The sequence below is a fragment of the Triturus cristatus genome, chromosome 12, assembly GCF_964204655.1.
Source record: "Triturus cristatus chromosome 12, aTriCri1.1, whole genome shotgun sequence".
Classification (NCBI taxonomy): domain Eukaryota; kingdom Metazoa; phylum Chordata; class Amphibia; order Caudata; family Salamandridae; genus Triturus; species Triturus cristatus.
In genome coordinates, this window is record NC_140595.1 from 174,861,709 (window position 1) to 174,998,595 (window position 136,887).

General features: G+C 46.6%; 1 protein-coding gene across 1 annotated transcript; it reads right to left on the minus strand.

Moving 5' to 3' along the window:
- Positions 1-45,837: 45,837 nt before the first annotated feature.
- Positions 45,838-120,181, minus strand: LOC146773017 (lens fiber membrane intrinsic protein-like). Its single transcript, XM_085636756.1, has 5 exons — positions 120,050-120,181; positions 108,390-108,613; positions 96,380-96,520; positions 77,569-77,703; positions 45,838-46,495 (listed from the first exon to the last, which is right to left on the minus strand). Exons 2-5 carry the CDS (start codon positions 108,562-108,564, stop codon positions 46,428-46,430), a joined length of 519 nt encoding a protein of 172 aa, XP_085492882.1. The 5' UTR covers positions 108,565-108,613; positions 120,050-120,181; the 3' UTR covers positions 45,838-46,427.
- Positions 120,182-136,887: the final 16,706 nt, after the last annotated feature.

The window sequence follows — 136,887 nt, forward strand, 5'->3', positions numbered from 1 at the left end:
TGGAGACAAAAAAGCTTGGTTAAAAGTGAAATACCAGCCTCACATTTGTTTTGCATTTCACCACCTGCGCATGCAAGCGAGCTCAACCCTCTCCAAGTTTATGCATTTGTGGGGAAAGGTGATCCCCAGTACCATTTTGGAAAACTACTAGACCAAATTTACTGTTTTCCAAATGCATTCCCTTAAAAGCAGTACTGGTTTTACTCTACCGTTTCTCTCGCAAAAGTTCTTTCCCCTACCATGTGACACTCTATCAACCCTACACATTCTTTACATCAGCCTTTTGACCTCTCGTCCTAATGTGATTGTGCCATCTTTAAGTTACTCTGCAAGGAAGGAGACTTACCAACCCAACCAATCGCTCCATAGGGGCTTTACCAATCCGTTCATTGGTGAATCTTTCAGAGCATAAACCATGGCTGGTTACATTATGCCTGTTCTTAATTTGTAAATGAATAAGTACCAGGGTTCAGAGTTTTATTCAGAAGCCTGCAGCTAGCACCATAGAATGTCTGGTTGCTGGATACCACATCTTAATTCCACCTAGTACCTCTTAAATCCACCACCAGACACTCCCTGCCTTGACCTCCTTGTTAGATAGGTCGCTCCCCCTCCGCACAGCACCGCTTGTGCGCCCTGACCCTGCCCCAGCTGCTGAGGTAAGTTTTGTGCCCCTTGCTCTGTGCCCCGTTTTTTTCCTCTATGCCACTTGCTCTGCGCCCCATTTTATTCCTGTGCCCTGTTTTTCCTCTGTGCCCCTTGCTCTGTGCCCCGTTTCTTCCTCTGTGCCACTTGCTCTGTGCCCTGTTTTTTCCTGTGCCTGTTTTTTCCTCTGTGCCATTTGCTCTGTGCCCCGTTTTTCCTCTGTGCCACTTGCTCTGTGCCCCGTTTCTTCCTCTGTACCCCGTTTTTTCCTGTGCCCCGTTTTTCCTCTGTGCCTTTTGCTCTGTGCCCCGTTTTCTCCCCGGTGCCCCCGTGATTCTGTGCCCTTGCTCCCGCGCCGTCCACCGCTCCCGTTTCCGCCACTGCATCCCCTGCGGCCACCCCCTCTGTCTGCCAATTCGCTGCCCCTACCTCCCACCTCCCAACTGCTCCTCCCTCCCTCCTCCCCATATATGGCAGCCGCTGCGCGGTGAGGTGAGCGACCCTTGACCTTGTTAGGTAGGTCGCTCCCTCCGCACAGAACCGCTCGTGCGTCCTGACCCTGCCCCAGTTGCTGAGGTAAGTTTTGTGCCCCTTGCCCTGTGCCCCGTTTTTCCTCTGTGCCACTTGCTCTGTGCCCTGTTTTTTTCCTCTGTGCCACTTGCTCTGTGCCCCGTTTTTTTCCTGTACCTTGTTTTTCCTCTGTGCCCCTTGCTCTGTGCCCCGTTTCTTCCTCTGTGCCACTCGCTCTGTGCCCCGTTTTTTCCTGTGCCTGTTTTCCCCTCTGTGCCACTTGCTCTGTGCCCTGTTTTTCCTCTGTGCCACTTGCTCTGTGCCCTGTTTCTTCCTCTGTACCACTTGCTCTGTGCCCTGTTTTTTCCTGTCCCCCGTTTTTCCTCTGTACCACTTGCTCTGTGCCCCGTTTCTTCCTCTGTGTCACTTGCTCTGTGCCCCGTTTTTCCTCTGTGCCACTTGCTCTGTGCCCTGTTTTTTTCCTCCGTGCCACTTGCTCTGTGCCCCGTTTTTTCCCCTGTGATTCTGTGCCCTTGCCCCCACGCCGTCCACCGCTCCCGTTCCCGCCGCTGCATCCCCTGCGGCCCGCCCCCCTGTCTGCCCATTTGCTGCCCCTACCTCCCGCCTCCGAGCTGCTCCTCCCTTCCTCCTCCCCATATAAGGCGGCCACGCAGCAAACAGCACGACTCCCGCCTCTGCTACGACTCCAGCACCCTCCACGCACTCAACGCTGGACGATCACGCACCTGCTGCCTGGCCACCCCGAAGCGCACCCAAGGACCCTTCTCCTGCCGGAACTGCAGCTTCACCAGCATCTGGCCCACCAACCCACCTACCAAAGAACCCAACCACCTCAGATGCATCCTTCTCAACACCCGCTCCACACGCAAATACGCCGTGGAACTCTGGGACCTACTGGACTCCAACACCCCAGACGTCGCCTTCCTGACGGCGACCCGGCTGAACCTCTCCTCGGCACCCGACATCGCCATAGCCATTCCGGAAGGCTATAAGATCACCCGCAGGAACCGCACCACTGGAGTAGGAGGAGGAATCGCCATCGTCCACAGGAACACTCTCAAAGTCTCAACCAACACCGAGGACACCCTCAGCACCGCCAAACACCTGCACTTCCAGATCCACACGGACCCCAACACCACCCTCAGAGGAACCCCCATCTACAGACCCCCCGGACCACGAGCACAGTTCAGCGACTCCATCACCGACTTCGTCAGCACACACGCCCTCGCCTCCACGGACTACATCCTCCTCGGGGACCTGAACTCCCACCTCGAGAACAACAACGACACCGACTCCTCCACCCTGATCAACAACCTCGCCAACCTCAGACTCAGACAACTCGTCACTACACCCACCCACTCCGCCGGCCACACGCTTGACCCCATCTTCTCCGCAAGCTCCCACGTCTCCTTCAACCACACCACCGAGCTCCACTGGACCGATCACCGCTGCATCCACTTCACCTTCCGGAAACCCAACACGCACCACCGCACCCAACAAATGCCACGCCGCTGCTGGAGCAAAGTCACCAAAGTCCAGCTTTCCACCTCCCTCGCCCAGAACCCACCCACAGATCTGACCGACCCCGACACCACTGTCCACAACCTCAAACAGTGGATCAACGACTGCGCCAACACCCTTGCCCCCCTCAAGAAGCCCTCCAACACCCACACTAGCAAGAAAGCCAGCTGGTTCACCGAAGACCTCCAGGCCTCCAAACGAACCTGCCGAAAACTTGAAAAAACCTGGATCTGTGAACAAACACCAGAAAGCTACACCGCCCACAAGAACGCCACCCGCAGACACCACCACCTCATCAGATCCGCCGAAAGGACTTCCTTCAAAGACCGCCTAGACAACAACGCACACAACAGCAAAGAGCTCTTCAACATCGTGAAGGAACTCTCCAACCCCAGCTCCAACATCAATGGCATCCCACCTTCACAAGACCTGTGCGACTCGCTGGCCACCTTCTTCCATCGCAAGATCACAGACATCCACGACAGCTCCCACGACCACCACCTGCACCAACCGCCTGATCTCCTAGACCAACATCAATGACGACGACACCATCAAGATCATGAACACCGTCCACTCCGGATCACCGGAAGACCCCTGCCCACACCATATCTTCAACAAAGCCAGCAGCACCATCGCACCCCATTTCCGGAAAACCATCAACATCTCCTTCAAGACAGCGACCTTCCCGGAGAGTTGGAAGCACGCAGAGATCAACGCCTTACTCAAGAAACCCAAGGCGGACCCCAAGGACCTTAAGAACTTCCGACCCATCTCCCTGCTCCCGTTCCCGGAGAAGATCATCTAAAAGGCCGTCAACAAACAACTGACCAGCTTCCTTGAGGAGAACAGCATCCTGGACCCGTCCCAATCCGGGTTCCACAGCAACCACAACACCGAAACTGCCCTCATCGCCGCCACCGATGACATCAGGTTCCTGCTAGACAACAGAGAAACTGCGGCCCTCATCCTCCTGGACCTGTCAGCCGCCTTCGACACGGTCTGCCACCGCACACTACGAACACGCCTCTACGACGCCGAAATCCAAGAGAAGGCCCTGGACTGGACCACCTCCTTCCTCTCCGGCAGAACACAGAGCGTCCGCCTCCCCCCCTTCCGCTCCGAAGCCACCAAGATCATCTGCAGCGTACCCCAAGGCCCATCCCTCAGCCCAACGTTGTTCAACATCTACATGGCACCACTCGCCCACATCACACGACGGCACGACCTCAACATCATCTCTTACGCCGACGACACCCAGCTGATCCTCTCCCTCACCAAGGACCCCCACACCGCCAAAACCAACCTCCACGAAGGAATGAAGGCCGTCACCAACTGGATGAGGAACAGCCGACTGAAGCTGAACTTGGACAAGACGGAGGTCCTCATCCTCGGATCCACCCCCTCGGCCTGGGATGACTCCTGGTGGCCGACTGCACTAGGAACACCCCCAACACCCACCGACCACGCACGCAACCTAGGGGTCATCCTCGACTCTATTCTCTCCATGACGAAGCAGGTCAACGCCGTCTCCTCCTCCTGCTTCAACACCCTCCGCATGCTTCGCAGGATCTTCAAGTGGCTCCCCACCGAAACAAGAAGGACGGTCACCCAGGCCCTCGTCAGCAGTAGACTGGACTACGGAAACGCACTCTACACAGGAGCCCCGGCCAAACTCCTGAAACGGCTTCAGCGCATCCAGAACGCCTCTGCACGCCTGAGCCTCGACATCCCTCGCCGCAGCCACATCACACCCCACCTGAGAGACCTACACTGGCTCCCTATCGACAAGAGGATAACCTTCAAACTCCTCACCCACGCACACAAAGCACTCCACAACACCGGACCACCGGACCTCAACACTCGACACAGCCTCTACACCCCCACCCGCCAGCTCCGCTCCGTAGACCGTGCCCCCACCACTGTCCCCTGCATCCAAAGAGTGACCGGTGGCGGCAGATCATTCTCCCACCTCGCCGCCAAGACATGGAACACCCTCCCCATCTGCCTGCGGCAGACCGAAGACCTTTTGACCTTCAGAAGACTTCTCCAGACCTGGCTCTTCGAACAGTAGCAGCTTCCCCCCCCCCTCCATGCGCCTTGAGACCCTCGCGGGTATATAGTGCGCTTTACAAATACCATGATTGATTGATTGATTTTATCTCACTCGTGCAGGTTCAATTTCCTCCATGCATTCTTCCTCTCACTGTTTTTCCGTCTTTTCTTTCTCTCCCCACTTTGTTTTGTTCTCTCTTGCTCTGGATGAAAGTCTGTTGAGGAAAAATACGTGCTCCCACCAAACATGGGTGTCAGTGTGCAGGGTTGGATTGGGATAAAAAATCTGCCAGTTCACACCAAAAAAAGTGGCCCACATTTGCGTATTGCCTTTCTACAAAACACTGCTTCAGTGAAGTTGTGTGAAAAGAAAGGAGGTGGGGGGCATGTTTTATTAACTACACTTAGATAAAAGAAAATGCACAGATTAGTTCACACTGCTGAGCCACACATAAATGCAAGTGAGCACACTTCTGCTCAGGCCCCCTGCCCCGCTCAATCAGCATACATTAAAGGGCCAGCCCAGCGAGAGAAAGGAAATGACACCTCCGCACCCATCTGCCTCTAGAAAGGCCACTCAGGCACCCACTGGGCCGCTGGTGGCATCCTAACAGCACAGACAGCCCCGAGGCTGTCCAAAAAAGCAGCCCACAGCTAGAACTCGGCTTCTGGCCCCTCAGCCATTTCCTGCGAGCCCGTGTTACCAATCCAACCCTACCAGTGGGTCCCACCTGAACCACCAGCTCAGATTAAACACCTCAGTATGCCCAGTCCTATGTGTTGCTCTTCTACCAATCTGATGTGGACTTAAGCGAGCATATACCTTAACTGAATGAAGATTGCCCCTCCCAAGGGTGGTACCTTTCTCCTTTGATCAGGGTTCATCTGTTCCATATTTAATGTAGTTTATCCTCTATGATGCCGACTACTCCAGAGATGGTAGGTGTCCCTAGGTGCGACTACGTTCACCATCACACTTCTTCTCCTGAACGCATGCGTATGTCTAGTTAGATGTTCACCATCACCTAACACATGCCAACCCAACCCTTACCTGATAAGCAGGGCCACTGGTACTACGGCAGGTGATGACCACATTTTGCATCAGGGTCGAAAAAATTGATGTGGAATGAAAAGGCAAGTTAGGATGCGAAATACAGCACATTATGACGCAGTATGACTTAACAATGTTCTTATTTTTTCACGTTAACACTATATGAACAAAGGTTTCACCTCATTAATATCGGTTCAACACCCAAATACAGCAATCAGCAACTGAAAAGTGATCTTCCCCACTGCGACAAAAGTCCAGTGTGCAATAGTACGTGTGTTGGCATTTTTAGTATCTTTGGATCTATTTGTGCCAGAAACAATTCTCTTCGTTAAAATATGCAATTAATGCAAAGATGATGTGGCAAGTGCTGCAAATCCATACTTATGCAAAAAACCTTGCAGCCACAGAATGACACAATTCCAGTGGCCCTGTTCATTAGCCACTTTGCACGCATGTACTCTCTGTCCATCAATACCCTAGCATCTTGTTCCTGCCTCTTACCCTTTTTCCCTTCAATGCTTACCAAGGCACAGATAGAAAATCACAATAAAAAAAGCCCCATCATGGTCCTCTTGCTGGGCATCAAAACACATACTACACAGCCACAGATGTGCTATACCTCGCCTGAGGTATGAAATGCCGCATAAATGCACCACAATGCAATATGAGCATTCAGTAGAATGCGAATAAACATTAATTCAATTTTTTTGTTCAACAATATTTTTACTACAATGGGAAAATGGTTTTGTGGCCGGAAATCACATCTTCCAATGCTCAGCCAAAGTCTGTGTTTAGGGAATTAAACTCTATATGCCTCATATAATTAACTCACAAAATTGAGAGCCAAAATATTATTTCTACAACACGCGGAGCAAAAGCCTTATTCAGATATGGGTTAGTCAACCATATTGTTGTTTCATAAAAAAAAGAATAAACATTTTTACAGGGCATATGACAACTGCATTGACTTGCTCCTTGCAAGATGACTTTGGAATGTATTGATTTAAATACAATTTAAATAATTGTGATTAGATTTCATCAAGAGAAAAATATAAGCATATACAATTAATCAACCATGCTTTGCAACACTACACTACACAATATGTGGTATACTATGGGGGTACAGTGCATGCTCTGGGGTGGGAGTTGATACCCAGGGTGCATGGCGAAAGGGATGCTGGTTGACTTTGGTAATCCTGCACATACTAGATGAGGCTCTCCACCAATTGGGATGAGTCAAAACCTTTGTTTGTCAACATTTCATCCTGATTGTTTCCCAAATTTGCAACTTTGACCATATGTTTATTCTTTTGGTTTATTATGCCTCCTCTTCTGTGGAAGGGTCAGAATGGAGTCGCTCAAACGCAGGCTATTGGTGAGGAGATATATGTGAGAGGCAATTACTGAAGATGGGTGGGACATTTATACCCTTAAGGCTTGTGTAGGGTCATGGAATTTTGAATCAATTCATTGCTGTCTCCCTGTAATTTTGCTCATAAGTTTGGGACTAGTTTACTAACTTTTGCGGCAGTCGTGCAAACTAAGTAGAATAAGAGCCTTGATGATATCTTTGCAAGGATTCGATGGGGGTCGTGCTGGAATCTTCCTTAATTTGTATTCATGGTACTGAGGTCCATTTAGGAGACTGTTACCTAGTAGATTGAACTGGTGCTGGAATATGATGTTTTTCCCTGCACTCGTCCACCACCCTTTACAGAGGTTTTACCTTACCCGGTCTAGAGACTTGGCCTGCAGCCCAAGCTGACTTCCTGAACTCCAGATCCCTGTACCCTGAGATGGCTTGGCATCTGCAGGCATCCCTGGCTCCTGGTGCATGCCCAAGCCAGTTGATGCCACCGACCCTCATCCACAGTGCACTGAAACATTTAACTCGGCCTGGCCACCCAGTAGACTGTTGTTCACCGTAGGCGTTTATGTGCTGGAGTATGCTTTTCCTGGCTGAGTAACTCTGCTATTATTTTCAGAAGATCTACCACACCTGGTCCATGGACCACCCACAGAACTGCAGCAAAGGACATTTGATGCAATCAATTTATTTTAAATGTATGACCTACTGTATGATTGGATCTGAATTCAAGTCTCCATATTTAGAGTTTCCATAAATGTATTATTAGAACATTGGAATGTTGGAAGCTCCATTGAAAACAATGGAGCGCTCCGGGCTTATAATGACCGGTATAAGCCCGGAGCTCCAACATTCCAATGTGTCTTTGTTCACAGCTCTGGCTGTGAACAAAGGCTTCAGGGAGCCTGAGGGGATTTGAATCACCTCGCGCTCCCTGAAGGCTTTGTTTTATTTGTTAGAACATTCTGCCCTCTAGTGGCAGAATGTTCTAATAGCCGTATAGCCCTTCGTAGCAGGGCTATACCGGCTATTAAAGTCCCGCTGCTTTGTTAAAGTCCATCGCCTTCGGCTCGGGTCTTTAACAATGCAGCGGGCCTTTAATAGCCGGTATAGCCCGCTACGGCGGGCTATAAGGCTATATTAAATTACAAGGACTTTAGGGATTGATATATCTTTTGCCATTTATCTCCCATTGAGCTAAATATGCACCAATAGTGTTATAGACTGGCAATTCTGTGTTACTAACTTTGTCACATGGAAATATGGGATCACTTTCCCCATGGGTCCTCCAAATGCATATGTTTGTCGGGGTGTGGCTCCCAAAAGACCAGTGGGCTGGTCGTGATTGTTTCAAATATATTTTTGTCATTATTTTGTGTTATCAAGATGTCATTTGATATATGTTGTGTATCTTATATATGTTTTTTATATGTTACTCACAGCCCTGATGAAGTTCAGCATGGTCTAAACGAAATGCTTTGGCTGTAAATCGTGGATGTTTTTATGAAAGAACAACAAAAACAATTTGGAATAAAGTATAAAATCAACATATAACATGAAGTTTAGACTCTTTTGTGGGTGCACCATCTTTTGGTCTATCTTTGAGTATTTATATTTAACAGAAGTGGCAAGCAATGGCTGACACTTTGGGTGTAGTGCACCGTACTTCTGAATTGAAGGGAACTGTGCAGAGGTGCGGCTCCTAGGTTCCACCGTTGCAAGTGTTGATCAAACAAACTATTCCATTGTATCAACTGCACAAAATCCCTAACTCTTTCGGGATGCTGAGTGCTGAAGAAGTCCTCTTGTTTCCATTCACTGCTGCCCTTGGAAGTCATACTGCTTAATAAAGAGATCTGCCATACACCGCCAACCCAAGATGTTTGACCTTACTATCACTGACAACTTTGATATATGCTGCTTGGTGTAAATCTGGCTTCTGCCCAGCAGAAGCAATACCATTTTTAACTTAGTTCCCCCAGGATATTCCATCTGGCACCTAGACAGGCTGGAGGCTAAGGGTGGTGCGGTGGCCATTATGCCTAAAACTTTTGTGAGTATTAGCTCTTTATCAGTACTGTTATAATCCACCCTCTTTCACCTTCTGCTCTATTGTCTTATTTATTACCCCTTTGGTTTCTCCCTCTTTCTTTCCACCCCTTCCTTTTCTGCCCTTTGGAATGTTCTGACAGTTTAGCCAGAGGCTGCCTTAGAATGTTGACAGAGGCTGCCAGACTGGCGAGTTCTTGTGGTGTGATGGTATCTTGTTGGAGGTTCTAGAGTGGAGGCCGAATAAAACTTTTACTTGAACTTTACTCACCAGACCAAGTGTCTTTGTAACAAGTACCCTATGGACATTCAAGTTATGAATGTCTGACAGTAACTAATCAGCTACTAGCACAACACTCAAATACCTGTGTGAGTTTGAGTTTAAGTTTAAAATATTTGTATAGCGCACTTTCACCGGCGGTTTCATGGCGCTGCAACAGACAGATTTTCAGAGTAGGAGTAAGGAAAGCAGAATAGGAAGGAGAGAACAATAAGTGGTCTAGTTAAAACATTTGGCAAATAAGTGGGCTTTAAGTTTCTTCCGAAATTGAGGGTACAGAGTTAGAGATTTGAGCTCAAAAGGAAGGGAATTCCACAGGAGTGGGGCACGGGTTGCAAACTTTGATCCTCCCCATTTCTTTCTCCGAAAACGGGGGGCTGACAACAGGGATTGTGTGGAGGAGCGCAGTTCCCTGGTTGGAACATAGGGAACAATCTCAGATGTTATAAAGGCCGGAGTCGCGCCCAGTCGTGCTTGAAAGGTGATAGAAGCAAGCTTAAACTGGACGCGTTCACGGACAGGAAGCCAGTGTAGGGATTTGAGAAGGGGAGTTACATGGTGGGATTTCGGAAGATTGAACACCAGCCGTGCCGCCTGGTTCTGGATCAGCTGCAAACGCCGTAGACTATATGCAGGAATACCCGCATATAGGGCGTTGCCATAATCCAGGCGGGAAATGACCATCGCCAAAATGATCATTTTCAAGGCATCGAAGGTAAAAAAGCGGGATACCTTGCGGATGGTGCGTAGTGACAGGAAGGAGGAGGACACCACAGAACTAACCTGGGAGTGAAGAGTGAGCTGAGAGTTGAGTTTGATACCTAGAGTTTTAACTGAGGTAGAGGGGACCGGGGAAGAACCTAGGGAGGGGGGCCAAAACAGTGAAGACCAGGGACTGGAGCAACCACCTGTCACCACCAGCTCGGTCTTATCTGGGTTAAGTTTCAGGTGGTTATAGTTCATCCAGTCCTGGATAAAAATCATAATAGACTGGAAGTTTGAGATGGAAGCAGGGGAAAAAGACAGATTGAAAACAAGTTGAAGGTCGTCCGCATAATTGTATATGCTGACATCCATTTGCTGTAGTGAAAAAATAAGGGGGGCAATATAAAGGTTAAACAAGAGGGGTGAAAGGGAGGAGCCTTGGGGAACCCCGCACGGAACTTTCCGGAAGTCCGCAGAGAAGACACCCAGGCGAACAGCCTGGGTGCGGTCCCTCAGGAAGGAGGATAGCCATACCAGAGCGGTACCCCCGATCCCCGCTGCCCTGACACGGGAGAGTAAGATGGTATGGTCAACCGTGTCAAAGGCGGCTGAGAGATCGAGGAGAACCAAGGCCTGGGCCTGGTTGGTATCCATTCCCTCCCTGAGGTCGTCAAGGACCGAGAGAACTACGGACTCCGTAGAGTGTGCGGGGCGGAAGCCAGCCTGGCGGGGAGCCAAAATCCCATACTCCTCCACAAAGGTGCTCAGGGACCTGGTGACATGGCGTTCGAGCACCTTAGCCAGAAATGGTAGGAGGGAGATAGGGCGGTAGTTGGCGGGGATCGAAGGGTCTGCGCCAGGTTTTTTTTAAATGGGGACAATAACAGCGGCTTTCAGTGGAGTGGCAACAACCCCCTGGGAAAGGGAACTGTTAAGGAAGTGAAGGGGGGGGTCTGGACAGGTTGTATAAATGTGGCGAAGGATATGCGCAGGGCAAGTGTCCAATGGGGATCCGGATTTAACAAGAGGAATTATTGAGGTCAAAGAATCTTTAGTCAGGGGAGGAAAGGCATCAAGTTGTCCATTAGGTGGAGGACACTGAGGGTCAACAAAAGTCGGGGGGGGGTGAGGGGATGTTGGCTTTAATAATAGCAATCTTCTCGATAAAGAAATTATTTAAAGAGTGACAAAGGTCCTGGGACGGGGAAGGCTTGAGAGATGTCCTGTCGGAGAATGCCAAATTGTGTACAATCGAGAAGATTTCCCTCGGTTGATTCTCAGCTGCAAGAATCTTAGATGAAAAATAAGCCGTTTTTGCAACCAGGATGGCCTTCTTATATTGAGCTAGGAGAGTGGTAAACTCAGCTCTGAGTGAGGGAGAATAGTTCCTCCTCCAGGCACGCTCGGCACGGTGTACTGCAAGTTTGGTGGTTTTAAGATTCTCGTTAAACCACAAGTTGGCATCTTTCTCCCGTTTAGAGGTCACCCGCTTCAGCGGGGCGATGGAATCACAGCTAGAGGAGAGCCAGTGTTCAATGGCAACGGCCTGGGAATGAGTGGAAAGGCCTTGTAAGGTAGGGTAGGAGGAGGCTAATAATGCAGATAGATTCTCCGGGTCCACTCGGCTCCATGAGCGGACCCAAACATTCTTTGGAAGCGGGGGCCTGATAGTGGGATTGATGGGAAGGGTAAACGAAATCAGGTGATGGTCGGACCAGGTGCATGGCAAGATGGACAGAGAGTCTATCGGACAGTTCAAGGACCAAATCTAATCTAGGATGTGTCCTTTGACGTGAGTAGGAGAATGAACACGTGATACGAAATTGAGGGCTTGGAGTGTATCTGAGAATTCTCTAGAGGACAGACATTCCGCTGGATCTGAAGGCCAAAAGTTAAAATCTCCCAGTAATAAAATGGAAGAGTTATTGACCGTCAGTGTGGATAGTACCTCCTGAAAGTCAGGAAGAAAAGATAAGGGTGATTGAGGGGGGCGGTAAGTGAGAACACAAGTAAGAGGGGGAGTGGTAGAAGTAGTGCGAATGGCGAGGTACTCTGTTGTAGCAATATCTGGCAGAGGTAGACATTGGAAGGGAAGGTCGGTCCGGGCGATGACCGCTACGCCGCCCCCATTCCACCATTGGAACGGTCTGCTCGAAGAGCATAGTATGGAGCGGGAAGAGTGGCCAGTAAGGTAGGGAGAGAGTCCTCACTGAACCAAGTCTCTGTTTGGAAGAGGAGATCAGGTGCGTGGAGGTCTAGCAGTACCGACAGTTCGTGTGAGTGGGCCACTGCTGACCGGGTATTGAGATAATAGGCCAAAAGAGTCCTAAGTGAGACTGGGCTGGCGTCTTCTCTGAGAGAGTGAGAAGGAGTGGGGGGAGCGAGAGGGTTGGAAGATGAAGGAAAGGGGGACAGGTCATGTGAAGATATGAGAGAGCAAGTGGAGGCGGGGAGAGCCAGGGGCCATGAAGACTGCGGAGTTGTGAGGAAGAGTAAGTGATGATTTGAGCAGAGTGACATGCCCCTAGCCCCGGTCGGCCGCGGACGGGCGCAGACGGGCTTGCCTTAGGCGCGCCTTCGGCGCGCAATCGACGCACCCGCTGCGCTCGTCCGCTGCACGTCCAAAATCTACACATGATTTATGGATCTGTAAGAGGGGGCGGGGGGGGCGTGGCCTCGAAAAGGGGCGTGGCCGCGGCAAGCGCCGGAAATGGCGCCAAGAGTGTCCCGGTACCAACAACCGTGGCAACGCTAGATCCGCTGCACGGGTGGTCTGGGCGAATGAGGTCTGCAAGCAGCAGTTTAAAGGAGCAGAAGGTGAGTGAATTAAAAGTACAAGAAATAAGGTGACACTCAAATTTTAAAATCAATTACACAAGATTCGTGCTCCCGGCTTTCCGCCTCAGGAGTATCTGTCAATCTGCCTAGGCGTTCGTATTCAGCGCCTTTTAAGGGCTAGAAAGAGGGCGTGGCCTCAAAAAGGGGCGTGGCCGCGGCAAGCGCCGGAAATGGCGCCAAGAGTGTCCCGGTACCAACAACCGTGGCAACGCTAGATCCGCTGCACGGGTGGTCTGGGCGAATGAGGTCTGCAAGCAGCAGTTTAAAGGAGCAGAAGGTGAGTGAATTAAAAGTACAAGAAATAAGGTGACGCTCAAATTTTAAAATCAATTACACAAGATTCGTGCTCCCGGCTTTCCGCCTCAGGAGTATCTGTCAACCTGTCTGCTTCGGTATTGCTATCCAGACCATAATCTGTACAAACTTCAAAACTTGCTTGAACAAGTAGGAGGCCTTTCCCCACTCCACCCACACATCCCTTTCACAGCAAAGTGAACTTTAATCTTTGTCTAAATGTACACTCAGTTCAACCAAGGTATGGGTTACATCTCCTCCCTTATAGTTAATGGCCTGTGAACTTACATGTATGAAAGAACATACCTCAGCCACCATTGTTTTTGGGTCCCCCCAAAAAACAGTTTGATCACCAAATGATATGCCATCTTTCCTTCCATCTTCCTAAACGCGACATCTCACTAACTGAGCAACCCAAGGCCAGTCTCAAGATGACTTTGGCCCATTTACTGAACCACAACTTGAGGACTTTCAAGTCCCCCGTAGCAAAGGCTTTGAAAATTTCAACAGCGGCTTACAGGACATCCTTAGTCATTATTGTCCGTTTTTACCAACCCAACTCAAGCACTTTTTGGTAGAATTGTTATGTAGGGCAAGGAACTTTCAGAAGATTGGAAACTAAGGGATAGAAATATAAATGTACACTTTCCAAAATATGTTACCTTTTTATATTAAAGATAACAACCAGATGTGGAATTTAGACCAAAGATCACTTCTAATATCTACTGTCAGGCTGGAGCTCCCTTGAAAACTTTGCAGAAAACACCTCAGTTGAATCTTCAGGAAATCCCTAAAAATGTATTTATGCTAAGTTAATGTAAGGCAATCCAACAAGAGCCATTCGGGTATTGTGAGCAAAAGGTATGTAATAAATCAATTAGTTAATCAACTTGTAGAGAGAAGTAAACAATTCCCAAGTTGTTTTTTTTTGTTGCTTTTTGCATTGGTGGGCAATATATTTTAGGCCAGATGATTGTCAACTATTTGTTTGGGCTTCAACCTCACTGTGGTTCCTACATTTTGTGTCTTTTAGCCAGAGGGAATTCTACACCATGAATAGGCGTGTTCAAAGTATGAGGAGATATGGATTGGTTCATAGAGCCTTCTCCTAGATGGAGTTAAATCGATGAATCCATGGAAGAGGAAACGGGTAACCTTGTCCATGTGGATCCATCGATCCATCATTACGAAGGGGCCGTAGGGGCAAGCATTGCAGTATATCTTGTTGCTCCTTTTCCGTGGTGGAGCCCAATTATTCAAAACCTTGGCAGTCTTTATAGATCTATATGTTGTGCAAAAAAAAGCATTGGTCAATTTAAATAAGTAGAATTTATTTGAATTGAACTGAATTGAATTGAATCAAGAGAAAGTCAGAAAATCAGCGAGGAGAAGAGAGAGTTACATAGGAAAAATCAATTTAAAATCAAAGGGGGTTTGATTGAACAAAGAATGCACCTCTTTGCAATATCCTTTACTCCATCAGGTCATGAATTGCCTCCAGAAAAACCCTATGCTAGAGTTCTTGCTAAGGCCAAGATACTTAAATCTAGATGAAAATGAATAGAATTATTTGATGGTGTTGCTAACCTTTACTCCTACATGGCAAGTCCAGATGGAAGCATTTACCTGCTCTCATGCAAACAACCACTGGTAGTCCTTCGGAATTCTAATAATGCCCGTCGAGCAAAACATGGAGCGCCCATCATTACTTGATATAGGAATAGAATCCACAAAGTTCCGTGAACGTCAAAGGATATGTGATGACCTTTTCCTGTTCAAAGTTAACAAAATGATCCAAAGGTAACTGCAAATCACCTAGTAGCTGAATATGTCCTACACATAACACAGACTGAGAGGCACACTCTACAGACAAATAAAGGGGCTGAAAGACGCATCCTGAATCTGCCGTCATACGACGTTAAGCAAAGGTAAGCTATCAACTAACCAATCATGTTACAGGGTCAAATCAAGATAAAATGCTGAATGCTGCAAGATACGATCAACACTCGAGAAGATTATCTGCTTGCAGTTAATGTTGTGTGAAATCTACATAATTTGCTTTAGTTTAATTATCGACATTTTGGGAAAAGTACGTAAAATTGCAACTAATTATGAAAAATTGCAAATCCATCATTTAGCACTATATTTTATCGCAAAATCTGCCTCTATGTCAACTTTGACTCAGGAATGAATTTCAAGAAGTTGAGCAAAAAACACAGATGCCGCGAACAATAGCTGCTTGTGTTCTTAATGTTCCCGCTGTTCCTGCGCTATCATTTTGCTGCGAACAGCAGAGTAATTGCGAGATATGGTATAAATTGAGGCATTCGCCATAACAAGTGTATTGTAACATTTCTTGAATTTACCCAAATTATGTTCCACAAGTCACATTTTTCCTGGTCCTACCAGCAGTGCAAAATGAAAACTAGAGGCTACCGGTTGCCAAGGACAAGGTCATCAGTCAAACACCGGATGCTGAAAGAGGTTGGAAGAGGCCGACCTTGAAAGTAGAGTCAGACAGGGTCTGTCAGGTGTATGGCCAGGAGCACAAAGATAAGAGGTGCACCTTATTTATAGACAGCCCTAAATATGAGGAAACAAGGGATATCTAATTAGAGCCCTCAAAATCAGTGACGTCACAAAGTTTGAAGACAAAAAAAACATATTCTGTTGTTGGAAAAGGCTGCATTTTCAGCAGAGGCAGCAGAAAATGTGTTTTCACTGACACTATCAAAAACTTCATTGAACAAGCATTGGTAAAGCCAATAGGTCTTGCCCATTCAGGAGCTATTGACTTTGCTAATGTGTTTTAGCCATGTACAGCAGCGCCGCTGCTGTTCAGTATGCTAAAAGTTAGTAGCATAGAGGAGAGAGGCATGGAGTGGAGTAGAGTGTTGTAGAGTGGAGTGGTATAGAGTGGAGTCGCGTGGAGTAGAGTGGGCTGCCGTAGAGTGTTGCAAAGTATAGTGGCATAGAGTGCAGTGGTGTAGAATGCAGCGCCATAGAAGTCAATGGCGTACAATGCAACCACGTAGAATGCAGTGGCATACATTATTAGAGTGTTGCCTAGTAGAGTACAGTGGCTTAAAGTACAGTAGAGTGGCTTAGAGTGCAGTGGTGCAGAGTAGAGTAGAGAGGCGTTGAGTGCAGTGGTGTGGAGTAGAGTGGCTTCTAGTGATGCAGAGTAAAGTGCAGTGGTGAAGAGTGCAGAGCTGTAGAGTGTAGTGGCATAGAGTGCATTGGCGTGCAGTGCATTGGAGAATAGAAGAGTGATGTGGCTTAGAGTGGTGTACAGTGGAGTGGAGTAGAGTGGACTGGTGTAGAATGCATTGGCGTAGAGAGCAGCAGCATAGAATTATGCGGCATACAATGCAGCATTATAGAATGCATTGGCGTAGAGGGCAGCAGCATAGAATTCTGTGGTATATAATGCAGCATTGCAGAATGCAGTGGCGTAAACTAGAGTAGTGCATAGTAGAGTGCAGTGGTTCAGAGTAGAGTGACATAGACTGCAGTAGCATAGAATACAGTGAAATAGAGTGCAGTGTGTAACGCCCTGAACGTCTCAGGATCGTTTAACAGACACGATAATGAGAACGCAACCACTTGTGAAGGTTTAGTTATTTTAATGAAGGCAAAAATAATACAAGGAATAAACAAAGGTTATAGTCACTGGAATCCTCCAGGCTAAGTACGTTACCAGCCCACAGCACGGATGGTCCTAACCGTCCTCTGCATATACGCCGATCCCGGCGTATGCCAACAGAGGGCAGAAATGAAATGGCCGACAATGCCAATCGGTAGGCTGTGAGGGGCACGAAGAGTGTTGGGGAGAATCGAGGAGTCAGGGAAACACCCAGCCGGGGTCTCTACCTGAAGGGAGCAGCCGCTCAACCTCTTCCTCAGACTGCACCGGGACGCGGAGTCACCTCCTGGTGATGCGTCACCGATACCCCAATCACAAGCAAAGAAGACTGAACCGAGAGCAGCCGCTCGATCGATCCTGTGGACTTCCGAGTCTGTAACGCGGCAAACACCTCCTGGTGTGCGTTACAGCTGGCAGTCCCTGTATCTCTGGTCGGGCTGGGAGTTACGACTCCAACCAGCAAAAGCGCCTCTGCGCTTTGACTCAGCCGAGTCAAAAAGCGAAGCTCAATGGTTATCCGGTAGAGCTTCCGGGTCCTTCACAGGTGACGATGGGGCAAGACACGGCCCAGGGAGTAACGACTCGACCTACCTCCGTTCTTGCCTTACTGGAGCACCACTCCGGAACACTGCTCTTCACTAAGCAGGTACGTCGGTGTAAACACAATATCCGACAGCGTTGTACCTCCCGGTTCCTCCCTTTATAGGGCGTGTTTTCCTTGAGTTATGTAACAGCTCTCCTGTTTACATAAGGGCGTGTTTTCCTTGAGTTATGTAACAGCTCTCCTGTTTACATAAGGGCGTGTTTCCTTGAGTTATGTAACAGCTCTCCTGTTTACATAAGGGCGTGTTTTCCTTGAGTTATGTAACAGCTCTCCTGTTTACATGAGGGCGTGTTTTCCTTGAGTTATGTAACAGCTCTCCTGTTTACATAACCTCTCAACCGCTAAGCATCCTGGGAGATGTAGTCCATTTCCGCTGGTTACCGTTTTCCTCCCCTCGCATGACAGGAATTCTTGACAGTACATCCTCCCTCTCAGCGGCTCCCCACGGGTCCAGCGCTGGCAGGAAAACGCCGATGGAACAAGGAGACCAAGCGCGGAGCATGAACCCCTTCAGCCGGTTCCCATGACTGCTCCTCCGGGCCATAGCCTTTCCACGCAACCAGGTACCACAGCTTCCCCCTGCGCCATTTGGACGCCCGTATGCCCGACACTTCATACTCCACCTCCGACTCCACGCATACCGGCCTAGGTGTCCCAGACGGCTTGGAGGGTGCTGGTTTGAGCAATGATACATGAAAGACAGGGTGTATCCGCAATGACTGGGGCAAGCACACCTTCACGTTCACGGGACCCATACACTTGGTAATTCGATAGGGGCCCATGTACTTGGGATGGAACACACTGTTCTTTCGAAACCTCATGTTTCTTGTGGATATCCAGACGTAGTCTCCAGTGCGGTACAGTGGCCCGGGCCTTCTCTTCCTGTCTGCCGCAGCCTTGTATCTTCTCTTGGCCTCTATTAGGACAGCCCTTGAGCGCATCAACGTGTCTTTTATGTGTGCCACCCTGTCCGCTGTGGCGGGAATCCTGTCCTCTCTGAACGGATGTAGAAATGGCAAGAACCTGGGATGTTGGCCATAGTTGCTATAGAACGGAGATGACTGTGTGGAGCTGTGAGTGGCGTTGTTATAGGCTATCTCTGCAACCCATAGCAAGTCGACCCATTCTTCGCTGCCCTGGTCCACAAAACATCGCAGATACTGTTTGAGCGTTTGGTTCAGGCGCTCGGTTTGGCCGTCCGTTTGAGGGTGGTAGCTGGTGGACAGGGCGGTCTTAACATGCAGCGCAGTGCACCAAGTCTTCCAGAACTGCGCAGTAAACTGCGACCCCCGGTCCGACACGATCACCCCAGGTAATCCATGCAGTCGTACCACATTCTTTAGGAGTAGTGACGCCAATTCCCCGGCCGTAGGGACTCTCTTGCAGGGGATGAAGTGCCCCATTTTCGTCAAGTAATCCACCACCACCAGTATTGCCGTCATCCCCTGGTCTACCGGTAGGCCCACCACGAAGTCCAGTGATATGCTATCCCATGGTCTATCCGGGGTCGGAAGTGGATGTAAGAGCCCTTGGGTTCGGCCATGGTCGGCCTTCATGGTAGCACACGTAGGACACTCCTGTCCCCACCTCCTGACATCCACTCTCATGGTTGGCCACCAGAAATGCCGTCCCATGCTAGCCACCGTTTTTTCAAAGCCCAAATGACCTGCGCATGGAGAGTCATGGCACCAGATGAATGCTTGTTTCCTTAGCCTAGGCGTGGGTATCAATAGGCACCTGCCCTTCAGGGGTATCCCGTCCTTCAGCTGCCATTCTCTGTGACTGAGGAGCCACCTCCGCCATGTGAATGACCTGATCCCTCTCTTTATTCCCCTCAGGAAAGTATCCGGTTGGATAACCCCCAATACCATCCTCGGGGAAATGATGGAATGCTCGGTCGCAGGCAATGGTTCCTTAACTGCAGATTGACGGGATAGGGCGTCCGCCTTCCGGTTTTCCGTCCCCGGCCGATATGTGATGCGGAAGTTGAACCCCGCAAAGAAGATCATCCACCGCAGCTGTCTGGGAGAAAGGTGTCTTGTGGCCGTCATGAACTGTAGGTTCCGATGGTCCGTGTACACCGATACCACATGTCTTGCCCCCATCAACCAATGCCTCCATTCGGTGAAGGCGTCCTTGATTGCGAGAAGCTCCTTCTCCGCAATATGGTAGTTGCGTTCGGCGTCGTTGAGTTTGCGGGACATGTACGCAACGGGATGAAGCACCCCTGTGTCGTGGTTGCGTTGGGACAAGATAGCCCCCAGCGCCACATCCGATGCGTCCGCTTCCACCACGTAGGGGAGATCCGGATCGGGGTGAGCCAACACCGGCGCCTTACCAAAGGCGCTTTTCAGGGCCTCAAAGGCTTTGTTCGCTTCAGGGGACCAGACAAACTCCTTGGACTTCCTCAGTAGCTGTGTGATTGGGGCCACCAATCCTGAAAATCCATCTATAAACCGCCTGTAAAAGTTGGCGAAGCCAATGAAACTTTGGACGTCCTTCACGCTTTGGGGCACCGGCCATTCTTTCACCGCCTTGATCTTTCGTTCTGCCATCTCCTGTCCCTCTGGACTCAGCATCACTCCGAGGAATTCCACGGATGTGACGTGGAAGTCACACTTGCTGAGTTTACAAAACAGCATGTTTTCCCTCAGCTTTTGGAGCACAGCCTTGACGTGGTGTACGTGCTCCTCCACACTGGACGAATAGATGAGGATGTCGTCGATATATACGACCACGTAGATATCCAACTCCTCTCTGAATACCTCATTCAAAAAGTACTGAAAGGCTGCCGGGGCGTTGCACAGACCGAACGGCATGACGAGGTACTCAAAAAGGCCGAACCTGGTCTTAAAGGCGGTCTTCCACTCGTCTCCGTCCCTCATGCGCACCAGATGGTATGCCCCTTTCAAATCCAACTTGGTGTAGATACGAGCTTTCTTGACCTGTTCCAGAAGTACACTGATGAGAGGCAAGGGGTACTGATTCTTTACGGTTATCGCATTCAATGCCCTAAAGTCCACACAGGCTCTCAGCTCCCCATTAGCCTTCGGGATGAAGAAGAGTGGCGAGGCGGCCGGAGACTTGGACGGGCGGATGAATCCTAGCTTGAGGAGTTTATCCAGGTACCCCCGGAGATGCACGTTTTCAGGCTCCGTCAGGGCATACAGCCTGCCGCTGGGAACGCTGGCCCCTGGCACCAGGTCGATCTGGCAGTCAAACTGTCTATGTGGTGGTAGCACTTCCGCCTTCACCTCATCAAATACATCCTCAAAACTGTGATACGCCTGGGGGAGAGCCACATCTTTTTCTGCCGCTGTAGCCACCGTCTGACTCCCGCTCTCATCTGCGTCAAGGGATTCCGTTCTTATTCCACAATGCAGGATGCAATACGGTGACGTCAGTTCGATGCGATGTGTTGGCCAATCCACAGAGGGGTTGTGTTTCTGTAGCCACGGCAATCCCAATATGACGCCATATTGGGGCGCTCGGATGATGTTAAAATCGATTTGTTCCAAATGGTTCCTCCCACATCTCATCGGAAGGACCCCCGTGTGCTGCCCGATGGGCCCCGTCACCAATCGCCTTCCGTCTACAGCATAGACGTCTTCGGGTACAGCTTTGGGAAGAAGCACTAGCCCTAGCCTGCATGCCTCGTTGTGGTCCATAAACATGCCAGTGGCCCCTGAATCCACCATGGCCACAACGGGTATCCACTGGTCATGCACTCCCACGTGCACTGTGAGAAACAGGTGTCGTTGTCCCTTAGTGACCGAGTTGGAAAGTGAAGGGATGGATGAGTGACTCCGAGATGCCCCTTCTTTGGTCTGGGAGTCCTCTAGTTTTCCGCCGGTACGTCCACCACGGCTGTTACCGACCGGTTGGCCCGATAACGTGACGTCTTCGGTTTGGCAGGGCATTCACGTACGTAGTGGCCTTTTTTGCCATAATATAGGCACAATCCTTGTTTACGGCGTGACTCTTTCTCCGTGGCTGTGAGGCTCGCTCGTATTGCGCCGATGTCCATGGGTTCTCCCTTGGATGCGGTGGAAGTTTCAGGACTTCCCACTGTCACATAGGATGGAAGGGAGTTTCCTTTTCTCCCATGATCCCCCTTTCTTTCACTTAGCCTATGTTCCAGCCGTAATACCAGGTTGATAAGGCCCTCACATGTCTTGGGTTGTGGGTCAATATGAGCCACGGCGTCCTTGAGCTCATCGCACAGCCCGTGATGGAAGAGCGCCGTCTGTTTAGCAACAGGCCACTTGGTTTCCGCAACCAGCCTTCGGAACGCGTTGAGATACTGCACCAGGTCGTTGGATCCCTGTCTCAACTCAAGCATTTCACGGTCCGCCGTGTACGAGTCAGCCCTTCTGTCGAAGACTTTCAGGAATTCCTCGCGAAAAGCACCCCAATCACATAAGATGGGGTCGTCCCTGCTCACCAGGGGTACGGCCCATTGTGCCGCGTTTCCAGCCAAATAGGATATAAGGAAAGCCACACGAGCCTGACTCGTGGGGAACGCCCTTGGTTTGCACGATAAATGTAGCGCCACTTGTGTGAGGAATACCTGCACTGTGTTAGGATCCCCACTGTACCTCTCTGGTGTTGCCAAGGGGACGGCTACCGGCATTTCCACTACTACCGCAGGGGTCTGGTTCGTGAGGGAGGTGCTGGGCGTGAGCGGGTCCAATTGGATAGCATCCAGTCTGGCTTTTACATCGGCTGTTTCTTGCCTGGAGGCAGCCAATTCAATTTGTACGGTCGCTAAAGCAGCCAGCACATCATCAAGTGTTGCCATGTCTGTAATCGACCGGGAGACAGTTAGTGTTATTAAGGTCGGATATTTTGTAACGCCCTGAACGTCTCAGGATCGTTTAACAGACACGATAATGAGAACGCAACCACTTGTGAAGGTTTAGTTATTTTAATGAAGGCAAAAATAATACAAGGAATAAACAAAGGTTATAGTCACTGGAATCCTCCAGGCTAAGTACGTTACCAGCCCACAGCACGGATGGTCCTAACCGTCCTCTGCATATACGCCGATCCCGGCGTATGCCAACAGAGGGCAGAAATGAAATGGCCGACAATGCCAATCGGTAGGCTGTGAGGGGCACGAAGAGTGTTGGGGAGAATCGAGGAGTCAGGGAAACACCCAGCCGGGGTCTCTACCTGAAGGGAGCAGCCGCTCAACCTCTTCCTCAGACTGCACCGGGACGCGGAGTCACCTCCTGGTGATGCGTCACCGATACCCCAATCACAAGCAAAGAAGACTGAACCGAGAGCAGCCGCTCGATCGATCCTGTGGACTTCCGAGTCTGTAACGCGGCAAACACCTCCTGGTGTGCGTTACAGCTGGCAGTCCCTGTATCTCTGGTCGGGCTGGGAGTTACGACTCCAACCAGCAAAAGCGCCTCTGCGCTTTGACTCAGCCGAGTCAAAAAGCGAAGCTCAATGGTTATCCGGTAGAGCTTCCGGGTCCTTCACAGGTGACGATGGGGCAAGACACGGCCCAGGGAGTAACGACTCGACCTACCTCCGTTCTTGCCTTACTGGAGCACCACTCCGGAACACTGCTCTTCACTAAGCAGGTACGTCGGTGTAAACACAATATCCGACAGCGTTGTACCTCCCGGTTCCTCCCTTTATAGGGCGTGTTTTCCTTGAGTTATGTAACAGCTCTCCTGTTTACATAAGAGCGTGTTTTCCTTGAGTTATGTAACAGCTCTCCTGTTTACATAAGGGCGTGTTTCCTTGAGTTATGTAACAGCTCTCCTGTTTACATAAGGGCGTGTTTTCCTTGAGTTATGTAACAGCTCTCCTGTTTACATGAGGGCGTGTTTTCCTTGAGTTATGTAACAGCTCTCCTGTTTACATAACCTCTCAACCGCTAAGCATCCTGGGAGATGTAGTCCATTTCCGCTGGTTACCGTTTTCCTCCCCTCGCATGACAGGAATTCTTGACACAGTGGTACAGAGTACAGTAGAGTGGCATAGAGTTGAGAGGCATATAGTGCAGGTGCATATAGTGGTCCAGAGTAGAGTACAGTCGCATGGAGTGGTGTAGAGTGCACTGGCATTGAATACAGCGGTGCAAGTAGAGTGGTGCGGAGTTCAGTGGAGTAGAGTGCAGTGGTGTGGAGGGGCGTAGAGTACATTGGCATAGAGTGCAGTGGTACTGCGTACAGTGGTGCAGAATAGAGTGCAGTGACATAGAGTGTAGTGGTGTTGTGTACAGTAGTGAAGAATAGAGTGCAGTGGTGAAGAGTGCAGAAGTGCAGAGTGCAGTGGAGTACAGTGGTGTACAGTGGACTGGTGTAGAGTGCAGTGGCATAGAATTCAGCAGCATTAAATGCAGTGTTGTAGAATGCAGTGGCATAAATTAGAGTAGTGCATAGTAGAGTGCAGTGGCGTTGAGTGTAGTGGTGCAGAGTAGAGCGGTATAGAGAACAGAGGCATAGAATGCAGTTGTGCATAGTACAGTAGAGTTGTATTGTATTGTAATTGCATTTATATAGTGCTTACTACCCCTGACGAGGTGTCGAAGTGCTTTTTCAGCGAGTAGCACGCTACTTCGAAACCCAAGAAGGATTAGTGTTGAATTAGAAAGGTGAAATATGAAAGTAATTTGAGTGGTGGATAGGTTAGTCAGCTATTTAGATTCAGAATGATAGCGGAGGGATAGAAGAGGGAAAAAGGTTTGTATTTATATAGCGGTTGTTATCGCTGATGGGGTGTTGAAGCTCTTTTTTTGGCAAGTAGCACGCTACTCTGGAACCCATAAAGGATTAGTGGTGAATTAGTATAGCGAAATATGAAAGTAATTTGAGTGCTGGATGATATGTTAGTCGGTTTTTTGGATTGAGAAGGGTAGCAGAGGGATAGAAAAGGGACAGAGGTTTGCATATATATATAGCGCTTGTTACCCCTGATGCGGTGTTGAAGCGCTTTTTCGGCGAGTAGCACGCTACTCTGGAACCCATAAGGATTAGTGGTGAATTAGTATAGTGAAATACGAAAGTAATTTGAGTCGTGGATATTAGTCAGTTATTTGGATTGAGAAGGATAGCGGAGGGATAGAAGCGGGAATTAGGGTTGCATTTACATAGTACTTGCTACCCCTAATGAGGTGTTGAAGCGCTTTTTTTCAGCTAGTAGCACCCTACTCGGAACCCATAAAGGATAAGTGGTGAATCAGTATAGTGACATATGAAATTTGATAAGTGGACATGTTAGTCTATTATTTTGATTGAAAAGAATAGTGGAGGGCTAGAAGAGTGAAGGATTTAGATTTTATTTTTTTTGGACGTCATAGCGGTAGTGGGAGGCTTGGGATGAGTAAAAAGGGATGTTGAGGGGATAGAGTAGAGGGGCATAGATTGCAGTTGCATAGAGTGATGAAGAGTAGACTGGCATAGAGTGCAATGGCGTATAGTGAGTCAGAGTAGAGTACAGTGGCGTAGAGTGCAGTGGCATAGAGTGGATGGCCGCAGAGTGGAGTGGCATAACGTTCAGTGGCGGAGAGTGCAGTGTTACAGAGAAGAGTGTCATAGAGTGCTGTGGTGTATAGTGGGGTAGAGTGAATTGGCATAGAGTGCAGTGCCATAGAGTAGAGTGGCATAGAGACCAGTGGTGTAGATTACATTGGTGCTGAGTAGATTGCAGTGACATAGAGTGCAGTGATGTAGAGTGCAGTTGCGTAGAGTGCATTGGCTTAGAATGCAGTGGCTTAGAGTGCAGTGGCTTAGAGTGCAGTGGTGTAGAGTAGAGTGCAGAACACAGAGTTATGGGGCACAGAGTGGAGCAGAGTGGCATAGAGTGCAGTGGCATGCGGTGCAGTGGTGTAGAGTAAATTGTTTCGGAATAGTGTGAAGTGGCATAGAGGAGTGGTGCAGGGCAGAGTCAAGTGATATAGAGTGGAGTAGTGCAGGGTAGAGTGCAGTGGTATAGAGTAGAGTGGCATAGAGTAATGATGTAAAGTGGTGTAGAGTGGAGTGGCATAGACTGCAGTGGGGCAGAGTAGATTAGAGTGATGCACTGTGAATTGGGCATAGAGTGCAGGGGCGAAGAGTGTAGTGTTGCAGTGTGGCATAGAGTGGAGTGGTGCAGGGTAGAGTCAAGTGACATAGAGTGGAGTGGTGCAGGGTAGACTGCAATGGCATTGAGAAGGCTGGTGTAAAGTGGTGTAGAGTGCAGTGACATAGAGTGCAGTGTTGCAGAGTAGATTACAGTGATGCACAGTGGATTGGCGTAGAGTGCAGGGGCAAAGAGTGTAGTGTTGCAGAGTGGCGTGGAGTGGTGCAGGGCAGAGTGCAGTGGCATTGAGTAGAGTGGTGTAAAGTAATGGTTTAAAGTGGTGTAGAGTGCAGTGGTGCAGAGTAGATTACAGTGACATACAGTGGATTGGCATAGAGTGCAGGGGCAAAGAGTGTAGCATTGCAGAGTGGCATAGAGTGGAGTGGTGTAGAGTGGAGTTGTGCAGAGTGAAGTGGCCTAGACAGGAATGCTGTAATGTGCATTGCAATTGGCATAGAGAAGAATGGTGCAGAGTGGTGAGTCGTAGAGTGAAGTGGGAGAGAGTGGAGTGGTGCAGAGTGGAGTAGAGTGCAGTGGCAAGGTGTAAAGTGGAGTGGTGCAGAGAAGAGTGCAGAGGCATGGAGTGGTGCAGAGTAGGGCTCAGTGATGTAGAGTGCAGTGGTGCAGAGTACAGTGGTGTGGTGTAAAGTGGAGTAGCGCAGAGTAGAGTGCAGTGGCATGGAATGGCACAAAGTAGAGCAGCGCCGCATAGAGTGAAGTATACATGGGGTGGTAATGCACTGCCATTACAGACAAAACATTTTCAATTTAAATGACCATTACATATGCACAGACGTACCGTTTGACTGATAAAACTATACAGCACACAAGCGATAATGTGTGGAAAAGGCATCACCTAGTGTATTATTTTGATCATATTAAAGTATTTATTCCCAACGCACTTCAGAATTTACAAAAAAAATGCTTAATTTTAGCTTTGCTAACTCTGATATATTTTGAAATACTTGCATGGTTCATTTAAATGTTGTTGTGCGTTAGAAAAAACCCTTTCCTACCCTCAGGATCCAGCAAGATTATCACATAAATCCTCTCACTTTGAAGTCAGGTAAAGAAAAGTAAACACCAAGCTCCCTCGGAAGACAGAGCCTGGCATTTGACCTCGGTCTTTGAATGCAAAGCAAATGTGACACGATAAGAACAGTATTTAAAGGCCTGTTTACAGAAAGGAGCACTTGTGGAAGAATACAAAGAAAAATAGTGTGAAAAGACTTTGCACCTTGGAAGGGACGAACTCCAGCTGGACAGCCTGAAACAATAAAAGCAGCAAATAGAAAGCAAGCTAATGTGAGTTACAAACGACAAAGCCAATGGCAAGCAACTGGTGGAGTGGAGCGCATTCCCAGAGAAGCATGCTGAATGTCCCCAAGATGTCTTTAGAAAACCAGACTGCTGCACTGTCTGGTAGGATTCGACCTAAAACATGATGGTACTTTTACCTAATAAGTCTAGATCTGCACAGTTCTATTGTTTACGCGCACACAGCATGTTAATAAAGCATTGAAAATATAATAATATTAAAGGTCATTTTATTGAATTGGATTGAATGGAATTCATAGAGGTGGCTAAATAAAGGGAGGAAAATTGAGACTTTGAGATGAAAGAGAGAGGGAGAGAGCGCGAGAGAGACAGTGAAAGAGAGAGAGAGAGAAATAACATTAGTGAATTTGAGACAGAGAGGGGTGTGATGCAAGGGGAACCCCAGTGAAAGAGAGAGGTACAGAAGAGAGGGAAAGAGTGAAAGAAAGAAGGCGCAACTTAGAAAGAGGAAAAGCAGGAGGGAGAACGGAGAGCGAAAGAGAGAGAGAGAAGAGAGCGAAGCCGAACGTGGGAGAGAGATTTATAGGGTGGCACCAAGGGGGAAACCAGGATAAGCAGAAAAGAAGGTGGCAACAGAGAGGCAAAACATCAAGATGGATAACGACGGAGGAAATGAGCAGTGGGTGTGTTCAGAGAGAGTGAATGAACGAGGGAGAGGCAGGGCCCGCCAAGGGAGTGACCAGGGCTTGTGGGAGACGGCACCGGGGCTGAACAGGAAAGACATAATGAGAAGCGAGGCGCGGGAGAGGTAATCCCGCAGATATTATGCAAATAGCACGTCAGCGCTGGGTGGGGATTGATAACATATTGCTGGTCCCTGGGTTGTTCACACGCTCCCTGCCAGTCCTGCGGCTTTTCCCACAGCGCTATCACCCCTCGGACAGAGAACAATGCGCCTGCTGTGGGCACACATCCGGGTGTCCCTGCGCGGCGGCGCGCGCGCCCGGCGTCAACTTTCGCTTGCATTTTTCACATTTCTATCGGGCTTTCTCAGCCCCTCTGACCCTGGGAGGCCTACCTGTCGTGCAGGTAGCCAAGGCCTGCTAGACCAGATCTGCCCAACAATGGAGGAGGAATCCCGCGGCCGGGTTACGGAACACTGGACCGTCGCGGTGCAATTTTACAACCACGGGCCACTGCTAAGAAAATAGTTGCACTGACTGTCCTGTGCAAAAATGCAATATTGTCTTTAGTATTTTCGGGCACATGTTTATTGCTCCAGGAGGTCGGTGCAAATGTCAGTGTAAAATGCCCCAAAATGCCCCAAAACACAGTGACTGTGATAGAATGCTTGAATTAATCTCAGCCACTGACAAACGCTGGGGCCGCGTTCCAATCCACCTGTGTTTGCACCCCTGCCTTATGCAAATCAATCTTGACCCCGCTCCTCATGGGAAGAACTGCCAGGCCATGTCCTCCCTAAACCAGAACACAAGCAACCCAAGATGGTATCACCCCAGTAGGGCTCATCAGCTTGGTTCCAGTGTATACGTTAGTGTACAATGCACAGCACTTGTGCAAAGTTCATGCAGCGTCAGTTCAGCCTCCATTGTCAGAGATTTTTGCTGTTGAGATCATCTACTTTTTAAAACATTTAGGGGCATATATACAAAATGTTCATGCAATGCGGGCAACAAGCAAAGTTGCTGCTCTGCGCTGCATTGCGTGAGTGGGAGAGAGTTAAACAGCGCCTATCACCAACGCAGGCCCCCTTCCACCATGGTGCAAGGGAAGGATTGATTTTGTCCAAAAAAGGACACCGTCCGGCACAAAAACAATCCTAAGAGACAATTTCCTCTTTCTACGTGTGATGCAGAATGCATCATGCATAGAAAGAGAGAGTAAGAAGGAAAAATAAACATGTTTCTCATCGTTACACCATGGTTGGGGTGTCGCAACTTTGCCGCAATCCTAGGTTGGCTGTTTTTCAGTAAATGTGGGATTGTATCAAAGTCCAAGGGTGGGTGCATGGGAACACCCATGCTCCACTCATGGAACACTAATCACTACAAAATGTAATACAATGCAGCGCAGGCTGCTGCGTTGTATTACATTTCTTTACCAAGTTAAGAGAGGCAGTGTAACTAGCCCCCTCCCTGACTTTATAAGTCCTAATTAAGCCTTTGCACTGCCTTGCGTTGCCTTGAGTGACACAAGAACCATGCAATGCATTAATAAACCTAGACCTTATATGGCCTCAAACTGAGTGCCTGGTATTTTGACAGGTAACATCGCCCCTGGTAAAGACTGTAGGGTGGGGTATTTACAACGTGCAGCATTTCCTCTCCATTCCAAGTTCCACGTCTTGCAATAAGAGATGACGGGGTAAGGCCACATGCGTCACTGCTTTTAATCGTACAGTGCTTAAACGTTAAGCAGAGCGCATTTGCGCGACAATAGCCCGCCAAGATCTGCAAAGGATCACAAACATATGAACTGAAGACAGAAGTATTTTAACGACATCTCAGAAAAGGTTAGTAGAGAACATTCATACTACCTACAGTTTTCTTACCATTCAGCACAGCCACAAAATATGTTATACATGTACACATTATTGGAGGAATGAGGATTAACATAATATCCCATATTTAAAAATTCTGGCTATTAATATGACAAATCTTTCTCTCGTTGTTGATACCACAAAAATAATCAAAGGGGAACTCCCTTCAATTCTTCTCAACAGTACCCCATGCAACCCAACACAGCCTTCTGTCCTGAGCACCCAATAAACACGTGATCAATTCTACTGAGTCCATCGTAAAAACAGAATCACAGAATGCTACACCAACGCCGGGACTCAAACCTGCTAGCTATCATCCTTGGCCAGCAGCTCTGGCTCTTAAGCCATAACGTCTCCCAAAGTGGTCTTAATCTAATATGCAAATTGAGGTTGTTCAGTTATCAAGTTATCACCCCAGGCAGTGATATAGTGCTTACTGGTATCCTTTAAATGGATTGTGAATTCTTTGTAAATTATTGGAATCCTTTATGTCTCATGCATCATACTATAAGCCTTACAGCCTGCTGCTAAGGGCCATAGGCAATGAGACAGAATATTGAGGCGAAAAAATTCGAACTACATTAATATTGAGTTGGAAATATTGTGGAATGGAAATATCGAGTGCAAGAATATCGTTGTCAAGAATATCGATTTGATGGTAAGTAATATTGATTTTAATAATATAGAACTCATTAATATTGTTTGCAAAAATACAGTTGTTATATATTTTAGTATATATTTTAAATGTATGTCATGTACTTTTTTTATATAAGTATTGTTTATGTTTTTTAATATATGTGTTATATTTCTAGTAGTTATTACATTTAATATACTTTAATTTAATTTTGCGTCTTTTAGTTCCGTAGTGGGTTATGGGTTTATAGGGGAATAGGTTGGAAAGTAATTTAATTATAATAAATTAATGATTATTTTTTATTTAATTATATTTATTTAATTGATATTTAATAGTGTTAATTGTGGTTTGAAATTTTTTGGGTAAATCTTATTTGTGTGTTGTAGGGTTTAAGGGGGTAAAAGATGGGAAGTAAATTATTTCTAATTAATTAATAATTAATTGTTAATTAATATTAATTAATTGATAATTTATTATGGTAATCTTTTAGGTGCAGGTTTTGGGGCTAATAGGGGTAAAGGGTGCGAAGTAATTTATTTTTAATTAATTAGTTGATAATTAATATTAATTAATTAATTGATAATTATGTTAATTGATTAATTACATTTTTTGAGAGTGTGGGTTTTGGGTTCATAAGGGTAAAGGGTGGGGAGAAAATTAATTATACTTAGTTTATAATTAGTTAAATACTATTAGTTATTTAATTGAAAATGATTTTTAATTGTTTAATTAATGTTTTTAAAGTTCAATTTTAGGCGCGGGTTGTGGGGATTATAGCGGTAAAGGGTGGGAAGTTAATGTTAATGAATTATTATGTTGTTTTTAATGAATAGTATTTGTTTAATTTCCAATTATGTTAATTGTGATTTTGAATTCTGTTTTTTTTTACATTTTAGATGTGGGTTCTGGATTTTGTAGGGGCATGGGATGGAAAGTAAATCAATTTTAAGCAATTCATAATTTTAATAAACTTTATAATAATTATTTATTTAATAATTAAGTGTGTTGTGTGTTTTGTGTTGGAAGTACATTGATTATATTTAATTAATATTGAATATTTAATTAATGAAAATTAATTTGTTGATGAATATTTATATTAATAGTGTAAATATTTTTTTAGGTGCAGGTTGTAAGTTTTGTGGTGTGATAGGGTGGGAAGTAAATAAACTAAATGTATGTAATAATTCATGTTTTTGTTAATAAATAATTTCTAAATTGAAATATTTGAATTAAAATCATTTTTGTTTTTCATTTATAATAATATTTGTAGGTATTTGTGATATGCATTTAACATTATATTGTGTTTCTTTCTATAAAAGTTTTTTAAATATATATATATATTTCAACATATTCATTTTTTTAATTGACTTTGTTTTTAAAATATTTTTATTTTGTTGAAGATATTTTGTTTGTTTTTAATGTTGAACTGACTGGAGTGGGAATAGTAAATTTTACCTCTCTGCAATCCAACACTTTCCCTACTGTTGCAATGACCAGAGTGGAAATAGTAAATTTTACCCCTCTGCAATCCAGCGCTTTCCCTACTGTTACACTGACTGGAGTGGAAATAGTAAATTTTACCCCTCTGCAATCCAGCGCTTTCCCTACTGTTACACTGACTAGAGTGGGAATACCAAATTTTACCCTTCTTCTTTCCCTACTGTTGCACTCACTGGAGTCGGAATAGTAATTTGTACCCCTCTGCTTTCCAACAATTTCCCTACTGTTGCACTCACTGGAGTGGGAATAGTACATTTTACCCCTCCACTACCCAACACTTTTTCTACTACTGAATTTACTGGAGTGGGAATAGTAAATTTTATCCCTCCGCAATTCAACTCTTTCCCTACCGTTGTACTGACTGGAGTCGGAATAGTACATTTTTCCCCTCCGCCATCCAACACTTTACCTACTGTTGTAATGAGTGGAGTGGGAATAGTAAATTTTACTCCTCCACAGTTCAGCGCTTTCCCTGCTGTTGCACTGACTGGAGAGGGAATAGTAATTTTTACCCTCCGCAATCCAACACTTTCCCTACTGTTGCACTGACTGGAGTGGGAATTGCTTTTTTTTGTTATTTATACATGTGATTGCTGTGTTAACTGTGGTGAGAATAGTAAATTGTAGTATTTTGTAATGTCATATTTTATGTAATTTTAAATTTCTTGTAGTTATAATAGAAAATCTTATCTTTGTGTGGTGTAAAATATTTTTTACTGTTGTGTTGTTTTAGGTGGGAGTAATTATGTTTATATTTATTTAGTAGAAAAATGTTTTCTTTTTAATGTGGTGGGAAATTTACATATATATATATATATATATATTTATTTTAATTTGTAGTAATTTATTTTATGTTGTAATTTATATAATTATGTGTTTGATTTATTATAATAATAATATAATTTGCAATGTTTTTTGTTGTTTAATTTTTATTTTAAATTAAATTGATTCCCTTTTTTAATATTTTATATTTTTGGTATATTATCTACTGACGGTCGCCAGTAGATAGTTATAGTTAGGACCCTGTTTCCATAGGAAATCCGCAACATTCTATTTGGAATAACTTTGGCGCCGGTCGACGAATGCTCGTGAATTTTTCAAAACTAATGGGGCGCTCCGCTCCGCTCCTACCCTGAAAGTCTCGGGGGGATTCGTCAAGCGGGGGCTGAGAAAAAAGGGGGGTCCCAAAACGCGTTTTCCCTATGCATTTTTCCATAGGACCTTTAGACACAGCTACAGCCCGAACGGCTGAACGGAATTACTTGAAATTTGGCAGAGAGGTAGTCCTCAGGTCAAGGAAGTGCCTTTTGTAGGTCTGGTGTAAATCTGTTCAGTATTTCCTGAGAAAATAGCATTTAAATCAATATATATATCTGTGGGCGCGCTCCGTGCGCTTACCGTAAGCTTACCGTACGCGCACGGTGCTGTGCGCGAGCGCAATTCTGATTGGTTGTTAGATCTTAGTAAACATTCGAATCGGTCGAAATCAGGAAGTGTCGGCCGCCATTTTGTCTCTCGCAGTCTGAGGGGGTGTAAAACAAAGGTGGATAACGTGAAAAGGGGGCAGGCTGGACAGTTCCTGACCCCCTAGGCTTTGAATTAATTTTTTTTTTTTAAAAATCGCCGAATGCGCGCAGCGTACGCGCACGGCGTAAACGGAGAAATTCCGCGAAATTCGCGTAATTACGCGTACCGTGCGCGCACGGTAAAAAAATTTTTTCAAAAAGGAAAGCTTAAAAAAAAAAAAAATTGTGAGGTAAGGTTGGCTCTTAAAAGAGCCGTTGGGTTCATAGAGGGATGGAGGAAAGAAAGAATGGGAATATTATGAGCGTCTACAAACGTGCTGGTCTATCTTATTGTTAATAAGGGGAACACTGGTCTCCCCAAAAACAATAAGACCACAACACGTTATACACCTCATTACAACCCTCCCAAATCGAGGGTTAACGTCCAGAGGAGCAGAAGAAGGTGATGCTCCCACCTCAGAGGAAGGGCTCAGCTGAGCTGCCGATGATGTACTCGGCTGAGCTTCTGAGGCTGGGCTCTGGTGACTTACTGAAGAGTTTTCTCCAGTATGTCGATCAAAGGTCCTGGGATGTTTATCCCTAAGGTGTCTCATCATAGAGTGATTTCCAAAGGAATACTTTTTCCTAGGATTTCCTCTTGATAAAACACGGTCACAAAGTGTGCAAGTGACCAGTGGAGCATTGACCTTTTTCTCCCCCTCTGGAAAAGTAAAATACTCCCATACAAAAGAAGTCTTCTGTTTCCTCCTTCTCTGGATGATGGTGGTGCTGCTAGCCTCACTGTCAGAAGAGGTCTGCTGTTCTGCCATTGTATCCCAAAGACAATTCAGCTCCTGCTCCTAGAGAATCACAAGCAGTAATGAGGGGAATGGGTGTGGTGTGGGAAGTTTCTGGAACTGAAAGTAGTTTCAACCAATGAAAAGTGTTCTTTCAAGCAGTAATGAGGGGAATGGGTGTGGTGTGGGAAGTTTCTGGAACTGAAAGTAATTTCAACCAATGAAAAGTGTTCTTTGTGGATCACATGACCTACCGTGCGCGCTCCGTAAGCTTACGGTACGCGCTCGTAAACAAGTACGCATGCGCGAACGTGACGCTTACGGAGCGCTTACGGAGCGCGTACGTAAGATGCACTCGCGCATGCGCATTACACGCCCCTGCGTAACCGCGACGTTGCTTCCGGGTGTACGCGTACGTCACGCACGTATCGCGTAAGCGCGCTGTACTTATGACGTGCGGAGCGCGTAGCGTCAGCTTACCGTACGCGTATCCTATTACGTACGCGCACCGTACTTATGACGTACGGAGCGCGTACCGTCAGCTTACCGTACGCGCACGGAGAAAAATGCATAAAAAAAAAAAAACCTTTCCATAATGCAGGTTATAGTACATATATTATTTTATACATAGGTTTACAAAAAATCTCAAAAAAAAATTTGCATTTAAAAAACCGTACAAATTCACTGAAAAAACCATGGGTTTCACACACGTTATAGTTAGGAATTAGCATTTAAAAAACCTTGCAAATTCACTGAAAAAACCATAGGTTTTACACATGTTATAGTTAGCTGTACATTTCACTCGTAAAAAACCAATGAAATTCCCGCGTTATAGTTAGTGCAGGCAACTATAACTCACGCGACCGCAATCCTCTGTTGATGAAAATACTGTATCTTTAGGTATACATATATTACAAATATTTATTTTTTATAAACACACATATGTCATCAGTGATGTAATATCTGACATCATCAGCAGAGGATTGCGGTCGCGTGAGTTATAGTTGCCTGCACTAACTATAACGCGGGAATTTCATTGGTTTTTTACGAGTGAAATGTACAGCTAACTATAACATGTGTGAAACCTATGGTTTTTTCACTGAATTTAAATATGTTTACATATATTGTTGATAATATTATGCTATTTAAGACTTTTTTGATTATATTGTTAATTAAAATAATAGTTTACATATTTTATGTATGTATAATTATATATATGTGTGTATGTTTACATTTTTTTAAAGAAGTTTATTTGTTGTATTTGTTAAAATATGCATTTAATTATATATTTGTTTATAAATTAAAGTTAGTGTTTAATTTATGTTTATTTTAATATTTTAAATTATATATATTTTAAATTCGATATTTAATACAACTATATAATTGTAAACTATATCTTTTTTGATATTTTTGTACTTACTTGTTTAAGTATAGGGAGTCGATATTTTTGCATTCTATATTTTTACCTCTATATTTTTGTGGTCTATATTTCGTCAGTGAACCGGGCTATACCGGTTGTTAAAGGCCCTGAACCTTAGTGCAACTCAGGACTATAACAAGGGAGTGGGCCTTTAACAACTGGTATAGGCAGAAGTGTTATAAGGCTATTAGAACATTCCACCCACAAAGGATAGAATGTTCTAAATTACAAAGGGAGAAACAGAAAGACAAACATTGGAATGTTAGAGCAGAAGGCTTGTATCTGCCATTATAAGTCTAGAGCTACTCTATTGTCTTCAATTGTGCTCTCAATTTTCCAATGTTCTAACTAGGGTGGGTGATGAACTCTGCTCTGCTGGTGAAGTTTGGGGAGTTTTGACCACTCTGTGTGGCACTTGTAACGTGGAATTCCGGCAAAACTCTGCCAGGTTCAGTGGGGTGGATTTTCTTCTCAAGATCGCTCGCCAACATTAAGGGCCCGAGTACGATCTCGCTAGGAAAGCCCTCCATACGACTTGGATATGGAGGGCTTTCCTAGCAATTGTGCTCTGCGAGTCCGAGCGACCGTGTACAATGCACCCGTATGGTGATGGACTTGGTTCTCTTGGACTCCCATTGAACTCTATGGGAGCCTGCATACCGAACGCGTACACAGGCTCCCATAGCAAAAAGGGGTGGGTGAGGAAAAGTGTATGTGGCAGGCATCCCATGGTGCTCGCCACACTGTGCCTGCATGGAAAGGAGGGACCCATGGGTACCTCCATGGGACCGATTCGGAGGGCCCCGGGTGAAGGGGAGCCTGCTATAGCCCCCCGAAATATGGTTCCGACAGCCGTTCCATCTTGCTGGGACCAAGTCAATACGGCTGTCCAAATCGTGCATTGTACTCGCTCGGTCGGAAGCCGGCTCCATTGCGCGGCACGATTCAGCTGCGAACGTGTCGGACTGACAGGATCTGGTTCGGAAACGACGCGGACGAGATCTTCTCATCGTACTGGGTCGTTGGGAATGGGGAACAATTCAGTCGCAAACATAGGCTTCGAATCATTTTTGTTCATGCCGGAACCTGTCTGGAGGCCTTCCTAGTGAGATCGTACTCAGGCCCTAAGTTGGCAAGCGAGAATATGTATCCCCTTGCATTATTTTCGGTTGCTAGAACGCCACCCAGCGAGATTTTCTGAACCCGGGCGGTTGCTGCAAGTCACGACCGTTCACATCTGACGCTTGAGTACAAAATCTGCTCGAGAGGCAGAAAGAAGCAGCACCCTCTGGTGCCCAACGTGGTGCAGTTCACCCTGATTTTATGACGCAGGACAAGCTCTCAGCACTAAAAATCAGCACAACGTGCCGAATTCTACCTGCTCGCAGAACTTCACGGAACATTGGGGAGTTTTTATGTAACCGCGAGTTCCACCCACCACAGGTTCTAATATGAGTTGGTTCACAGTCCACGGTCAAGGTAACTAAGGTGCCTGACAGACCTCTGCAAACATTTTCTTTATGTGATAATTTGTCTGCGCTTGTGACTATGGGTGTAAGAGGGAACAAGTCAGGATGTTCATGGCTAGGCAGGTGAGAATTAGCCAAAAAATGTCACAGAGCACACTAACACAACACCAACTCTCACATTAACACACATTTTTTCATCAGCCAAAATCCCCCACCTTCTTGTGATATAGGATTTCCACTGTAGGAAAAATACAATGTTTTTCTGCTATGCAGTGATGCTATAGTTCTGTTGTAAGCACTGACTGAGTTCCCACTCTGCCCATAAAAAGATCCCACAGATGAAAATTTACCTTTGGAAATATGGTATGAACAGAAGGGCAGTCCCCAAAGAAAATACGCAAGATTTTTGGGTAGCAATCTGAGAAAATGCAGGTGAAGAAAAAAATAAACCCACGGGCCATTCAAATTTAGGCAAAAGTACAAAATGTAATTAAAAAATACCCAAAGAAGAAAAAAGAAAATTATATGGAAAAAACGTCAAAAACATGTTTACATGTTGTGAAATGACAAGGTCAGCACTGATCAGCGAGTGCTGACACCTGGATTGAACAGGGCAGCTAGGCCCAGTCTTTAAAATTGAAAATATTTTTCAATTACGAAAGAGCCACTGGTGGACTAGGTGAAGACCCTACGCCACTAGTCTCAAGGGAGGTCATGATACTCAAAGGCCTTGGTTTAAGTGGGACAAAGCAGTCAAGTGATTTGGGCTGGCAAACCCTCATGGCTGGTTAAGATGATCAGTTGGTTCCAATAAAGATTTCTAAGTAGCATCTTAGCCACCTTTTTAGAGCTCTTAAGGGTCCAGAAGGACAATGTAGAAGGTTGTATTGTGCTAGGGATCTAATAAGTCAGCTCGGCATACAAAACCACTTTTGTAAGAAAGGTGTACAGCTTTTGTGAACAGCTTTAATGGGAAAAGAAAAGATCCCATTGGGACTGAGGGATTCAGCTAACTGATGAGTTGGTCCCTTGGCCAGTTGGTGTTAAGGACAAAATAGTTCTATATCCAACATGAACACAACCTTCCCTATGTCATCATAAATGTTGCATTGTATACTGGAATATGCTATGGATGGCTAGGCGAGACAGAGAAACACTGCTTTGATGGAGTCTCGTTCAATGTTGCTATGCGTAGACTTATCTGCAGTGTTTGCCATTCTGAAGGTACGGGTACTCCAGAATGTTCAAGGACCTCTCTTATGTACTGCACAGGAGTGATTCTTACTCGCATAGGTAATTCGTTATGGTAGCAACCCCCACCGTAAATCCCGTAGTAAAGTAATACATCGATGCAAAAGTCAGTTCATAGATATATTAGCGCAACCTTTCCCGATTGAATCGTCTCCTTACTAGCCCTCTTACCTGGAATCTGATGATCGTTGTGGGAAAAACCTGGAGAAATTCTCAACAAGCAGGAGAAGAATAATCTGTGTGAGCCAATACCTAAGTGGGAAGGAAGCACAACAGAAGACATGCAAGCAGCCTGCCTAAATAGCAAAGAACGTAAGGATGAGGGACAGAGGATGGTCAAACAAAAGAGGCGTGTAGGGGCAGATAGCCTTAGTGATGGGCTAAGCAGCAGTCTTACGACTTAGCAGAACACACAAATGTCAGGCGAAAAGTAGCTAGCCCTCTTACCTGGGATCTGATGATCGTTGTGGGAAAAACCTGGAGAAATTCTCAACAACCAGGAGAAGAATAATCTGTGTGAGCCAATACCTAAGTGGGAAGGAAGCACAACAGAAGACATGCAAGCAGCCTGCCTAAATAGCAAAGAACGTAAGGATGAGGGACAGAGGATGGTCAAACAAAAGAAGCGTGTAGGGGCAGATAGCCTTAGTGATGGGCTAAGCAGCAGTCTTATGACTTAGCAGAACACACAAATGTCAGGCGAAAAGTAGCTGCGCTTGGAGCCCTTCTTTGCAGGTGAGCTCAAATTAGCCTGCAAGTGAAGGTCACAAATACAGAAACTAGTGCCTACTGCACAAAGGTTTGACTGCTAACCTACGCCTACGGTGCGATCTTTCTGTATTCCACAGAGTACATATACTTTGGTGATGCACTAGAACTTTCTTTCTCTTGATCTCGGCAGGCAAACGCTATTGCTTCACTTTGGTCAGCTGGGCCCAGAAAGGATTGATTTTCTGTCATGCAAACTAAGCAAATATCCAACAGCAAAAGGTTTTCTTGCAATGCTGATTTTGTCTAATGATTTCTACAGTTTTTTTGTTCTATACTGATTTCAGAGTATCAATCTAGGATCACTTGAGATAACTAAAGACCAGGGGGGTGAAACACAAATGTCTTGCATTATCAACTAAGCAGTACTTCCATCATTTAATTTATATCGTGTGGGGTGGACAATAATATTCTCTGGGCTTTTACTTCTGTGAATCAATGATGAGTTTCTCCAAACATGATGGAAGCATTTCCAAGTCTTGGAATCTAGCCCTCAAAGGCAAGATTTATGGAGTGGTGGGGTAGCTCTTCTGGAGACATCTTTTATGTAGCTATTGATTTTTGTTGCACAATAGTTAGAGAAGTTTCCTTCTTCTGCTTCCAGGCTTTTTCCCAAAATCCAATAGACCTATAAAGTTTTGGAAAAGGCGATCTAGTTTGCCATTGGTAGGTTGTCTCCATCTCTAATTTTAATCCCTAACACTTTAACACACTCTACACTTCTACTCTCACAACAGAGTGATGAAAATCCTGTTCTAGGAGCAGGATTAGTTCATGTAAGACACCCCAAGCATTCCTTGCAGATGAAAATCCAAAATGGATCAGAATAGTCTATTTATTCCTTTTTTCCTAACATTCCACCCACCTCAAACCAGTTCAGGCTACACAATTTCGACGTAATTTCAGCTCCTCATGCTGGCACTTTTCAGGATGACACAGAGAGCACTGAAGACACTGAATCATCTGAAAGTAACCTCTTTGCGGAAAGAGCTGAGGGACAAAAGGGCTAGTCACTAACATGTCCAGCCAGCAGGTCTCGGTCACCCTCTCCCCTCATCTCCTGATACTGTCTTGTGGTTTTATTTGACTTTGTGATGGCCTTCGTCTTAGGCCATTGAGAATGTAAAGAGTTGTAAAAGATAAGAGGACTTCAGTCACTTGTACAAACACCATCATCTCATAAATTCCAAAATTAAGTTAAGTAACTTAAGTCTGAAAACTGACTTCATTTTTTCAGATCAATGGGGAGAGGAGTTGGCCTAACGGCTAGGGCGGCCGACCTCAGTACTGGAGAACCGGGTTCGTGTCTCGCCAAGGACGCGCAACATCCTGTGATTCTGGGGCAAATCACTTAATCTACCCGAATGTGTCCTCATGTAACGCAACTGGTGCTCGTGTAAAGGGCTCTGATACCCGATACCCTTGGGTCAATTTCGCGCTATATAAAACTCTGTTAAAAAAAAAATGATGGCACAATGTGCTTTTTATTACAACCATAACCACAATTCCTGAAATAAAAATGAAGAATTAATTCAGATGCAGCGCTATGAGACATAGGTTATGCATACAATCTGCTACAGTCGCTGGGACTGCAACAGGAGAGCAAAGGCTCACTACGTTTGCACAGTATACGGGGCTACAGCGTCTCTGACAGCCTCAGACCTCAAAGTAAAAAAACAAAGAAACAAATTATGCATCTAATATTGCCTAGACCCACCCAAATAAAATCATGGATTTAGGGTGCGGAAAAGGATTTGACCAAAGCCAAAATTCTGGTGTTCAATTAATGACTCACAGTTGGTGCCAATAGGTAATGGACATAATTTAATAAAGACAAGTTGCAGCTACAACCTGTCTCTTTAATAAAAAACAAATAACTTCAGGGCATTGATAGTGTTGGAAATGGGCTGAAACTCATATCAAGTGCCCCTAGGTGATACCAAGAAGTTGAGTCTCATACCTTGTGAGCGGCTTTTAGGTCAAACTTTTCTAGGGGCGACAGAACCCGGGGGTATTGGAGCTTCCAATGAGTCCTCCAGTTACCCCAGCAATTTGGGAACTGGGATAAAAGTTGGGGGTGCTTTCAGTTTTTAAATAGTAATTTGGGCAACACCTTAGAGGATACAGCTTGTATGAACTGTTTCAGAAGATTTGGTATCAACAGTCTTTAACAACCACATTAAAGACAGCTTTTAAACCATTCAGGTATATTCTGTCTTATAAAATAAACCTATATTGACGCCTCAGTTAAGCCATTGTTAGATGTTTTCTAAACTATGAAAAGTCAAACACTTCCAGAACTATGATGCACCATCTTCCATACACATTTTATTATGTTCAATGTGTAACTTTTGGCTTTAGAGACCAGGAAATATTCGTACATTGACTGACCTCCTTTGCTTTTCTTTCAAAATCCTACTAGATCCCTCCTTCTAGCCCTTCTATATACACAAGACTCTTACAACCCCGATGGATTCTACTATTTTCTTTCTTGCTCTCAGAATTGAAAAACCTAAGGCAACAAACATTCGGTCTAGAATTTCACTTCAATGATGATTTCCGTTTGTTTGTCATGGTAGTTATTTACTCAAAAATGTAATCATGTGGTATTTTTTTGAAAAGCGGAATAACCTCAGAAATTCGCAATTTATGTTAGTAAATGTATTTTTTAAGCGTTGGCATTTCTTCACCAAAAGAGGAATGGGTAGTAATCCATGCATTTTACATTTTGATATGTTCTCAATATCAAAACGTAATTACTTTGAGTATGACTTAAACCTCAGCAAAAACATTCAAGTGAAAAGTTATGAAATAACCCATAGGGGCATATCATCAATGAGGCGATAAAAAATTATCGCCGCTTTTGCGTCCGTTTTCGGATGTAAAGCGACGATAATTTTATCGCCTAATCAGTAAGGTCACGCTATCGCGTGAAACCTTGCATCAGCACCTGTATTCTGAACGCCCAGCTTTGCATCTCTAATCAGATGCAAAGTGGGCGTTCCTGGCCTGACATAACTGGAGAAATGTCGCTTAGCGACATTTCTCCAATTATCAATGGGCACGCTAACCTGCAGAGCGACAAGCAAAGTAGCGATAACCTCTGTTATCGCTACTTTCCTTACGCCTGCTTCATGACGGACTTAGCCATGATATCCTATGTAAGGTGGATATCATGGCTAAGTATGCCTTGCCCTAACATCAAGCTATCGCCAAACTTCGTGAGATTATCGCTGGATTTCCAGCGATAATCTCACACATTGGCAGTTAGCACTTGGAATTTTATAGCTTTTTCGATAAGCGTTGCTAATAGCACGCTATCTCAGCGATAAAATTCCACGTTACCTGGCGATAATTATCCTAGTGCTAAGTGCGCTTAGCAATAATTATCGCCGGTCCTTGATGATATGCCCCGTAGTTTTTAAAAATATAAGTGCCAGAGCTCTCGTCAGGAGGCCACTGCAGCTTCCGTCACCTACTGCACTGTCAGCGCTGCCAATGACAGTACCTAGACAACTACTAACCGTCACACTGCTACAAGTATGTCATTTCATACTGTTCGAGTCCCCAAAGCTAAAAGAATGGCTTGGGTGGCTGCTATTAGTTATTTTTAATATATATTGAGTTGATTAACAGCTGTTATTATGTTCATCTTTTAATTGCACAAACTGCGCCACAATGTGGCATGGGTCTTAGGTGCCGTTGTCACCGGAAACCATCGGCTCAAATTAAACACTGACCCGACCAGGAAAATGTTCATCTCTTTAGATAGAATCAGCAGCAAATTACAAAGGGCGCCCGATTTGGATGTCGGGCGGACTTTTGCGCGCCTGCCAACAGCACGACAGGCTGTCGGTGGGCCCACAGTGGGCATTAGGATGCGACCGCCACAATGACGGTTGCAATGCCTATGTTTTGCATTGCGGTGGGTGCTGCTGGCTGCAGCACCCGCCGCAGTGCAAAAAAGGGACACTGTACATATCCATGCACTGAGTGGCAGGCACCATGCAGTGCCTGCCACATGGTGCAGGGCCCAGTGCCCACAGCCTAGGGCCAGGGTCCGGGCCCCTAAAGTCCCTTTCCGCCTGCCTGTTCATGTTGAGTTAACCGCCATAAACAGGTGGCAGAAAGGGTCATTGTAATCCCTACGGCGGTGCCTAGTAGGCACCGCCACCATTGTAGGGAATGGGAGGCCCTCCACCACACCGGCAGGCTCAAGGAGCCTATCGGATGCATGGCGGTTGGGCTTTCCGACTGCCATCCTTCCGCCCGCCATTATAATATGGTGGGCGGATAGATGCAAACGATGGCGGTGAGACCGCCACCGACAGGCTGTCAGTGGTGGTCTCACCATCATCGAAATCAGCCCCAAAGTACTCCATTACAATCCAGCAGACTTGAGTCCTTCACCAACAGAGACATTATTTTCATTCGTAGACCCATATACCAGGATCTGACAAATAAAACATGCTTTCCAGTTTATATATCATGCTACCTTATACTATCTTGCTTCGAAAGGGTTCAATGGAAGAATGTTGAACTTCAATTCTGCCTATAGGACATATTCATTCGTAGGACAATGTCCGAAAATGCATTCTCCATGTTCCTAGTAGGTTACAGGATCAAATATTTGGCTCTTTCACTCACTGATATTTCAAATCTCCTGCTCAACAATTGACAAATCAGAGATAATTATGGAAAATCCAAATACAGTGGTAGGCCTTTATCATGCAAGAAATTCTGAATTTATATGAACCATGGGATTTTAAGGACTGCAAGAGAGCTCATTATATAGGACAGAATGATTTTTGACTGCAAATTGGTCAAATACAAACATTCGGCAGTTGAAAATAGGAGGGGTTTTTAACAGTGAATCACAACTAGGTGTCAGATCCACTTCTAGATGCACTGTTTTTTATTTTAGGATACATTTTATTGAGGTTTTACATGAGTAATCTACAGATACAGTAAAGACATGCTGTCTCTTAATGAAAGTTGGTCAAGTGAGATGCATTCATTGCTATAAGGAATTCGTTTCAGTACTTTGCAGTTGTTTCAGATTTCTTGATTGTCGGAGCCATGTTTCATATCTTTGTAGACCAATGGCTTTGACTAAATATCAAGTCAATGTTAGGTCCCATCTCAAAACTGAGTGTGAAAATACAGTGGTCCCCAGGTACTCAGACCAAATACAAATACAGGCTGTTGATAGGGCAGACCATCACAAAGAATGTGCAAACCCAAGGCCCAAAACCTCCAAAATAAGAGATTTGTGAGCAGCAGTGAGGACACTTTTTCATATAGTGCTAAGAATAAAATGAATTTCTCAGAAACAAAATAAACTGTCAAAGGTGTGAGGGGAGTTCAGAACCTACTAAATACAAGCAGACTAGTATCAAGTGGGATGGTTAAGGAGTTAAAGAAGTAGTCTGAACAACATGGCTATGTCCTTTTAATGTAATTGTGCCGCATGGTGCTTCATTTGTAAACATGTAAGTGCCCGGGCTCAAAGCTTTGCTCCGAAGCCTTAGCCCGGTACTATCTAATGTCATGGCGCTGACTACAGAGGATGTAGAATCTAGATTCCACCTCATACCTCATCCATCCATCTCCATACACTTATTTCCCCTTTAACTCACTCCTGTAGGCTATTTTTATTCCTTGTTTCTCTCGCTCTCAGTTTTTACACCTTTCTCTTGCTCCTCCTTCCCCCTTTTATGGTTTTCCTCTCTCTTGCTCCACATCAAAGAGGAAAATTAGGTGCCAGACTCTAAAAGGAGTGCAGGTGAGGGGCAACTACATCCACCTGCTCAAATTAAGCACTGGTACCCCAATGTCTTCCGGTGGCATTTTCATCTATTGTTGCTTGATTTTCTTCTTGTTTTTATTTGGGTTCAGAGCACCTAAATAAATGTAATTATTCAGAAAACCAAGTTAAGAATCAAATGCCTCTGTCCTGAAATCAGCTACGGATATGAAGATGGTTCATCTTCTCAGGTGAATTCACTGGTGGATCCCACAAATGAAATGCACAACAGAACATATGTAGTGAAAAGTGCTACAGCAATCATCTGCCCATTTACTAGATCACTCATGAACAGGTTAGGCCGTGATTAACTAAACACCAACAAGACAGAAGTACTCATCATTGGCCCAAACCCCGACGCCTGAAAGAACACCTAGTGGCCCCCCCGCCCTCGGCAACCAGCCCACCCCCATGGACCATGCACGCAACCTGGGAATCATCCTGGACTCCAAGCTCAAAATGGACCGCCAGATCAACGCCGTCTCGTCCTCCTGCTTCCACACCCTCCGCCTCCTACGTAAGACCTTCAAATGGATTCCCCTCGAACACAGAAAGACTGTCACTCACGCCCTGATCACCAGCAGACTCGACTACGTCAACGCACTCTATGCCGGAATCAACAAAATCCTCACCCTCAAGCTACAGAACATCCAAAACGCCTCCGCAAGACTGGTCCTCAACCTGCCAAGACACTGCCACATCTCCCAGCACCTGCGCACACTCCACTGGCTCCCAATTGAGGCAAGAGTCACCTTCAAGATGCTCACCCATGCACACAAGGCCCTCCACGACACCGGACCAGTATACCTGAACAGCAGACTCAATGTCCACACACCCCAAAGGACCCTACGAACATCCCAGCTCTCCTACGCTGTAGTCCCACGCACCAGAAAAACCAGATCAGGAGGCCGCTCTTTCTCCTTCCTCGCTGCCAAAGCCTGGAACGCCCTTCCATCCACCTTAGACAGACAACTTCTCTTCCCATCTTCGCAAAACACCTCAAGACCTGGCTCTTTGACGACCCCCCCCTGATGGACCGTAACCTACACCCCCCCCCCCCCCCAGCGCCTTGAGACTCTCACGGGTGAGTAGCACGCTTTATAAACTTCTGATTGACTGACTCTCTCTTCTCTTAGGACTCATCATATATGTGATAGAGAACAAAAAGACAATGCTCACAAAGAGATCTTGAAGTTGGAGAGATGAGTTTTATTAAGACATGTTGATCATGAACACACGGTTATACTCAGTATCACACACATCATCATTCTAGACCCTCCCGGAAGAGGGGAGGAGGAAAAGGATGTTTGAAAAAGGACTCAGCAGGTCCATACGGGGCTAGACAGGCAGCTACATCATTTTATAAATATATAAGTTTATATTTGGTCCCAAGTCCTTGATAAAGGATTTGGTATTGGTTTATGCAAGGGATAGGGCACTGTACTTGCTCTCTGTGTTAAGTCAATTTCCTTAGGTTTCTCGAATTTGGAGCCAGTGAAGTCCTCTTCTTCTGAAAATTGAAATTCTGATGAACCGAGCACAATAGCACATTCCTGATGTCTGTAGCTGTTGTTGCTTGCCTTGACAAGGCATGGGAAGCCATGCTAAGATACTGGGTAGCGCTGATGTGGCCAATATGGAAATAGACAGTCTCTGAATTGGACCACAAAGCAGAGAAGATTTGGAGCTAAAGAGGCATCCTTTTATCCAGAGTCCAAATGTGACTGGCTGCAAGGTAGAGACTTTGGAATCTCTGAGACATGGTTGGTCGCACATCCTCACCCACTGACCGCATTAGCCGTGTCTTGGGATCCATTTCTAATGTAGGCACAGATGTGGAAAACACCTGGAGGAAGGAAAAGAAAAGAAACAAGAATGAATGGATGCAGACTTCATGCAGAGTTGCCCTTGCATTGTAGAAAGACTAATGGACTCATTCAGAGTAGGGATGTGTGCAAGAATTTGTGAAGACTATGGTAAGACTTCCAATAAAGGATTTCCGCCAGTAGAGGATTCCTCAGTGGAATTACCTTTCCCTTGCTTTCGAGGTAATTCTCCTGGAGGTTCCTCTTCAACTCTAGAAAGGTGTAACAAAGGAATTAACAACTTCCTCCAACTAGCTTTGGATTTCCAGTTTCAACCATCTTTCTTCAGACCCTTACCTTTAACAATAAGTACAAGGATTTGCTTCTTTTCTCATGCCAACTGTAGAAATAACATTTCCTAGCAGAAAGCTGGGCTACCTTGCTTGTTCTAAATACTCTGCAAACAGAGCCAAACAATATTTGCTTATTTTTTTTATATGTAATTTGTAATTTTTTTTACAGAAATGCTGTTTGATTTTACATAAATGTATATTCATTGGCGATTGCAGATTCATGTGCCAAATCTCCTTGTTCTACTGGGCTAAATTCACCAACAAGCTACACAAATCTGCTCATGTAAACTGGTAAATTGACAATAAATGATCCAATGTTCAATTCAAACTGAAAGTCCATTGTATTTTTTGGAGGGTGTGCCTTCTGCATGTGTTTTTCCATTCATTTGTCTTGCACATGTCTGGTTCCTGTTTGAGGTGTCTTATGACTATACAAGTATACTAAGTGCACTCCTGTGGATCTGATATTAGACCTTGATGTGTGTCTCAATGTCTAGGTTAATAATACTGCTCCACCCAAACACCACCTCTGAAATATCAGCTACCACTAAATCGTGAATGTACATACATTTAGGGAAGTATGGATTTACAATACTTTTTAAATATATATTTTTAATGCTTTAAAAAAAAAAGGAAACTTAAATGAATATAACAAGCAGCAGTTTTCAAGATATCATACAGTGGTTACTAGAGGCGAAATGCAACCAACACAATCAGTAGGAATCATCTTGTAATGAACATTGTTTACTGCCCTTTTATGCTTTTTATTTCAATAGTGGGGCCCAGGTTCAGGGACCCTTCACATTAGTCTTCCAAACTCCCACCATGGGGACCAACCGTATTCCCATTTTTTGGGGCATGATCTGCTGCGATAGATTGTTTCTTCCGATAACATGCACCATTCCAAGTTGTTTTTCCATTCCGCCACCTCTGGGCCTGACCCGATCCCCATTTCTTGGCTATGTTCTGTTTAGCCACAACCAGTTTACTGTACCTAGGTGGGGGATCATCCACCCAAATATTCAACATGCAACGTTTAGCCGGATATGGTACTGTGTAGCCCATTGCGTTTCTCATGATCTTCCTGAGTGCCATCCAGCATGGTTGTAGCCTCGGGCAGTTCCACAGCACGTGCAGGAAGGTACCCACCTCCCTGCAACCCCTAACACAGATGATTGTGGGCCACTTGTCCATGGACTGAAGGGCCATAAGGGAGTAGACAAGGGCTTGCTCTAGCAAACCCAAGGTGCTCTTCTAGGGGGGACAGTGGTTGAGCAGCCTTAGGCTTATCAGAGAGGAGTGTTAGATATCTGCAAAGACACACAATCGTCAATAAATGTTGCACATGACTCAATAAGGAGATCCACACCAATTTATAAAACTAACCGGTATTTTTATATATGTTTAGCCCTCAGAATCAATATGATCAGGTAAGTACGTCTTGTAAGGGAAATGCGTTTACTTTTAAAAAGTCAACACTTAGTGCATTTATCAGAAGCTGCAATGCTCTCCTATGGGAGGAAAAACAAGTACAGCATTCAGGTAGAGTACAGCGACTTCTGAGACCAATCTCCGGGACTTAAGGTGAGTATACGGCAAGGTCCAAAGCAGCACCAGCAGGTCACCTCTAGCGACACTAGGACGGCCGGGTGCAGTGGTGCAATGCAGTGTCGGTGCCCAATGTTAATCAATAGGAATTGGTCTGCAAGAAAAGAGGCTGCTCGTTTGGACTAGGATGCCAGCCGGGCTGAACCTACCATAGGGTTTAAGTCTTGCTATGATAGGGGATGTGGGGACACCGGTGGTCCTCTTCTTCTTGGGCCAAGACAGCCGCATACAGAGGGTCTTTGAGGTGTCAGGTTTTCTTCATCTGGAGCACTCGCGGTTGAGGGGGCCTGCAAACAGAGACTGCAGGTGACATTGGAGAGTTCACAAGGGCTGAAGCCAAAGTGGACTCTGTTTTTTGAGGGTTTGGGGACCACGCTGACACCGTTGGCCCACTTTGACTTAGACTGGGGGCTCGGGTACAATAGTGCTTGGGGGCATCGAATGTTTGCGGTTCCAGAGTCCTTGCGGTTCCTCTTTCTGTGCCTGCAGGCTGCAGGAGAGCAGATCCGCTGCTCCATGGGAGACCCTGGGTCTTGGTTGAAGGCAGGCAGTCCTAACAAGCTTTAGAGGCACACCAGATTGCAGGAGGAGATGACTTTGGCGCAATCTGATGGGAAACAGCAGACAGACTGGCAGGGCTGGTGTCAAGTCAGTTTCTCTTCTTTAGTTGTTGCTTTCATGGCGCTTCAGTGTCCTTCTTTCTCATAGGTCAGCAGGATCTGTTCTTCTGGTGCCTGGGACTCCCCTAAATATTGAATTTAGTTAGGTGTTAGGGGAATGTAGGGTAGTAGCCAATGGGCTACCTATCCCTGGGGTCACTGTGCCCCCTATATGACCACTTTCTTGGGTAGTTGGCATAACCTTGTCCCAGAGTTCCTAAGTTTGACATCATCAATATGGCTACATTTGAAATGTCACTCATCTTAGAGGTGGTCCTAGTATGACTAGCTAATTTTCCCACCTGTCCAGGTGCCAAAGGGCTCAGAACAAAGTGGGTTAATTTCCTCTCCTCTGATTGAAACCATATTTGCCTACCAAAGGCATTGGGCTCTTTGAAGATCCCCCGCCTTGGTATATTAATCTGCAGGTCATCCTGCGGCAGGGGGTGTAAACACCCTCTGCCCGAGCAGGCATTCTTTCTGACCTCCTAAGAGCAAAAGCTCTCACCCTTAGGGGTCAGAAACAAGTCTCTGGGGGCAGGCTGACGAAAGTCAGTCAGTCAGCACACCAGTAGCTGGTAGGTTTTCAGGGGCACCTCTAAGGTGCCCTCTGTATGCATGTATAAATAAATCCAGCACTGGCATCAGCGTGTGTCTATTAATATGAGATGTTTGATACAAAACATCCCTATTTTCAGTGAAGCCATCATGTAGCCAGGGAACTCGTTTTCGCCAGTGTCCAGCACATGCACTTAAAATGGCTTCCTGTTAACTTGCACTGGCAGCAATAGACTGATCAGCACAGAGGCATATCTGCTCATGAAGTTATGTCCTCATATGTAGTATAGTGCACCCTGCTTTAGGGCTGAAAGACCTGCTGTAGAGTGACTTAACTACACTGCATGCAGTGTCAGTGGGCATTGCACACAGGGATTTGCGCCATGTCGTGTTTTCACTTTTGTCTGCATCAAGACACAAAGCCTTTAGTGACAGTCTGTATATGTTTGGTGAGGGGTCCCTTAGGGCAGCACAATTTGTGCTGCAGCACTTAGGGACCCACGTTAACCTCCTTGCCCTAGGTACCAGAGGTACCACTTACTAGGGACTTACGGGGAGTACTGAAGGTATTGTCAATTGAGATATAATTGAACAGTTTTTGGAAGGAGGTCTGGCACTGGGGACCTGGTTAACTGGAACCCAGTGTGCTTCCAGGCAAAATCCCATCAAATACCGCATGAAATGTGGGGGTGGCCATCTCAAAATGTGGCACTTTCCTACACCCCCCCTCCCCAAAAGAAAGAGAATGAGACTAACCGTTCCCAAGAGAATCTGCATCTTCTAAGCGGAAAACCCTGGAAAGGCCACCTGCATTGCCATGGTCAGTCTCAGGTCTATGCTCCACTGTAAAGTCCTTCCCCTAAAGGGGTATGGACCACCTCAACAATTTGAGGTTTTCACCTTTCATTTGCATCAGGCATCTGAGAGGCCTGTGGTCATTTGAACAAGGAATTGAGAGGTAAACAAGTATGGCCTCAACTTCTTCAGGGACCAAACCACAGCAAAGGCTTCCCTCTCAATGGCACTCCAACGGTTGTCTGTGGGGAAGTAACCTCTTGCTAATGAAAGCAACAGGCTGGTCATGGCCATCATCATAGGTTTGGGATAGGACCGCTCCTATCCCATGTTCAGAGGCATCAATCTGCACTATGAACTGCTTTGAATAATCTGGAGCTTTTAGAAGGTGTGCTGAGAACATTGCCTCTTTCAGGGTGTCAAAAGCCTTTTGACAGCTCATTGTCCACTTTAATTTCTTTGGCATATTCTTAGAGGTCAGTTCTGTGAGGGTGGACATATTGTTTTTTTTTTTTTTTTTTTTTTTTTTTTGAAACCGTTTATTGCAGTTTATAGAAGTTACAGGTATGGGCCTACAACCACACGGCCGGCCGCTAGAGCATCAAAAGCATATTACATACATACAGCAAAAAATTTTCTCAGCGGTGCACAGTAAGAAAACAGGAGTGATCAATGGTGCAGGTCTCCAAGCTCCATGCCCACAGTACGGTTCCATTTTATTAATACAAAACAACATAAACAAACCACAACCGCAAGGCAACCCTCGATACAAAGTGACAACACGTGCTCCATAAGTGGGGGATCCACACCAGCAGCAAAATTCTGAAGAGGGGGACGGGAGTAGATCAGGGACTGGGGGACCGCGCGCCCGCGGCCAAGGGAGGGGCGCCATCTAGGGAGACGGAGCCGGCGAGGCCGCCGGTAGCAGCGGCGGCTCACAAATACCCCCGCGGTAGGCGTTCCAGGGGCCCCAGAGTTTCATCCACGCCCCAGGCTTACCCCTCGCCACATACACCACCTTTTCACGAAACATACACCAATCCATATGCTCTTTCCAGGCCGACACCGCAGGGGGCCTCTGGGATCCCCACAATTGGGCAATATCACGCTTGGCTATCATGTATCCCAGAGTCACCCACCGCGCCTGCGGGACCGAGTAGTCATTTGGTTCCCAGACATTCAGCAAGCATCTCCTCGCTTCAGGCAGCAGCGTGACACGCGTAACCATTCGTAGAACCTCATGCACACCACGCCAGAATCGCTCCACCTTCGGGCACTCCCACAGTATATGCATGAAAGTCGCCAACGCACCACAGCCACGCTTACACATTCCATCACCGGCAAAACCCATACGTAAAAGCCTTGGCCCCGTCACGTAGACCCGGTGAAGGATCTTGAGCTGGACGAAACGAAGGCGAGCCGGGATGGCCACCTCTTTCGGAGAGGCCACCGCGGAAATCCAATCCTCGTCGTCCAGCTCCAGCCCGTCGGCAACCCAAGCCTCGCGGAGACTAGTCAGCAGACACGATCTATCGTTAATCAATTTTTTGTATATGAGGGAGATCGTGCTGTCCGGGACATGGCCATCTAGCACTCTGTCCTCCAGGGGGGAAGACTCCGGAATGGATGCAACATCCGGAAAGACGGAGCCCAGCGCATGGCGGACCTGTAGGTACCGAAAGTACTCACTGCCCTGCAGCTGAAACTCCGCCTGCAGCGTCTCAAAAGTTTTGAATCCCCCCCTCGTCCAGAGATCTCCCACCGTGCTGATTCCGATCGTGTCCCACTTCTCGAAGCCCTTCGACGTCCACAGGGAGCCCAACCTCTCAGATGCATACAGCGGAGACGCTCGGGTCAAACGGTCCTTCCACCCCATAGCTGCATTAACCGCGTGCCAGACACGCACCATGACACGCGTCGGTCCCGTCAAACGGGAGTCGGGCGCGCCAGAGTAGAGCGCTCGATTATAATCGCCACCGGGCAGAAGCGTCCTGTCCATCTCGAATGCCGGGTTCAAGGCGGGCCCGTAAAGGCCATGATTAATTGCAGCTAGTTGGGAGGCCCAGTAATACCGTTTGATGTCCGGGAGGGCGACCCCTCCGTCGTACCACGGGAGCGTCAATTTAGCCAGAGCAATACGCGGCCTCCCGTCCCAGAACAGGCGCCGCTGGAGGCCCTCCACCTCGCGAAAGTAGCGTGCCGGAACCAAGTCCATGGTATTCTGGAGGGCGTAGAGGAAGCGCGGCAGGGACATCATTTTAAATAAAGCCGCTCGGCCGAGCGGCGAGAGCGGCAGACGCCGCCAGCGCACCACGTCCTCCCTCAGACGCTGGAGGGGGGGCAGCAAGTTCCGCTCATAGCGGGCCTCCGGGTCAAGAGTGATATATATACCCAGGTACCGGAAACCCTGGGAGGCAATCTGGATCGGACAGTCCCGTGGCAGGATCGGGGCCTCCCCGAAGAGCACATAGACACAGGATTTCGCCCAGTTGATGACCAGGCCTGAGTTGCGACCGAAGGAGCGCAAAACATCAACCAGGACGATCAGTGACTTGCGCGGGGAGGCGAGATACAAAAGGATATCGTCAGCATAGAGAGACACGCGGTCCTCATGCTCGGGGGTCCAGCGGAGACCACGGATAGAAGGGTGCCACCGCAGCCACTCCGCCAGGGGCTCCATGGCCAAGGCGAACAGGAGAGGCGACAGAGGACAACCCTGTCGCGTGCCCCGCCCCAGCGCGAACGGGGCAGATACTCGCCCATTCACCACCACCTGCGCCAACGGGCCCGAATATAGCAATTTGACCCAGCTGACGAAACCCGGGCCGAACCCAAACTTCGCCAGCATCGCCCAAATATATGGCCATTCGAGCGTATCAAACGCCATGGTGGCGTCCAAGGACGCCAAGATGGCCGGCTCCCGCACAAACGGGACACGCGCGAGCACCCCGTGCAAGCGCCGCAGATTAAGCGCCGTGTTGCGGTGTGGTATAAAGCCCGATTGGTCTTGGTGGACCAAATCGCCCACCACGCCAACCAACCGGTTGGCCAACACCTTGGCGAGGATTTTGGGCTCCGCGTTCAAAAGCGAAATCGGCCTATAGGATGTGACCCGTTCACGGGGCTTCCCCTCCTTGTGGATCACCACAATTGTAGCCAGACGCTGGTCCGGCGGGAGGGAGCCCCGCGAGTGGGCCGCAAGGAACATCGCGCGCAGGTGGGGCGCCAACACATCCGGGCGCAACTTGTATAGCTCAATGGGAATACCATTGGGGCCCATGGCCTTGCCGGATGCAACCGAGCGAATAGCCGAGGCAATTTCGTCCGAGGTGGGAGGGGCGTCCAGCGAATCCCTGTCCTCCACCGTAAGGGAGGGCAGTGCGATGTCCCGAAGCAAGGCATGGGAATCTTCCTCCGAGCAGGGAGAAACCGGGGAGTAGACTTCGCGGAAATAATCCGCGAAGCAGGAGACAATGGCTTCCGGCTCGGTGACGCACACACCATCCACGCTCTCAATCAAAGGCACCACGCGGCTCGCTCTCTCCCTCTTGTCCAACCACGCAATCAATTTGCCAGCCTTGTCTCCCACATCATACAATCGCCCCTGCTGCTCTCTACTGAGGCCCCTGGCCGCCTCCGTGACGAGGGCTCGATAGGCCGCCTGCTTTAAATGCAAAACATGCAACTTGGCGTCTGTTACCCCGCTCCCCAGGTCACCCTCCAGTTCTGCAATCTCGGCCTCAACCCGGGTCACCTCCTCCCGCTCGCGCCGCCGGGCATTGGAAATAAAGGAGAGGGCCTCCCCTCTAAGAACCACCTTGAAAGCCTCCCACAGGGAGATGGCAGACGGGACCGACCCCACATTCTCATCGAAATAGCGCTGTAAGGATTTGATCAAGTCGGCACGAATGGTGGGGTCGCGCAAATACCATGCATTGATCGGGGCCACTCTGCCATCCCCCCTCGGGAAGACATCGAAATGCAACAACAATGGGGAGTGGTCTGAGATACCCCGTGCCAAATGGCGCACCTCCCCCACCCTCCCTGCATGGGCCGCCGGGACAAGGATGTAATCAAGCCGCGAGAGGCTACCATGGGCCCCCGAGTGGAAGGTGTACTGTTGCAATACGGGATGCTTTAAGCGCCAGCAATCCACCAGGCCCAGCGTGTCTAACAGGCCGGGCAGCCACGCCTGTGCCCGGGGGAGGTCCCTAGGGGGATGGCGATCCATAGACCCAGAGGCAACCGCGTTAAAGTCCCCTCCAACCACCAACAGGCCACCCGGAAGGTCCAGAAGGAGGCGCCCCAGGTCCGCAAATGTAGTGGCTTGTAACCCAGGCGGGACGTACACTGATATAAAGATAAACACTCTACCCTCCATTCGTCCCACCAGAACAGTGTAACGTCCCCTCTCATCATGGCGCACCTCATCAATCTCCAACGGGAGCGAGTTCTTGACCATAATACCCACCCCCCGCGAGCCCGAAGTGAAGCCGGAGTGGGCCACCAAACGATATCCCCGCCGATTCATTGCATGAAAGGTGTTACCTATAAGGTGTGTCTCCTGCAAGAAGACAACATCCGGTGAGATACGTTTTAAATACTGCAGGACCACACCACGTTTAATCCTATCCCCCAGGCCGTTAACATTCCATGACAACACAATCAAATCCCTACCCCCCATGATACGTCAAAACAATCGGTCGCCCCCCACCGAGCATCTTAAAAACAACAAAACAGTTGCGGGTTTGCCTTGCGGTGTTAACAAACAACACACCCCCCCCACCCCCCGGTCCCAACAGAACTCCCCCCTCCCTGCACCCCTGCATGAGCCCAGACAGCCCCCCCAAAGTGCAGTGTGCCTGTCGCCCCATAGCTAAGTACTAACTAGTCCCCCAGAGGAGGAGGGAAGCCCCCAGCAGACCCCACCCGACCTCCATGGGAGGGGAACATACGAAAGCAATATATGTTAAAGGAGTAATATCCCGAGCAAGGCCTCTACAGTCACCCCTCAATTCTGATCCGGCGGGCCCTCCCCGCCAGCCGCGCCCCCCCCACCCCGATCTCCAGGCAAAGTATCTAACCAGTCTCCAGCCGCCTCGGGCCGGTCGAAGAAGTGCGTACGGCCATCCACCTCCACCCTCAGCTTAGCCGGAAAGAGCATTGAGTACTTGAGGTTTAGGTCCCTTAGGCGACGTTTAATACCGAGAAAGCTCTGTCGCTGCTTCTGGACCGCCGGAGTAAAGTCTGGGTAGAAGTGTACATCCATGTTGTCCAGCCTGACCGGTCCCTGTTGCCTGGAGGTCTGGAGGACGGCGTCTCTGTCCCGGAAATTAAAAATCCGGGCAATAATAGGCCGCGGCGGGGCACCGGTCTTAGGGCGGCCCCCAGGGACCCGGTGGGCACGCTCCACCGCAAAAAGCTTACTCAGCCCCCGGGGCTGGAGATGGGTCAGGATCAGTTCTTCCACAAAGAGATCTGCCGCCTCCGCCTCTCGGCCCTCCGGCACTCCAATAATGCGAACATTGTTCCTCCGGGCCCGACCCTCGGAATCCTCCAGTCGCCGGTCCATCAGGGCGCTCGCCTGGCCAAGCCGGCGCACCTCCTTCTGGAGGGCCACCACGTCCGTCGTGAGGCTCGTTGTGGTGTGGGCCAGGGAGTCAACTCGGTCGTTCGTTTTTGACAAGTCTGCCCTCACAAGGCCCACATCCACCAGGACCGAGTCAATTTTTTGCGCCAAGGTATCGAAACGCTGGTCCACCGAGGCCTTCATCTCTGCGATGGCGCCCATGACGTCCCGGAGGGTCAGATCCACCGGTTGGGCAGGTGCCTCCGTCGGGCCCACCAGGGAGGACCGCGCTGTCTCCGGAGAACCCTTCTGGAGCGTATAGCGATCCATACTATTGGCCTGGTGCGCCGTGCCACGGCGGGTTGTCTTCATCTTCGCCCGGTCGCCATCTTGTTTGGTGGACATGCTGGCCCTTACACCGTCGTGCCAAGATCTCCAATCGGGCCGCCACACCAAATCACGGGTGCCAGGTGGGGGGACGGGGGCGACCACCGGGCAGCGGGTCAACCCACCGCCGGCGGGTCAGCCGGGCACCTGGACAAGGCAACACCACCGCACCCCGCTCCGCAGCCCGACCCCGCCTGAGGCAAGGAGGGCGCAAAAGCGAAAGTGAAAGTGCGGGGTATGCGAGTCGCTCAGCCCCGCTCGCCGTTGTTATTCACTTCGTCCCCGGATCGCCCCACTACTCCAATCCGGGGGGCCGGCGAGGAGAAGGCCGCAACCTTCAATCGACGCTCCCACCGGTGTTCGGGGTCCGATTCGAGCCCAAAGAACGGGCGGCGCCTCAGCTCGGGTTCGCCGACACAGTCCCCTCAACAAGGACAGGATATCGCCAGGATTAATTCAGGAGGTCGCGGAGGTCCTCGGGAGCCTCGCACCTACGCGGCCATCTTGGTTGCGCGCTAGGCTCCTCCTCGAGGGTGGACATATTGGACCAATATCCCTTCACAAGCCTCCCATTCAAGCCAAGGAAAAACCTACAAGGTGGCCCAAGGATACAACAGAGCCCTGTCCTATCTGGCACTTACTTGCCTTGATAGAGAGGCCTGCACTCTTCAGAGCCTCAAGGACCTTTCCAAGGTGGATCAGGTGATCCTGCCAAGTGAAGCTATAGACAGCAATATCGTCCAGTTATGCTCCAATAAAGGCCACCAGCTCAGCAAGGACTTTCTTCACTAACATTTGGAAGGTGGCAGGGGCATTTTTTAGTCCAAAGTGCATAACAGTAAACTGATAATGCCATTCTGGGGTTGAAAATAGAGACATTTCCATTGCTTCTGGGATCAGACAAATCTGCCTGTATCCTGATATCAAAATAAAAGTACTGAGAAATTTGGCTGCCCCTAACTTGTCAATCAATTTGGCAGCACTGCAATTTGGGTGTTAATCTGTCTTGGTTACTGCATTGAGGCCCGTTAGTCCACACAAAAACTTAGCTCTCTTTTACTACCCTTGGTGTGAGGTTTTGGGACTAAGACAACTAGGCTGGCCCAGGTTCTCCCAGATGGTTCAGTGACTCCCAATTCCTTCATCTTTATTACTTCAGCTTTGATGCTCTCCTTGGCTTGGTCAGACTGCCTGTAGATTTTTTTTTTGAGCGGTAGCCTGTTCCCAGTGTCCATATCATGTGTACACCAGCTTGTCTGACCAGGGGTCAACGAGAGGAGCTCAGCATACTGTGGCAGGGACATGCCTTCAGTCAGCCTGCTGTTGGGAAGAGAGGGTGTCTGAAAAGACAACTCCTTCCTCTGACCAATCTTTAGTGTTTCGAGAGAGGAGGTCAGGGAGAGGGTCACTCTCTTCCTCCTGATCCTCATCAGTGACCATCAGCATGGTCACCTCAGCTCTGTCATGATAGGGTTTAAGGTGGTTGACATGGATGGCCATCTTGGGGTTCCAGTAAGTTCCAAGGTTCACCACATAGGTGACCTCCCCTTTTCTTTCGAAGATAGGTTAGGGTCCAATCCATTTGTCTTGAAGGGCCCAAGGAGCTACAGGCTCCAAAACCCAAACCTTCTGCCCTGGTTGGTATTTCAACAGTGCAGCCGTTTGGTCAAACCAGAGCTTCTGGAGCTCTTGGCTGACTTCAAGGCTTTTGGATGATGTTTCTATGTATTTAGCCATCCTTGAATGAAGGACATGTATATAGTCCACTATGTCTTGCTTAGGCTCTTTGAGAGGTCTCTCCCAGCCTTCCTTTACTAGACACAATGGTCCCCTTACAGGGTGACCAAACAGAAGTTAAAAGGGGGAAAAACCTACTCCCTTCTGATGTACTTCTCTGTAGGCGAAAAGCACGCATGGGAGTAAGACATCCCACCTAGCACCGGGACACCTCTTCGAAGGTAGCTGTTTGCGCTCTATAAATGGCTGTATTATTATTATCTCAGGGAATCTACCAATCATACCTTTCATGGTTTTGTTGAATCTCTCATCTAAACCATTTGTTTGTGGGTGCTAGGGAGTGGTAAACTAGTATGCCATCTCTCATTCAGCCCACATCGCTTTCTGGTAGTCAGACATGAAGTTACTACCGCTGTCTGACACCACTGCCTAAGGAAAACCTACTCTAGTAAAAATACTAATGAAGGCCCTGGCAACTGGCATGACCCACTACCACCAGTATAAATCTGTTCCCTGAGGCTGTTGGAGGGTCTGGACGGCCAACAATGGGAACCTCATCCACTGGAGGTCGAATTAAGGGGGCCTTTGGGTGGCCACCTGCTTTGCCACTTATTTGGCAGGTAGCACAGGAGTTACAAAACTCCTTCACCGTCTGGGACATACCTGGCCAGTAGAAGTGGGTAACTCACCGACTTCAAGTTTTGGCTTGGCCAAGATGCCCCGCTAAGGGGAAATCATGAGCCAAAGTGAGCAAAAACTATCTATACATTGAGGCACTACCACTCTCCTAGTGGCACCAGGTTTGGGGTCTCTGGCCTCAGTGTAAAGAGTCCTTCCTCATAAAAGGATCTGTGGGAGCCACTGACATCTCCCTTTTCCTGATAAGCAGCTTGCTATCTCAAGCTTTCAAGGGTGGGACAGGTCCTCTGTCCATGGCACAGATCTTCCTTAGAGGGTCCCCCTGGGCCGAGGAGTTCTGCCGTATAAGGCCCAAGTTACTGGGGCTCAGTTCCCTTGCGGGCTGAAAGGTCTTCTCACTGAGCAGAGGGGATCTGAGCTTGTGTCTGATGTGAAGCTGGTTTCCAAGGCGTCTTGCCTTTCCTCTTGAAAGGATTGGCCATTATCCCAGGCCCCAACTCTTCTTTTTCGCCCTGGGCTTTGCATTGTGCTCCATTTTTCACACACACCCATTCAGCTATACCCAGCATAGCTGCATGGGTCTTTGTGTCGACCTCAGCCCATGCCGAGGACATTCCAGATCATTTCCTAGCAGACAGGAATTGCAAAGGATACCACCACCTACTTTTGGCCAATAACCCCCCTCCATTCTAAGTACACCATTGCCATGGGATAGACCATATTTTGGTTGTCAGCATCAAAGACTGTGAAGGTCTCACCAGACAGATGCTGTTCTGGGCATATCAGTTTTTAGTAACCATAGTGACACTTGCACCTGTAGCCCTCAGTGCTTCAACTCTGATCCCATTTCTATGAGACTGAGACCAAGCAGCCAGGGCAGCTACATACACCCCACCTTCTGAGAGGGCTCCCCTGGGATCCCATCTGGCTACTTACTACTGCATTTACTGCAGCCTCACTAGGGTTTTGCTTTCTGTTGGGACAGCTAGGATCTCCAGTTTGGTGCCCATTGGCTTTGCAGTCATGGCACCAGGCCTTCTTGGGATCCCAGTTTTTATCCTTTCACCCACCCTTAGACTGTGTATTGGCTCGGGTCTCACCCTCCTGAACAGGTTTTTGGGGACCTTGAGAAGACTCTTTGTTTTTATTTTTAAACTCGTCACCATCTTTCTCTTGGGGAGGCTTAACAACCCCTTTCTTTTGGCCACCCCTATTGTGAGCCGGCTTGGTCACCCTTGTCCTGACCCAGTGGTCTGCCTTCTTCCTCAACTCTTGAGGAGAAAGTGAGCCGAGGTCTACCAGGTACTGATGTAATTTCTCAGGAACACAATTACTCAACAGATGCTCTTTCATAATAAGATTATGAAGCCCATCTTAGTCTTGCACATTGTTACTTTCCAGCCAGCCACCTAGAGTTTGCACTGAAAAGTCTACAAAAGTCTACCCTGGTCTAACTCTGGGTCTTTCGAGTGTCCCTGAACCTGATCCTGTATTCCACACTGGTGAGTCCAAAGCCCTCAATCAGGGTATCCTTCAAGACGCAGCATCTTCCTCATTCAGTGTCAGGAGCCTATCCCTGCACTTTCCTGGAAACAGCTCCCAGAGGAGAGAACACCAATACTTTGGTTGAGTTGCTGCATTTTACAAGCCCCCAAAAGCTGTAAACCATTTGGTGATATCATCACCCTCTGTATATTAGGGACAGTCCCTTTGAGGGTTTTAGGGTCGAAAGCTTCATCCTTCTCCCTATTCAAAACGTTGCTGCCACCGGATATGTGTCCTAGGCCCATCTCAGCTCTTTCCTTTTCTATGGCTAAGAATTATGCCTCTAAGGCTATCCTCTTGGCTAGTTTTTGAAGATCTGCATCTTCACCGTCTACATCTCCTGAGGTACTGTCAGTACTTCCAGTGCAGCTTTCTGTAGGATTGGTGCTGGGATCATCATCGATTTCATCCACCTCAGCATCCTCTTCCTCTTCTTCAAGAGGGTTTTTTTCCTAAGCCAGGGACCTAGCATGCTCTGCAGGCAGTCTTTGCAGATGTGCAGAGGTCCCATGGTGAGGCTCCATGCTTGGCAGGGTGACTTAAGTTTGTCCAACTTAAGTTTCCTATAGGGCCCCAGATTAGGTTCCTGGGGAGCACCTGCTGTGTCAGTCATGGTTTCAATGTAGTTAGGACCTTTTTAGAAGCCTACAAAAATTCCTAAGTACTTTCTAAAGGGCATAACTAACTACAAATGTTTTTTACATTCTAAACATTTTCACTGTGGGACTTAACACAAAGCCCTAACATCTAGGTTTTAAACAATTTAGAACAAATCAAAATCAGAAAAAATGCTTGTAACTAATGACAATTGTGGATTCCTTAGTGGAATCACTTATTAACCAAGTGGTACAGCAGATGTCAAGTCTTGTATCCCACAACTGCACCACCAATGTAGGAAGCTGGCTCTTTATATGATATACCAACATGAGATATATTGTGCAAGGAGTCCAGGTATTTCCTTATGAGTGAAAAAAGGCTCCCTCTAGCAATCCCAAGGTGCTCTTCTCGGGGGTAGTGTTGTCGAGCAGCCTAAGGCTTATCAGGAAGGAGAGTTAGACATCTAAAAATAAACACAATAGTCAATAAATGATGCACACAACTCAAAACGGAGATGCAAAAATAACACATATCTTTATATATGTTTAGCCACCAGAATCAATATGATCAGGTAAGTACGTTTTGCAAGAGAAATACTTTTCTATTTAAAAAGTAGATGCAGGCATTTTTCAGAAGCTTCAATGTAATAATATGAGAGGAAAATCAAGTCCGCATTTCAGGTAGAGTACAAAAAGTTACAAGACCTATCTCCGGGACTTAAGGTGAGTATTGGGCAAAGTCCAAGGCAGCACCAGCAGGTCACCTCCACAGGCACTAAGGCTGCCCGGTGCAGTGGTGCAATACAGCATCGGATGCCCAATGTTAGTCGATGGGGATCGGTCTGCGGGAAAAGAGGCTGCAGGTTTGTAGGAGGCCAGTCAGGCTGAACCTACCAGAGGGTTCAAGTCTTGGGATTCTAGGGGATGTGGGGACATGGGTGGTTCTCTCGGGGCATCCGGCATTGAGGTGTTGTTTTTTTTTGTTCGGGAGCCCTCACAGTTGAAGGGCCCTGCAAACAGAGTCTTCAGATGATGTTGGAGAGTTCAAGAGGGGTGGAACCAAAGGCTTACAGACCACGCTGACACAATTGGCCCACTTCGGCTTGGGCTGGGGGGGGCTCAGGTGCAGTGGTGCTTGCCGGCTTTGGGTTTTGGAAGTTTTGGAGTCCTTGTGGTTCTTTTTTGGGTGCCTGCTGCTCCACAGGATTCTTTGTTGAAGGCAGGCAGTCGTCCCAGGCTATGGATGTACAAAAGCTTGCAAGATAGGGTGACTTTGGCGCAATTCGATGTAAACATCAGACAGGCAGGGCTGGTAACAAGTCAGTTTCTCTTCTTCAGTCATTGCTTTTGCAGCTCTTCATTGTCCTTCTTCTTTGTAGGTCTGCAGGATCTGGTTTTCTGGTGCAAGGGGCTCTCCTAAATACTGACTTTCGAGATGTTAAAGGAGAGTAAGGTAGCCGCCAATGGGCTACCTTCCCCTGGAGTCACTACACCCCCTTTATGAAAACTTGTTGTGGATGTGGGCATAACCCTGTCCCAGAGTTCCTACGTTTACTATCACCAAGATGGTTAATCTTGAAAAGTCGCCTCCACTTCAGGTAGCTCATCTTAAGGGTGGTACTTGCCTGAGGGTGGACACGCCTATCTGACTAGCTAATTTTCGCACATGTCCAGGAACCAAAGGGCTCTGGAAAAAGGAGGTCCGCTTCCTCTCCTGTGAGTGAAGCTAGATTTGCACACCAAAGGGGCTAGGCTCTTTGAAGCTCACCTACCTTGGAATGCTAATCTGCAGCTCATCCTGTGGGAGTGGATGTAAACACCCTCTGCCCGAGCAAGCTTTGTTTCTGACCTCCTGAGAGCAAAGGCTATCACCCTTGGGGTCAGAAATGTGTCTCTGGTGGCAGGCTGGCGAAAACCAGTCAGTCAGCACACTAGTAGCTGGTAGGCTTTCAGGGGGCACCTCTAATGTGTCCTCTGTGTGCATGTATTAATAAATCCAACACTTGCATCAGTGTGGGTTTATTAATACGAGATGTTTGATTCCGAACATCCCTATTTTCAGTGAAGCCATCATGTAGCTGGGGAACTCATTTTCACCAGCACGTGCACTTAAAATGGCTTCCCGATTCACATGCACTGGCAGCAATAGAGCTGACCAGCACTGGGACATATCTGCTCATGCTGATATGTCCTCATATGTAGTACAGTGCACCTTGCCTTAGGGTTGTAAGGCCTGCTGTAGAGGTGACTTACCTATATTGCATGCAGTGTCTATGGTCCAGTGTCCCAAAAAAGGAGCCTGAGCAGAGGGTCTGTTTTTAGGAAGAACTCCACGGGGCCCGAAAGGAGGTATTCTGAAGGCCATAAATGATTCTAGGTATTGACGGCATAATTTTGAACAATAGGGAGAGTGGCAAGGCTCACCACTGCTATACGTTGGCAGCAAAACGATCCAATTTGGGGGCTACGTTTTTGGGATAAACAAACTGAGGGTCTTTCGTGACATATATCCCCAAGTACGTAAAGCCTTCCTCAATCACTGGCATGGGTATATTCTCTTGCAGGTGAGGTCTGGGGCCTGTGATTAAGGGCATGAGGGACCATACCAATTCATGGTATATACCAAATATTTCCTAAAGATTTGAAGGATCTGCATCAGTCTGGATATAGTCTGGGGGGCAGTAACATAAAACAAAATATCATCTGTGTGTAAGGAAATATGCTCCTCCCAGGTCTCCCCCGAGCGAATTCCCCCTACTAAGGGATCCCCTCTGACCCAAGCAGCGAGTGGCTCAAAGGCCAGAGCGAGGATCAATGGGGAAGCCCTGTCTGGTCCCATGGTGTAGGGCAAATATTTGAGATACCACCCCATTCATGCAAACTTGGGCCATCCTTTGAAATTGGGGCCGAACCCTAGTCTCTCCAGTACCCCAAACATGTAATTCCATTCAAGTGTGTCAAAGGCCATGGTAGCGTCCATTGCCAGTACCTTTGTAGACACCCTGTCATCTGCTGCCCCTGCCATCACCCCAAACAGTTGCTGGAGGTTAAGCCTTGTCCCCCTATTCTGCATTAACCCACATTGGCCTGGGTGTATGAGAGATGTGATTACCTGTCGGAGTCTGATAGCCAGCTGTTTGGTGAGGATCTTGATATTCACATTGAGGAATGATATCGGTCTATAGGAGCTACATCTGTCAGAAGGTTTTCTTTCCTTGTGGATGACTACTATTGTGGCTTGCCTCTGATCACCTGGGAGTTGACCAGATGATTTGGCTTCCGGCCACATCTTTTGAAAATGGGGCTCTAATTTGCTTGCCAACCCCTTGAAAAGCTTCATGGAGATGCTTTTAGGCCCCGTCGACTTCCTGGAGCTGAGTAAACGTAGGGCTTGGTCGGTCTCACTAGGCTGGAGTTCACTGTCTAGCATCTGCCTATGCTCGTCTGATAGCTTAGGGACATTAACAGCGCCAAGGAAGGCTTTAATATCTTGTACCTCACATTGCTCCTTAGTGGAGCAGAGAGCCTCAAAATACCTGGTGAATTCCTCCACTACATCTTCTGGGTTGGTCTTCATCTCTTCCCTGTCATTAGTTACCCTTAGGACCGAGTTGCAGGCTTGGTTGCTCCTCTCCAGCCACGCCAATAATTTCCCAGCCTTATTGCCTACATCATACAGTCTTCTCTGGGACATCCTTGTTCTCTCTTCTGCTAGGTCCCTATACTCCCTTTGTTTCAGTCTAAGGACATGCGCAGGGCCTTCAGTCTTATTGTCAGGTGCTCTTTTTTCTAGGTGTAACATTTCCTCCTCCAGTCAGTCATGTTTCTGCTTTGCTACTCCCACCCACCCCCGCAATTAGGCAATACGCTGGCCTCTGATTACAGTTTTATAAGATTCCTACAGTGTCAGATTCGAGCGGAACGACCCGTCATTCGTTTCAAAATATTCGCCAGTCATTTTGCCCAATGACTCCATAACTTTCTGATCTGTCTGGTGTCATGAGCTGATAAGCCATGTTCCCGCATTCCCCCCAGAGTTCCCACGGAGCTCCAGCCACACCGGCAAGTGGTCTGAGATGTCCATGGCTAAATGCTTAACCTCTGCAACTGTAGTTATGTTGGAGCGCCGAGTGAATACGTGGTCAAGTCGAAAGAAATTGTGATGTACCCCCAGACAGGAAGGTATATTTGCATTCCTCCAGGTGTTGGAGTCACTGTGTGTCCACGAGACCAAGAGTTGTCACAAAGGAGGCAAGAGTGGTATTATTCTTGGACAATTGTGCACTTGGGTGTCTGTCCATGATGTCAGCAATAACCGTGTTATAAACGCCTTCCATAATCAAGATGCCTTCTGGCAGCTGTAACAAAAAGGTGCTAAACATTGGGAATGCTAACTTCGGGGGCCTTAGCAGAATGTAGGCCATCCCACATGCCCATTTGGGCTAAATATTTACCCTCATGATCAGTCCAGGTCTGATGTGGAGGGAATGGGGCACTATTTTTAAGTAATATCCCTAACCCTCTGGAGTCAGATGTGAAACCTGCATGGGCTGAAATCTTATATCCACACCTGGCCATTGCGTTACTTGAGTTGACCACCACTGTGTTCTCTTCTCCTTCACCAAACTCACCGTCCACCACCATTCCCACCGCTACCCTTGCAGAAGTTGGAACAAGGTCACTGAAGAACAGCTCACCACCTCCCTCAGCAACACCCCACCTCCGCTTCTGCGGACGCTAATACCTCAGCTCGCAACCTCCACCAATGGATCTCCAACTGCGCAGACGCATTGGCTCCTATCAAGAAAGTGCCGGGAAACACACTCCAAAAAAGCCAGTTGGTTCTCCCCCCGCCCTGCATGAGTCCAGACGCTCCTGTAGATGGGTCGAAAAGAGATGGAGGGGCAGCAAGACCATAGAAGACCGCTCAGCCTTCAAAACCACTGTCCCCGCACATCACCATCTCATCAGAACAATAAAGAAAGAGGCCCTACAAGAAATGATTAAGGCCAAAGCGCACAATAGCAAGTAACCTTTCACCGTGGTCAAAGATTTGACCAAACCCAGCACAGGTACAGCAGACATCCCATGCTCCCAAGACCTCTGCAACAACCTCAGCGCCTTCTTCCACCACAAGAATAAGAAGATCTATGACAGCTTCGACGATCTCAATACCCAAGACCCTCTTACCCCACCGGCAACCACCACACCCAATGACACCAGACCCCAGCAGCCCTTGATCAGTTGGACGCCCCTGACCACTGACGATACCCTCAAAATCATGAAGAGTATCCACTCAGGATTACTCTTGGGCCCCTGCCCGCTTCATATCTTCATTAGACCCAGCATCTCCATCGCCCCCAAACTCTGCTGCACCATCAACTGCTCCATCAACCCCACCACATGCTCCCCTTTCCAGCCAAGGTCATCGAGAAGATAATCAACGCCCAACTTTCCGGCTTCCGAAGCAATCACAGTACAGAGACCACTCTCCTTGCCGCCACAGATGACATCTGCACCCTCATCCTCCTGGACCTCTCAGCAACCTTGAACACTGACTTCCACTGCACCCTATGCTCAAGACTCCACAAAGCCGACATCCACAAAAATGCCCTGGAAAGGATCTGATCCTACCGGCCGAACACAGAGAGTCAGGCTACCACCGTTCCACTCTGAACCCACAAAAATCAGCCGCGGAGTGCCCCAGGGCTCCTTCCTGAGCCCCACTCTCTTCAACATCTAGATGGCCCTGCACGCAGCCATCATAAGGAAGCCTGGACTCAACATCGTCTCCTACGCTGACGACACCCAGCTGATCCTCTCCCTCACCAATGAACCTACAGTGTTGGAAGAGGTGTGGCGCCGCGGCTAGGGCGACTGACTCGGAATCTGCGGATCATGGTTCGATCCCTGGTGCCGGCGGCAGATTAGCCCCCCACCATGTCACTCTGGGCAATAGCTTGCTTAATCTTCTCGATGGCCCCCAGTGCCTAGAGACCCTTACAGGTGATTGTTCGCGCTTTACAAATGTGGATTATTATTATTACAGTCACCAAAAGCAACTTCCACGATGGGATGAAGGCTGTAGCCACCTGTATGAAGGACAGCTGCCTCAAGATGAACTCAGAGCAGATGGAAGTCCTCATATTGGGCTCCATCCCCTCCACTTGGGATGACTCCCTGTAGCCTGCAGATCATGGACCTCCACTCACACCCACAGACCACACAAGAAATCTCAGCATCATCTTTGACTAGTCGCTCACCATAAACCACCAGATCAACGCCGTCTCATCATCCTGTTTTCACATGCTATGCCTTCTCCGAAAGATCTTCAAGTGGATCCATACAGAGTCCAGAAAGACGGTCACCCAGGCACTCATCAGCAGCAGACTCGACTACTGCAACACAATCTACACCAGTATCACCCAGAAACTCCTCAAGAAACAACAAAGCATCCGAAACGCCTCTGCCAGACTCATACTCAACATCCACAGCCACCTGAGAGACCGCAACTGCCTCTAAGTCAACAAAAGGATCACCTTCAAGCTCCTCAAAAATGTCTACTAAGCCCTACATGACACAGGACCTGCATACCTCAACTCTCATTCCACGCACCCACCAGAGACTTCTGCTCCAGTCCACTCAACTGGCACTGGCCGCCATCCCACATATCTGCAAGACCATGTTGGGGTAAGAGAGGCAAAGACCTGGAACACCCTGCCTCTCCCCCTAAGGCAATTACAAGCACTGCCCCAATTATCAAGGACCCCAAGACCTGGCTCTTCGACTGAACCACTGTGCCTTGCGACAGATCTGAAGTCATCCTCCCCCCAGCACCCTGAGACCCTTATGGGTGAGTAGTCATGCTTTACAAGCCACTTGATTGATTGAGCTATTCCCCAGCCCTGTTGTGAGAAATCACTTTACAATCCAACATCTAAACTATGTAAGTGTTCAGTCATCATTGCTTTCAGAGTTCGGCCTAGTGTGGCCCTGTGCTTCCCCATATCACTTCTACTTGAAGAATCATTTAGACTGTGCGCTGGGTTGTGCATGTTGCTCTCTGCGACTATGGGGAAGCCGCTGAATTTTCTATTGTGGGATGGCAGGCGCCAGCCCTGTAGCTACTCCCAGTCCTCCTCAGGGGTGACAAAGTGTCAAGTTTTGCCCTCAGCGACCTTGCGCAGATTGGCTGGAAAAAGCATCATGTATTTCAATTCTCTGGTTCGGAGAGTCTGCTTGACCTCAGTGAAGCCTCATCTCTGCTGTTGGACTTTGAGTGTGAAGTCTGAATAGAGACTCACCAAAGAATTTTTGAATTTCAAATCTGGTTTTTGATGGGCCACACCAGGTACAGCATTGCGGTCCCTATGATTAAAGATGCAGGATATTATTGTTCTTGGTGGTGCCCCCAGTTTAGGCGGAGGCACATGAGCGCTATGGCCTGTTCCACGGAGAAAAATTTGGAGAGTCCTCGGGATTTAGAGTATTGAGGATAAAATGCTCCACGACGAGGTCGACACTAGGACCCTGAGCCCATTCAAGCACTCCCACCAGGCAGATATTGTTGTGTCTGGACCCACCCTCCGTGGCTTCCTGCTTTGCTTGCATCAGGGCATTGTCTTTTTTCAGGCTACTTGCGGTCCGAGGGTATCTGCAGAGCCCCTGATTTAGTAAGTTTAATTCAGTGTCTCTCAGACGGTCATTTGTTTTGTTGACATTGGTTTGTAGCAGGGACATATCTACCACAAAGGAGTCGATCTTGGGTTCCAGAGTTCCTTTTATCCCTTGGATGGCTGCCATGATCTTCTTGATTTCATTGTCGCAGCCGGGTCCGGTGCTGGGAACGGGCAAGGATTCTTGGTCTCTCGCAGGGACGGTGTGGGGACCGCATGTTTATCCATTTTGTTGTGTTGAGTCAGCTTGCCACCACCACCTACTGAGAAGAGAGCAAGTTGTAATGCAGTTCTGGTCCTCCACAGGGTCCATGAGGGGATATGCGATGGAGCGCTATGCACCGCTGCCTGCTGGGTGGGGGGTTCCCCCAGAGACTTCCCTCCAATACCGCGGCCTTTCAGTGTTCACACCTCTACCATCCCCCTAGTGTGAGCCCACCAAGATGTTTCTCGCCTTCAGATGGGGTGGGCTTTATTGGTTAGCAGGCAGGCCTGTGGAGTCATTCCCCTGCCCAGCAGGGTGTACCTCTGACTCATCCTCCTTACCGAGGATCGCATGCTCACCAAAAAGCACAGTGCTGCAGCATACAGAGGGGGCCCTTGCCACCTTCCAATCGCCTCACTGACCCATGGGCCCCACTTATAGTCCAGAACGTCCCACTCATCAGGCTTCCCTAAGGTGAGGGGGGACAGAGCACCTTGTCACTCCCATGCCCAGCAGTGTGTTCTTTGACTCTTTCCCTCCTTGTTGAGGCATGCAGGAGGCAGTGTGTGCTCAACCAAATGCACAGTGCTGCAGCGAAAAGTGGTCCCTAGCGGTCTGTACCACTCTCCAAGTGCTGCACCCATTCAAGCCCCCCGTCTTCCAGGACATCAGCACACTTTAGACTTCCCACCGAGGAGGGGGGGTCTAAGCGTTCTGTCCATCCCACAGGAGTCAGCAACCCTCCGGAGGCTATCAACTCGATGCGGACTCCAGGTAAGGGCTGCAGCCTCACACGCCCACGGCTCCAACAGTCTCTGATCCTCAACAGTCTCCGATCCCAAAATTGTCACTGTGGCGCCCCGTGCACCAGGCTCGAGTAAGGTGCTGCGGGCAAGGCTACCTTCTCTCTGGGGTTACCCAAGCCCAGATGCTGTCCCCGTCAGGCCTCCAGCAGCTGGTCACCTCTTCCACCACTGCCACTCTCATCTCTCATCTCTCGGGCAGTTTCTGATCCTCAAAATGGTCTTTACGGCCTCCGTGAGCACCAGGCTTGACCAGGGTGCCACGAGCAGGGCTACCCTTGTTCTGGGGGTCACCCAAGCCCAGCCGCTGCCCCCATCATGTCTCTAGCGGCTGATCGACTCTTTCGCCGCCTCCACTCTTATCTCTCGGGCTGAAGCCCCCATCCGGCCAATCACTCCACACACCTGCAGGGCTCTGCGCTGTCTTGGGCCTGCACTGCTGATATTAGCAGTAACCCTGGGCAATGAACTCCACTCCGCTGCCGGAGTTTGCGGAAATTTGTTAACTACGCATTTCATTAAAACCATGGAATAAATTCCGTTCCTCCACGTAGCGGAGTCAGCTACTAAACTGCACCCACAAATGCTTTGATAAAGCAACTTTACATGCTAAAACGTATATAACCAATTCACAAAAGTGAACTCTGAAAAAAAAAAATATCAGGCAATGAGAGAGGTGATGATTTTGGGGTTCCCCCTAACCTAGGGGGAGGACCAAGCAGATGCCTTGAACACAAAGAGCATATCATGCTGAACGATTCAGTGTTGGTCCCATCCTCTTAGGACCACCCCAAGCACAGTTATGGGCAAAAATACAATCCCAACCAAAGGACCTGCAAAGCATTATGGGACGAGATTAGCAGTGGGCAGTGTATATTAAAGTATCCAATATCAAAATAATTCTTCAAAAAGCTGCAGTTCAACTAGTCGATACTAGGTGTCCCTCACGAGTCAAATGCAAAAGCATTGACATTATTACATCAAGCTGCAGTTCAACTAGTTGTTGCTAGGTGTCCCTCAAGTCAAATGCTTTTGCATTTGACTCATGAGGGACACCTAGTAACGACTAGTGGAACTTCAGCTTCATATAAGGGTTTCAATGCTTTTTCACCACGTCTTGCCACAGTTATCAAAGAGACACTGAGGCAGCAGTTTATTTATTGTATGTCTTCTTCAGGTCAAAAATATTAAATAACAAGTGAACATTTGCCAATATTTTGATTTAAAAAATGAATGGCTATCTTACAAATATTGTGCACATTTCTGTTAATAATGCCCAACAACAAAGATGTCTCATTCAGATGCTATAAGGGCAATGATGTATTGTATTAATCCTAACATAGTAGTTTAATTTTCAGAAATGTTTAATTGATAGAATTCTCAGTACAAACACAGTTGTATGCTCTTGAGTTGGTACTGTTACTGCACAGACAGAAACTTTTTGTTTCTGCTTCCAGTAGAGTTGGATTGTTTATGGAGGATACGTTGTTTACAATTCGATATTTCTTTCTGAAGTTTGACTCAAGAATGAGAGGTTAAAGGTAAGTAATAGGCCCCACAAAATTTAAATTACACCATAATATCTGCATAAATTTTAGCATTTCGTGTTACACTTTTTAAGTGCAATTTTACACCATTATGCCACTCAGCGTAATTGAGTATCGTTCTGGTTAAAATCTTATCACGGGGCCCTGGAACAATGTTAACAGACAGAACGTGAGCAGCTCTTGTTTGTTGCACTACTTTTTAACAGAGTGCATCCTTTGGACCACAAATAGACGTATTTCACACTAAAATGTAGCCAAAAAAGTCAAATTTCATTTAGCATAAGTTTGCATATTTTAAGAGTTTACGCAAAAGGAAATTATGTAAATTTCACCCACCCATAGTGAGGAGTGAGTTTCTAATGATGCTGCCTTGAGAGGACATGGACATTCCTCTAAGACATTTTTTCTTGATTTAAACTTCAAATTAAGGCTCTCGGATAGATTTGATGGTTTTTGCACCTGACTCACAAGCTATGGCGCTGTATTTTGAGCTTGTACTTTAATTCTAGTATCTCCTTACCATGGTGACATAGTGGTAGGGGATATTATGTATATTATATTGTTGCAGGTTGTAGGAAAGTAGCCCTTTTTGACATGTCACCCACGTTTTGCCTGGTAACTGATGTGATTTTGACTGGAAGGGCACTGGGTTTCAGCTAACCAGGTCCCCAGTGCCAGAGCTCTTTCCCAAAACTGTACAATTGTTTCCCCACTTGGCAAAACATTTAGCATTCTAGAAGTCCCTAATAAATGGTACCCCTGGTACCTAGGGCCTGAGGTACTAAAGAGGGTCCCTAAGGACAACAGCATGAATTGCGCCACCCTAAGGGACCCCTAACCAAGCACACGCAAGGCTGCTATTTCTGGCTGCATGTCTTGGTGCAGACAAAAGTGAAAATATGACATACCACATATCCCTGTGTGCCATGTCCCCTAACATTGCATGGAATATTTGTAAGTCACCCCTACAGCAGGTATGACAGACCTATGACAGGGTGCTGAATGTTACATTTGAGGGCATACCTGTATGAGCAGATATGCCCCTGTGCTGGTCAGTCCTATTACTGCCAGTACAAGTGGCCAAGAAAGCCATTTTAAAATGGGCTGGACACTGGTGAAAAGGAGTTCCCCAGGTACATAATGGCTTCATTGAAAACAGGGATGTTTGGTATCAAACATCTCATATTTGTAAGCCCACACACTGAATCCAGTGATGGACTTACCAATGCATGTACCCAGATGGCACCTTAGAGGGGCCCACTGAAAACCTACCAGCTCTGGTGTTATCCCTGTGTGGTCTCTGCCAGCCTGCCACCTGAGACACTGTTCTGACCTCTTAGGGTAAGAATCTCAGCTCTCAGGAGGCCCAGAACAAAATCCTGTCCAAGAAAAGGGTGTAACACCCCACTCCAACAGGATAACCTGCTGATTAGCCTCCCCAGGCCAGGAAATGTCAAAGAGATGTCGCCTTTGTAATGAGAGTCTGGCTCCCCTCACAGGAGAGGAAGCCCCCCTTTGTCCAGGATGGAAAATTAGCAAGTCAGGTTTGTGTGCCACTTCCAGGCTAGTGCCACCCCTAAGGTACACTAGACTGAGGTGGACACGCTTTTTCAGAAGTAGCCATCTTTGTGATGTCACACTCAAGACTTCTGGGACAGGGTTATGCCCACTTACAACAGGAAGCATTCATATAGGGGGCTTAGTGACCCCATGGGTCAGTTGCCCATTGACTACTACCTTACACTCCCCTAACACCCCTACATTCAGTATTTAGGTGATCCCCTGGCACAAAGAACAGACCCTGATGACCCACCAGAAGAAGAACACGAAGAGCCACAAAAGCAGATGACTGAAGAGAGCACCTGACTTGGTCTCAGTCAAGCTGACCTCTCTGCCTCTCTCCGTCTAAACTGTGCCAAAGACATGGCGTCCTGCAGCTCTGTGCCTCCAAAAACCTTGGAGGACTGCCTGCCTTCAATAAAGACGAAGACCTCCCAAAGAACAGCAGAATGGCGGAAATGTTTCCTGAATCCTGCAGAAACACCAAAGAAAATAACTCTGAGGACTCCAGAACCACCAAAACCTGACACCTGAGGCCACCACTTAACCCGTTGCTCCCAGAGTCAAAGTGGACCAACTGTGCCCGATTCCATTGTGAAGTAACAGTATTTACTGGGTGTTGTATCGCTTTCTGGGGAAATCACTTAATCGCCCAGTGCATGACAAAATGAACCTGTCTGTCTGTCATGCAACTGGTGCTCATATAAAGTGCTCTGATACATTCCGGTCGAGTTTACACTATATGAAACTCCCAAAAAAAACAAGAATTTGTAATGCAATGGGTCCCGCATTTACGAGAGTTTGAGCAAATGTGAGACCTATTGCCTTGGAAATATTTTTTGTTGTTGTCAAAGCCCCCATGATTCACTTTCACATGCATGAAGGCAGCACCCCTTCTATTAAAGTGAAAACGCAGAAAGAAAGAAAAGGGCACGGCCTTCATGCACGTAAAATGCGGCATGGGGGCTTTGACTACAACAAAAACAATTTGCAAAGCAATAGGTCTCGCATTTGCGAGAGTTTAAGCTAATGCCATTTATAATGCCACTAGCTCAAACTCACCTAAATGCGAGAGCTATGGCATTGCAATGAAGCAGCCGCCATTGTCCCGACGGCTTGGAAAGTGCAAGCGCGTATGGGTGGGCTGAATGTAAGGAAAGCACGTCATGCCTGCAGTAGGGCAAAAGCTATTAAAGAAAATAGTGCTTACAGATGAAACAAAACATACAGTGCAGCAACAGAAGTGAAAGGGCCAGTCCTCATGGGAGGTTTCAAATGAAGAAAAAGCGGTTCTAAGGGGGGACTAACAAGGCGGTTAATGAATCAGAAGCCAGCATTTACAAAGGACAATGACACAAACCAATGAAAAATCTGGGCGGAGCTTCAAACCGCAACTCAATACAGCATGCCTCGCAGAGCAGCGAATGCGCTGCTCAGGCTCGACTTAAAAAGCGGATTACAGGAGGAGGAGCCAAGATGGCGACCGGGACGGCAGCGTAGATTCCCGGCTCCGTGAACCTCCGCATCCCGCACGGATATCCTGCATGAGATCCTTATTCTGCGCTACGAGATCGTGTTCGTAAACGAAAGTGGCAACCGATCGTGTGACCCTGAGGTTTCTGACTGCAGTACCGCCGGAGAAATCAGCGATTGAACTTTGCGGCCCGTGCGGTCCCGAAGCCGGGACCTCGAGTGGACGCCTTGGCCGGGCGGCAGTTTAACAACAGCGGCCTGTGGTGACTGGGTGGAGTCGGTCCGCCGGAGTGGTGCTCCCTTCGGCCTGCATTTTGCTGTGGTCGCTCCCCCCCTGCTGAGCGCTGCGGACCGAGGACATGCCCGGGTGTGCAATTCTCGGATTCTGTGGTGTTTGCCCCTGCCTTCGACGGTGAGCTGCCCGGACGCCGTCCCTGGTTCGGCCTGATCCTTGCGGGCTGCTCCCGGCTTTTTGCAGGAGCTGGTCCGTGGCGGAGACGACTATTGCCCGTGACCGCGCAACGGTTGAATCTGTTCCTCCCCCAGGATCCCTGTCTTCAGCGACGTGGACCTTGAGGCGTTGGTCCCGGGGTCCTGGCCCCAATACGAGTCGGGCCTTCCCAGCGGCCATTTTGTCACTATGCAGCCTACCATCCTGTCCGCTGGGACGCAGCGGGACTGGGGGTGTGTGACGGTCGGGAGTGTGGCAGAGCGATCGGAGAGAGCTGCTCTGGGGTACGGCGACCTCCTGGAGGCCCTTGGTGCCCTTCATTACTCCTTGGCTCATGGCGCCGGGGTCCTGGGGAGGAAGCTAGATGGTGTGGTATCAGCGTTGGGACAGTGGCGGCATGCTGGTCCACAAGTACACCGTGGCTTTCCACACTGCACACAGGAGGAAGATGTTGCGGCCCCCCCCGCGATTAGTGTACAGCCGGACACTCCGGACAGTATGCTACCGTGTGGTCGGCTAACTGTGGGCTTGATCTGCTCCGGAGGTATTGGACCTGAGCGGAAGATGGTGGCCTTGTCCCGTGCGCTATCTCCGGCGGCCCAGGGACGATTCCAGCAACGTGTGTCTCATTTGACTGCTTCAGCCTGTCTGGACCTTGTGTGCAGTGCAGATCCTGGGGCGGCACTGGAAAAGACGCCCCCCCATGAAGCGGTCCGTGCTGATGCTCAGAGACTTCCACCCCACCTGTGTGCGTCGCTTCCCGACTGTTTTTGGACACTCCTGTACCTTGGGACATCGGACATGGTGCTGGGTCGAGAGGCAGGCATGGGCAGAATCGCAAAGAGCGGTCAAGGCTGAGGCTGATCCTTCGGGAGTGGTCACCTAGTAGACAGGCGGACTCATGGTTGCGTGCTCTCATGGTTATTCGCATAGTTGGTGCATAATCCTCCCCACTCCCCCCCTCCTTTTTTGATATGATCAACCTGGTGCTGCTAATTGTTTGCTGTGGGGAGACTTCACCGTGCGGGAGGGAGAAGCCGGGGGTATGTTTTGAAGGCCCTCCTCCAGTTTATTACATTCCCTCCGCCCCCCCGTCTGGGGGGGCTCTTTCTTACTCCTTTTTTCCCTGTCTCTTCTATATTTCGGGTCTAGTTCCAGGGCGACAGGCACACTGCTGGGGGGTGGGGCCATACTCATTCGCAGAGGTGCAGGGTGGGGGGATGGGGGAGGGGACTCTTTAGTCTTTATCTCTTTTTCCATGGCCTCCTTTTTCTTCTCTGTTTCTTTTTGCTTGTTTTTCTGGGATCAGCGCGGTACACCTCTCTTATTGTGAATCGCTTGCTCTTAATGTGTGCCACAGTTTCCGGGGGGTTCGCTGGGCTTTAGGTACGGGGACCTGTAGGCGCAACTATCTTTGATATTTCTCCCCATCCGTACTTTCCCGTGTCTGCGCCATTGATTCAATGTATTGCTGCTTGCTGCTTGCGTCTCTTATCCTTGCCCCTTATCGCTGTTGGGAAACTGTTTGGCACCTGATCCTACTGTTTTGTTTTATTATAAAATAAAAAACCCTTTCTCTCCTGGTGTCCTACCTGAGCGGCTCATTGGCCGGACTATACTGTATTGTAGACTTTGCTCTCCGAGGTGCCGCCTGTGTTTACATGTGCTTTTATTGTTCTGATTGCTTAGCGGCCGGCCCCGGGGGGTTGTAGGCCCATACGTGTAAGTGATTGAAACGTCAATAAAGGTTTTTCAAAAAAAAAAAAAAAAAAAAAAAGCGGATTACATGAGGCCTATTGGTACGTGCATTGACATTAATATTTACCAACCATCACTAGGCCCATCGACACCCCATTATTCTGTCAGCTACTCAAGCTTTGTCTTTAATCTCACACCAAGGGTATATGTGAAGAACCACATAGAGAGGCCGCATGAAGAAAACAAGCACTGGCAAAGTAAACAGGTCTGGCATGGATGCTAACGTTTTGGAGTTGCCAAAGCTTTGCTTATTTTGTAATAATTTTTGTAAATCGTTTCTACAAAAAAATATTTTTGTAATATCAAAAAGCACAGACTGGGTCAGTAGCCATTTCCCGTAAAGGGAACTACTTTGACTGTGTAAGTGCACATTGTGCAAGAGCAGAATGCCTTCACTCAGGGAAGGTAGCCAATGACTGAGAGGCCTGACCCACTGCCACATGCTCACTGCTGTAGTGGATGGAAACAAATGTGAATTACACAACAAAGCAATTAACGAAGAGCTCTCATTGAAAGACTCTAGAATCGAATATATTACATATATAATTTTACTTAAATAGAAAGGTTAAGGTTAAGGCCAGACCTAACAAAGATTAAAGTTGATAGGTACTAGGGGGAAAAGTAAAGTATAAAGAAAAGACGTGATAAGATGAACATTGGTATACATAGTGAGATACGTTAAAAGTGGCATTTGAAAAAGTATATTTTCAGAATAGGATAGAGAAGGGAACAACATTCAAACAAATGAAGTTGGAGAAAACTAACTACATTAAAGCATAGCTTAAAGAGGCATAGAAAGATGCAATAAAGGACAGAAGGAGAGAGAAATGATGGAGTTAGGCTTCAAGGAAGGAATGGAAAAATGGCGTGCAAATGGGGGGGTTGGAGAGACAGGAAGGTCGGAGTGATTGAGGGTAGATGAGAGGATGGAAAGAATGAGCGAGGAAGAAGTAAGGGGGTCAGAGAAGGAAAGTCTGAATGCGGGGTCCGGAAGAAAGAAAGGAATTAGAGAGGAAGAAAATGAGGGAAAAGAAAATAAGGGAGAGGATTCACAGAAGAGAGTGAGGAAGCAAACAAAGAAGAAGGAAACTAGTCACTAATGAAAGGATGGGAGAAGACAGTGGAGTGCGAAAGGAAATGACGAAGTAAGGTTGAAAAGAGGAAGGGAGAGAGGAAACAGAAAGGACAACAGTACCTGAAGAAAGGGTGAGAATGACGGCAATCCATCCGAGAATGTAGGACCAGGAGAAGCGCCAGTCTGCGTAGCGCTTACCGAAGAAATTCACTGTCACCCCTGTGTAGATGGACAGTGCGAGCAGCGCAAAGAAACCTAAGGGAAGGAAAGAAGACTTTGTATATCATTAAAGTATCACTCCCCTTTGGGCACTGATGAACATCTGTCCAGGTTGGTGGGGCCTGAACATAACATCTGTCCAGGCTGCTGGGACCTCAACATATCACCATAATGTTTGATGGACTAACATCTGACCAGGCTGCTGGGACCTGAACATATCACCATCATGTTTGATGGACTAACATCTGTCCAGGCTGTTAGGATCTGAACATATCACCATCAGGTTTGATGGAATAACATCTGTCCAGGCAGGTGGGCCTGAACATAACATCTGCCCAGGTTAATGGGACCTGAACATATTACAATCAGGTTTGATGGACTAACATCTGTCCAGGCTGGTGGGGCCTGAACATAACATTTGTCCAGGCTGCTGGGACCTGAGTATATCACCATCAGGTTTGATGGACTAACATCTGTCCAGGCTGCTGGGATCTGAACATATCATCATCATGTTTGATGGACTAACATGTGTCCAGGCTGGTGGGGCCTGACATAACATCTGTCCAGGCTGGTGGAGCCTGAACATAACATCTGTCCAGGCTGCTGAGACCTGAACATATCACCATCAGGTTTGATGGGCTAACATCTGTCCAGGCTGTTGGGGCCTGAACATACCACCCGTCCAGGCTGCTGGGACCTGAACCTATCACCATCATGTTTGGTGGACTACCATATGTCCAGGATGGATGGCTCCGAACAAACCACCATTTTTAGATCCACTGCTGCTATTTATGTTAATCGTGTAAAATACATCACAATCGCAAAGAATTGAAATTCGAGTTAAAACCGCATAATTTTGTTTTTTTAATCCACAAGAGCACTCCCACAGCCAACGTTATACATTACTAAAAAATATGTTGTCTTTGTAGAATAAAAAGATGACGATATGTCCAGTTTCACCTCTCAATTAGATTGCAATTATTTGTTGGGAAATCAGGCCCCAACTAGGTACAATTGTTTCTTTACGTCTCTCTAAATTCCAACAGGGCTTGCACCTTGTGTATTCCTTTGGGGGGTTTGATGGAACGGTAATTTGTGGGGGCTGGTCCAATACTCCATCAGGGCTTTGTGGCCACCTCCTGAGTAGAGAGCGACAGAAGGCTCAGTTGATGTCAACCATACATACTGCCTATACTGCCCGATGGATGGACTGATGTTTAGGCATGTTGGGTCACAGGATGCCTGAAACTGGGCATAACTGGGACTCTATGGCCTTACGGACACCGTACACTATATCTATGGGACTGAGGAGTAACCTTTATTCATGGCGTCTCACAGGAATCTGTGCACTGGGAATAATTGGGGACACCTTAGACTAAGTACATGATATGAGATCACAATATATGCATGGTGGGTCACTTTTTTTCAGGCTTCAGGTATACATGGGGTGTTGCTGGCGTTAATGGCCTAGCCAATGCTTTAATCTATGTGTGTGGATAGTATGAAAATTACTCATGCATTGGCCAGATTACGGGGTGTAGTGCTGCCTTTATGACCTTGAAGTACCTTAGACTAATTTCAAGGAATATAAGAATCAAGTTTAAGGTTCGTGGTCACCCCTGAATTTCATCTACTGAATATCACTTGGGCTCTCAAGAGTTTGAGATAGTGCTTAATTTGTAAAAAAAAAAAAAAAAAGATCTGTGCCAGGGCCCTTGTCAGGAGGGTTGGTAATGGGTATAGCTTGGACTCTCTGGCATTTCAAACTCCTTGGCCAGAGTGTATTATGCACAGGAATAGTGTTATGTATAGTGGGCCACAGGAGGGAGCTGGGCATTGCTGTGCCTTACTAGCTACGAAAAGACCTCAGCGGAGAGATTTCTGTGCTTTCTCGATGGGAGTGCACGCGAGGATCATCTGAGGAACAGTGATGAGTGAGTGATGTCTCCCACCTTAAAGGAGGAGACCCAAATTGGTGGATAGAGGGCATTCACATAGATGTCCCTCAAAAGACTGTTTTCTAAACTAGGGGAACAAAAGGTCCCTAAATCCTGTTATGCATGAAGAAGCTGAGAGCGTTTCATTAGGGATGTCAGTGAAAACTAGTTGCAGGTGTCTGCAGACATACTGGTGTTGCACCTTGGAGAAAGTTGTGTGACAGGTTTAAGCAACCCAGGTGTTGCGTACCTTGCATGTGTGTGTGTGGGATTCTGCAGACGCGGTGAAGCATCTAAGAAACCCGTAAATCAGGTGACGGCCGGAAGGTGCGGCCCTGCTCAGGCTTGTCTGAGGGGGTGGTCTGGTGGCATTCCTGTAGACACCGCCAGTGACATTCAATTTCCTGTGTAAAGGGATATATTACAGATGACAGGTGTTTATCACCTCTGGCAGATTACATCATGTCTTGTCTTTGACAAGAGTTGGATTTTCTACTGGCCAGCTGGAGAATTGTATCAAGATCCAGAAAAAACTGAAGGTGAATGATCCCAAGGAGTAAGATCTCAAGAGTAGGATTGTGCAGTAATTTCATACAAAATCAAATTCATAGAACACAAAGTATGAGAAACCATTTCACCGAACAGTCACTTACAGTTTTTAAGATGAATGGCGTTTCTTGTTTGGTGAAAGCCAATTCCCCAAGTATCTTTTTTCGAAACTGCCTTTTACCCGTGTTTTTACATACGTATGTGCCATGTTATCATGCAATGTGTTCTCTCTTTTGTTTTTCCTGACAAGGATTTTGTTGGTCTCTTCAAAGTATCCTCTTTTCCCTTCCCACGTCCATGCACAGGACATTTAGCTTTTTTCAAATAGCAGTTTCTGGGGTTACCACCCACATTCTTCCCTCTTTCCTCTGCTTTTTTTGTTTCCCACATGGTACCTTCATCAGTCCCATTTGTCCTTCCTCACACCTTGTTTTTTTTCAATAACGTTACCCAATAGCCTGCGCTTTAACAATTTTTAAAGGTTGTCAATTTGTCCCCACCAAATGCTCCTATTTCCTTTCTTTCTTTTTTGTTCCCTCTTCTATTCACAAATTTTTCAACTTTACATGTTCCGTAGCCTGGCTCCTTCTGACTAGTTCTCCTTAGTTCCTATTTCTCATTCAATCTTAGAATGTGTTACGTAACCGTAATTCTTTACGTAGTCACATATATATATATATTTTTAAGGGATTTTTGTAAAATAATATTAATCTTTAACCATTTTTGGGGATGGTGTTTATTATTTTCATAAAAACTATATTATCTATTATTTTCTATTCTGAGTGGGACATCAACTATTTGGGTTCTCAAAAATGGTATTCTATCATTTTGGTTTTCTATGAATGTAGATGCTACACTATAGCATGGGTAAATTGCACTTTATCCCAATTACCACTGAGGTCTATGCAATGCCTTGGAAGATAAATAAGGTGAGAGGTTTCACCTCTATGCATTTGAAGGGCGGGGTCTTGAGATTTCACACCTGTCTTATGTTATGTTACGTTATGTTACGTTATGTTACATTACGTTACTTTAGAGTAAATTGCATACCTTGCACTTTGCCTTTACCGTGGCCTTTGCGCTAACCTTATATGGCAGGGTCTATCTAGTTCTCCTGAGAGATGGATAGATGACATATGCCCAAGGAGACCATGTACCATTGAAAACAGGCTGGGTGCTGTGTCAATGCCATCAAATACCAGGTAAGAGCTCACCAATACTTCAGTGAAAAAATCCCAACCATCGACAGAAATGAAATAAAAAGAACACCCTGGTTGGCACTTACTGAAAAAAAAAATTTTAATGACCTCATTGGTAGTATGTCAGCGGGAGCTTCTTATATGAAGGTGTTGTTTAGTATTTCTTTTCAGTGTTGAGTTTGCAGGATTCCTGTCAAATAATCTGCAATAGGCTCAATATTCGCTCCAGCGGCGGCCCGTGCAGGTAAGAGCAGTGGGGCCGGGTGAGGGGGGATTTCGACAGACGATGAAGATGGAAAATTAAATAAATAATTTTCCCTCGTCATCGTCTGTCAAAATCCCCCTCACCCAGCCCCTCCGCCCCACCGCTCTTACCTGCACGGGCCGCGGCTGCTTTTAAGTAGCAAACAGGCACTCTGAAATACAGAGGCGGATCCTCTCCTATGGTGGAGGAGTGTTGCCCCACTGCCCGCAGAGGCAAAAGAGAAATGTAATGTTCCTAATGCAGATCATTTAATTTTTTGTCCTGTGGCTGAGTCTTGGGGGAGAGGCCAAAGCACTGCAGCAAGAGCAGGAGGAGTGGTGGGCCCAGCTGTCAGTGCGCATGACGGTTGTGCTACTGGGTGGAGAGATCAGCAGTCATAGGGTCCCAGCTCCCGATGGATCGCAAAGCAAATCCGCTCCCCCCAATCCCGCCACTGCTGTCATGGTGAGAGCAGCTTAAGGATTGGCTGCAGAGGAAGCTTCAGCCTGTGCCCAGAGAAGAAGACAGGCGAGCAGAGCGGCGAGCAAGAGACCAGCAGGGGCGTTTTCTTTTTGTTTGTTTCAGCCCACTCGTGCTGCTCCTCCTGCGCTGCCTCTCCCCGTGCTGCCCCACCTCATTTCCCTTACACCAGCCGTTACTGCTGTAATAGGGTACCTGCACTTTTCCATTTCCATTTCATCCACTGGGCATTAATTGAGTTGGCACTAGAATCAAAGATTCAGTGCACAAATTTACAAAGCAGTGGCACAAAAAGGAGAGGGCAGCAGAGCACCATATCTGTTAAGACATGGGACTGTTTCTCTCTCTCCCTCTGCAGGTTCATTTTTGGCTGCCTCGTGTCACACACCCAACCTTGCACCACTTTGCAAGGGTGTGTACATGACATCTAGGATAGGTTTTATGCTGGAAGCACGCATGCAACGTTGGAAACGTTTGGCGAAAATAAACTTTTTCTCCAGCATTAAGTCTTCCTCACTGAAGTGCAACTTTTGATGCAAATCCCTGTCCACCAATGTTAATATATAGGGATTCGCATCAAAACCATAGGCGATTGCATGAGATGCCCCTGTACCACCCATGGTACACCCACGTGAAGCACAGTAACACAAAGAAGCTCATTGCCCTACTTTACACTACTTTTCTTAACTCAAAACAAGTGATGTGCTGGAAAAAAAATCCCAATTCAACACTTTGCCTTGGTTTGCATTGCTTTCACGACACAAACTCTGCTCTGTGTTAGTAAATGTGGGCCAGAGATGTGTGCCAATTAAAGCATACTATGTGTATTTGCATACATGATTTGCACAGCTAACACCCAGTGCTTGAAAGTGAAAAACTAGAAGTGTAGGTACTCTGTACCCGAGTACCTGCTTGTTTCTGAGAAGTGCCGGTACACTCCAATTTAAAGTATTACTTTTCACTTGAGAAGTGCTGGTACTGTACCTCTCAAAATAAACAAGTGCCGGGACTCAGTTCTGGACAGTGCCAGCCCATTTAAAGCACTGGTAACACCTGGAACTAAGTTTGTGGGCTAAACAGATGCATTATGAATAAGGCTCCCTGTTTTCCGTTTTTACTGATTTTTACAGATAAATACAGACAGAAAACATTTATTTTCTTGTCTGTATTTATTTTTAAATGTAGATAGAAACGGATATTGGGTTGGTTTTTCCATAATTCTAAATACTGTCTGCCATGACTGCTAGGCCAATAGCTGTGTGGATTGATGGGTAAGGGGGTTAAAACAGAAAGGACTTTTAGTGAAGAGGCTTTAACAGCAGTAGATATGCACAAGGTTGATACTGAAATGTGCATATTTTCTTAGAAGTGCATTGATTTATCTTCTGCGGGTGTTTACAGCATTGAAATCTGGTAGGCACTCAAGCATGAGTGCATATTTACCAGTTAAATAAATGTGGAAATATGCTAATTTCAGCTTAATATTTTCCCAAAACCCCAAATAAATATGGATAAATGCAGATAAAATTAGCAGAAAAGAAATATGGATAAATACACATGGAAATATCCAAAAAATAAATACCATAACACTGGAAGCTCTAATTATGAATTTGCATATCTTGGGACAGGGGAAAATTCGGTCTATTAGAGCCTTATTCCCCTCCCAAGTCTGGATCAAGGAATGGTGTGGTAATTGAGCACCCAGTAAATAGGGCTCCAGCTGCATTGGCATTTAACAGATGGTTGCAATCACCACTCGAGATTGTGCGGGATGGGAAATCAATAAACCCAAGGGCTTTGCATATTAGCACTTGCTTGGCAAACAATCTCTTTAGCAGTTTGTTCCTTGCGTACAGAGGAATCAAAGAGGGAAGAAGCTGCTCGGCAAACGGCGAGCTCTGGCTCCACCGAGTGGACCATTGCTGTATTACAGTTTTTCCTCATTCAAAGTTAAGTTTCGGTTCATCGAACAATAATAAATAGTTTGAAATAATGTTCCTGCCAAAGACTAAAATATTAAAATATATTAAGTAACAATGCACCATTTAAAATAAAACAGGCTTTTGATATTTTCATGATGGCTTTTAACTAGGGCTCCCGGTTTTATGGTATTTATATTTTTGTCATTTCCGTCTGAATCCATATTAATTTTAGGTTTTGTGAAAAAGAAATGAAGCTGAAATGTATCTATTTCTGCATTTATTTATTTATTTAACCAGGCAATGTGCACTTGTGCCTGAACACCTGACAGGTTTCAATGATATATACACACTCAGATGGTAAAATATGCTCTAGTAAGAAAATATGTACATTTTTGTATCAAGGTTGTGCAAATCTATTGCTGTTTAAAGCTCTTCACTAAAATCCCTATTGTTTTTTATCCCCTGACCTGTCAGTCTGCACAGCTATTGGCCTGACAGTCATGATTGACAGCATTTAGAGTCACTCAAAAACAACCCAATTTCCCTTTTTATCCACATTTAAAAATAAATTCAGAAAGGAAAATAAATGGTTTTCTGTCTGTAATTTTCAGTTAAAATCAGTAAAAACTGAAACAGAGAGCCTTACTTTTAACCCCTTCGGTGCGTCGGACGCGCGGGAGCCGTCCGACACATAAGTGGTCCTGTGCATCGGACTGCTCCAACGTGTCCTATGCCATGACCCAGGGAATCCCACTGGTGCAGGCACCAGAGGGATTCCCTTTACCCCCCAAGAGCATCAGAAGCTGGGGAAGAGCTTCCCCAGCTACCGAGGCCCTCCCCCTGGTTTCCCTGAAATGACGATCAGCGCCCACGTCGCGCTGACATAATTTCAGGGAAACCGAAACTGAAATGAGCCAAGAGGCTCATTTCAGTTTCCCTTTCTACATGCTCAGGAGGCTATCTCAGCCCCCTGAGCACGTAGAAAGTCAGGAGAGGTATCGTTGGAAAGGGGAGATTCTCCCCTTTCCAATGGTACCCCTCCCTAGTGGATCCCTGCTTGGGGATCGTTCCAGGAGGGTGATCCCCAAGCAGGGATCCACCCACTAGGCACCAGGGAGGGGGGAGCGGCCCCTTGAGCAAGGGCTTTGCTCCCCCCACAAGAATTTGGGCATATTTAGTCTTCCGGGGGGCAGATGGGGCAGTAGCCCCCCTTCTACCCCCCGGGGGGGCAGAAAGCCCACTAGATACCAGGGATTTTTTTATACATTATTATTAGGGGTGGGGGCTGCCCAATATGGGCATGCCAATACCCCCACCCCGCCGCAAAGGTACAGTCTTTATGCCCCCCTGGATGGGTAGAAAGCCCACTAGATACCAGGAATTTTCTTTTAAATTATAATTGGGGGTGGGGCTGCCTAATATGGGCATGCCAATGCCCTCACCTCCCCGCCACAAAGGTACAGTCTTTCTGCCCCCCTGGGGGGCATATTGGGACAGTAGCCCCCAATCTGCCCCCCCAGGGAGGCAGAAAGCCCACTAGACACCAGGTTTTTCCCCGATGAATTTAGGGGTGGGGGTTGCCCAAGATGGGCATGCTAATGCCCCCACCCCTCCCCCCTACAAAATTCCAGTCTTTCTGCCCCCCGGGGGCCAGATGGGGGCAGAAAGCCCACTAAGTGCCAGGGATTTTTTTTTTATGTAGTTGGGGTGGGGGCTGCCAAGAATGGGCATGTCAATGCCCCCACCCAAAAAAAATGCACAGTCTTTCTGCAGCCCCCTGGGAGGCAGATGGGGCAATAGCACCTTATATGCACCCCTCGGGGGCAAAAAGCCCACTAGCCTCAGGGATTTTTTTTCTCCAAAGTTCGGGGTGGGGCTGCCAAGATGGGCATGACAAACTTCCTTCTACAGAGCATTTACCCAGGTCTCCCCGATAAAAATGGTACCTCACTTGTGTGGGTGGGTCAAGTACCCACCACATGCAAGGGCCCAAAACGTATTGAGGTGACATCAAAATGACCTATCACAAAACAACCTGGTTTTGCAAAGGGGGTCACCTGGGTTTTTGGCCCTGGGCTCGGCAGCCATCTTGGGAAACTACCAAACCCACACATTTATGAAAACCAGACAACCGGAGGAGTCCAGCGAGGTATGGCTTGCGTGGATCCCCCAACGTTTTCCTACCCAGAATGCCTTGCAAACCTCACATTTAAGTGAAAAAAACACATTTTCCACAAATTTGTGGGTGGAATCACCGTGCCGGCATACATGTCTTACCCCACAACGTTGCCCACAGTCTCCCGAGTAAAATGATACCTCACTTGTGTGGGTGGGGCAAGGGTCTGTGACTGAGAAGAGAACAAAACATAGGCAATAAGGGTATAGCACAGAGAATCCTAAGTGCTACTTTTAAAAAAATTAAGTTTTTAGCCAATTCTGCAGTGGACACCCACACAGGTGAGGTATCATTTTACTCGGGACACTAAGGAGAACACTGTGGGGTAGGAAATTTGTGCCGGCACAATGATTCCACACAAAAATATGTGGAAAATGTGTTTTTTTAAGCTAAATTTGAGGTTTGCAGGGGATTCTGGGTAGGGAAACGTTGGGAGAGCCACGCAAGCCATACCTCATTGGACTCCCCACGGTGTCTAGTTTTCAGAAATATGTGGGTTTGGTAGGTTTCCCTAGATGGCGGCGAGCCCGGGGCCAAAGAACCAGGCCCCCCCCCAAACCAGGTAGTTTTGTTATAGGTAATTTTTAAGTCTCCACAGTACGATTTGGGCCATTTCCTGTTGCAGCCACTATGCCTACCCACACAAGTGAGGTACCATTTTTTCGGGAGACCTGGGGGAACGCTGGGTGTTTGTGTCAGCCCAGTGATCGTACAACTTCTCTACACAGGAATGTGAGACATTTTTTATTTTTTTAACAAAATTTGAGGTTTGCAGGGAATTTTGGGTAGGGAAATGTTGGGGGACCCATGCAAGCTATACCTTGCTGGGCTCCCCCGGGTGTCTAGTTTTCAGAAATGTGTGGGTTTGGTAGGTTTCCCTAGATGGCTGCAGAGCCCGGGGCCAAAAACTCATGAGACCCCCCTTGCAAAACCAGGTTGTTTTGTGATAGGTAATTTTGATGTCGCCTCAATTGGTTTTGGGCCCTTGCCTGTCACGGGTACTTGACCCACCCACACATTGAGGTACCATTTTTCTCGGAAGACTTTGGAGAATGCCGGGTGGGTGGAATTTTGTGGATCCGTGCACATTCCAGAACTTTCCACCACAGAAATGTGAGAAAAATGTGTATTTGTTTCAGGTTTTGAGGTTTGCAAGGGATTCTGGGTAACAGAACCTGGTGAGAGCCAGACAAGTCAACCCGTCCTGGATTCCCCTGGGTGTCTAGTTTTTAAAAATATATAGGTTTGCTAGGTTTCCCTATGTGCCGGCAGAGCTAGGGTTCAAAATCTACAGCTAGGCACTTTGCCAAAAAGTGTCAGTTTTCACTGTGAAAATGTGGTGTGTCCATGTTGCGTTTTGGGCCATTTCCTGTCGCGGGCACTAGGCCTACCCACACAAGTGAGATACCATTTTTCTCGGAAGACTTTGGGGGATGCAGGGTGAGTGAAATTTTGTGGATCCACACAGATTCCAGAACTTTCCACCACAGAAATGTGAGGAAAATTTGTTTTGTTTTACAGATTTTTGGTTTGCCAGGGATTCTGGGTAACAGAACCTGGTGAGAGCCAGTCAAGTCACCCCATCCTGGATTTCCCTGGGTGTCTAGTTTTCAAAAATGTATAGGTTTGCTACGTTTCCCTAGGAGCTGGCAGAGTTAGGGTTCAAAATCTACAGCTAGGCATTTTGCAAAAAAAGGGTCCGTTTTCACTGTGAAAATGTGATGTGTACATGTTGCGTTTTGGGCCGTTTCCTGTCGCGGGCACTAGGCCTACCCACACAAGTGAGGTACCATTGTTCTCGGAAGACTTTGGGGAACGCGGGGTGGGTGGATATTTGTGGATCCACACAGATTCCAGAACTTTCCACCACAGAAATGTGTTTGTTTGATAGATTTTTAGGTTTGCAAGGGATTCTGGGTAACAGAACCTGGTGAGAGCCAGTCAAGTCACCCCATCCTGGATTCCCCTGGGTGTCTAGTTTTCAAAAATGTATAGGTTTGCAATGTTTCCGTAGGTGCTTGCAGAGTTAGGGTTCAAAATCTACAGCTAGGCACTTTGCAAAAAAAGGGTCGGTTTTCACTGTGAAAATGTGGTGTGTCCATGTTGTGTTTTGGGCCTATTCCTGTCACGGGCACTATGCCTATACACACAAGTGAGGTACCATTTTTCTCAGAAGACATTGAGAAACGCCGGGTGGGTGGAATTTTGTGGATCCACGCAGTTTCCAGACCTTTCCACCACAAAAATGTGAGGAAAACATGTTTTTTAAAAAAAGAAAGTTACATTTGCAAGGGATTTTGGGTAGTAGAACCTGGTGGGAGCCAGTCAAGTCACCCCATTCTGGATTTCCCTGGGTGTCTAGTTTTCAAAAATCTATAGGTTTGCTAGGATTCCCTAGGTGCTGGCAGAGCTAAGCTTCAAAATCTACAGCTAGGCAATTAGAAAAAAAAGGGTCCGTTTTTACTGTAAAAATAAAGTGTGTCCACGCTGCGTTTTGAGCCGTTTCCTGTCGCAGGCACTAGGCCTACCCAAACAAGTGAGGTACTATTTTTATCGGGAGACACAGGGTAACACACAATTGTAGAGCAACTGTTATTACCTATTGACTTTCGATGCATTTCTGCCTTCCAAATGAAAGACAATGTGTAAAAAAGAAGTAATTTTGAAAATTTGACCTATAATTCTCATGCTAGTATGGGTACTCACAATTTTGGAAATGTGCAAATATCTACTGTTTCTAAACTCTATATTTTGTTCGAATTTCAGAAATACATAGGTGTCTCTCATATAGATTTTTCCATGTATATATTTTCCCAAATGAATTGCTATATACCCGATACATAATAAAAAAACATTGCAAGAGGCTGCTAAGTTATTGTCTCTGGGTTCGTCAGGTTCTTGGTGGACCTACAAGTCCTATATATCCCCACAACCAGAAAGGTCCAGCGGATACAACGGTATATTGGCTTCAAACAGCTGTTATAGTTAGAAAAAGTTACAGGTGAAAACGTTGACACAAATGGCTGTTTTTTTCAACTAATTTTCAATTTTTCCTATATTCAACTGTTAGTTTTTATAAAGAAACCTTGAAGGATCTACACAAATGACCCCTTGCTGAATTCAGAAATGTGTCTACTTTTCTAAAATGTATAGCTTTCTAGGATCCATTATTGCTTTCATACCCATTTCTACCATTAACTGGAAGGAGGTTGAAAGCACCAAAAATAGCAAAAATAGGCTAAGTCCCAGAAAAATGCCAAACCTGTGTAAAACATTTTGGTATTCTGACAAAAGTCTGCTTGTCCCTGAAAGCTGAGAAGATGGTGATTTTAGCACCACAACCCCTTTTTTGATACCATTAGCAGGGAAAAAACAGACGCTTTCATCTGTAGCCCTTTTTTTCCATTTAAAAAATAAAAACACCAGCCGATTTGTTAGGCTCCACATTTAAAAACGTTCCTGTCACATTTGTTTGTGGGGGGTGAGCGGGGATAGCGGACAAGCAGCTGATGCTGGGGGATGTCGGGGTACTGTTGGGTGTCCGACCTGCATCATCGTTGCCTCCATTGCATCTCTTCTAAGAGACCTGCAAACCGGTGGCCTGGCTCGTAAAAGTGAGGGCCCAAGAAGTCGCACCGGAAGAGCTGCAAGCCCACCAGTGGTTTGCAGAGGAAGACTTGCGGGCCCAAGAAGGTTGTTGACAGTATGCTAGTAATGTGGGAAGAGGGTGCGTTACCTGCTGATATGGGAAGAGGCAGAGTGAAAGGGGTATCTCTCACAAACAGAGCTCCGGTATGTTTTCAGAAATGCCTCGGACAGATGCCAGCTGACAGACTGAATCACAAAATGGCTTTTCAATGCTCATATAGTAAGACTTATGAACAGTTCATACCCAGGCTCGCAGAGGGACAACTGCGGCCCGTCTGCTCGACTCACAGAGGCAGAACTACGAGCCGTCCTCTCCCAAAGGAACAGCAGCGTAGTAGCCCGCTTTCTCAGCGTGTCCTTGGCCCTCGTTTCTCTGTTTGGGAAAACAGCGCTTTCGGCTGTTTTCATGCAGAGAAGCATAAAGGGCAGCAATGTACTCGTCCCTTCATGACTGGCTGGTTCAGAGTAGGACGAGCTCCTACCTTCCTTGTTCTTGTCGATGGAATCACTCAGTCAGGGATTCTGTGAGGTGTGACGCTTGTGTCTTAACAGCGTTTCACTCTTTTGTTATTCATTCCCTGTTGGTGAGACCAGTAGCACCTGGATTCTCAAGCAGGGAGTGGATCTGTTTCTTTTGGCATTTATTTTTTGGATGAAGTATAAACATTCTTGGGATTCCCTGCATTTGAGGATATATGAACCTTGCTTTCCTCTTACACGCCCACCTAAACACATCTCTGGATGGCCATAGAGGTACTGAACTCTTCCAATGGTATTTTGGTGAATACAAAGTGCAGACAATTTAGTGCACCTCGTTCTTAGTTCTATTCATATATGGTTTGTTCTTTTATACCATTTCCTAGGAGAGAGAGAGATAAAAGAGGGCGTTTTGGAAGTTATATATTGCATTTGGGACTATTCCACACATGACCCGGGTAGGTGGAGTAAATACATGTTATTCCTATATCAGAGTGTATTGTGGGGGTATGTGTAAAACTGATGAATGTTTTCTCCCTCATACAGTTGTTCATGTTGGAAGTCGGCAATTACCCTCTTCTCTCTTCTGGTGGAACTCTTCTTTGTTTCCTTTACAGGCAGAGTGTTATATAGATTCCCTAAGATATCCTCCTAGAGCATTCATCTGTTTTCACTGTATTGTTGCATCACAGCTGGGTACTTACCTTGTTTTTCGTGTGTCTTCCATAGGTCTCCCTCCCTGCTGTTCCTACCCTTTCCTTCCCTTGCTTAACTACCCCACTAGTCCGCGTGCATCTATATTCCGGACTTGGTACAGTTGAGAGGTGGACCCCTTTTGAGCATCAGCACAATCCCGAGGATTCTGGACGGCGGAACCTGACAGTCATAGACACAAGTCCCTGGCACTAATGGCTCCCTCATGGCCAGGCACCATCTCATGAGTCGGACAGGTAGTCTCTATGCAAAAAGTGGTGCTAAGGTCACTGCTTAATTTGAGCCTGTGGTTTCTGGTACTCGGCACTGGCACTTAATTCTGAGCACCGGCGCTTGTGATAGTCTGCCACATGGTGGCGCAGTCGGCAAAATGTAGCCATGAGCACAACAGCTGTTTATTAATTTAATGTACATTAACAATCACTATTACGTCCCACACAAGCAATTCATATAGCTTTGGGGGCCTTGAATAGTATGAATTATCACACTTGTAGGAGTGTGATGGCTAGTAGTTGTGTTGGTACTGTCATTGGCAATGGTGGCAGGGGCAATAGTAAGTAAGTAATAGCTTATAAAGTGCACGATTGCCGAGGCGTCTTGGCGCTGAGGGAGGCAAGAAAGTACGGAAGTCACGAAGAGCTAGATCACTGTTTGCGAGGGAAGAGCCAGGTTTTAATGTGACTCCTAAACTTAGACCTGGATGATAGGAGCCTAATATTTAGTGGAAGTTCATTCCAGAGCTTAAATGCCCGAAAAGAGAGACATCTGCCTCTTCATCTGGCCCTTCTGACTCTGCGCACGCAAAGCAGAGCTTTATTAGCAGATCTTAACATCCGATGGGGGCATGCCATTGGAATAATTTGCAGAAGTCGTTATATGGCTAGTGCAAGCTGCCGTCTCCTGCTGCCGAATGCCCTAGCAATTATTGTTATACAAATTAACAACTGGCTAAGAGGCTGAAGGGCCACCACCATATGAAAATGTAAACACATTACAATAAATGTATTCTTGGTAACAGCAGTAATAGCCTAAACCACATCTGTAATGGTTTCATAAAAGGTTCAGTAAAACAAAGATGGTTGCTGCATGACCACTCCTTGAATGCTTGCATGTCAGAATATCTTTTACAGAAGTTTCGACATGCAAAATTAGTGTGGCCAAAAGATTGGCAACCAGGTTGTAAGATAGCTGCTTTTCAGCGTAATTCTTTCCGAAATGTGTTGCTGAAAGAATTTAAAGAAAGACAGGGTCGCACTGACCTGTAGGGCAATCAGACAGGGCCCGATGGGCTGGTCTGACAAGTCAGTGTGTAGGCCTTTTTTTTAGCAAATTGTGGGCCTGTTTTATAGCCAGATGGACCTTTTTCTACCTGATTTCCCTGAAATTGCCACAAGTGTTGCCCGAATCAAAGACAAAAGTGTGGAGTCTTCCACACCTTCCCAAATACCCATACAGCGTGCCTTTAAACATTCAAAACTGGCCTGATTTGCCAATGTGGGCCACTTTTTCAACTTTCCTGTTGGCTAATGGAGGCCACTTTTATTTTGGTGCCCGGGCCTATATTTTTGTCCCAACCAACCCTTTTCAAAGGTATTTGTCGGCAGACTACACCTCTCACATTACCGGCTGCTAACTTACTGTTAATGGTTTGTGTCACAGATGGACAGTCAATTTAAGCAATCCTTCATTTCTTACCCAAACTGCTGAAAATTCTGAAGTTCCGACTTCACAGAATTATTCATTGCAGAACATCAAGGAGTCGCTCTTCAGTTCAAGCTGAATGGTACGAATAGGCCACGTTACAACGCTTGCGATACATTGCGTGCCATTACAAAGCAATTGTTACAACGACCGCGTTATTACATCGCATACCATTACAAGACAAGTGGTTACAACGGCTTGCTGTAGGAGGCGCTGGATGTTGGAATAGTATAATTTACTATTCCAACTCCAGTCTGTGCAACAGTAGGGAAGGTGTTGGATTTTAAATCCAACACCTTCTGCCCCCTACAGCAAGTCATTGTAACGACTTGCGTTGTAATGGTTAGCGATGTAACAACACGGCCGTTGTAACGACTGCGTGGAAATGGCATGCGATGTATTGCATGCGATGTAAACGATGCTTCCCGAATGGTACCAGCCTATCAAGGACTAAATATTGACAGGCAGAGGTACCCTGACCATAATATTGATTACCAAAATATTGTGTATCTATGCATAGGCTGACTGCACTTGTCTTCACATGCAACTAACTTGCCAATGCCTAGATTATCAGGATATATACATGTGGTGTTATTTATGTTAAAACTACACCTACCGATAAAGCTCTGCTCCACTGTTTCTGTTCCTCTATCTATTTGTTCATGATTACCATCTCCACAGCAAAGTAAATCTGATTTTCTCTATTATTCAATTCCATCCTCTCTCATTCTCGTCCTCTCTGCCTCCCTCTCTTGCCCTTTTTCTATCACATTCTTTTTTCTCCGTTATCCAATCATCCTCTCTCATTCTCATTCTCTGTGTCTTTTTCTATGCTTCACCCTCATGTCCTCTCTCTATCACTCTCTTATCTTACTCTTTCTTTGTCAGTCTCTTTCTCCATCCATCACCTTCTCATCCTTTCTCTCGGACTTTGCCTTTGTCTCTTTCCTCCTCCATTCTTCCTTTTCTTTTTCTTTCTCTCTCAAGCTTCCTATGTCTTCATTTCTAACTTTCATCTTTTCTCTATCAGTTACTTTTTGACTGTTGTCATCATTTCCTTTCTCTCACTCCCTTTTTTTTCTATTGTCTCTTTTTCCAGTGCTCACTTTCTCGTTCTCTCTCGCTCTCCTTACCTCTGGCCCATCCCCTTCTTCCTTTTTCTATGTCTCTCTTTCATTCTTTCTATGTCTATTCCCAGCTTCATTTGTCGGCTTTTCTCCCGGACTCTTGATATGTCTTTGTTTCCATCTCTAACTTTCGCCCCCACACTCTCGTGCTTACCGTTTGAGTGTAGTGTCGTTACATCTTTCCTCCTTTTTCCCATTTTGTCTACCTAATTTTCCTTCTTATGTCCATTTCTAATCCATGGCTCTCTTCTAGTTATGCACCCCACTACGTTGCTTACCACTCACTTACTTGTTTTCATATTCATCTGTGTTTCTTTTTCTTTTCTTTCCTTTTTTCAATATATCACTTTTTTATTGTAAATGTAATGTCATTGTTGTCTGTCATGATTGCTGAATCCAGGAAATGCAAAGGCTATTGAGGTGTGGGTAACACATCCCAATATGTTCCCTTTATTGATTTGGATGGAGGTGAAAGGATTTTGCTAATACTCCCAGTTTTCCAAGTAATTTTACAGAAAACCTTTTGTTGAAACACATCTCAAATAGATATGTGTGTAAATTTGGTTACACACGCAAAATGTTGCTTATATCCCAATTATTGGCCTAATCTAGATTTGTAAGTTCTTGTTTTCCTTATGCCTATTTGCATTGTAATTGCATTTGTGTAGTGCTTCCTACACCTCACAAGGCATTGAAGCACTTTAGAATGAGTAGCACACTGCTTGGCAACCCTGGGTTAGAGGTGTGTGTGATAGTAAGTTAGTACTTTTTTGTAAGTTAAGTGAGTTATGGTTGTGGTCCCGAGCTGGCATGCATGTACTCCACTCTACCACAGTAATAGGTTATTAGAAATTGAATTAATATAAAAAGAGGTGAGTTATAAGTCGGAATTGGTAAGGTGCCCAAGTTAGTTGCACAAGTAGGCAGATTGTGAGAGGTCTGAGATGTAGGTATGGGAATTAATGGAGTTTGAAAGTTGTAGGTGGAGTCAACAGGTGGGAGAAAGCAGGAACTGGATCAGGAAATGTGAGTGCATGCAAAGGATGAGTGTCAATTAGGCTGTGCAAGGTGGGGAATGGGGAAGATTGTTTTTTATGGTGCGGACATGCTCATATATGAACCAACAGGCCCGTACTCATCCTGGGGCTTATTTGCAAGCCTATTGCACCGCTGCTGAATCACTTTAATTGACACACCGGCAGCGCAGTGGGCCTCCCCATATTTACATAGCCATGTAAAGTCACCTTATGTGACTTTTCATGGCTTTGTAAAAGCGTTTTACTTTCACGCATAAATCTGCATGAAAGGGGCATTCCATGGGTGTTGCTGTGGGTGTTCCCATGCAACACCCATGGAATTTGAAGCATTCCCGGATTTACAACATTTTCTAAAACTGGGAATGCGTTAGAATCCTACGCCTCCCCAGAGGAGGCGTAACGAGGAGAAATACTTTCATTTCTCCTCGTTTTTAACTCTTTCTATGCGTGCTGCAGAAGGAAAATGCCTTCAATTATTGTTCTGCTGCAGAAAGGTGCCCCTTCCTGCACAAAAACAATCATCCCCTGAGCGCAGGTACTCTTGCAGAATGACGCATGTGTGTCTGCGCTGGCGCACACCTGCTATCTTGTAGATATGGCGCATTCCTGCCCTTTTATTTTGATATACGGCAGTGGGGCAGGAAGGCCTGCAGAGCTGCTGTGTGTCAAATGTTGTAAATGAGGCCCACAGTATTTACAAACCCGGACATACCGGATGATGAATAAATATGTGCACATACCATGTAGATAAACACACAATATCTATTTACACATACAATATATTTTTGTGGATGGAGCGGTGTATGCTTTTTCAAGATACATGGTCCTATGGCGACCGTTTGGCTTTCTCTCGGGGGCAGTTGGTTCGGGCAGAAATATCTTGCAGGATCAGTGAAACTCTATGAGTGCCTTGTGAACTACACAAACAACATTTAGCATTTGACTAACAGAAACATGACAGTCAGTGGGCAGATCCAATGGAAATGTAAGCAAGAAAATGTATACTTGGGAAAATCCTCACACAAGTCATCATTTTAGCAGAAACTATGTGCTTTGCAGGAAAAAGGCTATCCACAAATTATGCCACCCATTCATTTGCAGAGTGTGTCTTTTTTTGAATGTCTGACCACTCCACACAGTCAAATATTTTTTCATATTCCACAATGATCAATTGATAGTTTCATTTGATGAACACCAGTAAACCTTCTACTCTGGAGAGAGCTGATACTATAGAATTGCCAATATAGAAGATTACAAAAATGTATATTTATCATACATAGAATGGTGTCAGAAGCCAAAGGACAGGACATCATCACACATCACAGAGGTTAGCTCTGCACACATCCCGCATCCCACATAGATGCAAGTATATTGTCCTTCTTGATGATGTCTACTGAAAGATATAATTCTTCAACCATCCCTCATATTCTTCTACAGGCTACACCGACGCATTAATAGGTAGTATCTTCACTGTCGCTCCTAGCATCAACTGAATACATACCTGCGACTAACAAGGTGATTCCAGCGGAACGGATGCGGGCAGCCTTGGCGTTACTGGAAAATGCTGTGAGCCCAAGAATGATCCCGGCAAAGCAAGATAGGATGGAGAGGAGCATGAATGCTCTGGTGGCATCCCAAAAAGCTGATCAAAAAAACATAAAAGAGTCAGAGATTAGCAAAGAGGTGAAACTTAAGCAATAAACAAGAGAATGACGAATACGTGAAAAATACTGCGTATCTTTAGCCATCACACCTCCCAACATGGACTATTGATCCCAGACTCAGATCATCAGCAGGCCAAAGGAAAAAGGCTCTAGATCCCAACAGATACACACAGGCATTCAACAGCCAACACACCCATCACTCACTGAAAAGAAATCCTCAGTGGCATGGCACCCCCTCATTGATTGTATGTCTTGACTTGAATTCTTATACTTCATTCCAACTAGACTGAAGGCCTTGCAGTAAAAGTGGTACCCTACACCGAGGTACCTCACTTCTGATAAGCCGAGTGCCACTCAAGAGGAAGGTATCGATGCACCCTGCTACCCACTGCCTGGTGCCCATCTCAGGACTCTTTCGTCTCTCTTTTGCGGTGGGAATTTGTTTGGTATGGGGCAGGTGGGGTCAATCTGTTTTTATTATGGACTGTTCTGAATGTATATTTTGTGGGGCATTCGTTTTCATCTTCGATGCGGTACAATAGGCGACATGGTTCCAGCACAAATGCTATATCACATTTTCAAGACCTACTCATCCACTTGGGTTTACCTCCGAGCACTATTATGCAAAACCTTGTACATACTCATTACCACTAAGCTAATTGTAATTCCATTGTACTCTTTTGGAATTTCAACAAAAAAAAAAGATTTGAAGAATAAAAAAAAAACTTAATAAAATCTAATAATATGTACAAGACATTTTTGCTAATGAACCGGCAAGGCAGAACGCCAACTGTGAGAAGTTGGCCTGGCATATGCTGTATCCTAGTTATAGGGGACACCTTGCACCAGTCCAATTCGACTCTTATTAATGATAGGTTTTAGACAACCTTTAAAGAAAGCTATCCTAGTGGTAGCTGTGGAGAGCAGCCTTCAGGCTAAGTCTTGAAGGAGTGTTAAGCTTATTGTTTTACCATAGATAACCTCTTGAATGACCAAATGAAAGAGTATTCCACACAGGTATATATATAAAATATATGTATTTAATTCTAGACAGAATGCCAGAGTCTCTTTATGAGGCTATGGCAAAGTTACAAATCAAACGAGCATTGTTAGATACAAATAAATAGCACTGTTAACATTGGCGCCCAGGGGGGGACCAAACCATATACTAAAAAAGTGGTATAAGAACCACGACAATTCTACAGACAATGCCTAGGGCATTTAGGATCGCTTGCACCTTTAGAATCCACCCCAAGTGATTAGGAAGGGGACCCACGGGAGGCGCGTGCAGTGGGAGTAACTGCTATCGGGATCTCTATTGCAGCCTATGGAGAATGTCGCGGTTGGAAATAAATAGTTTAAAAATACTTCTAGCAGGAGTTCAAAGTTAAAACTTTAGAGTTAAGCTTTTGAGGAGCCCACTACCTCGAGAGTACCGAATTACCACTGTTACCTGCCCCAGGGAAGCCGGGTGCATAGGTCGTTTTCGATGTCGGGTCGTGGGCTGATTTTCAATAGGCAAATAGTCAAAAGCTCTGCTAGCCAAAAGCGTTGATGATTCCGTGAAGATCAAAGATGTGAAGATTGTAGAGAAGAACCTGAAAGCAGAGGGGACAGAGTCTGGGTCACGGCAAAGTGACCAGGGGGCTCAAAGCAAAGAGCCCTTTGATGTCGGGTGCTTCAGGTGGAAGGTGGTGTACCTTGGATCTGCAGCCACGGGCTCCGGGACGCTTCAAGGAAGGCCAGCTTCTGGAGGGCAACTGTCTCACATCGTATGAGGGTTGCTGCAGTGTTAGTGTCCAGATTGGATCCACTAAGCCTTGGCAACCGCAACCCACGCAAGAAGAACAAATCTGCTACGGTGCAGACCCATGGCATGGTTGCTCCCAAGTCTATGTTCCACTGTAAAGTCCATCCCCTGTAGGGAAATGGACCACCTGAGTAGTTTGGGGTTTTCACCCTTCATCTGTTTTAGCCATAGGAGGGTCTTATGGTCTGTTTGAACAAGGAAGTGAGTGCCAAACAAGTATGGCCTCAGCTTCTTCAAAGCCCAGACCACAGCAAAGGCCTCCCTCTCTATAGCTGACCAACGTTTCTCTCTGGGGGTCAACCTTCTGCTAATAAAAGCTACTGGTTGATCCTGGCCCTCCTCATTCAGTTGTGATAACACAGCACCTACCCCCACCTCTGAAGCATCAGTTTGAACTATGAATTCTTTGGAGTAGTTGGGGCTTTGGAGCACTGGAGCAGAGCACATTGCCTGTTTTAGGTCATCAAAAGCTTTCTGACAGCTGACAGTCCACTGAACCTTTTTGGGCATCCTCTTGGAGGTGAGGTCATTCAAGGGGGTCACTATGGATCCATATCCCTTTACAAACCTCCTATAATAACCAGTCAGGCCCAAGAAAGCTCGGACCTGAGTCTGGGTGGTGGGAGCAACCCAGTCCATGATGGTCTGGATTTTGCTCTGAAGTGGCTGAACCTGGCCTCCACCTACAAGGTGTCCCAGGTATACAACCTGACTCTGCCCTATCTGGCACTTAGTAGCCTTGATAGTGAGCCCTGCCTTTTGCAGTGCTTCCAAAACTTTCCTCAGGTGGATCAGGTGATCCTCCCAGGTGGAGCTGAAGACACCAATATCATCTAGATATGCTGCACTAAAGTCTTCCAGCCCTGAGAGGACTTGGTTCACCAACCTTTGAAAAGTGGCAGGTGCATTTTTCAAACCAAAGGGCATCACCACAAACTGATAATGCCCACCAGGGGTAGAAAATGCTGTTTTGGCTTTTGCAGATTCAGCTAACCTTATCTGCCAGTAGCCTGCTGTCAGATCAAATGTGCTCAGATACTTGGCTGAGGCCAATCTATCTATGAGCTCATCTGCTCTGGGAATTGGGTGTGCATCAGTCTTAGTGACTGCATTGAGTCCTCTGTAGTCGACACATAACCTCATCTCTCTCTTACCATCCTGGGTGTGAGGTTTTGGCACAAGGACTACTGGGCTGGCCCAAGGGCTCTCTGAGGGCTCAATCACTCCTAATTCCAACATCTTTTGGACTTCTGTCCGTATGCAGTCCCTGACATGGTCAGGTTGCCTGTAGATTTTATTCTTGACAGGCAGACTGTCACCAGTGTCCACCCCATGAGTGCACCAGGGGGTCTGACTTGGATTCAGAGAAAACATATGTCTGTAAGACTGAAGAACTTGTCTACAGTCTGCTTGCTGCTGGTCAGTGAGGCTGCCTGCCAAGGCTACTCCATCAACTGACCCATCATCAGGGTTGTGAGAGAGCAGGTCTGGGAGAGGGTCACTCTCTTCCTCCTGTCCCTCATCTGTGGCCATGAGCAAGCCCATGTCAGCCCTGTCTACATATGCTTTCAGCCTATTCACATGAAGTACCCTGTGGGGACTTCTGGGAGTGCCAAGGTCCACCAAGTAGGTGACCTCTCCCTTTTTCTCCAAAATGGTATGGGGTCCACTCCATTTATCTTGGAGAGCTGCTGGGGCCACTGGCTCCAACACCCATACCTTCTGTCCTGGCTGGTACACCACCAAGACAGCCTTTTGGTCATGCCAGGCTTTCTGTAATTCCTGACTTGCCTCAAGGTTTTTATTCGCCTTCTTCATGTACTCAGCCATCCCAGAGCGGAGACCGAGTACATAGTCCACTATGTCCTGTTTAGGGGGTTTGAGAGGTTGCTCCCATCCCTCCTTCACTAGACAAAGTAGCCCTCTAACAGGATGGCCAAACAAAAGTTCAAAGGGGCTGTAGCCAACCCCCTTTTGTGGCACCTCTCTGTATGCAAAGAGAAGGCAGGGCAGAAGAACATCCCATATTCGCCTAAGCTTTTCTGGGAGCCCTTTGATCATACCCTTTAAGGTCTTGTTGAATCTCTCAACAAGACCATTACATTGAGGATGGTAAGGGGTGGTGAACCTGTAGTTGACAACACACTCCTTCCACATTGCCTTGAGGTAACTACTCATAAAGTTTGTACCTCTGTCAGACAATACCTCCTTAGGAAAACCCACCCTGGAAAAGATTCCCAGGAGGGCCCTTGCCACCACAGGAGCTGTGATGGTCCTAAGGGGAATAGCTTCCGGGTATCTGGTGGCATGATCCACTACCACCAGAATGAACCTGTGCCCAGATGCTGTTGGTGGGTCTAGGGGACCAACTGTATCAATCCCCACCCGTTCAAAGGGCACCCCCACCACAGGCAATGGTATCAGAGGGGCCTTTGTGGACTTGCCTGCCTTGCCACTGGCTTGGCAGGTAATGCAAGAGCTACAAAAGTTCTTACAGTCCTCACTCATCTGAGGCCAATGAAAGTGAGGGACAATTCTGTCCCAAGTCTTGTTTTGGCCTAGGTGTCCTGCTAGGGGAATATCATGGGCCAGTGTGAGTAGGACGCCCCTAAACTTCTGAGGTATGACCAACCTCCTGGCTGCACCAGGCTTGGGGTCTCGACCCTCAGAGTATAGGAGCCCATCATCCCAATAAATATTATGGGTCGCACTGGCATTCCCTGCAGCCTCAGCAGCAGCTTGCTGTCTGAGGGGTTCAAGAGTGGAGCAGCTCTGCTGCTCCAGGTTCAAGTCTGCCCTAGAAGGTCCCCCTACCCCCGAGAACTCAACCGGATCAGGTTCAAGTTCATATGGGGCAGTTCCTTCTTCAGGAGCCAGATCCTCTCCTGCTAAAAGAGTCTCTACAGACTGATCCTGGGGGGAAGGCTCTGCCTTACCCCTGCTACTCCTCCTCTTGGTAGGTCCTTGGTCCATTTTTCCAGGATCCAAGGCCTGTTCAGTTCCTTTCAGCTTTGCTTTTGACCTTGTCAGGGCAAACACTTCTGCTGGTATACCCAACATTGCTGCATGGGTACTTAGCTCCACCTCAGCCCATGCTGAGGACTCCAAATCATTCCCTAGTAAACATTCCACAGGTAGGTCTGCACTCACCACAACTTTCTTGAGGCCAGTTACCCCTCCCCAGGAGAAGTTCAGAACTGCTAGAGCATGGTTAGTACTAACGTTGCTTGCATTGGTCACTTGGTAAGTTTCCCCAAGTATGATTTGGCTAGGGTCCACAAGTTCCTCGGTCACCATGGTGACACTGGCTCCTGTGTCCCTAAAAGCTATAGACTCCCTTCCATTTATGGTTGGCTGTTGTTTGTATTTGCCCAGACCACTGGGGCTCACAAACAGGGACAGGTCCCCATCACAAACTAGCACAGCCTGAGTAGGAGTTCTGACTAGGCCAGAGTCCTCTCCAGATCCCAGGGTCAACCCTACTATATCCTTGTTCTGTGTACCACCACCTATAGTTGCACTAGGGGGAGCAGTTGCCTTAGGGGCAGGTGGAGTGGTACTTGTTGAGTATTTGGCCTTATTACAATCTGAAGTCCAATGGGTCTTCTGTTTACAGAATTTACACCATGGCTTCCTTGGTTGTTTAGCTTTAGTAGCTTGGGAATTATCAGATGCTGCTTTTTGGGGGCCTGTTGAAGACTGCTGGTCTTTTCCCTTTTCCCCACCCTTCTCAGAGTTTTTGGCATCTTCCTTTTTAGTTGCACCCCCCAAGGGCTGGACCTTCTGCTTAATCCTGGTTGTGACCCATTTGTCTGCCTTCTTTCCCAATTTTTGGGGAGAGGTCAGATCTGAGTCCACCAGGTGCTGATGTAAGAGCTGATTCTGACAATTGTTAAGGATCTGCACCCTCATTATGAGATTGTACAATCCTTGGTAATCATTTACTTTACTGCCAGTTAACCAACCTTCCAGTGCCTTGGTAGCACAATCTACAAAGTCTACCCAATCTTGATTCTGTGCTTTTTGGGTGTCTCTGAACTTAAGTCTGTATTGATCAGTGGTTAAGCCAAACCCATCTATTAAAGCATCTCTCAAGATATAATAATCATCTGCATCCTCTTCTCTTACAGAGAGGAGCTTGTCTCTAACTTTGTCTGCAAAGGAGAGCCACAAGATTGCTGCCCACTGCTCTACTGGGACCCTCTGTACTTTACAGGCCCTTTCAAGTGCAGTTATCCATTTGTGGATATCATCTTTGACTGATAGGGGGGCGCAATCTTATTGAGGTTCCTATTGTCAGGAGCTTTCTCTCTAACTCTAGGGATATCACTGCCACCAGGAGTCTCTAGACCCCATTTTCTTGAAGATTTCTGAAGCTCCAGGGCTTCCCTGTCCAATGCTAACTGTTCTCTCTTAAGCTGTAGCTTAGCCTGCTCAAACTTGATCAGTCTGCATTTCCTATCATGGGAGGATTCTCTTCTCTGAGAAGAGGCAGAGGTCCCTTTGGATCTCACAGAGTGGTTGGATCCCACTGAGGGGGATCTGTTCCTTCTGTTTGGATCCACCATTCTCCCTTTAGGGATGGAGAGAGTGCCTCTTGGGCCATCATCTCCATGTTGTGAATGGTTGTTGTCATCCAGGTCAAGTTCATTTTCCTCTTCCTGGTCCTCATCAGAGTCCACCTCAGGGGTGTCCTCTTCTGGGGGATGCCCACCCAACCTGTCTACCCCATCAGACGCTAAAGTCTGCTTGAAGTCTGCTATGAGCAGGATTTCCCTGAGACGTTGAGTGTTGGCACCTTTGTTTGTCTTAAGTTGCCTAGAGGTGCCCATCTCCCTAAGCTCAGCCAAGGAGAGATGATCATATTTGTCGACTGGGACCCTCTGGGGTCCCTCCATAGCCTTATGGGCACCTGAATGCAAAGACATTTCTAGTGTAGTGGTACTGCTGTATCTACCTACACTAGGTGTGGCCTACCGAACCCTTTCTTGAGTTGTTGTCAAGGTGTGCTAAACCCTCTACACACAACTCCTAAGATCAGTAGAACTTATTGTATTCTAAGCTTGAATTTTATATGTACCTTTGGTACCTAGTGGTTTTCACTTTAGAAATTCAATTTGTTATCTGGTAAAACAATGGCAAGCTTGAATCCAACCGCTGCACACCAATGTGAGAAGTTGGCCTGGCATATGCTGTCTCCTAGTTATAGGGGAGACCTTGCACCAGTCCAATTCGACTCTTATTGATGATAGGTTTAAGACAACCTTTAAAGAAAGCTATCCTAGTGGTAGCTGTGGAGAGCAGCCTTCAGGCTAAGTCTTGAAGGAGTGTTAAGCTTATTGTTTTACCATAGATAACCTCTTGAATGACCAAATGAAAGAGTAGTCCACACAGGTATATATATAAAATATATGTATTTAATTCTAGACAGAATCCCAGAGTCTCTTTATGAGGCTATGGCAAAGTTACAAATCAAACAAGCATTGTTAGATACAAATAAATAGCACTGTTAACATTGGGCCCCAGGGGGGGACCAAACCATATACTAAAAAAGTGGTATAAGAACCACGACAATTCTACAGACAATGCCTAGGGCATTTAGGATCGCTTGCCCCTTTAGAATCCATCCCAAGTGATTAGGAAGGGGACCCACGGGAGGCGCGTGCAGTGGAAGTAACTGCTATCGGGATCTCTATTGCAGCCTATGGAGAATGTCGCGGTTGGAAATAAATAGTTTAAAAATACTTCTAGCAGGAGTTCAAAGTTAAAACTTTAGAGTTAAGCTTTTGAGGAACCCACTACCTCGAGAGCACCAAAGTACCACTGTTACCTGCCCCAGGGAAGCCGGGTGCATAGGTCGTTTTCGATGTCGGGTCGCGGGCTGATTTTCAATGGGAAAATAGTCAAAAGTTCTGCTAGCCAAAAGTGTTGATGATTCCGTGAAGATCAAAGATGTGAAGATTGTAGAGAAGAACCTGAAAGCAGAGGGGACAGAGTCTGGGTCATGGCAAAGTGACCAGGGGGCTCAAAGCAAAGAGCCCTTGGATGTCGGGTGCTTCAGGTGGAAGGTGGTGTAGCTTGGATCTGCAGCCACAGCTCCGGGAGGCTTCAAGGTAGGCCAGCTTCTGGAGGGCAACTGTCCCACATCTGATAAGGGTCGCTGAAGTGTTAGTGTCCGGATTGTAATCACTAAGCCTTGGCAACCGCAACCCATGCAAGAAAAACAAATCTGCCACGGTGCAGACCCACGAGGTCTGAGAGAGGTCTCCTTTGGGGAGACTGTAGAGCAGGCCTGGAGCAACCAGGGGAACTCTTGTTTCTTGAGATTGACCTCCGCTAGGGCCCACAAGTCGAGAGACAAGGGACCGCGAGAGGCGGCAATTTGGAATGTGTAAAAGGGCACCCACGGGCCACCGGAGGGGACTAGGGTGCTGGTCTTTGGCACAAATGCTGTAGAGTGGTTGGCTCAATAATGGGCCAAAGCACAACTTCCCCACTGGTCAGGGTCGTGTGCTATGCAAGAGGTGGCCGGTGTCCTGGGGTATTGGGGATCTCGGCACCCACGCGGTCCACGGTGCCCAAACTCGTTGAGCACACTCACTGGCCTCTGGGATGCGCTGGAAACCCACCTCAAGGGAGCAGGAGGTCATCGAAGTCCGTAGGAGCAGCGAAGTTCCAACTGGGTCACTTGCAGTGTTTCAGGTGCCTGCCAAGCAGGGGGATAACTCCTTTATCCCAAGGGAGATTTCTTCCGTCAGCTGGGCAGCAGCTCGTCGAAGGTCAAGTCTTTGAAGTCCAAGATTAATCTGAGGCTCTGGGGCCACGTTATTCACCTTTAGCCCCAAGATTAGGGGAGTGTCCAGAGTAGTGTCCACCAATGAGTGGTGAGGCGGGAAAGGGTGGCTACACCCTCTCCCCATTGTGTATTTCCCGCCTGGGCGAGGGGCAGGATGCCCCTGAACCGGTTCCAAGCGGTGTATGCAGAATGCAGGCGCTGGAGCTGCCTACGTGCAACTCTGAAAGGACATTTGGTTCACCCACCCTGTTCCAATCCACATATCCTCTCTGGGGAGGTGCTGGCACCTCCCTGCCACAGGAGCCCTATTGTCCAGCTGTCGAGGCTGGGATTTTCCCCAGCAACAGGCAGCCAGAGTTGTGTGGGTGGCCGGTAGCATCCATTTTGTGTTACCTGTGCACTTTTAAATTGGTGTCTAAATTCTACCGCTTTTCCCATATCGCCCCTCTAGCAGGGGGGAATCGTATCCTCATGCCCATGGCTGGACTGGGGGTATGATTCCTACATGTTTGACACCAAACACGATTGGTTCTGTGTAGCCATTCTCAAGTTATCGCGATATCGCGATTGACTTATAATGCGGTTAAGAGTATATGGTATGGCTACACTACAAACAACCCAGCAATGGTTTACGAAGGTTGCAGAGGGGCCCTACTCAGGTAGGGGTCCCCCCTCACACATACCTCAGCACCCTGCCTTGTAGGATTACCAAGGCCTGCTATAGGGGTGACCTATGAGAGTATATGTGTTGTGATGGGGTGGGATATAGGGTACCTATATCCCTGTAAGGGGTGCTAGCACCACCTTACCCAAACTACAGTAGTGGTCTGGTGGTGTCAGTTGGTATGGCTGTCCCAGGGTGGCACAATAAGTGCTGCAGCCCTGGTAGGCCTACTGAGGGACCCATGCCCTGGGTACCTAGGGTACCATCTACAAGGGACTGGTAGGGTATCCTCAGCATCCAATTGGTTAGTACCTAGGGTACTCACATAGTTTAAGAGAGGAAACAGATAGGCTGGGGTCCTGGATAGCTGGACCACAGCCTGGCTATAGTCATAAAACAGTCAAAACATCAGCAGAAAGTTGGGGGCAACTATGCAGTCGATGCCACTCTCCTACACCAACAAACCATGAGTCTTATAGTGCACCCACTATATTGGAACTCAGAACTTCTTACTATGGGGTAAGATGTCTCAGTGTATCAGGCATGCACCACTGATGTCTACTGTGATCTGCAAGAATTGGAAAAGACAGCTCTGCCTTCCATCCGTCAGAATTTGGTCAACTGAGTACTATTAAATCGGCTAATACCAGCTTCTGTTATTCCAATCGTTTAGAAACAAGGGAAGTGTGGGTACCTAGCACCATTAAAAAAACGATGTATTGTTATCTCACGTGAGAGTAACATTGAGACTAACTTATTGTCCCTCCACATTTCATTGCAGCACTTTGGAACAGAAGTACCAACATTTCATTCGCTAAAAGGGGTCAAAAATTGTAAGTCGAGTTTTTGCAAATCCTGCGGACCAACATATGTACTATTAGGTTGCTTTTCAAAATCAATACTCAGTGGTTCACAATCCTTGGTATATCATTACTATTCATGAGGCAGGTCACAAATTGCAACTAGCTCTGTTTGGGTGCCATCACAAGAACGGTGGCCTGCTGGGGCCCACAGACCACCATGTCGATGATCACATTTAAATAAAGAAAAACTTTTTTAATGCAGTCTGTTTTCCTTAACAGAAAAGTGGAAGTGTGGGTACCTGGCACCATTACAAAAAGCTAGTTATGAATAAATCAATGAGTGTTTCTCTACAGCGCACTGCTACCCATAAGAGTGTCTCCCGGCGCTATTAGACCTGCCAATGTGTCTGTCCACACCTTGTTCACCATAGTTATTCTTATCTCACATAAGGGTAACATTGACACCATCTGATCAGCCCTCCACATCTTATTGTAGTACTTTGTGTCGGATGTACCAACATTTGATTAGCTATAAGTGGTTGCATATTGTAATCCAAGTTTTTCCAAATTCATTGAGAGTCTGCAAACCAACATATGTACTATTAGGTTGCTTTACAAAATCAACATTCTGGGTTTTCCTACTTCACTACAATTCGTGAGGTAGGTCACAAATTGTGACTTACTCTGTATGGATGCCATCACAGGAACGGTGGCATGCTGGGGCCACAGACCATCATGTCTATGAACGCATTTAAATAAAAGTATTTTTTTTAATGCCGTCAGTTTCCTGAGTTTTCCTTACTGTAAAAGGTGCTGCATTTAAAAAATAAAATATCATGTTTTTTTAGAAAGTTTGCTTAAGAGTTGGCAGAGGTCCCCTGTACCACTGCCTACTCCTAAATAAACTTTTTTTTAAAGCTTCACAAAGGAGAAAGGGTCCTTTGAGACCCTTTACGAATGTAAACTAATGTGACCCTAAACATGGCCCTTCTAAATCGTGATTCTGCATGCATTTCTCAACCCATTTTGCAATTTGGTAACAATTCACCAAATAGCCATATGGGTTTTCTACAAAAAACAAAAGGCATTTAGTGGTTGCTGATTGGTTCAGATGTAGTTTTTCTTGGACACAAGAAAATGGCAGGTCCGGGGACACAAAATAATAAATAAATAAACATGGCACATGTTATCTAATATTTCTTTTACATGGCTCTAGTGGCGTAAAACAAAATTATAGGTAACTCCGCGGAATGTGGTGAGGGACCCTGAGTCTTCTGTATCTCAGAGATATTCATTGGCCTTGGGCTGTAAGGGGGTTGCCTGAAGGTTTTGGGCCCGCTGAAGTTTTGGGGGCAACCTTGGGAAGCAGGGCCCTTCATTGCGCCCCAGCAAAGCCCGGTGCATCACCATTTTAACTCTGACTATTGTAATGGTTATAATGTTCTGGTTCTCACACTACTGTTCCTGCAAGCATGAATGGTTCTGCTGGGGATTGAATTTGTGATTTGCTGGATAACATCAATATCTCAGTTGCTGGGTTTTAACTCATTGAGCTACAAAACCTTGAGGCCTGAAGGGTTAACAGTTATACATTTTGGTGATAGACTCCCCTTCAGACCAAAATACAACAGTCAAAAATAACACACAGTCACCAAAACCTTTGTGGCAATTGTGACTTGTAGAAACAGTTCTGGAACCAGACATACAATTTCAAACATGTCTAAAACAGACCACTGATGCATACCGCAACAGAGTCACGCTTTTCTGTTCTTACCAATGGTGATGGTGTGGGCGTGACATTTTCCTGCTACACAAAACCGCCAGAGCCCCTGATTGCTCAAGCTACCAGAGTAGCGATATTGCATCCAAAAGTCTGTTGCCGTGGCAACAATAAGGAGAACCAGGCCTGAAACTGCGCACAGCAAGCCGCCTCCCATCAAGGTGTACATCGCTAGTTACTTGGGGGTTCCGCTCCACTCAGAATCCCCGCCTTCCGCTCTGCAACAAGAGGAAACACTATAGGTGAATAAGAAATGGAATGGAAGTAAGCAAATCAATAAAGGATACTCATATTTATTTCCAATGTGGGCTTGAAAAAATGGCTGTGCAAAATTGTGTAGTTTTTTCTCGAAATCTATCAAAAATGTCGGGAAATTACACAAAATTACACAACATTATCTCCATGAAATGCACTTTGTTTGCTATCTCAAGTTAAGTTTTAAAGTGAGGACATTCCTCGCATTCAGATGTCGCTAGAGACACCAGTAAAGTGACAGGTTTGAGGAGAAAATGTCTCTTACTTTACATTTTCTGTTTGAACTCTGACCCACAAGACACCAGTGCTCTGCAACAAATAGGGGCATATCAGCAACAACCGGCGATAATTATCGCTAAGCGCACTTAGCGCTAGGATAATTATCGCCGGCTAGCGTGGATTTTTATCGCTGAGATAACGTGCTATTAGCAACGCTTATCTCAAAAGCGATAAAAATCCTCGCGCTAACTGCCTAACGTAAGATTATCGCTGGAAACCCAGCGATAATCTAACAAAATGTGGCGTTAGCTTGATGATAGGGCCTCACAAACTTAGGATATCAGGGCTAAGTCAGTCCTAAAGCAGGCGTAAGGAAAGTAGCAATAACAGGGGTTATCGCTACTTTTCATGCCGCTATGCTTCATAGCGTGGGGCTTGATGATAGGAGAAATGTCGCTTAGCGACATTTCTCCTGTCATGTTAGGTCAGGAACGGCCACTTTGCATCTCATTAGAGATGCAAAGCTGGGCGTTAGGAATTCCTGCGCTAACGCAAGTTTTCATGCGTTAGCGTGAGCTTGCTAATTAGGCGATAAAATTATCGCCGCTTTTCGGCTGAAAACGGCCGCAAAAGCGGCGATAATTTTTTATCGCCGCCTTGTTAATATGCCCCAAAGTGTGCAAAATTTTGTGATGGTTTCATTTAAGAAAGTCTGCATAATTTACTTATCACAAATTGCATGAATTACGCAACTCACATGAAATAAATGAAAATATCGCCCTGACTTATTATAAAGTTAATCTTTTAGTAATACACAAAGCTGTGCTTCTTGAGAGGGTCAAAAATCAATAATGAGAGAAGCAGTAGTTTGAGTTTAAATGGGACCCAACCACATATATTTATTTTTATTTTAAATGAATTGCTTTATTGTTCTTGATAAAGCGAGGCACACCATTTTTTTGTCTTCTTCTAAAGGGTAATTTAGAGTCTAGTTAAAAACATCCTAGACAAAATCTAATTTTTCCACACTTGTTTTTTTATTTAAGAAGGTCTATCTTTTCTTCCATGGATGAAAATTTGGCATGGGGGTGAATTTATCTCTGTACTTTCGACCTCAAATTTGGCCTGGGTGGAATTTTAATTCTGCGAGAAGAATTGGAGAATGTTGACGACTCTGTCAGCGGCAGGGCTTGGATGGGCCACACAAGGACACATTTACACTCACTCACTTACACCCATGCATTCACACATACGCATGCACACACACTTATTCACAAATGTATACATTTATACACATACACACGCACACAAAAAAACATTAAAAAACGATTCAACAGTCCTGCCCGGCAGTTTAAAGCCTGGGAGGTGCCACGAGGGTTGAGACTGTTGCCTCTTCTCATTGGCTGACTTGAGATCAGCCAAGGAGGGAAGGCAGCAGCCCAGCCCTCGCCACTGAGTGGGTCGGGGTCAGTGAGACTGCTGACCCCACCTCTCTCTGTGATGAGGTGTCATTGATTGAAACTTGGGCCTGGGCACCTCAGGGCTTAAAACCGAAGCACCCAGGTCCGAGACAATCAGTGACACTTGTCCTCATCACAAGGGGGGACCTCCAGGCACTTTTGCCAGACTGAGGTAGTCACGCCCACAGGGCTGTGAAATCATGAGCCTGGCAAAGTTCCGCTCGGGCAGCCAGGAGCCTGCACATTTAGGGCATGTATAGCTACTGGTTGCCTGACCTGAACAAAAAGAATATCAGGTTGACCTTTGAGAAGCTTGACAGGCAGTCTTCTTCTCTGGAAGAAGGTAAGGGGGAGTGGCCTTTTCGCCCATATGAGCAAACCGCGGCTGGATTCTGTGCTAGTGTTGTAATACGGAGTTCATGCCAAATTTCGCCAAGTGCCGCATCGTGGAATCTTTTACTGTTTGAGCAATGCAATGACAAAAGAAATAACGCAAGGCTTCACAATGCGAGCTGGCGAGCAAGGTTTTGTGTCCCTGGGCGTGATTTTTGGTCCCTAGGAGGACTTCCTGCAAGATTTTACAAATGCAGGAGGTCACTTGCGGTCGCCGACAGAAAGCTGCTTCCCGAGTAGATTTTCTACTCAAGCGGCAGCAAAATCAACTCAAAAATCGCATGGTGCCATTCACCCGGATTTTTTACTAGGATGCTAAATAGGAGCACGGACAGTGCAGCATATATTTTCCACCCATTGGTTTTATGTAACTCTGAGTGATTTTGCAGAGTGAAATTCCCCAAGTTCCCCCCAGACCTAATGCAAATAATGTATGAATCTTTCATGTACCACAGTTTGAAAAACATCTCATGCTTTTTGATTGTTGCATTAACTTTTCAGTATTTTTAATCTAAAAATGTATATAATATGTGGGTGCTTTTGAATACATTTGTGGGTTTATACAGTGGTTTGTCACTGTCATAAAAAACGGTATGAAGATGCAATGTCATTTCTTCTCCCAGGTTAAGCAAACAAAGCATTGTCAAAGGTAATAGGAAGAAGTTTCCAAAAAGAAATTTGTGGAGGAAAGAAAGCTTATTCTGCTAAACCCACTGATGAGGGTCCTAACAGGATCCGAGCAATTTTTAGCGTGTAAAATGAAATTACTAACCCTGAAGCCTTCAAATTCTTCAGCCCAGATTTACTAATGCTTTGCGCCCATGCGTCAAGAAGTCGTTTTGCTCAGTGCAAAATCCACTTTGTGGCAATCTACGTTAAGTGGGGCAATTCTGGGGTCAGATCACCACAAACACCCATAGACTTGGACTCAAAGCCCAACCTGCTAAAGAAACCTGACCAGAGTTTATGTCAGAAACTAGTGCAAGGAGGTGAAAACAAGGCAAAATGTATTGTTCTCCAGCAGAAACTGACAGATTGCTTGTGTGCTGCAGCGCACATCACAGGTCCAATGCACCTGACCCATCTGTAGTTGTCTGTGCCTAGCAATTGATACTGGAAGGGTTTGCCTCCAGTACAAATCCTTCTCTGGACAGCACACTTTTGCGTTTGGGCTATGGTTTTGTGAGACTCTGTGTCACTGTAGGCAGCCTGTTTGCACACCTGCACAGGAGACCATAGCAGCCCCAGGCTGCTCTTAGTAGATTTGGATCTGTACTGTGTTTTCCTTTTCATGCAAGCAGTGCAGCAAATGTGGATGTGGAACAATAAATGCCCAACCTCACATCATTTTCTGTGATTCAGTCTTAAACGAGCCTCAATCTCCAGTCTATATTTCAGTCCGCCTTTGTTTTGCGTACTTCTCCAGAATTGTATCTCCCTTAATAGACAGGTAGGTGTTGGGTGTCCTACCACGTTCCTTGCGCGGAACCTGGATTGTAGGTTCCGTGCAGAGAACGTGGAACGGACGTGGGCGGCAGTTGCTACCGGGTTGACTGTTCTGCTGGACTGAAATAAAGAAGCTCCGTGACATCTACCTTGTCGTCTTCTTTTCATTGATGCGGCGGACATGAAGTGATTGAGCTTCGTCGAGCTCCGGTGTCGGTGGACCCAGAACTCTTCCAGTTGCTGTTCCTGCCTGCGATCTTCTTGGGTGAGACGTTTTTGGGCATTTCTCGTCGTTTCCTGCTCTTCTGGGTTGTTGTTTCGGCACGTATATCGACGCGCGGCGTCAGCGCGAGCGTCACTGCGTGTCCTCCTCTAGTTCTGTTGTTTATCGTCTCCTTGGCAACTGTAGCGCGTTCGAAGCATGCGCTTCAATCAAAGGCTGCATATGGATTTTACCGCTTAGGCGTTTCAAGCGCTACTGTTTATTATTCATTTCAGCATCTATTGCAAGAAGATAGCGATATTAGTTGGATATTAGTGGTTATTTCAAGCTGGCATTTGCTGGACGGTGGTTATCTTAAGTGGCAGCAACTCACCCACGCAAGATTAACTATGGATAACATTGCTGCTCCACCTCCATTCTTACAGTCACCTGGTCCTCCTCCTATGCTATGGCAACAATGGAAGGCCGCATTTGAGGCTTATCTGGAGGCAATCGATGGTGATACTTTCACCTCTAAAAAAAAGAAGGCCTTACTTATGTACAATGTAGGTGCCGAAGCCAGGTCGATTTTGCAAACTCTACCTCTGGAGTCGGTGTGGACGTGCACCAGCGGAGGTGAAGATGGCGATTCACTAGTTGTTGATGACTATGCTTCGTTAGTAAAAACTCTTGACAAAAGGTTTAATCCTAAGCGCAACGTAGTTCTGGAACGGCACAAATTTTTGCAGCGCGCACAGATGCCTGGTGAATCTATTGATGACTTTGTTGCTGCTCTCAGAATTTTGGCTGTCAAGTGTAATTATAGGGAATTTTGTGATGAAATAATTCGCGATCAACTTATTGAACGCACGTGTGATAAGAAAGTTCAACAGAAACTTCTATCCTCTGATGATCCTGATCTAGAGACTGCTCTTATCTTGGCAAAGAGTGTTGAACATTCTCAACTCTGTATGAAGGAGTTAAATACACCTGTATCAACATCCAAAATCACATCTTCATCTGAAGTCAAGCTGGTTACCACAAAAGCTCCCGTCAAATCGGTCAGGGGCACTAACATTAATGCTTCCCGGTCACCATCTGTGCCAAATTCCCCGAAAACGAGAGCTGAACAACATCCTTCATGTTATCGTTGCGGCAGCGCTTCTCATCTGGGAAATTTCAAGTTTTGTTTTGCCATAAACCAGACTTGCTTCAAATATGGGAAGAAGGGACACTTGGCACGTATGTGCAAAGCAACTCTACCCCACAAGGTACCCCCACGTACTGTAAGGGCCACAGAAGAGGACTGCGTGTATGAAGATGATGAATGTTATGAACTATTAATGCTATCTTCGTCATCTATACAAGAAGAGGGGCTCGTAGAAATAGCTTCCATTGGAGAGGGTCAAAGAAGGAAAAGTCCCGTGTGTACTATAAATGTGAATGGAAAGGGCATTAAGTTTTTTGCGGATTCCGGTTCCCCTTTTACTCTCATTAATGTCAAGGATTTTAAAGGTTTGGGCGACATTCCGGTAGCTCACTCCAGTATAAGGATTTTTGCTTATGGTGGCAAAAGAGTGGAGGTATTAGGCAAATTTAAGGGGAACTTAGAATTCAAGGGTGATTGTATTTATGGTACTGTATTCATCGTGGAAGAGGGTGTGAATTTGCTAGGATGGCATGAACAAGGTGAACTAGGAATCATCCTTGATCCAAATCATGCTGACATGGTTTTATCCAAACGGGAAGCTAAACAATACTATGCTAGCCTTTCGGATGTTGCTCCGGTGCATACTATCACGACTGATGTGTGTGTCGAGAATGATTGGGTCAAAAATTACCCTGAAGTTTTTAATGGAAAGTTAGGCAAACTTAAAGGATTTCAACACCGCATTGTTCTCAAAGAAGGTGCTAGGGCTGTAGAGCACAAGGTACGGAAGGTACCGCTTAGTATGCGCAGCGAGTTGAGACACGAGTTGGAACGGTTATGCGCATTGGGGGTGATTGAAGCTATTGAGGGGTCCGAGTGGTTGTCACCTATTGTTTCAGCGCGCAAAGCCGATAAGTCTCTTAGGATGTGTGTGGACTTGCGCGATCTGAATGCTTGTATCTGGGTGGACAGCCAACCTCTACCGAACATTAATGAGATGTTGTCAACTTTAGAGGGTGCCAAGTATTTTTCTTCTCTTGACATATCTTCTGCGTACCACCAAATTGAACTGTGCAAGGACTCCAGACATCTTACGTCATTTGTGACTCCTGATGGAGCTTTCCGCTATTTACGTATGCCGTTTGGGTTTGCATTAGCTTCCGCAGTGTTCCAACGTCTCATGGGAAACCTGTTCAAGAACACTGCGGGAGTGGTGTTCTTTCAGGACGACATTCTTATTCACAGGAAGACCATACAGGAGCACAATGCAAGGGTCAAGCACGTACTAGAAATTGTCAAGTCTAGTGGTTTGACATTAAGAAGAGACAAATGCAGATTTCTTCAAGAGGGGGTAGATTACCTTGGTCACCATATCTCTGCTAATGGTGTAGAACCTAAAATGAAGTTACTTGATGCTATTAAGGATGCACCTGAACCTATGAACAAGGATCAATTACGCTCTTTTCTGGGGCTAGTGGAGTATTACGCAAAATTTGTAGCCAACTTTTCAGATAGAACTGTATGTCTGCGTGGTCTTCTCAAGAAAAATGTGAAGTATGTGTGGTCTGATCAATGTGCGTCTGATTTCAAGTTACTCTAAGAGGCTATTGTACATGCACAGCCACTTAAACTTTTCAACATCAATGATCAATGCATTGTCGCCACCGACGCCAGTAATGTTGGTCTTGGTGCTGTTTTAATGCAGAAGAGATCGGACAATAGGGAAGAAATTATTGCTTTTGCTTCTAGAACACTTCGTGGTGCCGAAGGAACCTATTCTACCATCGAAAAGGAAGCTTTAGCACTATGGTGGGGTGTACAGTATTTTCGAAATTTCCTGTGGGGAAATGGTTTTGTTCTCAGGACTGACCACAAGCCTTTGGTAGACCTGTTTACCACCAAAGGTGGAGGTAGAGCTACGCCTCGTATTGCTAAATGGCAGTACAGACTAAATGAATTCAATTATCGTGTGGAATATGTTGCTGGTGTGAAGAATTGCGTGGCTGACTGTTTGTCAAGGTTGCCTCTTTCTGAAAATGTTATTGAACCTGCAAATGATCATTTGGAAATGGTGTGTGCGGTTAGCACTGTAGCTGATACGGGAGCTGCTGTATCTGAAGCTGATTGGAAACTGGCCATTTCTGAGGATGTTGAGCTCTGCAGGATGATTGATTTTGTAACCCTGGGTTGGCCCAACAGTACTACTATTCCTTCGGAATTAATTCCTTATTCGAGAATTAGTGACGAGTTGTCCCTGGTTGATGGGATTTTGCGCAGGGGTGGGTTGCTGGTAGTTCCCCTGTCATTACGAAAGAAGGTTTTAGACTTAGCCCATGAAGGTCATTTGGGTATTCGGGCAATGAAGCGGAGGGTGAGGGAAGATTTTTGGTGGCCGGGTGTTGATAGGTCCATTGAACATTGCGTTAGAGATTGTGGTGCGTGTGTATTGAGTGACAAAACTCAGGTAACTTGCCCATCCTCGGTCAGTCCCATTCCTGTTAAGGAATCACCTTGGTTTAAATTGGCTTTTGATGTGGCTGGTCCATTTAGTGGTTTAGGGAGTTCTCCCAAGTATGTGCTAGTTCTAATTGATTACATGTCCAAGTGGCCAGAAGTTAGGTTTGTGGATGGAATCAACTCTGGTATCATTATCAAATTTCTGATGGAGGTTTTTCTTCGTGAGGGATTTCCAGAGGAATTAGTAACGGATAATGGTACTCAGTTATTCTCTGCTGAAATGCAAGATTTTCTGAGGAAGCATGGCATCAAACATATACTCACCTCCCTTTATCATCCACGTAGCAATGGGTTAGTTGAGCGTTTCAATCGTGTTATCAAGGAACAGTTACAGTTGGCCTCCATAAATGGTCTTGATTGGAAGGTTGTGATTTCGGACATGCTGTGGGCAATGAGAACTACTCCACACTGTAGTACTGGAATGTCTCCATTTTCCTTGTTAAGGGGTAGAGTTGCGGGTTCCAAACTCAACAGAGATTGGATGCTAAGGAAGGTGGTAGATTCACAAAGATTAGGAATGGTGGCGGATGTTAGAGCTGCTTAACAAGCCAGGATTGGATCTAATTGTCCCAAGCAGTCTTCTGTGTGTCAAGGAGACTGGGTAAGAATCAAGAAACCAGTGCTTGTTCGTAAAGGTTTTTCTCGGTTTTCTGCCCCTGTTAAGGTCAGTGAGGTGAAAGATCATGTGATTGTCCTGGATAATGGTAAAGTTTGGAATAAGTCTGCTGTTTCGGTTGTGCCTAAGCCAAAAGTTGAGTTTGTGAAGAACAAATTTGGTATCAACACTCATGGTGAAATTCTGGTTCCTAGCGTCAATATTCCTGGGTGTTGTACATCTAGGAGTGATTTTGCTCCACAACAAGGTCTATTGAAGACTAAATTTCTCCCTGCCAGAACTAGGTCATCTTCTGTCAAATTGCAGGACTATGTGAGATTTTAATTAGTAGGGGTGGTGTGTGTTCTGACATGTTGAGTGTTGTAGTTTTGTGAAGGGAGGGGGGTGTGTTAGGGGGGTGTGTTGGGTGTCCTACCACGTTCCTTGCGCGGAACCTGGAATGTAGGTTCCGTGCAGAGAACGTGGAACGGACGTGGGCGGCAGTTGCTGCCGGGTTGCCTGTTCTGCTGGACTGAAATAAAGAAGCTCCGTGACATCTACCTTGTCGTCTTCTTTTCAGTAGGATAACCTTAAAACCTGGTATAATTACAGATCTAGATAAGCAGAGATGAAAAAGTACCATATTATGCCATTAGCAAACTTTCTAAATGGCATTACTGTGAGATATTTGCCTGCTGCAAAATAATTCAGTTAGAATAGCAAATTTTTAACAAGCATGGGCAAAGTCAATAGGTCTTGCCTATGCAAGAGCTATTGGCTTTGTCAATGTGTTGTAGGCATGTTGTACACCAGAGTAGCTGCTGTTGAGCATGGCTATAAGTTAGTGGCATGGAGTGTCGTCGAGTGGAATGGCGAAGTGAGGAGTAGAATGTTGTAGAGTGCAGTGGCAGAGAGTGTTGTGTATTGAGTGGAGTTGATACAGATTAGAGTGGACTGGTGTAGAGTGCATCAGCGTAGAGTGAAGCACAGTATAGTGGAATAGAGTGCAGCATCATAGAAGTCAGCAGCATCCAATGCAGCATTGTAGAATGCAGTGGCCGAGATTAGAGAGTTGCACAGTAGATTGCAGTGGCATTGAGGGCAGTGGTGCAGAGAGGAGTGGAGCAGAGTAGAGCAGCATAAAGTACAGTGGCACAGAATGCAGTGGCATAGCGAAGTGCAGAGTGGAGTGGCAAAGAGTGGTCCAGTATAGAATATAGTGCCATAGAGTGCAGTGGCGTTGAGTGGAGAGCTGCAGATTGCAGTGGTGTAGAATGGGCTGATGCAGAGTAGAGTGGTGTAAAGTGCAATGGCATCAAATGCATTAGTGCGGAGTAGAGTGACATAGAGTTCTGTGGTGTAGAATGCAGTGCTGCAAAGTAGAGTATCGTAAAGTGCAGTGGTGTACAGTGCATTGGCATAGAGTGCAGTGGTGTAGAGTAGAATACAGTGTGATATAGTAGAGTGCTGCAGAGTACAGTGCAGTGGCATGGGGTGGCGTAGAGTGGACTGATGTAAGTGCATTGGTGTGGAGTGTTGCAGAGTATAGTGACATAGAGTGCAGTAGCATAACGTGCAGCAGATTAGAATTCAGTGGCATACAATGCAGTGTTGTAGGATGCAGTGTCATAGATTAGAGTGGTGCCTAGTAGAGTTGCATAAATGGTGCAGAATGGAGTGGCGTACAGTGAAGTGATACAGTGTGCAGTGGCGGAGAGTGCAGTGTTGCAGAGTAGTGTGTCATAGAGTGGCATAGAGCAGAGTGTTGTAAATAGCAGTGAAGCAGAGTACAGTGGTACAAAGTAGATTGCTGTGATGTGGAGTTGTGAAGAGTGTATTGGCGTAGAGTGCAGTGGCATAGTGTGGAGTAATGCAGAGTGGAATGGAGTGGTGTAGAGTGCAGTGGCTTATAGTAGACTGTTTCAGAATAGAATGAAGTGGCGTAGACTGGAGTGGTGTAGAGTAGAGTGACATAGAGTGTAATTCAGTTCAGTAAAGTGGTGTAGAGTGCAGTAGAGTGCAGTGGTGTAGAGTAGATTAGAGTGGTGTGCAATGGATTGGCATAGAGTTGAGTGGTACAGAGTAAACTGTATTGGTGTAGAGTGCAGTGTTGTAGAGTAGCGTAAAGTGGAGTTGAGTGGAGTAGATTGGAGTGGCCTAGTCTGGAGTCGTGTACATTGCAGTGGTGGACAGCAGAGTGGCACAGAGTAGGGTGATACAGAGTACAGAGACGTAGAGTGAAGTGGCGCAGATTGGAGTACAGTGCAGTTGCGCAGACTGCAATGGGGTGGAGTGGTGGAAAATAGAGTGATGGAGAGTAGAGTGCAATGCCACGGAGTGGTGCAAAGTAGAGTGGAGTAGAGTTGAGTATTCATGGTGTAGTAGCACACTGCCAATACAGATAAACACATTTCCAATTGAAATGACCATTACATTTGCACAGTTCTGCTAATAAAACTATACAGCACACAATTTATAATGTGTGGGAGTGGCATCACCAAGTGTAATCATTTGTTTTGATCATATTAAGGTATTTGTTTTCAACACTCTTCAGAATGAATCAAAAATGTGCTTCATGTGGGTGCTGGTATAACCTGAAATACTTGAATAGTTCATATAAATGTTGTGTGCTAGAAAAAACCTCTCCTACCCCCAGTACCAAGCAAGAATGCCACATAAATCTTCTTACTTAGAAGTCAAAGAAACAAAGTAAACACCAAGCTCCCTCAGAAGACAGAGCCTGACATCTGACCTCGGTCTTTGAATGCACAGCAAATGTGACAAGATAAGAACAAGGTTTATAGGCCTGTGCACTCCTGGTAGAACACAAGGAGAGGTAGTGTGAAAAGGCTTTGCTCCTTGGGAGGGACGGACTCACCCTGGACAGCCTAAAACAAATAAAGCAGCAAATAGAAAGCCAGAAAATGTGAGCTACAAACCACAAGGCCAACGGTAAGCAACGGGAAATCTTCTGAATATACCCAAGATGTCTATAGAAACGCAGACAGCTGCGCTGTCTGGTAAACTTCATCCTAAAAAAACCTTTTAAGGATTTTATCTGAGGACAGGCATTGTGGTGGAAATCATGAGTGCATTCGAAATATTAAGAAACAGCAGAAATAGTGGCATGGCGTTTGCTTGGCCGAGAATTTTCACACCATAAGCAGTGTCAAGGAGGCCTTCATTGCCAGTCAATGCCCTCTTTCTAAGCAAGATGGCTGGCCAGCACTGTCAGAAGAACATTCCAGAACATAGTCGAACGTTCTACAGGTGCATCACCTATTGCTCCAGCTTTGTTTAATTACCATTTGATCTAATTTTGCTGCATGCCTGTTTTAGGAATATGTCTGTCTCCCTTTCTCGTTTCTAGTTCAGTGGCAGGTTTTCGAAAGCAGCACCGCCAGTAGGGCCACTTACCTCAAGTGCTCAACAGTCCATGGTGAGGGGGTGGAGCGAGAGAGGTGACTGACAGCTGTCACTATTCCCTTTGGCTCTGCATCCGGTTGAGGGCGCGAGAGAATGGCGGAGCTCAGGGCGCCGCGAGGTTTTTATAGCTGGTCCCCTGCCCTCCCCTCTCCCCGGCTTTGTCCTGCGGGTGACAAAGGTTGCAATGTGGCGGCTCCCCGTGGAAACCTCTCGCACCCCCTGGCTCCCAGCGCGCCCAGCTGATGTGCTGATGCACATGCACGGTGCCGGGGAGGCCTTTTCAGGCGCCCTTTGTCTGCGGAATAAGCAAGCTGGCAGTTATTACAGTGCCCTGGGATCAGCTGACCTTCTGTCCCGGAGGGTAAGGTTTTCAATCGAGAAACAAACCAAAAACCCAGGGGGAGAGATATATTCGGAAGAGGCATGGAAAGGACAAGGGTTTATTTAGGAGAAGTTGAAAACTCCTGGCCTTTGACCTGACAGTGACACCAGAAACAGGAAGCATTTAAACAGGAAATTGAAGGGTGGGCAGATAGCTTTGCTGACCCAAATCATGGAGTCACCTCATAACTATAAGTATATAGGAGGACAAATCATCTCCTCTTTCCCTTATGTATCCGGCACCCCGCCCCCCCCCCCCCCCCCCCACCACTACTCGATCTGTTACTGGTTGGTCCGAAGCCTGTCTGTATATTGCTTTGCTCTCCTGTAAAGCGCTCTGATACCCTAAAGGGTCAAGTTTGCGCTCTATAAAACACATAAATAAATAAATAAATAAATAAATAGGTGCATTTTGTATATGCTTCTGCAGTCCCCAGTGCTGAGAGGTACTTTCTCACGCCGCAAAGTTTCAATCATAAATAATACACAATCCGACCCTCCAATAGGCGTTTAATAGTGTGAAGGCGTTTCTAGCATGGTGGGACGGCCCCCAAGTAAACAATGCCCCACATAGTCTAAACACATTCAATGGGTGCCAAATTGACATTTAACCACTTGCGGCGACCAGTAACTCACCACCTTGGATTCGAGCAGCCTTTGCGGCAAAACGCAGTGCCCCATCTTCCGCAAGAGATGCGACAACAGCCCTGGGAAGAGACCACATGGTTTGCTATCCACCAGCAGAGGCATGGCTCTGGGGAAGAGAAACAAAGGTATCAGCTTTTTTCCCCCCACCGGTTATGGTATGGAGGGATTACTGTAATCTCTAGAGACTCATTCCAAACCACTGTGAAGATGAACAAGGCTGTCTGCCCTAGTGAATGACTAGCGTTGCTTTATAATTATTCCTATGTAATGATCAATGCTGCCATTTCCATGAGGAGAGGGAATGCTGCTGCCATCACTATCAAAGGTTGTGGTGCAAACACCAAGTATGCATAGGCTACATTTAACCTTATGCCTCTATCCACTACCAGACGCTCCTTACCTTTCATCCCACTCTTGCAGGTTCTTTTTCATTCCTGCGTCCACCTTTGTCACTGTTTTTCCGTCTTTCTCTTCTTCCTACTTTCCACCTTTTGTTTTTTTATCTTTATTGCTATGGATCAAAATCTGTTATAGAAAAATATATTTTCAGTCCCCAAAAATGAGTATGAGTGGGCTATACCTGCAACCACCGGCTCAAAATAAGCACTGCCCATATGTCTCCAGCAGGGCACAAGCCCTATAAGAAAAAGTGGGGGGACTGACCAAGTTGCAGGCAGTATGCGAGTGACATCATGGCGCGTGCCAACACAGCACATGATGTTACGACTCGTGATATCTCACATAGCATCACAGGAAGTGACCTCACTGGAAGACTCTGCATTAGGAATGAGTAGCGCTATAAAAGAAATAAAATAGCGCTATTTATATTGTTATTTGTTTAAATACTGGGGCAAACCCCCCCATCAGACATTCTTGCAGTGCGTGCACTTATATACAGGGACTGAAAAAAGTAAAAAGCATGCATCTCTTAAGTATCTGTGAATAGTAGATTACACTATTCCAAACTCCGGCGCCCCCCTCTACAGCAAGTCGTTTTAACGACTTGTGTTGTAATGGTATGCAATGTAACAACGCGGTCACTGTAATGACCGCGTTGTAATCGCATGTGTTGTAAACGTGTGCGTTGTTACATGTCCTATTCTTCAAAAGTATCAAAATGTGTTAATTGCAGAAAATACCGTAAATACTGACCTTAGCGACGGGTGTGTATTTTTCTTCCAAGGCCACCGGATTTTAGTTCACATCACTTTACAGTCTAGCACTTCTAGGTATGCATTTAAGATGGTAGATCAAAACGGCAAGTACCAGGATGCAGAACTGTGGGGCATATTATCAAGACAGGCGATAAAATTATCGCCGCTTTAGCGGCAGAAAACTGCCGCTAAAACGGCAATAATGTGCTTGATAATATGCTCTATGGAATTCCAATTGAAGTCCATGTTAGATGTGAAGGACATCTAACCTGAGCTTCAATTGGAATTCCAAAGAGCATATTATCAAGCCCATTATCGCAGTTTTAGCGGCAGTTTTCTGCCGCTAAAGCGGCGATTATTTTATCGCCTGTCTTGATAATTTGCCCCTGTGTGAGCTGGCCCCTCAATTCTTATTACGATATTCCTACAATAAGTTAGAACATAAAAATAAAGGGGCGATTCAATCAAAAGTAAAAAACGGGTCATTGTCCCCAATTACATCATCAATGATCGCCAATAAGAAGGGTTCTGGAATTTCTTTGCAGTAGCAGCTCTCACAGGTAACAGTGGTGAGGCGGGGCGTGGTGTGGTGTGGTGGCACTCGAAAAACGACAGGATAAGTAATATTAAATAAATAAAACCTCTTACTCTGCACTCGCTGCATCGCCACATCGGCGATGCGGCAAGCGCACAGTAAGCGGTCTTATTAATTTATTTATTTAAAATTACTTATCCTGTCGTCTGTTGAATTCCTCCACCCCCATCCCACCCTGCCCCGCCCCTGCCTCACTGCTCTTACCTGTGCGAGCCGCCACTGTGTCTTTGTTTGATGACGTTTGATTGGGTTGAAAAAACAATTGTGACATCATTCACCAGGTGCCCCGCTTAAAGCACACCCTTCGTTTAGATACCTCGTGTCACTTCTGTGCTGATGTGTTATTTTTAATAGACAAGCATTGACAGGTGCATCAGATCCCTCGTGTGCCACCATTCTGTCTTTGCAGGAAGTCACAAGAGTGAAAATCATCCTCATTGAAAGAATGAAGCTATTGTGCAAAAGTACTCTGAAAGAAGAATGAAAACTGGAGACACGAAGGAGCCTGTGCTGCTGATTTTCAGGCAGAATATAGTCTCCCTTTTCAACCACACTTACAATGTGACCTCTGCGTGTTGATTTTACTACTGAATATCGACTCCCAGAATATTGTGGTACAAGAATATCATGGACAGAATATCGACTAAATATCGAAAGGTAACTTTAAATAACTAGACTCTGCAGGAATATTAAATTTATAAAAAATCAAAAATTGTGTGATGAGACTGGATGGGTAAACATCTTGTCACTGCATTTTTTTAATTAAAGGGTCAGTCAGCATACAACAACAAGAAACATAACATCGCATCATTTGCACTAATATGGCACATGCAGGTTACGAGGATTCTTTTGAGTCACAGTGAATTGTTGCCCCGCAGAAGCACGGGTGGTTGTGTGCTAAATCCCATTCGAAGCCCAGTGGGGCGGTCTTATACTCCTGCATGGCATTCATGCCACGGTGGTCTAGCTCTATTCTGTTTGTCCCCGATCCATGTCCGCCTGACCTTAAGGCAACCGTTATCCCCCAGAGTCCAGCAAGTAAGTCTGTATGGGGCCCCATATGTCTTTGGTCTGCAGGCATGTGGTAATGGAGAATAGTATGTTTCTAGCTGGACTTGACAGTGTCCCATATCTAGAAGTCACTGCCTGGTGGTGGAGGCTTTAACCCTGCCCCAGGTGCACACCACCCTCCACTTACCTAATAGCAACACTATAGTAACAAATCCTCATGTACTACTAGGAGTGCCTCCAGTGTAACCCAGAAAAGCCAAATTCGGGGAGGGTTCCAGGGAAAGGCGGTGAGCGGTAGCGGGGATGCAAACATTTTAAATGTATTAAGCATAACCTGCCATTAGGTGATAGCATGCCAGTTTGTTTGCAGCCCCGGCTCCATTCCTGATCAATGGCAGTGCCCCCAATGTCTTCCTCCCAACCGAGTCTTGCTCGGCGAGCGACCTCAGTGGCCTCAGTTCGCACTGTACTATATAGGACAGTCACTAGGTATTAATGGAGGAGCTTGTGAGCAACATGTCTACTGCACCGCACACCGGGTGGGCCTGATGCAATGGATCCGTTGATGTGTTGGGGGGAAGAGCATGGGCGAGTGAAGTCTATCGCAAATGGTGATCCATGTATCCGCACGCTGGCTGCTGGTCGATGCCAGATGCTGGAGCAGTGCAGCCTCGTGCGCAACCACGGGATGTCCCATATGGGGTGAGGGGTGCCTCCAGTAGTGGGCATAGTGATCCTGGGTGCAGCATAGTAGAGCTCGAAATCTGTCGCCACAAAGCCACCATGTGCATAGGGTTGTGTAAGGACCTCCCATTTAATCCTTGGCTGCATACCTGCCCACGCCATTGATATTTTATGGGAGCTGTAAGGAAATTCTTTTTTTTTTGCATGATCACCCACAAAGTTTTGGGCTCATGCTGCTGGTTTTTCGAATCTGAGAGAACACAGAGGCCCAGTAACCAGACCTCAGTGCCAGTGTTCTAACCCTTCACAAAGTATACATTGACTTGGCCATCCCCAATTGGCATAAATTAGCTTACTTATAAGTCCCTAGTCTGTGGCACCAGGGGTACCCAGGGCAGGTAAAGTAAAGTGTCCACTCAGGGCTGCAGCATTGATTGTCCCACGATGAGTATGACAAAGCACAGCCCGGCTCCCAGCGTGCGGCTGCAGGCTGGAAGAGCTGTTTTAAAACTGCTCACTCAGCTTTGTCATTTAAACCTATGGCAAAGCTCATACCTCCCTTAATTTATATATATATATATATATATATATATATATATATATATATATAAGTCACCTCTAAGGAAGGCCTTGTTAAGCCTAAGGCAGAGTGTTGTACATTATTAAGTAAGACATGCTTTTTCATCAGTCTTAACAGTTAAAACCCTAAATTATTGTTTTAACTGTGGAGATGCTAGTAGCCCCATTGGTAAACACAGAGTTACAGGCTGACATCTAGTCCTGGTAACGTCTGATTGGGGCTACTAAAGTTACTACTTCAGGGTATCAAATTAATCATGGCATCAAACCTAACTGGATGCCCAAGTCAGATTTAATGTCACTTTTAAGGAAAGGCAACCAGAAACTGCTGCTCCTCGGCTAGCAAGACTGAGCTTGTGGTGCCTAGCTCGTAGAAAAGTTGCTCCAGAGCCCCAGACAGAAAAGGTCAATTCCAAGAGCTAGTCAGCTGACTGCCTGTTCCAGCACCAGGGACATAAAAGATGAAGTAGTCCGTTCTGGTAAGTCAGTAGTCACTTTCACCGAATCGCCACTGACCACCGATGTGTAGCCAAGAAAACCAATCAAATATTTCACTGAGTCTGTCGAACCCCGAAGAGTCATCAAAGTGCAGACTGGTCACCAAAGACGTACACTAGCCCTCACCAAAGGAAACTGCTTGACCTGCTGTGACCAGAGACCAGTAGCCGAGTTGCAACTAGACTTCTGTTGGATCAAAGAGAATTTCCAGGGACATCGGCTCCTGTGGCCAAAGTCTCCCCACCTCAACCGTGGACCAAGGAATAACCAGAGGATGGTCCCAGTCGACTGTACAGCACCCAGAGCACCGTACACCATTCTGCGCATCCTGTATCCTCAGCATCAGGATCACTCTATGGAAGTCTAAGGTGGTCCTTGTATAAAGTATGGACCTGGACTTGAGACTGCTTTGGTGACTAAGTAACTGTCCAAATACTCCGTATTGGCCTCCATGTCCTTCTTCCTGGCAGAATTGGCCGCCAATCTGCGCGTGAGTAGTCAAACAGAACTCTTTAAAAGTTTTCAAACTTTACATTTACCAGTGCTTATTTGTGCTTTGGGCTAAAAACCGGAGATTTTAATTTTATTTAAAAATGTATATCTCCGGAACCCTCTAGTGGAATCTGCTTATCCTAATTTTATAAACTGGTGTTGAATTTCTTTTGTGTTGTGTGACTTTCTTATTCTGTTGTTTGGTGCATCTAAATGCTTTGCCCTAGTTCCTTTGTTTGAGCCTTGCTGCACGAAACCACAGATACCCAGGGTTGAGCTAGAGCTTTTACAAATGAGCCTCACTGGACCCAAGGTGGTTTAGTGAGTGTATTACACAGCGAGTTCACACAACCACACCATATAATACACCACAATTCTTACAGGGACATTATATTTTAAAGAATTGTTTGTACCAGTGAATGGGGACATTATAGAATAGGTACAATAGTTGAGGCAAAATTAACATTTTCATTAGTTCCAGTCACCCATCAGAGAGAGAGGTAGGCATCGCCATCTCTCAACCTGGTCCTCTGTTTTAGACATGGCTGCCCCGAAGAATTTAGCTAGTGTTGTATTTGTGTATAAGCAGACTGAGACACCCAGATATTTCTCTGACGCCATGCACCAAGAAATAGGAAAGATCATAAATGTATTACAGTTTATAGCAATGTCAGAGAGAGCGTTAAGTAACTGGACTTATATTGTGGGCTGGGGGATACTGTCTGCATATAATGCTATGAGAATGTTACAGGGGTGAAATTTAGGCCTCGTCGTGCATGCAGTTGTCTCACCAGACATGCCAGGGATTCAGGGGTAATGACGTAGAGTAGTTGGAAGAGAGGCAGCCATGTCGAGTGCCCCTGCTCAGTGGTATGGGATCAGAGATGAGGCTGCTTAGAGGCACTCTAGCGGTCGAGGTATGTGTAGTACCTTTATCAGAGGATGTACCTGTAGGGAAAGCCCATTCTATTAAGGACAGCAAACAGGAAGGGCCATTCCAGGAAATCAAATGCCTGTGTGGTGTTCAGAAAGACGGCCACAGTATTTAGTTGCGGCTTTAGCTGAATCATGAGGTTGAGTAGAGTATGCAAGTTATGAGCGGTAGACCTGCTAGGGATAACCTTGCCTGGTATGGTAGGACAAGGTCCAGAAGTAGGTGATTTGCAAGACTTTGGCTGAAATCTTAGCATCTACATTTGGTATAGGCATGGGACAGAAGGGATCACATTATTTGGCAGGCTTGCCGGGCTTTAATAATGTTATAAGTGTGGCGGAGGGAAGGGGGAAAGATACCCTTCATTGTAAACTCTCAAACGTTTGGCCGCGAGTAGGGGGGAGTAAGCTATAAAAAAATTCAGCTGGGAATCCATCACTGCCAGCAGCCTTGCAGTATGGGAGGTCTGAGATCGCAGCAGTGATCTTGTCCAAGGTGAGGGGTGCATCTAAGAATGTCATCTTGGGTCTTTGAGCCATGCCAGGGCAATGTAATTGAAGTAGGTGAGATATTTGCAGCAGGTATTATGTATATGCGAGGCATATAAGATGGAGAGGTAGTTCACAAATTCTGCCAGTACATTCTCCCGCTTAAACAAGGCCTGCTCACAAGCACCCTGTGGCTGGGTGAGTGATGGGGTTGCACGAGGGCTGCGCAGTAGAGCAGCTAGTGTACAGCCCTGTTGCTCTGCTTCGCCATGCACTCCGGGTCTAGAGTATTTATGCTAGTGTTTCTGTTCTTGTTCGGCTAGAGTTAAAAGTTCACCCAGTGTTTGTTTCGCAGTTCCACAAGTATTTGTGCATAGAGGCTCTGTGTTAGGTGCTCTTCAAGAGACTAACTTTTTCAAATGTGGCTACTTGATCACGTAGGGCTTTGCGAACCCCGTGTTGCTTGGCAATACAGATGCCACACATATAGGCTTTAAAGGCCTTCCATATAGTACCCACAGATTCAACAAGTCCTTATTGGATTGCAGGAAATTTATGATTTTGATCTGAATTTCCTCTTTAAAGGCATTGTCCAGGAGTCCCATCAGGGAGGCGCGCCAGGTGAATGAATGCCCGATGTACCAGGTTTGGTAAACCCAGAACAAGTCTAACTGGGGCACAATCCTACAGTGTACTGGAAAAATTTTCCACCTGTTTCACCTATGCACATGCCTCAATCCTGCCCAACCAGTAGTTCAATTGTGACCAAGTTGCATGTGCTGTATATATGTGCATTCCCTCCTTAGTGTCTTGATGTCTCAGGCGCCATATGTCAATTAAGCCTCCAATGGCTATAATGGAGATCAACACAGTTACAGTTTTGCGGTGTGTGAGCGCAATGATTGGGGTTTGAGCAGTCAACTTGTTTGTAAAGACCCAAGTTAAAGTTGCCACCCTACAATATGGTTAGGGGGTCACTAAAGCACAGATTAGGCAGACCTGTTCCAGGAAGTCTGCTTCGTTAGTGTTTGGGCCATATGTATTAAGAAACATTATCTGCCATTTGGATATTACAGCTTAAAGCAAGTTATATCTACCTTGGAGGTCATTGAGCTCTTGGATTGGCTGGCATGGTAGGCAACATCTAACCAAAAGGGATGTGTCCTGGACGTTTGGTAAGTAGATCGCAAGCCCTTTGTGGGTACACCATTTAGCTGCAAAGCAGAGTCTGCCCACGTTGGCTATGTATGTCTCTTGGAGGAGAGCGATATCTATGTGCTGCCTGTCTAGGTATGTAATCTTTTCAGCGGTTGTTAAGTCGCCAGACTTTTCAGGTCAGAAGAGCCAAATTTGAAGGGGAGTTAGGCTGTAGATCGCAAGGGCCCCGCACTATCTCAAGCTACCCTGGGTGTCCATGGGTTATGGTTGTTCATGCTAATTGTGAAGCTGAAGTTCCTGCATGTGGGGTTATGTGTTCTAATGATACCCAACCCTCCTCCCACACCAGCCGTCCCAACCAGCTAGTGATCCCGGTCCTTCCCCACCCTCCCGTCACACGCCAAAGTGGCACATGTTTATAACAATAATCACAATTACATGAGGGTTTTCCCGTGGGGGAAACCAAAGCACTGGCACGCTAATGCCTCGTTGGCGAGGCGTTTGGCGAGTGGGTAAGTGTATCAATTTCAATATCAGTTTGTGCAGCTAATCAGGTCGAACAGTGTTAATGATCCATGGGAGAGCGTTTCTCACATCCAGTTAATGTCGCATTCCACATCATCTGATCCAGAGTCATGTTCTCTAGACTTTGTGCTGGATTCTGAAATGACACACTTGATAATGGGGGACAGACCGTGTGAGTCTTGGAATACATGTGACTTGGTGTGGGGCGTTATCTTCAGTTACACAGGTGGAGCATAGCATAGGGGATGGCCGCATGCTGTGGTTTGTGATTTAATAGTAGATATTCCTGTCTCACCACCTGGACGTCCAGGGTGAAGTCTGGGAATATAGAGGCAGTGCTTCCTTCATTTATTTGAGGTCTTGCTTCTCCCTTGCAAACCTCAAGATATTGTCCAGGGCCTAGGAATTGAGGAGTCTTGCAAATATCGGTCACGGGGAGCACCAGGTGCAGTGCTCGGTCCTACACAGTGATGCGCTCGCTCCACTGCCAACAGGAGAGAGAGATGTTCTGTACCAAACAGCGACCTAAAGAGAGTCGAAATGTTACCTACCATAGTACCATTATTGGTGGATTCCGCCAGGCCTATTAGCTGGAGGTTGTTTCATCTGGACCTGGATTCAAGGTCTTTGTTCTTGCCCTAAAGTACTTTTTAGGACCTTTGCTATGTCTGTTGGCTTATCACCGTGGTCAGCTATGTCATCCTCCAGTGTCGATATAATGGTCTCAGCGTCCAAGATCTGACTTTCCTGCTTGTCCAACTGGACAGTGATCTTGTCCATACAGGTCGTGAGCTTTTCCAATTTGCCATGTATGGAGGAGAGCCTTTTTTGCATATGTAGCAGGAGCAACTTGATCTCTTGGTCCGTCCCATCGCTGCCTGCCACTTGTGAGGTGCCTAGTTCTTCCAGTGGATCGTCTTTCCTTCTTTTGCTTCAAATGATAGCTTAGCTTGCTTATGATCTCCTTTGCCCATTTTTGCTGTTGAGGATCTTGCAGGGCCCAATGCCACTGGCATAACCAGCAGTATTTCAGGATGGTGAGGTTCCTTTGTAAGGGGAATCCAGACTAGAGAAACCCCCACCGTTTGAGGACCACCTCACCAGTAAGTATTGTTACACTGTAGTCGGCTCACCACTGCGGTAGGAGGAGTCAGGCATATGTCAGCTATACAGGATCCCGGGAAAGCTGTAGCATCTGCTGCCCCAGGCCAGCATGGTGTGGGTGGCCCTCGCCTGCGGTAGCCATCTCCCTCCTGTGGGCTAATTACGGGGCTGTCTCTCCCTGCACCTCAGGGTACAATTGGGTCTGCAGTCACTCTCCGCCACTGGATGGAGTTGAGTGTTCAGGGTCTCGGAGTGGCCAGCCCAGACCTGGGGCATCCAAATGAGGAGCAACACGGCCTAGACCATCACAGCTGTACTTCTGAGCCACCACCCCCCAACCTGCACTTTTCAGTTTGGCATCTCTGAGGGATAACCAGTCTGCTGTCAGGGTCTGACCCTTGCACCTGCCATATTCAGTTGCGTGATAAAGTGTCATAAACTACAGTTCCCAGAATGCCAAGGAAGGAGGGGCCTCCCAGTATTTCAGGTGGAGTCGCACGTCGGCTGGCATGCGTAATTTCCTATGGTGAGGAACGGTGTTTCTTTGCGGCTACAGGATCCGACGTTCTCCCGCATTGGAAGGAAGAACAATTCCTTCAGGTTTCCTTTCTCACAGCCGTCTGCTGGTTCGCAGGGCGTGCCGTTCTTCGTCCGGTATTCCGACTCGCGGTGGTTCTTAAACCGAAGTCAGGGGTAGAGATCTCTTCACTGTGCACCTGGAGAGCATTCTCGTCGTCCGGGATGCAATGGTGCCTAGCGGTTCCTGCTTTCTGCTAAGGTTGGCTCCAACGGCTGTTGGAGTTCTGAAGCTGCACGGGCTCGTGTGGCTGTTTGATTGTGGAAAACACAGCGCTAGACACGACATGAATTCAAGAGCAACACTGCCCGAGAAGGTATTGTGGCAGGCTCTCTAGGATCTACCATTAACTTTGGGATTGTTTTATCCGGTGTTTGAATGGAAAATGCTGGTGTGTCCTATTTTTGTTTTCCTTTAATTAATTGCACCAAGGAACCTTTGTACTCGTGTGTGCTATCTTATGGATAAATATGGACTATTCATTGAGGCATGAACTCAAGAAAAAACTTTATCAATTTAAGCTTGGTATTATAATTTCTTATTCTTAAGAAAGCTCCTGGGAGCAAGGAACAGAACTTTGGCTAAGGGCTATGTACTCCTACCTTCGAGCCTGGAGTCTCTTCCTTCTGCCTATTTCTTAACTCTTGGTTTCCTTTTGAAGGAAAAGACAAACATCAGGGTATGTATGAGTACGGGAGGTGGCTTAAGGAGTAAAAGTGGGATGTAAGCGGCATTAACCAGTGTGTTCTATGTTGCAGGCATATCCTCCTCAAGTGTGAGAAGTATCATCACTGAATAGTGAGTTGGATAGCAGAACACAGCAGCAGGTGGAACTTGGTTGACAGGTACTAGACCGCTTAGTGAGATCATATGAGAGTAGCTGAAGTTGAACTGTATTAATCATTGTGTTTTCGGTTTTCAGGTATCCCTTTCCCCACTGTTCCTACCCTAATTCCTTTGCCTCACTTAATCACCTCAATACTCTGTACATTATATGTTAGAGTTGAGAAAGTCGAGAGGTTGACCCCTTTGAGCATCACCTCGATTCTGAGGAGTACCTGTGGACGCGACACTTGCAGTCTTTTCTACTCAAGATGAAGGCCAGAACAAGCTGACAGAAACAAACATAGGACTAGTTGTACAATAAGCAAGGAAAGGAAAGGAAAGGAAAGGAAAGGAAAGGAGAGGAGAGGAGAGGAGAGGAGAGGAGAGGAGAGGAGAGGAGAGGAGAGGAGAGGAGAGCAGAGGAGAGGAGAAATTCTGATGCAACAATTTGTAGCAGACATCTTTGAATGAGGCATCTGTTTTAAGTCTTTGCTCTGTTTATTTTTTAACAAAGGCTGGATATCTCTATAACGTATCTATAGGCATTGCAGTCTCTAACCTGTGCCTCACACAATGCTCATTGCTGTTTACATCTCCACCATGATTCCTATTTTCACTTTGTCCAAAGCTAACCTGATGGGTAAATTCATTTAAGATTGTTTACCCCCTAACTTATTGAAAATTCTGCCAGAAACGGTTCCCAGAAACGCTAGTATCTGATGCTTAGTTCTGCTCCTCAAAGGGTGTTGTGATTAATGACCTCATTGTCTTCACTAACAGAAGAGCCCAGTAGCGAAAAGTCTTAACTTCAACGCTTAGATCCAAACCTATGAGAAAAACTTCTCATGGTTTCCCGGGTAACAATAATACCCTCACCAGATCTCAATGCGGACCTTTACAACAATGGAATCAACCTCATACAAGCATCTGACAGTAATCTTAATCAGTGTGAGAGAAACTTTGTGAGGCTTGTAAATAAGCTTGACAATACTGACCAGGATACCTCACCGAATCAAAGTACCCCATCGAATCTTCACAATACATCTTCCACCTCTACCACCTACACCAGCTCTTCCCCACCTTGTCTTTCCCAGCCTAACCAGCCCCCTGGCACTCACGAGAAAAATAATTGATGTTGAACCTGGTTGTGGTTTATCGAATATAGCCTGCCCAAGCTCCAAATTGGAGGCTCTGCCTCCCATCCCCCCTCACTCCTGAGACCGAAACACAATGCTCATCCCCTGGATGATTGCAACTATATTAACTAGGGGAAGCCTAGCTCCACACACTACCTTTCCACTACACCTCCTTCACCCCAAAGAAGGACATACCCTTCCACCGTACCACCTTGTTCACAGGTGCTCACCTCCCCTCAACTCATGAGTCTTACAGAGGAAGCAAATAGGTTTACTCCTCCTACCCCTCACTCATTCTCATCCTTCAGTACACCATCCTCTAGCCTGCAATTACAAGGCTCGACCCCTGCCATGCTCCTCCCCACTTACCAGGAACCCCAATTGCCCTCTATTATCCCCTTCCCCAAGGGGCTCCATGTATATCCACCCCTAGTCCTGCATCACACACTGCTAACCCGCCCTTCATTGAGGATAAGCTGGCTGACCTCAAGCATGATCTTCAACTAGTTAAAGATATTCTGCAGAACCTATTGCACACCTCACTGAAGATGGAAAACGTTTGGAAGATCAACTTGAGCCTTGAGGCGAATCAACCCTGTCCTCCAGCAACAGATATGCGATGCAGGAGAGAAACCTCACCCAGGGAAAACCCGTTCTGTTCTCTTGGGAAAACAAGGCCTAATCTTAATCACCTCTACAGGCACCTTAGATTCACTAACCGTCTGTCGGATGATGACATACGCTCCCTTCTTCTATCTTTCAATGGCTCTCATAGCAATTCCCCTCTCACCACGCAGTATCCAAACTATTCCCTCCAACCCGTTTAGAGAAACTAGTGTCAATCACAGAGCTGTGAACAAGGATAACCTATACCATGTTCACACATCACCCCTGGCGGCGGCGGTAACCAAATCTCACATCAAATCGATGCTCCTTAACCGCAGGTCAGTGGTCAAACACGCAGCTGATATTGCCGACCTCATTCTCACTCACAAACTGGACATAATGATCTTATATGAAACCTGGCTTAATGACTCCTCCTTTCCAATATTGGATATCCCATTGCCTCCTGAATATTACATCATTGGACTGGATAGATGTGTTGAAGTGGGGGGTGGCATTGCTTGCATCTATCGCCCTAGTCTCACCCTGAGACACGTACAAAGGTGCCAATGTTTTCCTATTATATTGTCACATGTGCCGTTCACCTTTTCACGAGCACATACGTGCACAAGTTTTTGTTACTGATTACTCTCACATTAATTGTAAATAGTGCTGCAACTTCTCTTTTTCCTTACTTGCTCTCCAAATACAGTTTGTTCCTTGCATAACTCAAACTAATACTCACGCCTCCCTGTTTCCCCTTCATGAGCAATTTCTGTGCATGCTTAATATAACGATCCTCTAAATAAATCCTGTTGAGACATTATTTGCTATAAAATAAAAAAAATAAAGAAATAAAAAGACGTCTTCCTATGAACACCTAGTCATAGAAATCTGGAATAATCACAAGATAGTTTGTTTGCTCCACACGATCTACCATCCCCCGAAGGACAATCTTCTCTTCATTGAACAAATTATGGAATCCATAGCTTCAAACTCTGACCAACCAAATCTTCCTTGGGGATTTCAACTTGCATTGGAATGACTCAACTAATCCCTCACTGTTCACCTTCAAGGCTTTCCTCTCAGACCTAAACCTCTCCCAGGTCTGCAATGAACCCACACACAGCAAGGGCTCCACCCTCTATTTAATCATTGCAAAAGATAACTTGATACAACTTGAAAGCATATCACTGTGTGACTGGTCAGATCACTACATAATCTCTTCGCGTCTTGGTAAGGGACCTGTGAGACAAGGTCAACCGCATAAGACTAAACAGTGGTCGCATGATCTGAGGGACATTAACTTAAATGACCTAACATCTATTAGTAACTACCAACTTCCTCCACCACCCAACATGACCAATCTGGACAACCTCACTGATCACTACATCCATACCATGGTGAATATATTCGACGCTGTTGCCCCGGAGAAACTCAAAAGGATGTCGATCAAACAGTCCAAACCCTGGTTCAACGGCCTTCTCAACGAGGGAAGACGCAAACTAAGGCTCGGGGAGAGATCATGGAGGAACTCTCCTTCCATAACAAACCTCAAACAGTTGAGGATGACTAGAAGCTCTGACAACAAACATATCCGTAGTACGAAAGCAGAACACTTTAGGTCTCAGCTTGACAATGCCAAAAACAGACCCCAAAAACTTTTTTGAAATCATCAAACAACAAGTTAACCACTCAACCAGCCAACTATCCTAGTGATGAGAATTTCTCAGAACACTTTATCGAAAAAGCGAGAAGGAGTAAACTTGAACTGCATCTAGCTTCACAAAAATTGCATCATCAGACTCATCCCATTACATCATCACGGCAGACTTCTGAGAGTGCCCTTACCGACTACACCATAGATCAGACTCCAAAAAACATTGCATCCTGGAACACCTTTATACTACCAGACGATGTTGAGCTACTGAGAGCTATAGCTTCATTAAAACCCTGTAATCATGTAATTGGCCCTTTGCCTGCAAAATTCTTCAAAGACCTTAGATTTGCCCTTCCCCCGCGCTGGTCCGTGATTATCCATTAATCGCTTGTACAAGGTAGGATTCCTGATTGATTAAAGATAGGACAAGTCACACCCATACCTAAAAAGCCTAATGCAGACTCGGACCTCAACAACTCCGAACCAATTTCCAATATCTTGACTCTAGCCAAACTTCTTGAGAAAGTCGTACACAAACAACTATGCAATCATATCGAAAAGTTCCAGCTCCTTGACCAATACCAATCGGGGTTTAGAGCAGGTCATAGCACTGAAACGGCTCTAACTCACATCGCTGATGACGCCCTGAGACTGGCGGACCAGAACGAACCATGCCAACGTATTCTTCTGAATCTGTCCTCGGTGTTTGACACTGCCAAACACAAAACCCTGATTGATCTTCTTGAAAAAAGGATGGGTTTATCAGGCCCGGTCCTAAATTGGTTTGCCTTGTTCCTACATAATAGAATGCAAAGAATCAAAGTTAAGCATTCCCTCGCAAACAGTACGCCAGTCTCAATTGGAGTACCTCAAAGTTCCACACTCTCTCCCATGCTCTTCAACTTGTTCATGGAACCCCACACCAATATTCTGAAGCGTTCAAACATACAATACCACATGTACGCTGATGACACCCAACTGTATATGAAAATTGCCTCACCGGATGATATCAAAACTCTGAACAATGTACTTCTGAGAACTCAACAATGGTTAGCTCACAATCACCTTTTGCTAAATACTCTCAAAATGGAACTCATCTTGATTGTGCTCCACAACCACTTTGCACCCATTCAAGACTGGCTCAAACAACTCACGTCTGTCAATTGCAATCCACATGTTGTTGACTCCTCAACATCGTTAGGCATAACTCTGGATAAATACTTGAATATGCAAGAACACATCAGTGAAACAACTAGGGTAGCTAACCACAAACTCAACACACTCAGGAAAATCAAGCAGTTCCTGCCTCCTGAAGACTTGCAACTAGCAGTCCAATCCCTAGTTATCTCCCGATTGGAATATGGGATTGTGACCCTGGCAGGGTTACGCAAAGCTAGACTGGCCCCCTTAAAGGATACTCTGAACCCTCCTGCCAGACTCATCATGGGTTTAAGAAAATATGATCACATCACACCTGACATAGTACAGCTCAATTGGCTATCACTGGATGCTAGGATTTGGTTCAAGATTGGCTGCTTGACGAACAAGGCTCTCCATTATAACACCCGCTTTTGCTTGGCTAAAAAACTCAAACTTTCTGGTCTGAATCAGGACCTAAGAAGCTCTAACACTCTTACTAAAACCTCAAAAATGTAAAAAGAAAAAACCTACAACTGCTCCTTCTCCAGTCTTGCCCTGGGAATTTGGAACGCTCTTCCTCACGTAATCAGATCAAACACTTTGTCCTACTCATTCTATAAACGAGTCAAAGGGTTAT

Excerpts from the sequence above, each read along its gene's own strand:
- LOC146773017 (XM_085636756.1), bottom strand. The coding sequence starts at position 108,564 with ATGTACACCTTGATGGGAGGCGGCTTGCTGTGCGCAGTTTCAGGCCTG. Across the intron at positions 96,521-108,389 it reads CGCCCACACCATCACCATTG|CTTTTTGGGATGCCACCAGA; the intron begins GTAAGAACAGAA and ends TTTTTTGATCAG. Across the intron at positions 77,704-96,379 it reads AATCACCTTGTTAGTCGCAG|GTTTCTTTGCGCTGCTCGCA; the intron begins GTATGTATTCAG and ends TCCTTCCCTTAG.